The 144,179-nt window shown below is 43.9% G+C and overlaps 1 non-coding gene across 1 annotated transcript; it reads right to left on the bottom strand.

The window, feature by feature from the left end:
- Positions 1-40,590: 40,590 nt before the first annotated feature.
- Trnaa-ugc (transfer RNA alanine (anticodon UGC)) lies at positions 40,591-40,664 on the bottom strand. The gene has a single exon. It is a non-coding gene; the product is annotated as a tRNA-Ala (tRNA).
- Positions 40,665-144,179: the final 103,515 nt, after the last annotated feature.

The following is a 144,179-nucleotide window of genomic DNA, read 5'->3' as shown; positions in this document are numbered from 1 at the left end:
GAACGACCAACCAAGGTCGTCCCCACTGAAGTCATGTGTGCCGGCAACGGTCCGGCGAGTGATGGCTGTCCGGACGTCAATGCTGCTCCGTCCCCACTCAACTCCCGAGACACGACGACCAGGAAATACAAGCGGTCGCTCCAAAGATAGTACTACAGAGCTCATATCGATAAGCGCTGCTGCTGCTACGCCTCGCGTGTAGGCAAGCCAGCAACTTACTGACTCCAGTAAATCGAATAAGAAACGAGACGGGAGTACCGCTAAGACAACATGTCAAGCAATAACGGCAGGAACACGAGCTGCTCACGGCTCAGTTACCAATTAACAATAACACCGATACAAACGTGGCCTCAAGTGGTGCTCCCACTATGCCAGTACTGCCTCTTGAGCAACAAAGTTTAAGTATCACTGGTTCAGAGGAATATTGAGACGCACATTGTCAGGCAGAGGGTAGAAGCGTTTTGCCTATTTGCGCATGTATGTCCTACGGCGGCGGCAGCAGCATCGGCAGGCGTGTGACCGGCTCCGCCACGCGTGCAGTGGGTATCTAATCCGCAGCGGCGCGGGTCGACAGGGCCGTTAATTAAAACCTCGTGAACAGGGGCGGGGGTGGCAGCGGCAGGCAGGCGTCACGGCGGCGACGGCCAGCAGGCGAGCCCAGATAACGCGCCCAGGGGGAGAGGGAGGGACTACCTGCGTGGATGCCTGCACACACACTCACACCCCCGCCCCCCACACACACGAGTGCCGGGGGCGACCTCTCTACTCCCCACCCCACCAGGCTGGCGGAGGCAGTGTTGGTTTTGTGGCGGCACGCGCCCCCCACAGCCGGCGGAGGCAGCGCGAGACGACACACACCGGCCGAGGCCCTACACCCGCTACACCACACTCACCTCTCGACGAACAGCTCTCCACAGCAACAGCTATAAATACCGTCCAAGTGTGAGAGTCATCTTTACTGTAAAACACAAGTTTTAAAGTTTCCCGTTGCAGACTCTATAGTGGTGTCTCTTTGAATAAGAAACTCATCGCCGGAGACTACCACTTGCGTATTAAACGAACTAATACACTTACGAGCCAAAAGATTATTACCACCCCTTTAACAGCGTGTTAAGAATTGTACCCCAAACTATATTCTTAAAATCAGACACAACATTTCATGTACCACTCTTATTTTACACTACTGGCCATTAAAATTGCTACACCACGAAGATCACAAGCTACAGACGCGCAATTTAACCGACAGGAAGAAGATTCTGTGATATGCAAATGATTAGCTTTTCAGAGCATTCACACAAGGTTGGCGCCGGTGGCGACACATACAGCGTGCTGACATGAGGAAAGTTTCCAACCGATTTCTCATACACAAACAGCGGTTGACCGGCGTTGCCTGGTGAAACGTTGTTGTCGTGCCTCGTATAAGAAGGAGAAATGCGTACCATCACGTTTCCGACTTTGATAAAGGTCGGATTGTAGCCTATCGCGATTTCGGTTTATCGTATCGCGACATTGCTGCTCGCGTTGTTCGAGATCCAATTACTGTTCCAGAATATGGAATCGGTGGGTTCAGGAGGGTAATACGGAACGCCGTGCTGGATCCCAACGGCCTCGTATCACTAGCAGTTGAGATGACAGGCATCTTATCCGCATGGCTGTAGCGGATCGTGCAGCCACGTCTCGATCCCTGAGTCAACAGATGGGGACGTTTGCAAGACAACCATCTGCACGAACAGTTCGACGACGTTCGCAGCAGCATGGACTATCAGCTCGGAGACCATGGCTGCGGTTACCCTTGATGTTGCAGAACAGACAGGAGCGCCTGCGATGGTGTACTCAACGACGATCCTGGTTGCACGAATGGCAAAAAGTCATTTTTTTCGGATGAATCCAGGCTCTGTTTGCAGCATCATGATGGTTGCATCCGTGTTTGGCGACATCACGGTGAACGCACATTGGAAGCGTGTATTCGTCATCGCCATACTGGCGTATCACCCGGCGTCATGGTATGGGGTGCATTGATGGCACTTTGAACAGTGGACGTTACATTTCAGATGTGTTACGACCCGTGGCTCTACCCCTCATTCGATCCCTGCGAAACCGTACATTTCAGCAGGATAATGCACGACCGCATGTTGCAGGTCGTGTACGGGCCTTTCTGGATACAGAAAATGTTCGACTGGTGCCATGGCCAGCACATTCTCCAGATGTCTCACCAATTGAAAACGTCTGGTCAATGGTGGCCGAGCAACTGGCTCGTCACAATACGCCAGTCACTACTCTTGATGAACTGCAGTATCGTGTTGAAGCTGAATGGGCAGCTGTACGTCTTCCGAGCTCTGTTTGACTCAATGCCAAGGCGTATGAAGGCCGTTATTACGGCCAGAGGTGGTTGTTCTGGGTACTGATTTCTCAGGATCTATGCGCCCAAATTGCGCGAAAATGTAATCACATGTCAGTTCTCGTATAATATATTTGTCCAATGAATACCCGTTTATCATCTACATTTCTTCTTGGTGTAGCAATTTTAATGGCCAGTGATGTCGTTCGTCGATTGTTCTGTCGTGTTCCCCAACATTGTCTTCAGGAGAGGGCTCCCAGAACAGTTTTCAGTTAATTACGCGGAACTGTGTGTGTGGTCAGAAGTACCTAGCAGATCGGACGTTGCAAGTACAGGACGCTGTCCTTATATTGCAAAGACAGCACAACTAAATTATTTTCTGCTGGCTTCCAGGGCCCATACGGATTCGGGAAAACGAACTCGCTGATGCAGCTGCCAACGAGTCTTGCTCCCTCCCACCTCCTGCTCACTATTCAGTCCCCCCTGCGCATCTTGACAAAGACCACCATCTCTTGGTGGAAGGTTCAGTGGACGGAAGTGAGGAATAGTAAACTACGTTCCGTAAAAGCTTCAGTGCAACCGTGGCTTCCCTCCTCCCGACTGCTGCGAGCTGAAGTAGCAGCCCTTGCGCAGCTTGGAGTACGACATTGCCCTGTCAACGTTGCGAGGAGCCCCCAGTACTTCAGATGTGAGACACAGTTATCAGTAAAACATATTTTAATTCAGTGTGTTTTCTATGACGACCTGAGGGTTGAGCTGAGTCGTTGAGTCTCCTACAGGACCTGCCCTCTGTTTTAACCCGTAATGAGCCAAGTTCGGTACGAGTTTTAAGATTTTGTGCGATGTAAGGAATTCTTTCCAAAAAACTGGGTGCGAGATTTTAATGTGTCGTAGTGGGTCGGTCGCCCATTATTTATAAATAGGCATCCAGCCACAGTCATCTGTTCCCTTTTTAACTGTGACTTTACTGGTATCTTAATCTTGATTTTTATCTAATTATTAACCGCTTTTTTGATGCTCACCTTATCTGGGTTGCCTTTCAGTTCTTGTGGGAGAATGCAACTTGGTTTTCCGATTTATTGTTATTTTTTTTAATAGATTTTCATCACGCTCGTATTTATATCGCTCGTGCAAGGGCGCTGATGACCTCGCTGTTTAGCACTCTTACCTTTAACTCGATGTCGTCGTCATAGTAGCGTGTTGATCCACCATGCAGAACGCAATACAACAGCGATCATGCAGAATGCAATACAACAGCGATTCTGCGTTGCATGGATTAGTCAAACCCTTGGTAGGCTTCGGGAGGTATGTCGTACCACATGTCAACTTTAATTCACAATCGTGCACATCAAATCATTTTAGTATAATTATGCCCTCGCGACACGGAGAGTTATCGCGTTGGAAAATGCAGTTGCCGCCGTGAAGATATCAACCACGAAGGGGTACAAACGGTACGCAGTAATATACACAGCAGTCCACAGCTCTCACTGTGGCCTCGATTAGTATCACAGGTCCTACGGAATCTCCGGTGAATGTTCCCCATATTAAGGCGTATCATATTTTTTGGATCCAACCCATGACCTAGCACCATATCGTTTTGGGGCCACCCCAGCACATATTTCTGAAATAACTTAAAATGTCTTAACGCCTTACTGGAGCATGAAACTTTTTTAATTCAGTTGTATTTTTTACTAGACATAGCTGTTTGTACTGAATTGTGCACATTGTGGCCGGCGAGAGTGGCCGAGCGGTTCGAGGCGCTACAGTCTGGAACCGCGCGACCGCTACGGTCGCAGGTTCGAATCCTGCCTTGGGCATGGATGTATGTGAAGTCCGTAGGTTAGTTACGTTTAAGTAGTTCTAAGTTCTAGGGTACTGATGACCTCAGAAGTTAAGTCCCATAGTGAGCCATTTGAACCTTTTTTCTTTTTTTTTTTTTTTTTTTTTTTTTTTTTTTTTTTTTTTTTTTTTTTTTTTTTCACAGTGTGGGCTGAGCAAGTAATCACTAAAACCGGCCTATCTAAATCACCACCGAAATTACTCTTAGTATTACCAGCAATATAACAAACCAACTATTCAAGTTTGTACTTTTTCACACAGATGCAAAAGATACTGAGCCAAAAGTCTACCAATTTCACACACCACATCATTGAAATTTAAAATTTTAATTCGAATCCTCTCTTCCAGACTGAAATATTTTAAAACAGTCGAAACAAGTTCTACTACTTCTGTTTGGCCTAGCCATTGTTACGGTTACATAATTATTGTTTTCCAAAGAACATAACATATTATCAGAGTATAAAGACGAAATAACGTTAACAGTAATTGCTTCCGAGTTTCAGCGACTTTAGACTTGCAGTCTGACGTTTTCAAACTCAGTTCATCTCTGACAGTGTGGTATGAAAATGCAGCCTCTTCAATAGCACACTCCAGATCATCGTTATTCCAATATTTCACTTAAAAAATCTCATGTTTGGTGAAAAATAATCATTAATATCACTCTTATTTTAGGAGTTTTAGCGTGGTCTTTAGTATCACCCTCTCCTTTATATACAACGCAAATTCTCGAGTAGACCTACACAGTTCTGTCGTTAGACAGAAATCAGTGCTTGCTTCAAGGTCGTCTAAGAGAGGCACGGGAAAGTTTAAAAATGCGATTTACTACATGTAGGTCTAAAATTTAAAGAAAAGTCATCGCCAGTCTTTAAATTCTCTAATCCCGGACGTATGTTAAGTCTACCCGTAATACAATACCGAACCCACCGGCGTGCGTCCTTAGCGCGGCGTATTTTTCGAGCAGCCATTGACCTGCTTGCTGCAGTATCTGGGCAGCACTGTCAACATAACTGCAGCAGTATGACTGAAGGAGGAAGAGTAAGTTGCTGGGCCGAAATTACATATTTAGCTCAAAATAATTTTTCTACCCAGAAATTCAGAATTGTATTAGAAGCCAAAAAGCTTGTTTTCACTTTCACGGAATGAATAACATACGCTCTGTACTTCATATTACAATTTCTGATAAAATGTCTATGAATAATAAGTTTAACTGTCTAATGGTGATCCACATGAAACGAAGCTGACGGAACTTGGCTCCAAATAGTAACACACAGGTACAAATCAAATACCACTCCCAAATGGCAGCTCCGTGCGTTGTTTTTTTTTTAAACATCAGTCATCAGTGTGGCCTTGCCACAAGCAACCCACATACATACGTTATAAGGGAAGACACTGATATGATATACTAGGACTGAATTTGTGAGAAGTGTTACACACAGTGCATACTGATTTAAAATTAAACAAAACGTGACCAACTCGTCAACATGACAGTGTTCAAAACTTTAAAGGACAGTAAACACATTACTCTGATTTCAGATGTAACCAGGGCTCGGGAACAGTATGCGAGATGCCGGTGCTAGCAGTGTATTTAACACTAAATTCTTCTAGAATCTTCATATGGAAATGATGCTCTAAGCCCCCTTTTCTAACTCTGACCTTTTGCTGTTGCACATGGATTAACAAGAAACGCGAATTGAATGTAATCGACCCTGCAAGTGGAGTAGAAAAGAGTTTGGCATCTGCAATAATTTAATTTGATATAAATTAATTTGATGAAGGAAAGTTTCATAAAGTAGTGAGAAATGAAAGGGTTGCACTACCGGTCAAGAGAATGAAAGTTCTGTCCAAAATAACAATTTGATTTATTGTGACTAAACTCAAAATAATGAACGAAACACATGAAACATTTGCAATACGTCAAATTGGAAACTCAAATAAATGCTGTGAAGATGAAGTAGTCCATAAACTAGATTGTGATATTTATGACCAAATGGTATGTGGAGCCAATTCCTTGCAACTCAAATCTTAAGAGAAACACTCAGCGAACCGAACATAAATTGCTGCTACTGTACTGAGAACTCAGACAATGAACACCCAAGACAGAACCACGTTAGAAAAGACGGGAACGGGCGCGCTCTGCTGAACTCTGATTGTCACATAGCTAATTTCCCTAATCTGCCAGTGCTGCGGACACACATTACCAAGCCGTCTTCTTAACTGCAAGGACACGATCTGGCATACCGGAGACGATGGCTGATTGCTTCGACGTCCCGTCGTGGTGATGATGATGTCGCGAGTATAGCCCGAAACAAATTATCTTGGTCTGGTTGTTCCAGACTACAGACTTCCTAGCAACACAAATGCGCCTCTGAGGGAGACGAAGGCTCGCTACACAATCGCTGACGGTACAGTGATTGATTTTTAACTAGCGAAGTCACACAGTAACTCCGATACAGTCAACTTTAGCCAAAGCTGCTCAAGACAGACAACATAGGCCGCTTGTACGCAGAACGCTCAATTGCCAACTGTACTCGGAAAGTTACGTTGAAGTGTCGAAACTTCAGCAACTTCGTCAAGCAGTTACAATTAAATGAAACTATATTAGACAGCCAACGGAAGGCAGGCTGTCCAGAGCAGCGAAAGCTCATTCTTGCAACCTACTCCGACCGAAAGGCGAGAGCCGACTCGTTTAAGAGCACCCGTACAAGCCGAACACAGAACATTCTCGCCCCCACGACAGTAGCCGTGGTTAAACGTTCCAATCAGCAACTCGAAAACCGGAGGAAAATTCCACTCTATTGCCGAAGCACTACTATGTCGGCATAACCCTTTAAAGATCAGCAGAACCCGCCTGTCATCGGACCATCCGGGTGACGAGTGACTCTGCGTGGGAAGTCAGCGTGTGAAGCAATAGTAACTTTCCACCACATGCAATTAGAGAGGAAAATATTCATATCTTCTGAGTTCTTTTAATGACAATACTCGGCCATACTTCCCCAAATCGAATTACTCAGAGTAAAATATAAATATGAGAGGGGGCAAGTCACTGTGTGCATCTAAAGGCACGCCACCTCTCAAGTATAGTGAGCACAATAATTCTCACCGGTCTCTTGAGAACCTAGAAGAAGATAGCCACCGCAGCGTAGCTTAGTTCTCGAGACTAACAAGAAATAACATGGCGGTCACAGGCTACCGGGCTGAATAAGAATTGAAAAGACAGCCCATCACAGTGTCACCAACTCGTTGCAGGCTCCAGAATTCCAGAATACCACGCAGCACCTTGACTTGTTCTTCAAGATGCTGACAGAGCCCTTCGAGACGCGCGTGCCCCTGTCAGTCGCATCGCGGCCCACGCTGTCACTCCAGTGACAGCCACACTGAACGCACCGCAACACAGCTGCCTGCCCCGGCTTCTGATGCCAAACTCTTGCGTGGCTCGCGGCACCTCGCGGCGAGCTGCCACACAACCCAGGCACTACAATGCAACTCTCTCCATCGGCAACGCACACACCTCCTAATAGCCTCTCGCTCTCTGTACAAGAAACACACTGACGGAAAGTTTCGAGAGAAAAATCGAATGAACCAAGGAGATAGAAGAAAAGCAAAAACCGTCGCAAAAACGATTTGATAAAAACTAGCCGCTGACGGCTTAATGATGTAACAACGATCGTTATTCATAAGACCTGGCGAGATGTTTCCATTGAGTCACCGTCCAATCTCGATGAGCTCGTTACCACTGCGATCGGAATGGAAAGTGTCGTTGGCTCAACTCAGGAGCTGGTTTCGAGTCTTTTCCAAAGAGCTGGTGGTCTGTAAGTTACCTGCATTTCATAACAACACTACCGATGGCTCATCTGTTCAAGCGATTGAACTGCTATCATCATCTGTCGCCTCGCACTGAGTCACAGTTCCGCACATAATTTTAATGTCGCATCTCTTCAGAGTGAAACGTACTCTCTTAAACATTGAAAGCCATGAAGATCTAATCCTGCTGCAAAGCTGCTAATTCTGCACAATTTAGGCAGCGTGCATGTCTGACGCTTCTCATTTATCTCTGTAGCTTTTCGGCTGCTATCATCACACTGAAGGCGTATCCCATTTCAGCACTTTCTTGCCCGAAGTGGTCTCCTGTATTCTTACATAGCTCAGGATCAGTGAATTACGAAGCTATCTACCAGACTATGCCGTTGAACCTGTTCCAGGACTTGAACCGGCCGCAGACGATCAGTCACTGCAGAGAGATGCCATGTATGTGAATACAGCTTGTTTGTAGTACAAAATTCTCGAGCAGTCAGGCATGTGAAAATAGTGGCTTGTGGAGATGCTCTCCCAAGAGCTTTGCTAATACAATTCGCGGGTGATGACAAAATACCATAATTCCCCTTCTTGGTTCTATGTCGTCCGTAGGATATGAAATGCTATTCGGAATAACAGTTGTTGGATCTCACGATACATCTTCAGAGTACTTAATGGCAATTCGGAACTTCGCATATATAAAGCGGATACGAATTTGGTTAGAACAGTCACCTGCACCATTGTCCGTCGCCAAAATACGTCTGTTAATTGATTTGCGCTCTAGTTCTATCAGTTATGCTTAGAGAACGCTGCAGTTGCTTTAGTAGATTACACTGTAGGAGATACTGCAACCAGTTTTGACTGGTTGCACAATTTGCTACAGTGTAATCTGCTCTCTTCGTGTCGCCAAACACTAAACTCAGTAAATTTGGTGACAGAAGAAATTTAGAAACAGAACTGGAGTTGAGGAAGACAAGATAAAAATTTGAGATTTGCTGATGACACTGTAATTCTGTCGGAGACGGCACTGTACTCGCGAGAGCAGTTGAACGGAATAGACTGTTCCTTGAGAATATAACACGAACATCGACAATAGTGAAACCATGGTAGTCAGACGATACTGAAGGAATTGGATAAGCAAAGAAGAAAGTGAAGTTTCGTTGTATGCTGCAGAATAACTGGCGATAATCGAAGTGGAGAGGATATGAAATGCAAACTGACAAGTTTTCATCTTCCAATGAAAGTGCGTTAGGAAGCCATTTATGGAGGTGTTTGTATGAAATGTAACCTTGTACGGAAGTGAAACGTAAGTAATACACATTTAAACAAGGGAAAAAATAGCTTTTCAAATGCGATGCTGCAGGAAAGTGCTGAATGTTAGACGGCTTGATATAGGAACTATAATAACAATAATAATAATAATAATAATAATAATGGCGTGTGACGAGGGCCTCCCGTCGGATAGACCGCTCGCCTGGTGCAAGTCTTTCGATTTGACGCCACTTCGGTGACTTGCGCGTCGATGGGGATGAAATGATGATGATTAGGACAATACAACACCCAGTCCCTAAGCGGAGAAAATCTCCGACCCAGCCGGGAATCGAACCCGGGCCCTTAGGATTGACAGTCTGTCGCGCTGACCTCTCAGCTACAGGGGGGGCGGACTATAGTAACTAATATACTAAATCGAAAATAGGGAGGAGGCGGGGGGGAGGGGGTAGATTGGAATATGGCACAATTCGAGTAAGAGAAGAGATTGGTTGATAGAGCAAATCCTGAGGCGTTAAGGAAACGTCAGTTTAGAAATCGATAGAAGTGGGGGAGGGAGGGGGTTGGTAAAATTGTAGAGGGAGCCCAAGAGGTGAACTTAGTAAGAATGTTCAAATGGATGTAGGACGCAGTAGTTAATTGGAAATGATGGAGGGCGCTGCAACGGGCCAGTTTTTGGATTGAAAACCATGACGCTACACAGGTTTTGCTTGCGCTTAGGGTAATTACATCCTCCACTGGCTTTTGTCGGTGTACTTCTTTATGTTTTATTTATATTTCTTTATTTATGTCTCGACTCGAGCGTACCAGTTAAATGAAATATCGAGGCTGCCAAGGCATTACTATTTCAGAAACGAAGACGTCATGAACAAAGGTGCGAAGCAGATAGTAAAGTGTAAGAAGGAAACCGTAATAGACAGGGGTAAAAATTGAAAGAAGAGATGGTGATCCGAACGAACGTGGTCCACGGATGGCCAGAACCAAATGGAGGAGGAGAAGAGATCCTGCCTCGTAGTTCTAACTGTATCGGAAGGTGCTGAGAACAGGATGTCTCCGCAGTTACTGTATACGTCTGTGTCAGCTGCGCTGGAGGGCCGCCGCGCCTTTGAGCTGTGGGCTCAATAAAGGCCGTGGCACAGTGGGATGCCAGGGGCCACGGCAAACAGTCGCCTGGAGGGCGACGCAGCCGGCTGCCCGCTGGGAGCCCGTGAGGGGAACAGCTCTGACCCACCGATGTTGCCTGCTCGCCGCACCCGCGCCAGCAGCTCCCCCCCCCCCCCTACCACCCCACCACCCTGCTACACCACACCACTTACGACCACCAGACTAGCATTCCCCGGCACCATCACTCATTTTGCATTGCTCGCCTATAACTCTGGCCGTGTCACGTGCTAGAAATTCCACGCCCACCAGGAGAGGATCGGTGCACGGCGGAGGGCGTCCAGAACCGCCCCGACCAAATTCCAATCGCGGCAGCTAGCGTTATTACACACGGTCAGCCTTAGCCCATGCGTGCGACGGCTACCCTGCTCCAGCACTGGAGGTGACGGGTGATGTGCCTTATGCCACGTTCCTACAAGGAATAAATACCAGAGGGATTCTCAATGGCCTGGTGCAAGAACCTGTCACTCGATTACCACGTTAACCTCTCATAGTTCCTTCACCACTATGCTAGCACAGTTCTATTGGTAAGGTGCCAAAAAGTCTTTTTCTTACCAATTCTTCCCGATTAACAAGTGGTCTCTTGCAGCCCCATTTTTTCCCTATTTATGTTCGACTACAAAAAATGGTTCAAATGACTCTGAGCACTGTAGGACTTAATTTCTGAGCTCATCAGTCCCCTAGACTTAGAACTACTTAAACCTAACGACATCACACATTTCCATGCCCGAGGCAGGATTCGAACCTGCGACCGTAGCGGTCGCGCGGTTCCAGACTGTAGCGCCTAGAACCGCTAGGCCACTCGGGCCGGCTGTTCGACTACACTCGGTTAAAAAATTTGTCGGTTCATGCTTGTCTGTAGGTCATCTATATGAACCATAGTTCTATCCAACAAGCGGAGATCTTGTATGTGCTAACTGCACTACTCCTTCTATGTGGTTTACATTTTAGCATTGTTTAATAATGATTCAACCTTTTACACGTTGAGTCTTTTACAGTACAGCTTTCGTGAGCGACATCTATCACTATACGGTGTTAATTATTGCTGTTCCTGTCCAATATGTTTCAACAAGCACTGATTTGCTCTTGTTCTCTTAAGTATTTTCTTGGAGCATGAGTTTTGACACATTCGAGGCTCATGTTACGGTGTATGAAGACCACGTTTAGTCTTTCGATGATTAATCTTTGAAGACGTTACGCAATTAATCAGTTCAAAGTTTGAACTTCTGCACAGTGTACTACATTCACTTCAGTCTTACAAAGTGAGACGCTGCGAGTAAAAACCTCTTCCTGTTAAACACCATGTCAGAACTGCATTTTATGAACACACATTTCGTATTCAATATAGATTACCGCCTTGAGATGCACCTATAACGAAATTTTTTTATTTTAATTTAATTTTTTTGCTCCTATGGGACCAAACTACTGAGGTCATCGGTTCCTAGGCGTATACACTACTTCATCTAACTTACGCTAAGGACAAAACACACACACACACACACACACACACACACACACACACACACACACACACACACACACACACGCACACACTCCCGAGGGAGGACTCGAAACCTGCGGGAGCCTCGCGAATCGTGGTCAGGCGCCTGAGACAGCGCGGCTACCTCACGCGGCTTTGATGATGATGGTTTGTGGGGCGCTCAACATCGTGGTCATCAGCGCGCGCGGCTTTAACGATATGAAAAAACCGGTTTTGTTGCCTAACCAAGAAACCTGTATTCAGTTACAGCGAGGTTTAGGACTTGTCATTCATTTTGAAAAAAAAAATTACATTACATTCAAGTTATTTTGGGTACTTTTCCGTAATTTCATTACAGTAACAGTAAATAGTTGCCCAGACTTCTCACCACTATCACCCGTTCACGCCATTAGGTATGACGGTAATTCAAAAAGCAAGTTACACATTATTATGATAGGGCAGCAACGTTACATTGACTGCTACACTTCAAAAACACACAGAAACGTGACACTATTTTTCAACATGGTGACCAAGTCCCTGTAAAGAACTAACCGTTCAGTTCTTCGACGATAGAAATCTGCTCCTTCCTGACGGAGCCATTGGAGAACTGCCAAGCGAACGTTCGTATCATGGGAAAAATCACTTCCCCCTCCCTCCCCCCCCCCCCCCCACCTTATGATCTTTCAGCTTTTTGAAAAAATGGAAATCGTATGGTGTAAAACCTGGTTCAAAATGGTTCAAATGGCTCTAAGCAGTATGGGACTTAACATCTGAGGTCATCAGTCCCCTAGACTTAGAACTACTTAAACCTAACTAAACTAAGGACATGCCACACATCCATGCCCGAGGAAGGATTCGAAGCTGCGACCGTAGCAGCAGCGCGGTTCCGGACTGAAGCGCCTAGAACCCCTCTACTACAGCGGCCGGCTGTAAGACTTGGACTTGCCCGTCGGCTTCACCCGCGTCTGCGCAGTCTTGGCCAATGGTTGGACGCTACATAGCTTTTGCTTCATAGGCAGCCAGGATTTCACGATGAATCGCTGTGCAATTTAGATGTTATATCAACAAGAATCGTACTCTCTCGAGTACTTCAACGTTGGAGCGGGCTTCCAGTTGTCGCGCGAGTTCTCTCTCTCACTGTGGTGCACCTGTTGTTATCTGTGCCGCCACAAAACTCCCTCTGCGGAAACGCTTACATTTCCTACCCTGTCTTGTTGCGCAATGGTCTTAGCATACGATCACGCGGTCTTTTTGAGGTCCCCATGTATCATAAGTCCTGTACAAGGGGGACAAAGTGTCGTTTGAAAGTTAAATGAATGTATGGAACTCCATTTGAATCCCCTTTGAGCTACATTTCCTGTTCCGTACAGGAGTCAGTTACACACATGCTACATAACTTGGCAGCTCGCCTTAAGTAAAAGCAACACTGACATACCTTGCATCTGAACACGTCACTTACCATTACAGTACGCTTACTACATTTCTAAAAGCAAAATTCGTAAATTTTTATTCTAATTTGTCCTTGCTATTTACAATACTTTGGAGGTAAATCGGGAAGTAAGGCTTTATTCTCAACATTGCTGCTTTAATTTTATCTTCAGAGTTGGCCAAGGTTCTGTAAATATAACATTTCCTTTGCTTGATTTTGTAATCAAACTTTGTAGAACAGTGTAGAGCTGTCGTTATTTAGTGAGCGACTCACTAAGAAGACTATTATATGTACATGAGATTTTAATTACCGATAGTTCAAGACCACTGCCATTCTCTGAACGCACAAAGTGAGTTCCTATATACTGTTCATCGTAATATTTACTTTAGTTTAAAAAAAGCAAGAAATTATTATAATTATAGAGTTTCATAACGTCACGCTGCCAAGAGTATAGGTTATATGTGTATGGAATCGATAATATCAGCCAGTCGTTGTAGCCGAGCGGTTCTAGGCGCTACAGTCTGGAACAGCGCGATCGCTACGGTCGCAGGTTCGAATCCTGCCTCGGGCATGGATGTGTATGATGTCCTTAGGTTAGTTAGGTTCAAGTAGTTCTAAGTTCTAGAGGACTGATGATCTCAGAAGTTAAGTCCCATAGTGCTCAGAGCCATTTGAACCATTTTATATAATACCAGAGGACAAATTAACTGAAAAAGAAAACCTAATATCTAGTTCGAACAAATGGCGTACGCTTTTAGGGGTTCCGTGTGATCCAAAAAGACTAGAAACTCCTAAGGAAAGAACATAACACGCTATTGTATAGCGGCTAAGCCGCGAACAGAAGCTCCATACGCCGGCCGCGGTGGTCTAGCGGTTCTAGGCGCTCAGTCCTGAACCGCGCGACTGCTACAGTCGCAGGTTCGAATCCTGCCTCGGGCATGGATGTGGGTGATGTCCTTAGGTTAGTTAGGTTTAAGTAGTTCTGAGTTCTACGGGAACTGATGACCTCACATGTTAAGTCCCATAGTGCTCAGAGCCATTTAGAAGCTCCATACAACAGAAAGCCGCATGATACGATGAGCACCAGGAATAACAGTGAAAGGCAAAGTGCTCAATGAATTTAAAAGAGGTAATAGTAAAGCTGTCCCCCATAAAACGAAATACAGAATCGTGGTTAAGGTGGTGTAGTCACATAACACCAAGGTCTGAGGACCATGTTGTAAAAACTGCTTTTCCGTAACCACAAACGGGAAATGGAGAAGAAGGCCAAAACCAGCAAATTGAGGAATATCCAAAATGATATAAAGAAGTTAAACCCTAGCGAAGATTGCACCAGTGGGACAGAAGGCGCAGCATGAACAGGAAATGCGACCACGACCAACGGGGAAAATAGAGGACAAATAAAGACACTGAAAGTATAATAGCCTTACAATATTTCCTGTTCTGTGGTAATATGAACAACAAGAAGTCCATACTCTCCGTTAGAGCGCTCTCGGAAGACGGTGCGTTACTCCAAATGATACTGCGTTACTTAATTACAAGCAAGTGATTATAAGGAACTGCTGAAGACTCGACTGGGATTATTATGACAAGGTTTAAGAACGTTTTGCCAGTTTATTATTTATTTACTTAGTCGAAGACAAAGCCTATTATTTTTCTCATGACTTTAACTTTCCACGTACAGAAACGAACTATTCAAAAATTGTGCTGGCGAAAGCAGAATGAACACTTCCATCCAGCTCTTAGGCGATGGTGAGGAGAAGGTGAATTTTGTCATTGATTTAAACGGCTTTTGCCCTTTCTGTCAGGCCAGGTGGCATGAGTGTGAGCCGCTAAAGTGTTTCCATATGCCAGTTGGGTCTGTGTGGGGGCTGTTGGGATGCATGCCAACGCTGTGGAAAAGGGGCTTTAGGGCTGCACATTGGTACCATCCCCATTCTCGTTTTTACTAAACATTGACCCTCTCAACATAGACCCTCCAGTGCGTTGAAGATATTGTATCGGTATGTTGAACTGATAACGACGGGTTATTGTATGAATAGAGACGATTATTTTAATATTTGGTTAGTTTGTAAGAACAATTTTATACCCAGTGCAAAGTGCCTCATAGAGCGAGCATTACGACTGCGAGAAACGCGAACTCAAATCAGTACCGATGGACAAAGCCAGTATCATCTTAAAAAGCAGACAGTTTCAAATCGAAGTCCAGGTTCAGAACATTGTGATAAGTTTCTCGCCACTCCAGAGCTCTTATCTGCCAGCGGTCGTACTATATGCCTTATAAATAATATCGCTGCCATTACGAGTCTCCATACCGGTGGACTGGGGATGTTAGAGAACTTTGTACCAGGACTACCTGTAAAATAACCTCAGATTCGCTATTAAAGAGAGGAATAGACAATTTTTAGGCGCAGTCTGTACTTAACATATTGGCGTTACTTCCCCAGATAATCGCCACCAAGATTGAAATAGCTGTCGTACCGTGAGCTTGTGCATCCCTTCGACAAGGAGTGGTGCCACCTGGTGGTTTAGCCAGTTGTTGATCTAGTTCTTGAGAGTAACGTCGGTCATAAGTCTAAGCCAGCCAGGTCTTCATCTTGGGAAAAAGATGAAAGTCGCATTGGTACCAAACACGGACTTTAGGGAGGATGTTGAAAAAATCTTCCACCCAAAAATCTGCTTTTCCTTCGTTCAATTCGCAGTGTGGGTCGCAAATCGCCGTGAAGCAGAATGATCGTACGGTATCATCCAGCGCTGTTTCTTTTGGACTGATCTTTGGAGTCTCCCAAATCCATGATGTCACAGTATTGTCATGCATCACTCTAGTGAATTCCGTTCTCAAAATTTGTTTGCGATCCCAAAAAGAAATGTAGCTGCTACTTTGTGCTTCGGCAGCGTCTCTTTGAATTTTTTGGGATTATTGGGAGGGGAATGTGTATCCACTGTTGGGACTGTTCCATATCTCTTCCTCGGTCATGATACTGTTCAGAAATTTCTTCCCTTCTGCATTGTAGCGCTGATGGAATGTCAAGGACGAACCTATTTGTTCAGTCTTGTGAGTACCTGTAAAACATTTTGGTACTCACGGCGTGTAGAGAGTATGATATCCTAACTTGTAACAGTGTTAAACAGGGTTGTCGTTGAAATCTGAAGTCCAGATTCAGAAACTTCATTAATTGTGAAAAGACGCCTCGCACTAACTACTTTGTTAACTTGGACAAGTATATTAGTTACGTATGAACGTCTTTCTCGACCACTTTCACCATACACATCTGTGCGACAAGCTTTGAATTTTCTTCACCACCCCGTCAGTAGTAACCTCACGCCCATGCAAACGAATAGCCTACGACGAATGTCGGCGGCATTGACTCCTCATGGTTGCAAAAAGCCAATTACAGAACGTACCCCGCAACTGGCGGGAGAGGCAATAACGCCGTCAATTGCAAACGCCTGCTACTTGCACACTGACGAACGCAAAAGTATGTTGGCTGATGCAACGTGACATTCATTTTTAATAGCCAATCGTAGATTAATGCATCAATTGCCCTCGTACTTGTTGGTACACCAGAGCCTTGGAAAAGAGACATGTATAACTGTAGTTAAGCTTTACAACAGAACATTTTTCAAAAAAGGCGGGATAACTGCGACATTTGGAGGCCGATCCGGTCGGCGCGCCTTACCGTCCACCCCGTCACCAGACAATTATGTGAAGAAGCTGAGGATACTGCGCGGTGTAAACTACACTTGGCTTTCACATTCGCCATGTAGCACGTCCGCAGCTCGTGGTCTAGTAGCGAGCGTGTGTTTATGTTGTCCTACCGGCTCGGTAGCTCATGGTGTTCGGTCAGAGGGTTTAGCTACCCTCTGTGATAAAAAGACTGATTGAACGGATCAACGAACAACCTGAACAGGTGTGATGGGACGTCCGCCCCGATCATATACAACGAACAAAATAGAACAAAATGAGGTCAACGGAGAATTTAAAAAAAAAAAAAAAAAAAAAAAAAAGTGGCGAGCGTTCCTGCCTCTGGATCACGGGGTCCCAGGTTCTTTTCCCGGCCGGGTTGGGGATGTTTCCGGCCCGGGGACTGGGTGTTTATGCTCTCCTCACATTACATCATCATCATTATTCGTGACAGTGGCTAGATTGGAATGGGTAAAAAAAAATTGACTGTGTAAAAATTGGGACTTTGTACGGACGCTGATGACCGCGCGGTTAAGCGCCCCACAAACCAAACATCATCATCATCGCCACGTAGCCCATTTATTTCTTAAATTAGTTTCACTAACAGTCATAACATGCGCCATATCTCTAAAGACGTCTTACAAAGATTCTCAAATGTCGGTGAAAACTGTAGTTTTCGGAAAAACGGTAGCCAAAAAAATCCTTAACAGCAATGGACACAAAGTGCCCTTGTGTGCAGATTATCAACTGAAAAACGTTCTTTCATTATCTTAAACAACTACGAAAATTGTTGTAGAATAATGGAACATGTTTTGTGTTCTCGTATTATGACGTTCTTAGATAATACAAATCTCCTTCATCATAACCAACATGGATTCCGCAAACAGAGATCATGTGAAACTCAGCTCGCCCTATTTGCCCAAGAAATTCACAGTGCCGTAGACACTGGCGAGCAGATTGATGCCGTATTCCTGGACTTCAGGAAGGCATTTGATACGGTTCCGCACTTACGTTTAGTGAAAAAAATACGAGCTTACGGAATATCGGACCAGGTTTGTGATTGGATTCAGGATTTCCTAGAAGAAAGAACACAACATGTCATTCTTAACGGTTCAAAATCTGCAGATGTAGAGGTAATTTCGGGAGTACCGCAGGGAAGCGTGATAGGACCTTTATTGTTTACAATATACATAAATGACTTAGTTGACAACATCGGTAGCTCCGTGAGGCTATTTGCAGATGACACGGTTGTCTACAAGAAAGTAGCAACATCAGAAGACTCGTACGTACTCCAGGAGGACCTGCAGAGGATTAATGCATGGTGCGACAGCTGGCAGCTTTCCCTAAACGTAGATAAATGTAATATAATGCGCATACATAGGGGCAGAAATCCATTCCAGTACGATTATGCCATAGGTGGTAAATCATTGGAAGCGGTAACGACCGTAAAATACTTAGGAGTTACTATCCGGAGCGATCTGAAGTGGAATGATCACATAAAACAAATAGTGGGAAAAGCAGGCGCCAGGTTGAGATTCATAGGAAGAATTCTAAGAAAATGTGACTCATCGACGAAAGAAGTAGCTTACAAAACGCTTGTTCGTCCGATTCTTGAGTATTGCTCATCAGTATGGGACCCTTACCAGGTTGGATTAATAGAAGAGATAGACATGATCCAGCGAAAAGCAGCGCGATTCGTCATGGGGACATTTAGTCAGCGCGAGAGCGTTACGGAGATGCTGAACAAGCTCCAGTGGCGGACACTTCAAGAAAGGCGTTACGCAATACGGAGAGGTTTATTATCGAAATTACGAGAGAGCACATTCCGGGAAGAGATGGGCAACATATTACTACCGCCCACATATATCTCGCGTAATGATCACAACGAAAAGATCCGAGAAATTAGAGCAAATACGGAGACTTACAAGCAGTCGTTCTTTCCACGCACAATTCGTGAATGGAACAGGGAAGGGGGGATCAGATAGTGGTACAATAAGTACCCTCCGCCACACACCGTAAGGTGGCTCGCGGAGTATAGATGTAGATGTAGAATATTAGAACTGGGATTTGGTCAAACTGTTCGGTACTGGTACGTACATTGCTGCTTGTGTATTCAGCGCTCTGTGCCTGCCTGTTTCTCAAATTCGTGTATATGCGATTTACTAGAGCTCCTGGAAGATAGGAATACGCCCTAAGTCGACGCAGATCTTCAGGCTAGCGTTTGTAGGAACGATTCGATGTTTCGTGGCTGGATTGATGTTTAAGGAGCGTGACATCTGTTGTTAGCGACCATACTGGTTTCACTATGAATAATGCTGAATAAAGTAGAATGATACAGGCCTAGCTCCACTTGATAATACTAAAAAATATTTTAAAAACTGAGTTTTTAATACTTTTATGAACACAAACTCTAGTAAATGTGATTGGTGGTTGCTAAACACTGTGAAGAACTATAGGGGAAATTTGAAATTCACTACAGGCATGATATCATAATCATTGTAAAATGTATTATTCCCTTTCCATGACCTAGCATTCACACAAATTTCTGCTTGACCTAGGCAGAAGGATCCATGGTCGGCAGTTTCAGAATGAATGAGTCAATACTCTTACCCCGCAACACCAATCCCAAGCTTTCTCTGGAGCATTGCCTCCAATTAACTTGAGTTCTGCGTTACCACTGTGACCTGACTAATTGTGGCACATGCCGAGGACAGTTAAGCTCGCTTGAAGTGCCAACCTAACGTATTCACGTGACGTGTAGCTGCAAGGCACATCGTCTTTTAAAAAGCACGTCAGAATTATGCCAAAGTATTAGCCAGTGCTGCAGGCACACATCTTTTTCCTAATATTTATATTTTTCATTGTGTTAGTGTGTTGCTGTTATCTTGTTGCACTAAGGTCCTGATAGTTAAAAACTGAGCAAAAAGAAGTTTACTTTGACCGATTACTTAATACTAAACCAGACTATTTCAAAAGGGCCAAAGCAACGTGGACAGGAAATTATGGAAAAATAATATCCACTTTCCTGTAGCGTAGAAACAGTACTGTCCCTTGACAATAAGATAAGCCACCCAGTGTCGCATTCCTTATGGGAAAAAAAAATCACTAGCCGACTCTAATCTCGATTTTAGTTCGCTTTAAATACGAGGGCTATCCACAAAGTACACTACGTTTTGGAATTAAAAATAAATAAAGTATTGGAAATATTTTTTATTATATACAGATGAAAGCCACACTTAAATACTACTTTTCTACATAGTTGCCATTTAAATTAAGGCACTTACCGTAGCGATGGACGAGCTTGGAAATTCCTTCGTCGTAAAATTCGGCAGCCTGCGCCTTCAACCACGTGGTTACCTCTTCTTGAAGCTGTGCGTCGTCGTCAAAACGCTGCATAGCCAACCACTTCTTCATTGCTGGGAATAAGCGGAAGTCGCTCGGCGCCAGGTCGGGACTGTACGGCGGATGAGGAAACAACTCCCACTTAAAAGATTCGAGAACTTCTCGAGTGGCATTTGCCGTGTGGGCCCGGGCGTTGTCGTGAATCAGCAAGATCTTTGAGCCCAACTTTCCCCTGCGCTTGTTTTGTATTGCTCTTCTGAGGTTGTGCAGAGTTTGGCAATACCTTTGAGAGTTTGTTGTAGTGCCTCTTTCCAGGAAATCGACAAAAATCACACCTTTTCTGTCCCAAAAGAGGTAACCACGTGGTTGAAGGCACAGGCGGCCGAATTTTACGACGAAGGAATTTCCAAGCTCGTCCATCGCTACGATAAGTGCCTTAATTTAAATGGCAACTATGTAGAAAAATAGTATTTAAGTGTGACTTTCATCTGTATATAACAAAAAAAATTCCAATACTTTATTTATTTTTGATTCCAAAACGTAATGTACTTTGTGGATAGCCCTCGTATTATAGTCTATATGTTCTATTCTCAAATATTTTTACGGACTCTTCGCATACCCATGTGCGTTAGAAGCAAATATTTATTTGCTGACATTGTTGTCATTTTAATTTAACTATATATTTAATGATGAAACAATACAAATTTGGCGTATTGTTTCCTTAATGTTTCTCATGACTGACTTGATGGTTTTTCGTTATTAAATCAACCGGTGATTTGTGTGAATGTGCCAGTGAATAAACATTAAAAAAATCGTCACCAACTGTCAATATGAACATGCCGGAAAAGCACTGCTTAGGACATTCTTGGTGTCTCGAAAGAACATTAACAGTGAAGTCTGATTTGGTGTCTACTGGCTCCGGCAACATTTCTTCCAGATGTAGGTCACAGTCCACATCGCTGTAATACCATCAAAGTCAGCTTTGTGATGCACCACTGATGCCATATCTCGCTTGTCTGTATTTTTGCTACATACGACCAACCCGCGTTTTATACGATACAGGCGTCTGAAGATGTCCTAAACGTTTGGACAGAGAAATGAGTTTTTAATTTGACGTGTCTCAAATTTGCAGTCGTTATGTTTATTCCATGGAGTGGTATTTCTTCTGCGAGTTTCATTTTCGGAGATAAATCACATTATTTTATGACATTAATGTTACATATAAGCAGGCTTTTATTAATATCGTTCCGTGGATTAAATGTTGCGCATTGCTGTTTAACTTACCGCTATGGTCTGAAATCACCTGTCATCGTCATTAACCGTTTAACTCATTGCTGGGCGTCCTGACCTCATTTCCTCAGTCATTTCCTAAGCAACTGAATCTTCAACCAGATGTCTCCATCCACAGCGATCTCCAGTTTCTCGCAGTAGAATGTAAAGAGGCATCTCCTGTAAAAAGTTAAGAACTGACCTCATCAAGATTGTTAAAATTTACGATATCGCTAATGATGCTAGTGATATGAAGGTCGTCATGAAATTGATCGTTTGACAGTATGGTGTGCTCAGCGGTTAGGTACGCTGCTAGAAACAAATTCCGTGTGTTCATTTGTTTTACTAGAAGGTGGGTCTTTGTGAGTTTATTTTCCGGTCCGTGACTGACTGGGCGCGCCTCTATTGTGGTAAACGTCTGCTGTTTTATTGCTGACAGCTTATTGTACTGGATGATGTGTGTGCTAGTCGGACTGGCTTCCGTTGTTCTTCTGTGAGTAGGAACTCACGATCCGTCCTCATTCATTGTAAGATACAGCCATCGGATGCGCTGCAGGTCCATAGAATACCTTTCAGTCTGTTGTCGCCGTAGGGAACTTGTCATGAGATTGGTTACAACGCGGATTCTGGCCTGAATTTCAAATTAACAAGGAACTTGCGCTTAACTCACTAGGCGGAACTTTAAATACGCTTCTCCATTTTCTCTCTCTCTCTCTCTCTCTCTCTCTCTCTCTCTCTCTCTCGCTATCTCTCTCGCTATCTATCTATCTATCTATCTATCTATCTATCTCTGAGTGTTTGTAATGACATTGTTAGTGTAATTTCAAGTGTTGACGCAGCTAATATGTTTATCAGGACACCCTGCTTTATGTGATCTTCCCATACACTGCCGTTTGTGAAAAGTGCTACACCGAGAAGGAATTACCCGAATACCGCCAGACTTGGCGGAAGTGGCAATGGGTGAGCCGCGCGAGGTTAGCCGAGCGGTCTACGGCGCTGCAGTCATGGACTGTGCGGCTGGTCCCGGCGGAGGTTCGAGTCCTCCCTCGGGTATGGGTGTGTGTGTGTTTGTCCTTAGGATAATTTAGGTTAAGTGGTGTGTAAGCTTAGGGACTGATGACCCTAGCAGTTAAGTTCCGTAAGATTTCACACGCATTTGAACATTTTTGGCAATGGGTGTGCAAGCAATACGTGATACGTTTTGCTGCGAGATGGGGTACACGTAGGCCGAGCAGAACAGTCTAGTGTCGGTCCGACAGGATCGGTGTTGCGACTAGTATAGTCGGTGCAGAGCTGTCACACAAGGTGGAAACAATACACTGAGTTCCAGTATGCCTCGTCGACGTCAAACGGAGCCATATCGGCTTGTGAGCGAGTTCGAACGTGGCAGAATGATCGGTCTCCGGGATACGGGGTTGTCATACCGTGACATTTCGGCTCGCACAGGGCATGCTGCTGCGACAGTGATGCGTGTGTGGAAGCAGTGGATAGAGGAAGGCCATACGCAGCGACGAGCAGGAACTGGACCGCGGAACATGACAACAGCACATGATGACAGTCATCTTGTCCGCATGGCCATTACGGATCGTACAGCGTCATTCACAATGTTGGCTCGTCGCTGGAGCATTGCAACAGGTGTGGACTTGTCTGCATCGACGGCTCGTCGCCGTCTACTGCAAGTTGAACTGATTGCACGCATGCCATTACGTCGGCTTCCATTGTCCAGAAACCACAATCTCCTCCGACTGCAGTGGGCACATGAAAACCGTCACTGGGGTGCTAAGTGGCAAGTAATCTTTTAGGATGAGTCCCGCTTCAACGTGTCCTACAGTGACGGCCGCATACGTGTCCGCGGCGATACCGTTGTGAGCGCAACCTGGAGGGCTTCATTGCGAGCGGCATAGCGGACAAACACCAGGTGTGATGGTTTGGGGCGCCATTGTTTACAACAACCGATCTTGCCTCGTACGTATTGCGGGCACTTTGAACAGCAACCGGTACCTAACGGAGGTTGTCGAGCCTGAGGTACTACTCCCACTTCAGCTATCTCCAGTGGCCACATTTCAGCAGGACAATGCTCGGCCACATATTGCGAGTAATGTACAGGCCTTCTTCGAAGAGCGACGGGTACCATTGCTTCCCTGGCCCGCACGTTCGCCAGACATGTCGCCCATCAAACATGTCTGGGATATGGTTGGTCGGCAGCTGGTACGCCACGGTCCTCCAGTAACTGGTGTCACGGATTTTTGGACTCGGATACAAACTGCGTGGAGGGAAATAGCTCAGGAACTTATTCAGAATCTTATTGCTTCAATGCCACGGCGTATAGCAGCTCTAATTGCAGTCCATGGTGGCCACACGACATACTGAATAGTAGCGCTCAGAGGACATGTACAGATTTGAAGAGGTAATCACTAGTTACTTGTCATGTACCTAACCTGTAGTATTAAATTAATTGAATTCATACGTTTCCTTCTTGGTATAGCAATTTTCGCAAACGGTAGTGTATTATTTCAGGCAAATTTCTGGGTTTTTCGATCAATGACGTTACGGCCTTTTACTTAAACTTCTTCCACGTCCAGCCTACTTCCTTCGCATTAGTAATTATGCTTTAAGGATTCTGCATTGCCCAAAACACAGTTTCATATGCGTTTCCCTTTAACCTTTCTTAAAACAACAAATAAATGCTTGATGTGAATAACTTGTATACAAGTTGGTTATGTCTTCGTCACTCATATTTGTCATGAATGTAGAACATGAATAATTTTAATTCGATGTCAGATCAAAAAATATTAATAATTTTAATTACATGTTAGATCATAACTAGATGCGGACACAGGCTTTCAGGTGCATTGGCCGCCCGGAGTGGCCAAGCGGTTTTGGGTGCTACAGTCTGGAACCGCACGAGCACTACGGTCGCAGGTTCCAATCCTGCCTCAGGCATGGATGTGTGTGATGTCCTTAGGTTAGTTAGGTTTAAGTAGTTCTAGGTTCTTGGGGACTGATGACCTCAGAAGTTAAGTCCCATAGTGCTCAGAGCCATTTGAACCATTTTTTTTTTTTTCAGGTGCATTAACAGACAGGTGACAAGCAGCATGACATAGCGAGACGCGAGGCAATCGAAAGCTGTTTGCTTCTCAGTGGCTGACTAAATACACCAGCAACGATTCTTCTTGACGTTCGCCAAAGCTACGTGGGTCGAGGTCATAGGTGTCAGTGGTAACCTTCTGATGTATGCAGTGGGGGAATTTCTAATGGAAGTTAGAATGATAGTTAAACATTAAGACGATCACATGTATAGGAAAGCTTCCAAGGGATATTCCCGACAGATGTTACTGAGGGCCGTGTGTACCCAGAATCAGTGTGGAACGGAATGAGTAATCTGAGCAGCTGAAGTACAGTGATGCCCCTCAGCAGCGAAAAAAAAAATGTTCAAATGTGTGTGAAATCTTATGGGACTTAACTGCTTAGGTCATCCCCTAAGCTTACACACTACTTAACCTAAATTATCCTATGGACACACACACACACACACACACACACACACACACACACACACACACACACACGCGCGCGCGGGAGGACTCGAACCGCCGCACAATCCATGACTGCAGCGCCCAGACCGCTCGGCTAATCCCGCGCGGCTGTTATCTACGACTGATCAGGATTTGTTGAAAGTGCTGTACTCCTTATGGAGAGCAAATTTAGACTAAATATAAAGTGCTGGTGTTTGCGCTATTTTTCACTTCATTGTTATTTAACTCAATACTTCTGTTTGTTACTTCTATTGTCATCAGTGTATGCTAAGCGTAACATCACTATGTACAGGGTATGCTTAAGGCAAGCAAACAAGGACTCACACGGTGAGTTTTCGTAAAGAATATCGTCTCAAGATAAACGACTTCACTTAAAATCTAACGTTTAAGCTTGATGTTGTATACAGCGCAGTGTTAGCAACTTCGTTAATAGATGAAAATTGTTCGAAAAAGGAGGCAACGTTTTGCAAACATCCTGTCGAAACATCCTGTCAATTCTTCAGTGAAACAGCTAATAACGAGACGTACAGCAGTAGATAGAGAAAATGTCATTTGCGCTGGAGTGCGGATTCTGTTCCAAAGAAACCTGAAGATAATAGCGCCAATTACTCTCCGCAGATGTACAGCATAGTAATTTACAGCGTAATGCATGTCGAGTTAAGTGCCTGCGAATCTCGGTGACGACTTGTCTCGGATACTGCCGAAAATTTCTGCTTGCTAGTACAGCCCGCCCTGTCATTCGAGATGACGCAGCGCCGTAACTGCCGGTCCGCAAAAAACTAAGCAAATGAGGAGGCCACTAATTGCCACACAGTAGCGCCCGCCGCGGCCGTCCACTGCTTACAAATGACGGTGATTACCGTCCCGTGTCGCCAGAGCGCTCTGCGCTGCGGCTGCACCGCACCGCAGCGCGCGGCGGGGCGAGTTTTTTTGGCCTGGTGTGCCTCCTGTAGCGGGGACGTCTTCATCCTGGCTGCCCTTCTTCCTGCGGCCCTCTACCTGCCCCGACCTGCCCTGCCGCGCCCTTTTGTCCGCTTCCCTGTCACCGCTACACTGTCATAAATTCCAATAACGGCCGTTTCTGTCCCATCGTGGCCTTTGTCCGCGCAGCGAACTGTTTTGAAGTGTGAGGTGTCCATTATTTGATTGCTGTTTGTCACTCCTCGCCCTTTGGTAGTGCCACTGTTCCTAGTTTCTCTCGCCACCCACACTTCCCCCTCCTCCTCCCACCCACCATATCGCCCACTGCGCTGTGTGTGTTTTTGTGTGTTACAAATATGAACTCTACTCAGCGTTGTGTAAGAATTTGTAAGCGCTGCCAACGCAACGTTGCGTCGCTGATTTTCTTAGCGTTGCTGTTGCTGCGGTCTTCAGTCCTGAGACTGGTTTGATGCAGCTCTCCATGCTACTCTATCCTGTGCATGCTTCTTCATCTCCCAGTACCTACTGCAGCCTTCATCCTTCTGAATCTGCTTAGTGTATTCATCTCTTGGTCTCCCTCTACGATTTTTATCCTCCACGCTGCCCTCCAATACTAGATTGGTGATCCCTCGATGCCTCAGAACATGTCCTACCAACCGATCCCTTCTTCTAGTCAAGTTGTGCCACAAGCTCCTCTTCTCCCCAATTCTATTCAATACCTCCTCATTAGTTATGTGATCTACCCATCGAATCTTCAGCATTCTTCTGTAGCACCACATTTCGAAAGTTTCTATTCTCTTCTTGCCTAAGCTATTTATCGTCCACGTTTCACTTCCATACATGGCTACAACAAATACTTTCAGAAACGACTTCCTAACTCTTAAATCTATACTCGATGTTAACAAATATCTCTTCTTCAGAAACGCTTTCCTTGCCATTGCCAGTCTACATTTTATATCCTCTCTACTTCGACCATCATAAGTTATTTTGCTCCCCAAATAGCAAAACTTCACTACTTTAAGTGTACCATTTCCTAATCTAATTCCCTCAGCATCACCCCAGTTACTTCGACTACATTCCATTATCCTTGTTTTTCTATTGTTGATGTTCATCTTATACTCTCCTTTCAAGACACTGTCCATTCCGTTCAACTGCTCTTCCAAGTCCTTTACTGTCTCTGACAGAATTACAATGTCATCGGCGAACCTTAAAGTTTCTATTTCTTCTCCATGGATTTTAATACCTACTCCGAACTTTTCTCTTGTTTCCTTTATTGCTTGCTCAATATACAGATTGAGTAACATCGGGGATAGGCTACAACCCTGTCTCACTCCCATCCCAACCACTGCTTCCCTTTCATACCCCTCGACTCGTATGACTGCCATCTGCTTTCTGTACAAATTGTAAATAGCCTTTCGCTCCCTGTATTTTACCCCTGCCACCTTCAGAATTTGAAAGAGAGTATTTCAATCAACATTCTTAGCGTACATACACTAAGTAGGCGGGAAGAATAATTTGCAGAATGAGATTTTCACTCTGCAGCGGAGTTGCGCCGAAACGAAACTTCCTGGCAGATCAAAACCTTGGTCCGGACCGAGATTCGAACTCGGGACTTTTACCTTTCGCGGGCAAGTGCTCTACCAACTGAGCTACCCAAGCACGACTTACGACCCGTCCTCACAGCTTTACTTCTGCCAATACCTCGTCTCCTACCTTCCAAACTTTACAGAAGCTCTCCTGCGAACCTTGCAGAACTAGCACTCCTGAAAGAAAGAGTGAAAATCTCATTCTGGAAACATCACCCAGGCTGTGGCTAAGCCATGTCTCCGCAATATCCTTTCTTTCAGGAGTGCTAGTTCTGCAAGGTTCGCAGTAGAGCTTCTGTAAAGTTTGGAAGGTAGGAGATAAGGTACTGGCAGAAGTAAAGCTGTGAGGACGGGTCGTGAGTCGTGCTTGGGTAGCTCAGTTGGTAGAGCACTTGCCTGCGAAAGGCAAAGGTCCCGAGTTCGAATCTCGGTCCGGCACACAGTTTTGGTCTGCCACGAAGTTTCAAGAATAATTTGGTTAAAGGATAAAACAAAGCTAAGAAAAAAGTCTTGGCGACTGGTAAGGAGGAAAAAGTCAGTCGACAGACGGCAAAATTGGGAAAGGGACAAGTACAGTACGTGTGGACCTAGCGAAAATTAGGAGGAGAGAGAACTTAAATTAATTATACCGAAAATGTTTTAGTTGAAATGGTACTAGAAAGAATGTAAATCTCTGATTAAGCTCTTGCGGAACATTAACTAGGAGGGTAAACACCTTAGTGGGAAATTTAGCAAGTCATTCAGGAACAGTTGCCTTGGCGCTTGAAGGAGCAGTAGACGGAAGTGGACCTGATGGCGAGAGGAAAGGAAAGATTCAAGTAACTGAGAGAAAAAAAAGAACACGTAAAATGTAGTACATACGTATTCGTGGAAAAACTAGCCCAAAATACGAAGATATTTGTTACAGAAACGTACAAGTCGGAAGAAAACTGACGTGAGTATAAAAATATGATGTAATAGCACAAACTTTTCGTATTCATGTTGTTCAGCTGCTTAATTTGGAAGGGTTTTCTTTTCTTTGTTCCTATCAGCACACTCTTGATAACGTCTGTCTCTTATTTTAGATTTATTATTGTTGTTGTTATTATTACTGTTACTCGTCCATTACATTTCCATACCTACAGTAGTTATAATCATAATAAAAGACGCAAGATATTACACGCACGGAAATGCGTAGTTAAAAAACACGAATTAAAAGTAAAAAATGTTAATGAAAAAGACATGCGATTGCACTACGACAGATACAGATAAACATGATACTGATGAAACATGCGCAATTGACAGCAATAACAAAAGTATTACCAGCAGCAAAACAGCGCTGAAAGCAATAGTAGTATGCTGTTGCACAGCTTCATTGTACAGAGCTGCGTACGATCAGGCAGTGTGTTGTTGTTGGCTGTGACTTGTGTACACGATGTACTGACGGTAAAAGGGAGAGGGCGATACAGTGTTGGTACATGGATTGTTCTTTACTAAAAGATCAGAGGGAGCGGGAAAGTATGATGAGCTCATGGTGTGAGCGGATCGTCAATACATCTTCATGCGTTCACTTTACGAGCTTTAGGATTTAACCCTGGTCGTTGGAGCTTAATTTCGTGAAACTTAATGGCGCTCCCATTTCCTCTCCTTCTCGCACAAAGAATGATCATGAAAATTTCGCCCACCACCAGCATCACAACCAGTTGCTTCCGGATTGATCTGCAAAACTTGAGTTTCTATCGTTGTCAGTAAATAATTACTACAGCGCACAAAACATCGAGACCCAGCGCACAAAACATCGAGACCCTGTCTATCCTGAATTCCTCCAATTGAAATCAAAGTGGTTAGCAAAGGCATGGACAGGTAAGTGGCTGCCCGCATCTCGTGGTCGTGCGGTAGCGTTCTCGCTTCCCACGCCCGGGTTCCCGGGTTCGATTCCCGGCGGGGTCAGGGATTTTCTCTGCCTCGTGATGGCTGGGTGTTGTGTGATGTCCTTAGGTTAGTTAGGTTTAAGTAGTTCTAAGTTCTAGGGGACTGATGACCATAGATGTTAAGTCCCATAGTGCTCAGAGCCATTTGAACCATTTGAGGTAAGTGGCAATGGCTGGTTATATCTTTGTTAAACTGTAACACATTTATTTCTCAGAATCGTTTCGTTTCTTCTCTCTCTCTCTCTCTCTCTCTCTCTCTCTCTCTCTCTCTCTCTCTCTCTCTCTCTCTCTCTCTCTCCCTCCTCTCTCCCTTTTGTTTTTTTTTTAGAAAATTTGGCACAACAGTAATCCTTATATGAAATCAACTGCTTATAAACAATAATTGAATCACCAGACTGATTACTGAGCCGGGTTATTACTGCCTTTATCTTCATTGGAACTAACAGGTTTCAGCTAAAATAAAAGTCAGGATTAAGAAAATGTAACTTTTTGTAGCAAATGGAATTCAGAGAATCTTTCGATATGAATTTACATAAAACTTAATTAACCACATAAAACTTTGATGTAGAAAAGAATTTAGTTAACAGGGCATACATGTGTTACACATGAGAAAATTTGACAAGAAATATATGAACCGAATTGAGTTAACTGGCTTCCGTGCGAAGGAGCCAAATGGCGCCATGTTGCTTCTAGTTTACACGCTCATCCAACCATTAGCCAGTTTAACACAGACAAGGAATGATGCGACGCTCGGCTTACTACAACGTAGGAAAATAAGAAAAAAAAATTACCAGAATGGCAATAAAGCTCACAATAGATACTGCGGAATTGCGGGAGCAAATCATACAACAAAATTTCAACAATGTTCTGTACAAATGACATTAAAAGGTAGCTGAAGCAGAACACAAATTCAGAAACTGGCTGCTTGGAGGTATTTCCATAAAACAGTCAAATAAAGGTAACAACTAATTGCTGCCAGGCTTCAAAATTATGTACTATTTCACTGGGGAAGAGAGTAACACAGAGGAGATAAATGTTAAAGCACAATCATGGGCATTACAAGAACAGGCGGATCTCAACACAGTCAAAGCACGTTTCCCCTAGACATATGTTCACAAGTTTCAATTGCGGTGGCACAAATTCCACATTTAATAGTACGAAACACCCTCTTGGCAACGACCAAGGAGGAGCATGTCCGTAACATACAGGGCACTCAAGAGCGACTTGGACCGAGTACTCCCGTGCAATCGTCCAAGCAGAAGTTCGTCCAACATCAAGTGAGTGGCGCTGCTAGCCGCGCGTTGCTGTTGGGTCGTTTTTTCCTCCAACTCTTATGCCGGTCACGCGAAAGGGAAGCTGTCCACTTTTTCTACGCGCTAACGCGCCCGGCGAGAAGTACACATTTACTGCCACGTCCCCCATGTCTACACAGCGACCAGGAGAAACATACATGCAGCTATGATAGCAAGTATCTCTGAACGGCTGCAGAATCAAATCGAGCGGCAACACGGCTCCATTCTTGTGTGCTTGGTTGTGTCTAAATGTTCTCTTCTTGTAATTAGAACTTGGAATCACATTGTTCCATTTTTCCTTTCTTCCTTACACTCTGCCTCTCTTCCTTACACTCTGCCTCTCTTCCTTACACTCTGCCTCTCTTCCTTACACTCTGCCTCTCTTCCTTACACTCTGCCTCTCTTCCTTACACTCTGCCTCTCTTCCTTACACTCTGCCTCTCTTCCTTACACTCTGCCTCTCTTCCTTACACTCTGCCTCTCTTCCTTACACTCTGCCTCTCTTCCTTACACTCTGCCTCTCTTCCTTACACTCTGCCTCTCTTCCTTACACTCTGCCTCTCTTCCTTACACTCTGCCTCTCTTCCTTACACTCTGCCTCTCTTTCTTACACTCTGCCTCTCTTTCTTACACTCTGCCTCTCTTTCTTACATTCTGCCTCTGTTCCTTACATTCTGCCTCTGTTCTTTACATTCTGCCCCTCTTCCTTACATTCTGACTGTCATTTGTTCTAACTGCCTTCATTCGTTCCCTCTTTTTTTTTTTCTATCTGCCACCCTACTTGCTTGCATTGCTTCCTTCACAGTGATGATGCAGTCATCCTTCAGAGAAGTGTAAGCTATGGTGAGCTTGTCTTTTGCTTTTGTATAGCGAGGTAATACTTATACTTGATAACGGCACAGATATAAGTTTGGACGTTGGGAAATGTCAGTAGCCCCCAGACTGAACCGTGACAGTCCCACAGCAGTTAACCGCACACTCGCGATTCCCTCTGCCGCTGTACAGACTGTCTCACCTTGCTCAGGTATCAGCGGAGCAATTCTTCTCTGAGGCAGTTTGTTGCGCGGTAACGCGAGCCGCAGGAAATATTACGGAGTTGGCCGCAGAAGGATTGCATCCTGCCCGCACGCCGCACCCCCGGAGCGCAAAGCTTTATGCTGCCGTCACTGCGCGCGCTGGGGCCTGCATTTTGCGGACGGAGGAGGCGTGGCGGCGGCTGTATGCGGTGAAAGGCGTGGCGCGGATGTGGGCGTCGACGGTACCGCATCCCACCATCGCTTCGCATCGTGTGTCGCGGCCCGACGAGCGCACACGTGTGCTTCGCTTCTCTTCCCAGGGCAGGCGGTGGCGACAATGGCGGCTAAATGACGGGCGGCCACCTACGCACAATGCGAGCCGCCTTCTCCGCCGGCCCATATATCTGTGGCGCCACGCATAAAGGAGCCGTGCCCTGGAATGCGCAGTGTGAATTATGCGCCGCTGCTGCCTTCTGCGCGGCCCCTAATAATTCGCGGCTGATTCATAATGCACGCCGCGTTACCGTCCCATAATGCGGGCCTGCGCACAAACCATTGTTCTCCTCACCTGCCCGCCGCGCCGCCGATGGATGCTCCCACTGCGGCGCTGCAGCTTCGCTGACTTCATTAAAAATTGATCGCTGTGGTCATTTCCTCTTTCTTTTTTCCGCGGTCGTGCTTCCAGAGATAACAACTAAACGAACGATTCTGAACGAACTGAAGACGAGCCTGAAGTGACCAATGCGAGGAACATTGTTGTCGAACGATTACACTGAATAGCCTAAAACCATAGGCACACGGGATGAGCCAGCTAACGTCGACGTGCACGCAAGCGGGATATCCACCGTTACGAGATACGGCGCCATCGGGACGCGGCTGGTTAATGTGATACTGCGCTCTTAGCGCTCTCCAGTGGCAGTTGTCGGCTTTATTTGGCTCGCAAACAAAACCTACTACGAAACTTTCTGGCAGATTAAAACTGTATGCCGGACCGAGACTAGAACTCGGAAACGTAGCCTTTCGTGGGCAAGTGCTCTACAGACTGATCTACCCAAGCACAACTCACGGCACGTGACCCGTTCTCACAGCTTTTCTTCGGCCAGTACCTCGTCTGCTACCTTCCATGGCTAAGTCATGTCTCTGCAATACCTTTCTTTCAAGAATGCTAGTATTGCAAGTTTCGCAGGAGATTTTCAGTGAAGTTTGAAAGGTAGGAGATACTGGTGGAAGTACAGCTGTGAGGGCGGTTCGGGAGTCATGCCAAAGTATATCAGTATGTGGAGCACTTGCCCACGAAAGACAAAGTTCCTGAGTTGGAGTCTCAGTCCGGCACTCAGCTTTAATCTGCCAGTAAGTTTCATGTGAGCGTATTCTCTGTTTCAGTGTTAAAATTTCGTTCTGCACGCTTTTTTTCACGAAAATGGATGCGCGTAGAATTCCTACGTTAGCTATATTAAAACGCACATTTCCTTTCTTTACCATAGCCGGCCGCTGCGACCGAGCGGTTCTATGCGCTTACTGTCATCTGTAATCGCAACACATCTTGCTGATAGTATTCACATATACCACTGAACGCACCAGCAAAAATTATGTCGTTGTACCGCACAGCCGGCCGGGGTGGCCGAGCGGTTCTAGGCGCTACACATTGGAACCGCGCGACCGCTACGGTCGCAGGTTCGAATCCTGCCTCGGGCATGGATGTGTGTGATGTCCTTAGGTTAGTTAGGTTTAAGTAGTTGTAAGTTCTAGGGGACTGATGACCTCAGATGTTAAGTCCTATAGTGCTCAGAGCCATCTTTCTTTACCATATGCTAGTCACATTGGTACATATAAATAAAATTTTCAATGTCCGTGAACGTGTAATAAGACAAAAATAAACATACAGGGTGACAATTATTGAACAGCATGAAATAAAAGCGTGATAACTTTTGAACGGTTTGCGTCAGGACGTTCAAACTGGACGGTTGGGCGCGGGGCATGATGGGAATTAATATGTGTGGTATGGTTTGTTTTAGCGACGAAGCCTACTTTCATTTGGATGGGTTCGTCAAAAGCAAAATTAGCGCATTTGGGGGACCGAGAATCCGCATTTCGCGATCGAGAAGTCTCTTCATCCTCAACGGGTGACCGTGGGGCGTGCAATGTCCAGTGAGGGAATAATCGGCGATATATTCCTTGATGGCACGGTGACTAGCGAACGATACGTGAAGATTTTGGAGGATGATTTCATTCCCCTTATCCAAAGTGATTTCGACAACACGTGGTTCCTGCAAGACTGAGCTCGACTCCATCTAAGAGGAGAGTGATGTCCTGGAGGAGCACATTGGGGACCGCTTTAAAGATCTGGGGTACCTAGAGGCCACTGGCATGTGCCTCGATTGGCCGCCATATTCTGCAAATCTGATCAGATGCGACTCCGTTTTGTGGGGCTTTATTAAAGACAAGATGTACATCAATAGCCCCAAAACCATTGCTGATCGGAAAACAGCCATTCAGGAGGTCGTCGACATCATCGATGTTCCGACACTTCAGTGGACCATGCAGAATTTCGCTGTTCGTCTGTGCAACATCATCGCCAATGATGGCAGGCATATCGAACATGTCATAACCTAAATCAGTTTATCTATAGTGACGTTTAAATGTTGAATAAAGTGTGCGCACATTGTAGTTTGTAAATAATTTACGTTTTTTTCGTGTAGTTCAGTAATTGTCATCCTGCACATATCCACTCAGTAAGGAGGGTTGGCTTGCGTTGTTTGGGAGAGGAGAGGAGACAGCGAGGTCATCGGTCTCACCGGATTAGGTAAGGATGGGGAAGGAAGTCGGCCGTGCCCTTTCAAAGGAACCATCCCGGCATTTACCTGGAGTGATTTAGGGAAATCACGGTAAACCTACATCAGGATGTCCGGACGCGTGATCGAACCGTCGTCCTCCCGAATGAGAGTTTAGTGTGTTAACTACTGGGCCACCTCGCTCGGTCCACTTAGTAAGGACATCAGCTTATAGAAGTTCACTACATCGAACAAACTCACTCGACAGAGAGCACGCTTATTTATTTCCATTAATTTCATAAGAAATTCTCTCAACATTTTAGAAAACGCGAAGGTGAAGAAAACAAATAATCGTATACAGAAGGACGTGAACACACTATCGATCTACCCTCGGTTTTGTTGCGTGGCGCCCCACCCATATACACTATACTAAACCTGCACTCCTAGTGACCTCGTATTTTATATTAGTCTTTTAAGGGCTCGATTCACTCAAACGTTATTGCCACTTTATTACGAAAAATCCTAAATCCTAATGAAAACGACACGCTTTCATGAATCTTTAATGCGCCGTTGCCTTAAAACGGCTTACGATCACAACGTGCTAGTTATAACGCGAAAATAACTAAATACGAAATGGTTTAACCACTAGTGTGACGTTTCCCGTCATCTTATTACAACAAATGCGAGGGTTGTCCAGAAAGTAAGTTCCGATTGGTTGCAACCACAGTGAAAACCAGAAACGTTTTATTTGCAACAGTTAGGTACACCTTCCACCTGCTTGTCCACGTAGTCGCCGCTCCAACTTAAGAGTGTTGTCGTAGTGTTTTATCAACTGTCCAACAACCTCGTCATAGAAAGCAGCCGCCTGTGCTTTCAGCCAGTTATCTGCACTGGTCTGCAGCTCGTTTTCTGTGGAAAAATTTTGTCTTCATAGCCAGCGGTTCTTGTGAGCAGAGATGAGACTCAGGGGGAGCCAATTACGGACTATATTGTGGGTGATCAAAAACTTCTCATCGGAAACGCTGCAGGAGCGTCTTCATTGTCCCTGCAGTGTGCGGCCGAGAGTTGGCATGAAGAAGAAACTGCTTGACAGTTGTGCTATGTGGGCTGCGTTACACAAGCGAAATCTCTAACCAGGCCCTCATACTTGGCGGGAGACGCTATTCCCTACGCATCTTTACATGCTCATTTCGCCAGAAGATGATGGGTTCGAATCTCTTCGAAACGTTGCGGCAAGACGACGCCACCATTCGGCTGATAATCCGAGAAGAACTCATCATATGTAGGGAAGTTAATCCAACAGCAATAGAGTTTTTTAAACCTTGTCAAGGAATAAGAGTGGCAGGATGTTTGTAGTGCCGATAATATAGATGATAAATATAATGCTTTCCTTAACACATTTCTCATGCTCTTTGAGAGATGCTTTCCGCTAGAACGTTCTACACGGGTTGCAGCCTGGGTGGTGGACTAGTGGGATATGGGTATAATGTAGAACAAAGCAGGAATTGCATCAAAATGTTAGAAGCAGTCACAATCGAGCTACAGTAGCCCGTTACAAACAGTATTAAGGTGCTTAAAAAGTTATTAGGAAAGCAGAGTATGTGGTATGCAAACAGAATAGCTAATTCACAGGATAAAATTAAAAAAATAAAAACCATATGGTCAGTTGTGAAGGGAGTGTCTGGCCAGCAGCACAAGGTCGATGATATAAAGTCAGTTCGTAGTAAAAATATTTGTTACTGATAAATCAGATATATGCACAGTATTTGTCATTTTCTGAGCATTGCTGGTGAATTAAATAAAAATTTAGTTTCTACAGGGAATCGTATAACTTTCTTGGCAAATGCCTTTCCAAGATTTATGTCTGAAATACTCCTCTTTGGAGATTGTCAATAATTAAATCACTGAACACTATTGACTCTCATGGATATGACGGAGTGATTAGCAGAACTGTGCATATTGAAGAAGAAGAAGAAGAAGAAGAAGCAGGATAATTTCTGAGGAAACTACGACCAGCCAATTTTGTTACAGTGTTTTTATAGACAATCTAATGCTGTGTCTTGATCGCTTTTTTATTGTATGATATACAAAAAAGGCGATCGGGACGGTGAGTTACTATGTTAAGCACAGTTATGATGGCGGACTCTCTTTAATGATATACTAGCTTACCCCTTGGCCTGCTGCTGTTTAAAGCGCACCAGCACAAGATATGTAAATAAACAATTCTCCTCCTGAAGGTCATGGTGCGAACCATCGAGACGCGTAGTGGCAAAATAAAGTGACGGAGGCATAAAACTGTTTTATTTTGTATTTATCAACAGTCACAGCTATCATAATTCTGTCCTTCATGAACGATACTTTCAAGGTGCCCGGTGCTCATTTGATAGGCTGGGTGGACCCGAGGCCGTGCTGGAGGGGCTGGAACGAGGAAAAAGATCCCCGCCCTATCCGGATTTAAGCCTAGGACCTCCAGCGCCAGAGTCTAGCGCTCTACCTGCTACGCCGCCACGACCACAAAAATATAATTACTTTACAGTAAAGTTATCCTCGGGTATCTGCGTCTGAGTGAGTGTATACATAGCCTTCGCTCTACTAGTGGTTACTTAATGCTCCTCACAGCATTATTCCCAACTTAGATCGTGAAAAGAGGGGTGGAGATTGGTGACAGTCCTCTGGGAAAAGCGTCGCCGGGTGGCCCCTCCGAAGCGTCTGCATACCAATGTCCCCTGTGAGAATCTGGGGGGGAGGGGGAGGGGGGGATGTGTTGGTGTGGGGCAGCCTACCTGTTCTCGCCCGCACGGCCGCCTCTGCAAGCACGGGCCTGTCCACCCGCCCTACAAGTTGGGGCACGTTACTACGTGTAGTCTTCCTTTGTGAGAACAGGTAGACCGTAAGCTCCCCACTCCCAAGAGTTAAGAAGCTTACCGTGACAGACAGGATGACAACTTTACAGACCATCCCTTGTCAACTTTTTGGGGGGACCAGGTCTATTAACGTATATTCACTAGCAGTATCCTTAACGACCTGTCTTACCATACAGGATTTACGAGTTTGAAAAAAACCTGTTATAACTGCGCACCCATGTATCCATTGTCTGGGATAATGAGAGAGATTTGCACTGATCGGAGGGAACACAGCGATTACTGTTGTATCGGCAGCAGGCAACCAAAAGATCAAGTGGAGTCAACATGACGTGGTACGTTATATATGCATAATAAAAGCCAAAGACAGACTCCAAATGCATTCAGCGGGAAATCTGTTGATGTAAAGGACTCCGGCAAAGGGTGACTTAATTTCCACTAGTTGCGAAAAAGTACGAAAGAATGGAAAAAGCATTAAGAGTATGACCTTAAGCTCGCGTTGAACAAACCGATGGGAATGGCGGGAGAGGGGGAGGGGGGGAGTTGGCAAGACAATGGACTCCTAAGGAGAGGGCTTCAGATACCCATCCCAGTATTCATATTCGCTTTGTGCGTTTGAACGCCTTGATCTTCCTGCAATGTATTTTATTTGCCCCAGATGCGTTTCCACTTTTACGTTAAGGCATCTTCAGTGCATTTAACCTGGAATGATAAAGTTTTGTTCTTAAATGTGCTACTTGTAGATTAGAAAATAGTACACGTCCTAAAAAAGTTTGCCTGCCGTAGTGGCCGAGTGGTTCTAGGAGCTGCAGTCTAGAACCGCGCGACCACTACGGTCGCAGGTTCGAATCCTGCCTCGGGCATGGATGTGTGTGATGTCCTTAGGTTAGTTAGGTTTAAGTAGTTCTAAGTTCTAAGGGACTGATGACCTCAGAAGTTGTCCGATTGTGCTCAGAGCCATTTGAACCTAATAAAGTTTGTTACTTGTTTCCGGGCTGAAATATGCTTTACGGTTAGAGGTCGCACTGTTACTTCACTTACGCAACATACACACATTTTCAAGTTAAGGTCTTCTTGTTTCATTGTTGCCCTATTTTGTAAGCTAATTGCTTTGGGACACTACTGTTGCTGTTGCTGCTGCTGCAGATTGTCTAAAGAGAACTGTGGTTTTAGTCGTAACTGTGTGTTCTCTTGATACCTCTCTTCTTAATTGATTTCTTTACATGCAGGGTAAGAACCGCGTGAGGTGGCGCGATGGTTGTCACACTGGACTCGCATTCGGATGGACGACGTTTCAAACCCGCATCCGGCCATCCTGATTTAGGGTTTCCGTGATTTCCCTAAGTCACTTCAGGCAAATGCCGGGATGGTTCCTTTGAAAGGTCACGGCCTGCTTCATCCTCCATCCTGCCCTAATCCGATAGGACCGATGACCTCACTCTCTAGTCGCTAGTCCTCTCCCCCCCCCCCCCCCCCCCCCCCGTCCAAAGCCAACCAATCAACCTCTGCATAAGTTATGCCAACCTAATATAGTACGTAGATGATGAAATTTAATAAATGTTCATTTCTGCTCTCTCTCTCTCGCTCTCTCTCTCTCTCCCCCTCTCTCTCCCCCTCTCTCTCCCCCTCTCTCTCCCCCTCTCTCTCCCCCTCTCTCTCCCCCTCTCTCTCCCCCTCCCTCCCTCCCCCTCCCCTCACATACACGCACACACAAACCAGCCTGACTTAATCGCTTCGAAATGGTTCTGGCAGACACACGTGTACCGGTAGTGGTTGCAAGGTCTGCAGCGATCTGCCTAGGAGTCAGATGTCTGTTCCTTTCCGTCGTTGGGGCCATGTACCGATCCTCTTCCGATCTGGTGCGCCGTCTATGACCACCGGTTGCGAGATGACACTTTTCGACTAGTCCATTACTAAGGCCACAGTAGTGACACTTTGGCCCGCTTCGAGCCGTACAGCTGCTCCTCCACGATCGTAGGCGCTCGGATGGTGTCTTTCAGACGTGTTGCGCTATTACACGGAATATCGCATTAATCGTTTCACGACAACATTCGTCAGACACCTTGCTGCATGAGTTGTCGAATGTATACAACGAGTTCGTGCCTAGGCTTCGCTTAAGTTAACGTCCCAACATTCTTTTACTATCATTGGTTGAGTGTTCTGTAGCAATGAAAATAATTAGAATAAACAACAAAAGACACCTTCCGACCTTGCAACAAAATTCAACCATGACACCTCCACCACAACCTACAACCAACAAACGAATCATCAGAACATCTAAAACTTTACACCACTCTCTGACAGCTATTACATCCATATTCAACTTTCTACAACTCCTTCTTTACCTGGCTAATCACATCACGACCGTCTCAGTATCTTTAAAGAAAGAAAAAGACACCCCCGAGAGAGAGAGAGAGAGAGAGAGAGAGAGAGAGAGAGAGAGAGAGAGAGAGAGAACAGTCATTAGTTTGTTTACGAAAACAAATCAAATAAGAAGAGAGGCATAAAATGAACACACGGTTAAGACTAAAACTCACAGTTCTCATTACATTTGCATCTGGATTGGGGGTTAAATGGGGTCTTAAAGGTAAGAGGCACACGTTGTTCATTTTACTTTTTCATTCGTCATCCTTTTGTCGGGTACGGTACTTAAGATGTTTATTAACCTTTAACAAGTTTTGTAACATGAAGAAACTTCAGAAAGTAAGCTACAAATAATTATGGCTGGCGACGTATTGAGGGCATGCTGAAGAGTAACTCATTAAGATTTTTAAATAAAAGAGACGTAACGAACATCCTACATCTTTATTGTTCATTTCTGCATACTTGCCGGCCTGCCGCTAGGTGGAACCGAAATAGCGTAAAAGTGGCTGTGTCTAACGTTTCGAATTCCAAGAGTTCGCCCACAAATGGAGCACCCTGTCTTTCAGCCTGATAATGGCAGCCCACACATGACTGCTGCGAGATGTGCAACAATCCGACATCATGTGTTCACTGTCATCGATCACACTCCATACTGAAATTACAATTAAATCAATACCATTAGCTGCTGACGGGCGTTGATATACATCAACGGGAACATTTGAAAATGTGTCCCTCGGCCGGGACTCGATCCCGGGATCTCCTGCTTGCATGGCAGACGCTCTATCCATCTGAGCAACCGAGGGCACAGAGGATAGTGCGATTGCAGGGATTTATCACCGGCACGCTTCCGGTGAGACCCACATTCTCAACATTGGCAGGGGCACTACGAATGTAGTGTGTGGACTATAAGTTGAGACTGTGGGTCTCACGGGAAGCGTGCCGGTGATAAATCCCTGCAATCGCACTATCCTCTGTGCCCTCGGTTGCTCAGATGGATAGAGCGTCTGCCATGCAAGCAGGAGATCCCGGATTCGAGGCCCGGTCGGGGCACACATTTTGAACTGTCCCCGTTGATGTATATCAACGCCCGTCAGCAGCTAATGGTATTGACTTAATTGTAATTTCATTCTAGAGAGCTGCACGGTCATAACACTCCATACTGTCCCGTTATGGCTCCATCCGATTTTCATCTAGTTAGAATGACTGTGTTGAGAAATAAGTGGACATGAAGAACAAAGATGTAGAACGTTAACAACGTTTGTTTTAGTAGTAAAACGTCCCGAATTTTCGCATAACTTTCATTGAATGCAATGCAGCATTAAACTAACAAGTGACATAGAGGCAGAACACTATTTTTCAACAGTCACCAAGTCTTTGTTAACAAGTTTCTACCAGTACTTTGGTTCTTCGTCGATAGAAATCCGCTCCATGCTAGCGGAGACGTTAGAGAGCCAATGTGCGAACGTCATCGTCGGTGGAAACACTCTGTGCCCCCCAGACGTTGTTCCAGCTCACGGGAGAGTCGGGGATCGTATGGTGCAAGAGAGGCGGTTCCTAATCCGTATCACCGACATCTGTGCAACCTTGGTCAAATTATTAGAATAATTTCACTACGGATGGGCGCGACGTTGCATTTGGCTCGCACAACGCCAGAATTTTACGGTGAATCTGTGTGCAATTTATAGAAGTTTTGTCCACAAGAATCATAATGACCCACGTACTTCAAATTTGGAGTCTGTGTTTGCAGGAAACCCGGAACAAGTAGTCTCGCCTGAGAAGCGCTTTTCTGATTGCCCAATGGTCTTAGCGTGGGACGATGTGCGTAACTTACTTTGTGAAGTCCCTACGTAAAAATGGAATACTACTCTTCAGTTTACTGACGTTTTGCGGGGAATGGGCAAGGGAGAGTCATAGGTCTGCTACTACACTGTCCAGTCGCATTAATGTGGCCACAGCGAAAGTCGGTGAGGTTCTAGAAGATACCTCCTACAGGGATGTGGAGCCGCACCAACGACATTGCCGCGGCCAGCTGAGCAACGTTTCTCGGTTAGGGATCCATGGCGCTAATAGCCTGGTCGTGCTGGTCCCACAGATCATCGGCTGGGCTTAAATCCAGGGAGTTCGGTGGCCAGGGGACTACGGTAAACACATCCTGGTTGTTTTAGAACCGCGCACGTACACTGTGAGCTGTGTCCCACGTCGCAATGCCCGGCTGTGGTGGATGCCATAGTGCCGAGGAAAACCAAACTGCATGTAGAATTTGACACGTTCGCCAAGGATAGATGTAGACCTGAGTTGCTCCACAGTGCTGCCCAGACCGTAATGCTCCCTCTTGGTTTCAAGATGTTTGCTTTTGTCGTTCCACGCCGTACGCGCCTACGACCCTCTGCCGGATCAAGGTTACAACGTGATTCATCTGAAAAGACCACCTTTCGCCACTCAGTGGATGTCGAGTTTCGGTACTGGCGTAAAAATCCCAGCCTTCGTCGCTGATGAACAGCATTCAGCATGAGTGCGTGGACGAGGCGCCTTTTGTGGAAGCCCATCGGCGGCTTGATTCGCTGAGCGGACGTTGAGGAGACACTGTTGGTAAAACCCACGGTTTATGTGGACCATCAGTCACGCCTCTGTTCACCCGTACACCCCTGTTACCTATGGCCCATGGTGCACCACAGTTGCCTCAGCGCCGGTTTTGGATAGCGCCATTTTGCCATTCGCGGTGTACTTTAATCCTTGGCGGTTGGTGAACAGTTTACAAACTTAGCCGTTTCTGGAATGCTTCCACTCTTGGCCAAAAAGCAAATAACGCCCTTTAGGACGACGGCACCGTTTTCCGAGGACCCCCGGACAATCTTTATATCCCCTCCATTGTTAGTGCTGCTGTATGCCGTCTTTGAGTGGTTTTTGTGCGTTGACGTCATGTGCCTCTACGTGGATACTCTGCAAACCACATTTAATCGTCTGGCCGAGGGTTCATCGAACCACTTTCACGATAATTCTCTATTATTCCAATCCCGAACAGCGCGCTGAAAAAACGAACACCTATATCTTGCCATGCGAGCTCTGATTGCCCTTATTTTGTTGTGATGAACGCTTCACCCTAAGTAGGTCGGCGTCAACAAAATATATTTCGCATCCGGTGGAGAAAGTTGGTGATTGGAATTTCGTGAGAAGATTCCTCCGCAACGAGAAACGCCTTTCTTTCAATGATGTCCACTCCAAATCCTGTGTCATTTCAGTGACACTCTCTCCCCTATTTCGCGATTATACAGATCGTGCTGCTCTTCTTTGAACTTCCTCGATGTACTTTCTTACCCTATCTGGTGAGGATCCCAAACGTAGCAGCAGTACTCCAAAAGACGACAGACAAACCTAGTATAGACACTCTCTTCAGTAGACATGTTCCATTTTCTAAGGGTTCTGGCGATAAAACGCTGTCTTCGGTTTGCCTTCCCCACATTTTGCTATGTGTTCTTTCGAATTTAAGTTGTTCGTAACTGTTATTCCGAGATACTTAGCTGAATTTACGGTCTTTAGATTTGACCGATTTATCATGTACCCGAAGTTTAACAGATTCCTTTTGGTACTCACGTGGTTGATTTCACACTTTTCATTCTTTTGGGTCAATTACCAATTTTCGGGCCATACAGATATCTTTTCTAAATCATTTTGCAATTTGTTTTTATCTTCTGATGGCTTTACTAGACGATAAACGACAGCATCATCCGCAAACAACCTAAGACAGCTGCTCGGACTGTCTCCTAAATCGTTGATATAGATAAGGAACAGCCAATGGCCTATAACGTTACGTTGGGGAAGGCCAGAAATCACGTTCGTTTTACTCTGTGACTTTCCTTAAGTTACTACCAACTGTGACCCCTCTGACAGAAAATCACGAATCCAGTCACATAACTGAAACGATATTCCATAAGCACGCAATTTCACTACAAGCCGCTTGTGTGGTATAGTGTCAAAAGCGTTGTGGAAATCTAGAAATACAGAACAATTTGAAATCCCTTGCCAATACCACTCAACACTTCGTGTGTGTAACGAGCTAGTTGTGTTTCACAAGAACGATGTTTTCTAAATCCGTGTTGACTGTGTGTCAGTAGACTGTTTTCTTCGAGTTAATTCATAATGTTCGAACACAATATATGTACCAAAATCCTACTGCATATCGACGTTACCGATATGGGCCCGTAATTTAGTGGAGTACTCCAACGTTTCTTGAATATTGGCTTGACCTGTGTAACTTTCCAGTCTTCCGGTACGGATTTTTCGTCGAATGAACGGTTGTATATGATTAAGTATGGAGCTATTGTATCAGCATACAGTGAAAGGATCTCAACTGGTATACAATCTGGACCGGAAGATCTCTTTTTTTTTTTCCAAGTGATTTAAGTTGCTTCACTACTCAGAGGATATCTGCTTCTACGTCACTCATGTTGGCTGCTATTATTGATTCGAGTTCTGGAGTATTTACTTCGTCTGCTTTCATGACGCGATTTCGGAAGGCTGTGTTTAGTAACTCTGATTTAGCAGCATTGCCGTTAGCCGCTAGCATACTTCACATACGACTAGAATCTCCATGGGTTTTCTGCCAGGTTTCGAGACAAAGTTCCGTTGTGGAACATAGGCGTAGATGACATTTTGATTGGACCGTGTAGATGCGGTGTTCGGGCTCTGGCTGTAAGGGTAGTTTCGGGCAAGCTGCTAAACCCGGATGTTGAGCATGTAAACGTTGCGGAGTTCATATGCAGCGTAGTGACCCTGAGCGTCTACTAGGGGTCAGCGGAGCACAGCAGTCATTTTAGCCGTGACGTAGCGTCTGCAGACAGGCCTGCACTGTGCTCGGGCCCGTAACGTGCCGGTTGTTTGGCGCTGCACTCAGCAGAAAGCAGCCATGTGGCGCACACGCGCGCTCCACTGTAGTCTCTTTTTTTTTTCCACCGCCCACCCGCTACCCTTTAGCGCTACGACGATGACAGCGACAGCCCGTATTTATCTCCTCTTTATTCCGCGCAGCCCCGGCGTTGCCTGATGATTAAATGTTGCAGCGGCCTCGCGTCCTCGCCGCCGTAAAGTTGGTGGCCGAGGCCGCCTGAGCTCTGATGTTTACAAATACCGCGCCAGCCCCAGTCTGCGCAGTGTTGCGTCTGCCTCTGGCAGTTCAGCTTCAGTACTGCGGTCCCAACTCAACCGCGTCTCCTCTGTACGCCTGACGAAAAGTTCCCCCGAAAAGTAGAGTCAACAGCAAGTTTTAAACCTTTCTCACGGATTAAGTGTGCGTCCAGGAGTGGCACGTATATGCCCCTTCAAGTGCAGGCACGTATATGCCCCATCAAGTGCATTTTTGCCGAAAGTGTTCTTTAAAGTCGACAGTCTGAGTGGACATCACAGGCATTTGTAATCTTCAAAAAGACAACGAATGAACAAGCGACTGAACCTCTGTGCTGGATACTGTACCTCGCGTATAAGCTGGCCAGTGGAAGGCAAACTTTGACGAATTTATAAGAGGGTCCTGTAGGCGCGCGAATATCTCTGGTTCTAGAATGAACATAGACATAGGGACCTCCACGGTATTATTGCAGAAACAGACTGACAATAGAGGCGAGAAAGACATCACGCCATTCGATATGCCATAAATATCAACAGTACTTTACGGTTCAACCTGGTTTCGAAACATTCAGGAGAGCAGTAAGCATTGTGCAACACTTGTTCACACCTTGTCTATGAAGTAGTTTCCCGCTTTGTCCTCGGACATCAGTTGTCTTTCGCATTGGTTACGATCCCTAGTTTTGGAGGGTTGTACGAACCGCGGTAGCAATGAAGTACAGTGCTCTATTCACTTTAAAAGATGAAAAACGGTTGGAGGCACAACAAACTTGAGACATCATATAACGAGAAACGTCCACAATGTTCATTGGAACACAATGTAAATTGGATCGATATGGCGTGCTATAAATTTGCGAGAATAGAGGAACCCATTAATTTTGTGGTTGCTTCCGCGTGAAAATTTTCTATCGTCCAAAAGTGACGAAGCAGGGAAGTTTTCAGCTCGTGACTTTTTGCTCTCGCTGTCGCCGCGTCCGTCTCCTTCACCCCTGCCGTCTTTGCTGGAGAAAATGAGAGACCGATTTCTAACGGTAGTAATGTCCTAATCCTTCATCTTCATTAGAATTTTTGTATCTTTGTTCGAAGTCTACTTTTATTACTGCAAGCAATAGCAGTGAAAATCCAGAAATCTGTTACTACGGAAACGGAGTATTTTAAGCGGTTTTAAGTCAAGTTAAACTGGAGACGAAAAGAACCGGTGTAACAGAAAACCGGTTGTTTCAGCGAGAACTGCAATCCGTACCGCATAGGAATGTGGTCCCTGCCAACACAAGAATAAAAGGCATAAACCACCCGCTCAGCAGAAACACTAGCTTCTGTTCCACAGTGATTAGACGGAACACAGCTTGTTATCAGGGTGCCCTAAAATTCCCCTTGAAAACCTCTAGAGCATGTAGAGGGGACTGAGTAGAAAATATTTTGAAGTGGAAACCATGTTCGGGAACGTACCCTTTCCATACTACAACCGTCTGACAACATGTTGGTAACGCGACTAATTTATTGGGCGTGACCCAGTACACGCTTGTTTCACAACTCCACTCACTAATAACCTAAGAAACAAAAACGGAAGTTAAACCGTTTTTGTCCTTTTCAAAGGAGGGTTAGCATAATGATAGACGACAAGTAAGGTCCGGTGTGGTGACCACTAAGTTTGGTGCACAAATTGTAGCTACTGTATCATACCTGGTGTCTCTGCAATCTGTCCTACAGCGACCGCAACTCGTGCCACCAGATCTTCTTCTGTCTCTACAGGAGTCTCAAAAACCAAAATCTTCATTCGACTCCAGAGTAGAAAGCCCAGTGGAGTCGAATCCGGTGATCGTGGAAGCGATGCGATTGGACTACCTTGGCCTGTCCATCTATGACCGAATAGTTGATCCAGATGTTTCGAAACATGAGGTGAAAAGTGACCGGATGCACCGTAATGCTGAAACCCCATGTTTTGGGCGTTCAATGGCACATCATCCAGCAACACGCCAAATACTTGTTGTAGGAAGGTCAATCAAATGGGATGCATGAGCTTTGGTGGAAGTATGTACGGTCCAGTGACACGACCATACAGAATACCTGCCAACACATTGATACCAAATCTGTGTTGGAATTCCAGGACGTGCGTGGCGTGTGGATTTTCGTCTGCCCAGACGTGGCTAACTGAGAATAGAGTCCCATTACATTTACATTCATCTGTGAAGAGAATGCGCTGGGGAAATCCTACGTGTTCGCTGATACAGCAGCGCAGAAACTGCGTACAGCACTCAACTCTTGCACAATTGGCTGGCACTAAATGAGTGCATCTTTTGGAGGTGGTATAGGTGTGGTTGTTGGTCTTGCAGAAGAGACCTCACGGTGTTGGAAGCAACATCCATCGCACGCACAATTGCTCGTGTACTCGTTGAGGGGTCCAGTTCAACGTGAAGCAGTACGGCATCTTCCAATTCAAGCGCGCGGCTTCTCCTTCGTGCATCAGTCACGCCTGCTGACGATGAAGGTGTCCCTTTCTCGAAACCGTTGCGTAATTGTGGGGAAAAGGGTATGCAATGGAGGCGGACGTTGTGGACAGCGATCTTGATATTGGCGACCACCAGCTCTTCCATTACTCAGAGCATCGCCATATAGAAGGATCATGTCGGAGCATTCTGCAGACGTGTACTCAGCCACGTTGGTCTTAGTCACAGACACGTGAATGAGGCTCGAACCAGGGCAGAGGGGTAGGATGGACGTCCAGTGACATCAACTGATCCGACGAAAGCAACCCCTCTCCCCCCACCCCCACCCCCCACCCTTAACTGGTCGAGACATACGTCTGCTCGCTGTAGTGCCTCCCGGCTACCTGAGGCTCTCAAAGGGTGCTGACAGACTGCGTGCACAAAGGACCTGGGAAGTCCAGATGCTGACACACAAGGTTACAATATTTCCCGACAGGGAGCGGGTTGTGCTGGACAAGGTGACCTGTCCAGTTTGGAAGATGCCAGAATAAGGCACTTGGAGTGGCAAATTGAGTTACGGAACTCAACAAAAGGTGACCTCGAAGTTCTTACACAAAATTTACGTGACTGTGAACCCCAGCAGCGAGAAGTTATTCTTTAGCTGCAAATTATTTGCCTTTGTCGACAAAGTAAAATAATTTTAAGGTATTGTTTACGGGAAAGAACAGATATCTTCAGGTGTCACTTCATTGTTGTTTATTATTGATGCAACATGTATATAGATTCCACAGTACGCGTGCTATCATCAGACCTACCTAGGAAAGCAATAACATTTATATCGATTCACTTCGAGATGTCCACGCATTGGCAGCGGAAACCAGCGGTATCCTGTCATGCCACTGTACTACAAAGGTAAAAATTACGCTAGGTTATGTGAAATCATATCTTTTTGTTACACACCACATTCAAAAGCAAAGCTGTCCCTGAAGCGTACCAACTAAACCTAAGGTCCACCGACAGGCAAAAGTGTCCCATGTAGGGCTTCAGATAAGCTCCTCGTGGGCTACAGTAGTCGTCTACGGACAACGCCCCGCCACTGCGAGATGCCTGTGTTAGTACGTATAACGACAGTGTTTGGATGTTGTAGGTGGAAACATCAATGATCAAGAACGTTTGTCAGGCCTGGAGGCGTGATCAGATAGACTAATTGTTTATGCGACTGCTGACAACAGTCAGGAAATCTGCATTCGTGTTCTGGTCTGGCACAAATTGTCAGCTAAAGCAAATAATATTTGTCAGTTGTCGCTATACAGGTCGTTTCAAAGTCTTTGCATCAAACGACTTGGGCGAGGGGAGAGGAGGGGGCTGATACATCACGTCATGGAGAACAACTGTAATTGGAGACAACATGTTCGCTGAGGCTTCCCGGCGACGCTAGGCACCTTTTGTAATTGGTTTTGCCCCTGGACTATTTTAGACACATTCATTCTTAACATTTTCGTGTTGAAAATCAGTCTTAGTTTAATGGGATAATTATGAGGGACAGTCAGATGAAACACACATCTGCACGAAAGGTGGCCTCGCTCTTTCTACGTTTCGATGCTGGTACCACTATGGTAGGGGATTGCAACAGTGGCACATGGCGGGAGCATGCGGCTGTTGAGTTACGACCTTGGTTGGTGGACCGGTCTAATGTGATCGTCCAGCTGTCATAGTTATGTACGGCTAGCGCCTGTAAGTCGACTGTCCTTCAGAAAGCCGTGTAGCACACGTGGCCTGCATTCCGTTCCCGCCCGCGACACAGATTCTGACGGTCTATGGCAACAAATTCCTCGGGCGTGGAACCACAATCGAACGGCGATTTGACTGGAAAAACACTTAAACATCCTCCGTATAGTCCATATCTTTCATCGTGTGATTTTCCGATCTTTTGGGACCTGAAAAAAGACATGCATGGACGTCGATTTCAGTCGGACGAAAGAGTGCAAGAAACGATGTGGTTGTGGATCCCTCAGCGGCCAACCGCGTTCTACGAAACAGAATCTGATTGCCTTGTCTCCCTCTGGGATAAATGTCTTACCACGTGTGGAGGCTACTTTGGAACGTAACCATTTCATGATCCGGCAGTGCTGGGTGTTCGATGTTCGTTCGACTGCCCTCCCTAGTATACAAATTCAGTACTCCTGGTTTGTAGGACCTGTTAGTTTGGTGAAACCTCGTTGCCTCAGGATTGTCAGTCTCAATTAAAAAAAAAAAAAAGGGCTAGCGAGCATTGCTGAGGAGCGTCAGTGAACATCTTGTCCCTCATAAAATTTGTGGCCCATGACGTGCAAAGACTTTGAAACACCCTGTATATCAGCGTAAATTTCTTCCACAGCCACGTATGCAAACTGGATACTTTTTTATGAATCTCCGCTGCGTTAGGGACCTCGGCCATGGAGGCAGGGTCATTCCAAGCGTACATTATAAATATGCAATACGTACGCGAATGACAAAATTTTAAAAAACACAGTGGACCCAAATGAAAGCTGGCGTGACAGTCCGGGCTGTATGTTTGGACGTGCCGTGAAATTGTCAGAGCCACGGGGCTCCGTCGGAATAAATAAGCAGATCCGACACCAGCCACAGGTACGGTGGGGCCTGATCGATGGTAGGAGTTAACGCGGCGGGCGCGCCTCGAATTTTTATGTCCGCTTACGATAACATTCCTGGTGCGGAACAAAGAGACTCGCTGCCAGATTCTCGGAACGATAGTGCTCTCCAGTTTAACCACAAAGAACTCTTTAAATCAAAATTTTTGTGCGGTAATCCGCGCAGGGCGCGCCGTGACACCTCGGATAAATGATGCCTGTTGGAACAGCCGGGAAGCGGGGGAGGATACAATGAATATGTGTGTGTGTGTGTGTGTGTGTGTGTGTGTGTGTGTGTGTGTGCACCGGCGGTTTTTGTCGGCGTCGGAGTCCCAATCAGTGTGTATAATGGGAGGCAGCGGGAATTAAGAGATGGTGCACTGGAGATACGGGTGGATCGCATGTATATCGGGGGCATTAGGGTAGCGAGAGTGCCAGCTGCGTCATTATGGCCGGCAGCACAAAAGGCCGGACCGGGCCGCTTCCCGGAACACGGCTCCACTTCCTGATTTGCCTGCAGATAGCCGCGAGCTTTGCAGCGTCACAGAGCCGCGGGGGATGACGGGTTGTCTGGCCTGCCACATAATTCAAATAGTATCAGCGAACACTGTTTGTGGAGTCGAAGCTCGGGCCTCGTGGCACTGACATGGAATGTGAACGCGTTGAGGCGATTTGTTGAATTTAATACAGTGAAATGCACTCCAGAAACAAAGTTGACCGAAAAAACGATTTAAAAAATTGGTTATATACATCGCATTTTTTTTTTTCGAGAACCAGAGAGAGTTCAATGACCTACGCTGCTACTCATTTAAGTTAAAACTATAAAAAAAATTTACTGATTGTGCGTATACATAATAGGAAGAATACATGATTCAATTTGTAGGTAGTACGAGGCTATTCAGCTGCCGCTACCGATGCTGTTTTATGCAGCCCGCAGTGTAATATCTGGCATTCATAAACCAAGCACGAGATTTTCACATTCTCTCGGTTGCTACGTGGAAACTATTATTCCTACCGGAAAAATGCACAGGACCTTTTTGTAGGAAATTTAATGGAGTTAAGTTTTGTACTGGGATACGTTCCCGCTGGAGACCACAGATTTAAGGCTGTTCAGGAAAAACGTACAAAAGCACGTCCACCCCTACATGCAACCCTCACCAGTCAGGATTTCTAGTATGTTGGCCGTGGCACTCTCTTCTACCACTATACAAAAATTTCCCATTAGACGTATTCTCGATATTCGACCTTCTTTGATCTCTGTTGATTGGGCTGTAACGCCACCAGTATAGTCGGCTATTTCGTTAACATTATTGGTTTTTAACGTTCTGTTGAGGTTAATAAAAAAAATGACTTTCGTAAACGTTAGATGAAACAAATTACGTTGACAGTTCGATCTAAACTTAACGGTTACAAGCGCTGTAGTTTCGTAGTCAGAAGGCCTGACGAATACAACGATGTAATTGTTTATTTTATGCTGTTAAAATTCACAAACTTACAAGATGAAATATATACAAACATCAGTTTCACAACTTGTTTGCGGTCGACTAAGCCGGTGGCGGAATAAGGCCAGTCAATGAAGACTAAAAGATCTCGATTGTGGGAAATAATTTGTGCAGTGCAAAATTTTTGTGCAGTGGTGGAAGGGAGTGCCATGAAACACATGCTAGAAATCCTGTCAGGTGTTGACTGAGCGTGAGAGTAGGGGTACGTTTGAAGGTAATTTTTGTACGTTTTTCTTGAATAACTCGAGAACTACGGCCTCTAGCGAAAATGTACTCCTGTACAAAATTTAACTGCATTAAATTTGCTAGGAAACTGTCCTGTTAATTTTTTTATAGGACTAACAGTTCCAGCGTAGAAAACGAGAGGAACGAAAATTTCGTGCTTGGTTTATGAAGGCCAGATGTAACACAGTGGGTTGCATGAAACGACATCGGTATGGGCAGCTTAACGCCCTGTATGACTGAAAACGTCTTGCAAAATTTAGTATATAATGCTGTTACAAGCAACAACGGATCTAACGAGGTTGGGCATTGGTTCGAACTCAGATTGTGTGACAGATACGGGTCCGTCATTCCATACTGTTTCGGCTGTGTATAAGAGTTCACTGGTCGTAGTGGCTGACAGGTGGCCCGCCAGTCTCAGCAAATCTGCTATTCAGCACGTGACTAGCACGGTGAAGCTTTTCTTGCGCTAATGACATGGCGGGGTCATAGGAACTCTATTTATTTGAAAACTAAGGGATTGATAGTAAAACTAACTTTTAAAATCCACTTACGATTAATAGTTACCAATATTTTAAGGTGAACATACTTCGCATGGGGGCTTAATTATATAATTATGCAAATACTTTTAAAATTTTTTAGTAGCTGTCTGTACGATTACGAAGTCTCGTGAACGGTTGGCCCTGACTAGTTTTAGTACGCAATCTGACTGCATAGAATAACAACAAAGAATGGAATGAAATTTTCCGTTAACACAATTAATTAATTAAGTCCCCAGCAGCTATAAAACCAACGCAACAACAAAGCACAAGTGTAACTGTTCTGTGTGTGGAAGTGTGATTAAACGTACACATCTGGCACGGTTCTTCTTCAATAAGACAAGAAATTTTAAATATCATTTATACTGAAGTAATTAAAAATATATAAATACTATAATTGCGTAAGGAAACCAGAATTACACTCTAATACAAGAACACGAGCCAGATGCTTTGTTGACTGAACCTGTAATGACGCATTATTTAAGACGTTGAAATAATGAAAAAACAGGGAATATTTTACCTTCATATATATTGACGAAAAGCACTCTGATCATTACAATATCTCCATTCGAACAACCTCTGCTGTCTAGCCCATCAAACAACTGCATAAAACATGGAACAAGCACTCCCTACTACAACATATCAACACCGACTCACTACTACCACATCTCAACAAGCACACTCCACCACGACTTCTCGACAAGAACTTTTCACTACGACATCTCAGCAAGCACTGACTACTACGAGTTCTCGACAAGCACTGCCAGTGGAGGCGGCTGAATAATACTCTCTGGCGCTGTGGCTCAGTGTAGCCACCTTTCAACTTATAAACTACGAAACACAATGAACTGCAAACATTTTCATGTTGAATAAAGATTTTAAAATAGAAACATACAATGTGAAAACAATTGGTATGTTTCAGCCTCATATTATAACAATAGTAAGCCACTATCTCGCCTAACTCCGAATCGCTGGCATGGTTGCTTCTATAGTCTGTGTCAAGATGGGAGTCATCGTTGTTGCTGAAATTACTCTCTACTTCATTAAGGACTTACTGTACCCGTCACAGAGTTTAGGTCTATTTGACTACGAGAAGGTTACGCCATTCAACCTGGGACAGCAGATAATACTCAGTAAAATCTCATGCTCCGTATGGTGGGGTCAGTCTAACCCCAGTTGAAAGAAAACTTGGCCCACTGTCACAAACTTACCTACCGAAAACATTGCCACTCCGTCCAACAGCTCACACTGTCTGCGAGTCACTGAGACCTGCAGCACTGCGGTGTTACAACCATTCGAAATAAACAAAATTCCTTGCGGTCCGAGTTGAACCTGTCGGAGACGCTCTATACTTCGACAAAGACCAGTCCCCCTATCTCAATGATACAAGTCGTCCTGACGAGAATAGTTTAATAATCACATTAACTATTTAGCGCCATTTTGACTAACATCCATTCGTAGTATTATATACAAATCTGTGCGTGCGTGTGTTTTCCACATCTTCACCTAAGCCTCATGACGGATTTCAACCAAACTTAGTACACACATCCCTTATTGCCTGACAAAAACAGCTGTCAGGGTAAGAACCACCTACCTATCATAGTTCAGGAGGTATGAAGTCATAAATAATTAGATGCTTAAGAAACTGTTGCATAGTGTACGACGTTTAAATTTATTATTTCTGTTCTACTCACTCCATTCGCAATAGGTTTCGCACACAGTATCCACATACGCACCTACAATATTATATCATTATGCTATACATAGTTAAAGAGATACGACGCTATAAACAATGAGATGCGTGAAAAAAATGGTGTATCATGCATGAAGTTTTAATAGATTGTAAACACACGAAGCAGCTGCGCCCGGTGCCCTGAAACTGCGCTGGATACTACACTACAAGCACAGTTCATTGTTCGGGACCGCGCGACTACTACGGTCGCAGGCTCGAATCCTGCCTCGGGCATGGATGTGTGTGATGTCCTTAGGTTAGTTCGGTTTAAGTAGTTCTAAGTTCTAGGGGACTGATGACCTCAGATGTTAAGTCCCATAGTGCTCAGAGCTAAAGTTCATTTTTTGCTTTCGTTTCTATTAGAAAACTGATGAAATGAATACCCGGCAATGCCACCAGAATTAATAAAAATGTTGATGGAATAATTTTTTTGCATGATACCTGCGTATGCAAAGACGCCTCTTAACCACTCCCAACCAAACTGTGTAACGTTGTAAGAAGCAAATTGAATAACAATTTCGTTCACCACCAGGCCCATCAACGGTTAATTTTTTTTTTCAGTTGTACATCGAGTGGGCCTTGGTGATTGTCGCGGTGTGACAACTGCTTGAAAAGTGGTATAAGCCATTATTCTTATCTAGACACACCAAGAGATACGTCGCCAGTGCATAGGTCGTTGCTCTTAGTGTCTTTCACGGTACCAGTAACATCAATAAGATTTGACGTGCACTGCCGACCGAGAGCGAGGGCCTAAGAGAACTGGAACTACATTGATTGGCGTCTGTGGTGATTCCTACTCTGCCACCTGCACTGTCCAAACTTGTAGAAACTTCTAGATGAACTTCGCTAGAACTCTTCATGCAATCCAAATGTCCCATCAAATGTCTATTGTCACTTCCTCCACTCCAAGAAATTTTTTATTTCTCAATATTTTACACGTGGATGAAGTATCTAGTGGAAAAGCTTTTGAACCGTTTCACTACTTGAGAATAACATAGCACATGCAGAAAACGTTTTAATGACATTTCGCATAATGTACTGAGCTTGCACTGGACGGGAACAAGAGTCACCTCTTCGATAGACCATGCAAATAGAGATATTCTGTGATTTCTCGGCATCACTCAAGGAGAGGACACTGCCCTTTCCGCTCTCCATTACTGTCCAAACCGAGCTGTCGCGTAGTCTCTAATGACCTCGTCGTCGACGGGTCGTTAAATTCCAATCTCCGTTCCTTCCATATTATGGGTATATGCTGATGGCAGGCCATGCGAAGCACGCCAGAAGGCCTGCGAGCAAATGCAGGTGAGAGTAGCCTTGCCGTTTCAATTGAGGATACAAAATGAAGCAATGGCTGTCTTTTCTAACTTCTGCCGCTGCTTACAGAGTGAAACGTTAGTTTGTCGCCCACCAGACAGGAATGCGTTTACCTCCCGCCCGACGGACGTTGATTTACCTGTTACTCGTCTCGGCGACGGCGTTGATTTATAGCGTGTAATAGCAGACTAATGCCAGAACACACCAATTTCAACTCCGGATCCGTCGTTCATCAGGTGTGTGGGCGCAAGGTAATACATTCGTGGGTAGCAGGAGAGAGCGCGCTCGGCAGATGATGGGCGATCGGAAGTAAGTAGGAGAAGATTGATGGGCCGCCGATCGGCCATTACGTATTCTGTGGGCGTCGCCGGTAGAGGCGCCACCGGGGGACGCAGCAGGCGTCGTGCTACCTGAAGATGTGCTGCGCCGACAGAAACATCCGCCGCTTTAGAAAGGCAGACAGTGGTTTTCTGAGATCTTTCTTGAACCGGACACCCCAGAAAAATAATTTCTGAGGACCTTCGTTTCTGTTTCATTTTCGTGAACTGAAGACGTGAAAAGCAGCACACAAGAATTTTGGCGATTGCAGCGTACATGATTTCAAATTTTGATCTAGCCACCCAAATTTCATTAATCAAGAAAATACATTTTGTCTTCCGCAAACATTGATTGCGCGCGAACAGTGTCAGGGTTCACAGACGAATTTATAGATTTACACTGTTACTAAACTACAATTCTTCCCTCTTCTTGGCGTCCTGTGCGTTTTAATTTGGAGTTACTGGTTGATCTTACCGCTGTTCTGATCTCAGGTGGTTGTATCTTGCAGCCATCCCACGCCACCTGATCTGTTGATGAAGATAGACGAATATAGGACGTCCTGATAAACAGTGGACAGTTGTTGATTGTTTTTGAGGGAGAGAGAAGGAAGATTATTAGCTTTGATGAAACAACGGCAAATTGGAATATCTTCAGTGCGTATTATGTCTTGCTCACAAAGAATAATAAAATTACTGTTCGTTTCTTGGTATAAGATAAATACTCGACCAATACAGGACTAGAGCTGCTTAGAATGAGAGAGAGAGAGAGAGAGAGAGAGAGAGAGAGAGAGAGAGAGAGAGAATGTGTGTGTGGTCGCGTTTTACGAGCGCAGTAGAAACATAGGCTGTTTGGGAGCCACAGCTGTTTCAGTTCATAAGGAGACTGTTTTAGATTAAGGCTGTGCTTGCTTGCATTCCAAAGTAATAACATTTACTTTATCTTTTTCTCGTTCTTAGTTTATCTTCTTGTCCTTCTGCAGATCTCTTGTCCTCGCCAGATATTAAAATTTCTTTCCTTGTCAGTTTATCGCCATGGAACTTACATAGTGCTCGTAACAGTTATTAAGACGACTGCCAAGTACAAATCGAAGTTCTCATGAAAGAGGCGCATTACAGTTGTTTCTACATCGTACATTTAAAGTGTACACATTCTGTTTAAAGGACGGAGTTCTAGAGAGTGGCATTACTTTTAATGCTCGTGTAATATTGTATTATCATGCTTTAATCGTAAACTGACTAAAAATTAAATTTATTGTGGTATGGGTGAAATTACAATTTAGGCATTCGATATTATTCTTATTGTGACATTCAGAAGGAACGGTACACGTATAATCCAACACACTGCCGAACTAACGTGGAAACAGGCGCTGATCTGATGACCCAACAGCACTTGGTATATCAGGTATGTTCACAAACAAGTGTGTCACAGAAGTGGAAAGTGGGATTAGGAAGTTTCAGGGGAAATGTTAAATCATACTGATGTGTACGATGCACGTTAGTATACGTGCAGTATTAGTCATTAAATCTCCAGTGCCATTTGCTGAAGTAGCATGGAAAGATTCTTTTCTATAACCGTGTCGGTGGAGAAGAACTGGGCCCACACGTTTTCTATGGTAGTACATACGTTACCGGCGCTTGGGGGTGCTTAGTCGTATTGTAACAGCACATGTAAACTTTGCTGTTGTGTTTCAGCAGCCATATGTCTGAATTGTGGAAACAGGTAAATTTCTTTTATTGAAAAAAAAAAAGGAAGAACTTTCTTCGCTTGCGCCAGTTTGCTAAGTCTTCGATGATAAGTTGATTTTGTGAGATCTTGTTTACTAGACCCTAAGATTTCTGTTGCTTCCAAGTGCATTCTGTACTTTTAATTTCGTACCAGCTTTTTTGTAATCGGTGTCTGACACTGTTTTATGTTTTGTTACAGGTGAGTACGAACTGACATTCAAATCATCGAGTTTTCCTGTCCGGCGAGTCCCATTGGAAAATACAAAATTCTTCACACGTCACCGCAGCAGAAAGGTGTTGAAAAGAAGCTTTGACCGCTAGCGTCCACAGAGTGAGACACGCCGGTATAGTTGCATTCATGTATTAAACACCTTCCGACTTGCACGTCCATAACTGACTGCCTTCCTCATTTTACATTATCCATGCTAAAAGTTGATAAGATGTGTTGGTTAAAACCAATACTGTTAAGCACTGGTTTGCTGTTATGCCACATATGGACTGGAAGAATTTGATGTTTTTATGGCAGATAAAAAAATTTTCGTTAACAGTACGGGAAAAGCTGAACCTAACCCTAAACTCTATTCGTAGATTCTTATTAACATAATTCTTCTCAGACAAGCTCCCTGCAAGGGTAATTAATTTCTATGATCTTCTGGACCCGCAGCATAGAATACGTCATATGACATTTTGTGATAAATAGCCGGCCGGAGTGGCCGAGCGGTTCTAGGCGCTGCAGTCCGGAACCGCGCGACCGCTACGGTCACAGGTTCGAATCCTGCCTCGGGCATGGATGTGTGTGATGTCCTTAGGTTAGTTAGGTTTAAGTAGTTCTAAGTTCTAGGGGACTGATGACCTCAGCAGTTAAGTCCCATAGTGCTCAGAGCCATTTGAACCATTTTGTGATAAATAATTCCGTGTAAGCTGCAACTGGTTTAATTAGTAATCCTTCTTTACTTCAAGCTTGTTTCGGCTGTAGCGCCATTCTCAAGTAAACCTTTAGATTTCACATTCTGTGATTCTACTTACATTTATAAATGTTGTCCAGAAAAATCTTTTGCATACATACATACATACTTACATCTATTTGGAAGAGATGTCCATATTGCATCAGCGCGCAATTATTTTGAAAAATTTTGACATATTCGAAAACAAGAACGGATAAAAATCACAGTAAACAGAAAGCCAAAGATAGCCATTTGTATCAATGGTAACAAAATAACAGCAACGAAACGCAACTATCATCACTGACCAGCAAGGGCAGGACTGTAAACATAAAGCATCAACGAGAATAAACTGTCATTCTAGCTGTCAAAAGTATTTCACGAAAGCATTCTATACAAACAAAACTTAGATGATTATGGCGATCTAGCAACAAATAGACAGTGTACAGTTCAGTCATTGATGCAACATGGGCATCTATTCCAAACAGATGTAAGTATGTGTGCAAGCTGACCTTTCCGTACAACTTTTATAAACGCAAGTAGACTCACCAAATGTAACATCTACAGGTTTACTTGGGAATGGCACTATAGCCGAAACAAACTTGTAGTAAAGGAGGAGGATTACAAATTAAACCAGTTGCAGTTTACCTGAAATTATTCATTACAAAATAATTTCTGTAAGTTTCGTGTCCATTACAACACCCGCATTTCTTACAATGTCTCTTTCGCTTTCTTTTGTTCATGCAACACGGAACGCGAACGGTAGAAGAGATCTCAGCGGTAAGGGCGATATAATATCTGAAGAATGCTTCAGATAATGTAAAAGTCGGCTCAATTACGTGATCAAATAGCGCAGGTCTATTGTAACTGGAGATGGTCAAGGTTATACTGCTCAAAGCTTCCTTACTTCCATGACAATATTTCCTTCGTTCAATAGAGCTTTCTATGCTGGCGTCAAAGTACGTCTATCTTCACTGTTTTATCCATTCTGTATAATCTTTATTCCTGGATATAGAATTGTTTCACATCTTCTACTGCTATGTTGTTCCCAGATTTTAAGTTAAAACATAATGCCATTCTCTTTTCTACTACACCTCAGCATCCTCGCCTTAGTTTTACATATTTCTGCACCATTTCCTGTTTTTAGGACGCTCTAGTCAATTCCATACGACAGGTCTCTAATCTCTCTTACTTACGGCCAGATGCGACCTGTTAGTATGCACCACCTAGAGCTAAATTCTGTTCCTGTACATTATTCTTCCGATAATTTCTCTCTCTTCCGACATTACTTATTCGACCTAAGAGATGAACCACAGTTAAAACAAGCGGCAATTATGCATTGCCACTTTCTTAGCCAGACAAATATTACGATAGTGCGTCCAAATTTTTAATGAGTTTGTTTCCCCGTGCTGATTATATTGAAGGGGGGGAGAGCCTTGAACAATGCCACAAGTAAATACAAAAATAATGCAACAATAGCAACTTGGAATGTAAGATCATTATACCAACCAGGCAAAGTAAATAATGTTATACAAGAAATGAAACGCCTAAAAATTAACATTTTGGGTGTAAGTGAAACAAGATGGCCTGACTCAGGAGAAATGACCATTGACAACATGAAAGTATATTACTCAGGAAATTCTGATAGCCAGCACAGGAATGGGGTAGGAATAATTTTAGATGAGTATGCTAGTAAATCTGTCAAAAGCATTTTACCAATCTCAGATAGAGTAATCAGTCTACATTTACAAACGAAACAAACAAATATTAATTTAATCCAAATCTATGCTCCAACAGCCGACAAAGACCAAGAAGAAACAGGAAAATTTTATGAAGAATTAACACAAGCAATAGGAACCTCAAAAAGCAGAGACATTATTATCATCATGGGAGATTTTAATGCCAAAATAGGTGAAGGAAGTGAAGGTGATCTTATTGGACCTTTTGGTTTAGGAACAAGAAATGAAAGAGGAGATTTGCTGTCACATTTTTGCCAGGAAAACAATCTGTCTATTACAAACACATTTTTTAAACTCCCTAAACGAAGACTTTATACTTGGAAATCACCAAGAGACTGTAATGAAGAAGTTTGCAGAAATCAAATTGATTTCATACTTATAAACAAGAGGTACAAAAATTCTATTCATGGTGTGAAAACATATCCAGGAGCTGATATATTTTCTGATCATAACCTGTTAGTAGCAAAGTTCCATGTGAAACTGAAAGCCATACAAAAGAAACAAAAGAAGGACTATATAAATACAACTATTCTAAGAGACCCCTTGACTAAACAAAAGACTTCTGAAGAGATTAATAAGGAATTAGTTAGGATAAAGAATAATCAAACAGAAGACATTGATGGCAAATGGGAACTTATAAAAGACACATTAAATAATGCATGTAAAAACACAATGGCGACCAAACACGACAACATGAAAAAGAAGTGGATGACAGAGAAGATATTACAATTGATGGAACAAAGAAGAATACTTAAAAATAGAGATGAAAGTGAGTATAAAAGATTACGTGCAGAAATACGAAAAGAAACACGGCGAGCAAAAGAAGAATGGTACAAGGAACAATGCTCTGAAATTGAGAGTTATGAAACAAGACATGATAGTTTCAACTTACACAAAAAAGTTAAAGATTTAGCTGGACTTAATAAAAAGAAAAGTACAAGTTTATTGTTAGATAAAAATGGCAAAATAATTCCTGATGTTAAAGGTAAACTGGACAGGTGGACAGAATATGTCAAAGAACTATTTGAAGATACAAGAAAAGATCAAAAATTTTATGATAACATGATCGGAGAACGAGGACCAAGCATATCGAAAGATGAAATATTACATGTTATCAACAAATCAAAGACAGGAAATGCCCCTGGACCGGATAAGATACCAAATGACATCCTGAAACTCATAGGAATAGACCATATAGATATATTTGTACAATTGTTTAATGATATTTATAATTCGGGAATTATTCCTAGGGATTGGTTGACATCTACCTTTGTTACATTACCCAAAAAGGCTAATGCCAAAACTTGTAATGATCACCGTACAATAAGCTTAATGAGTCACACCTTAAAGATATTTCTAAAAGTTATACACCAACGAATATACAAAAAAGTAGAAGAAGGTATAAGTGAAACACAATTCGGTTTTAGAAGTTCCCTCGGTACAAGAGAAGCATTGTTTGCTTTTAACATATTAGCGCAACGATGTATGGAGGTTAACCAGCCACTATATGTGTGCTTCCTGGATTATAATAAAGCATTTGACAAAGTTCGTCATGATCATCTCATAGAATTGTTAGAAAAGAAAACACTTGATAAGAAAGACATCCGCATTATATATAACTTCTACTACAATCAAACCGCAACCGTGAAGGTAGAAAATGAGTTATCGAATGATATAGAAATAAAGAGGGGTGTGAGACAAGGTTGCGTTCTCTCACCCTTATTGTTTAATATGTATTCAGAAGACATAGTCCAGGCAGCTCTATCAGATGAAATAGCTGGCATTAAAGTGAATGGGCTAAACATTAACAATGTTAGGTTTGCTGATGACACTGCACTACTAGCTGGAAACCTCAAAGATCTACAATTACTTCTTGACAAAGTCGCAGAAAAAAGTGAAGAATTTGGCTTGACTCTTAACGTAAGCAAGACTAAGTTCATGGTGATATCTAAAACACACCAACAAGAAAATCTTACAATCAATAGGGAAAGAGTCGATCAAGTACGTAATTTTAAATATCTCGGAACAATTGTAAATGAGGAGATTGAAAGCTCAGAAGAAATTAAATCGAGAATAGGACAGGCCAGAAGTATCTTTAATAAGATGAAAAATGCATTCTGTTCGAGAGACATTTGTTTAAACACAAAAATGAGGTTGCTAAGATGCTATGTATTCTCAAAATTATTATACGGAATGGAAGCGTGGACATTGAAAAAGAAGGACATGAACAGTTTAGAAGCTTTTGAAATGTGGGCATATAGAAGAATACTTAGAATTAGTTGGGTGTCGAGGATTACTGATCAAGATGTCCTAAGAAGAATGGGAAAGGAAAAAGAATTAATTAAAATTATTAAAGTAATGAAGCTACAATATTTAGGCCATGTTATTAGGGGAGTAAATTACAAAATATTGCAAATAATACTAGAAGGGAAAATTTGTGGGAAGAGAACGAGGGGTAGAAGACGGACATCCTGGATTGACAATTTAAAAAATTGGTACAACTGTTCAACATCAGAACTCCTTAGATCAGCCAAATCAAGATCAGAAATTGCCATGATGACAGCCAACCTTCTTAGAGGAGACGGCACATGAAGAAGAAGGGTGATAATATTTCATAGCACTAATGGCGCGGGATACTTGACAGGGTAGGAATTTTACTTATTTTTTATTTGTATTGGCGTTTGGTGCACGTAACATGAAGCTGTCACATAACGTGTATTGCGATTAAAAATGATGTACGCAATTCATAATAGATAACATACAGTAATAATAAGTCGTGATAACTGAGAACGAATACTTTTTTGTAAATGATATTCGGGAGAGAAGGCTGAGAAATAAAGTACACTGCATTGTCGTGAAACAAAATTACTAAGAAATACTTATGTCATATGATGCCTTCCACAGTGTAAACACTGCATAATAAAATACAGATATGGGACTGTCGCCTTATACAGGCCATGGGAGGAAGTGACCGTCTGAGACTGTCTTCGAAACTAGAATATTCGGAGCCACCTAATCGTAATTAATGTCTTCCTTCTCGCGTATTCTGATCTTTCTTAACGATGTTTATGCGATGTGCCTTAATTATGTCTTTGTCATAGGTGTCCGGTGTAAGTACTTGTAAAGCGTAGTTTTTTGTTTACGTTGTGGGTAGGGTGAGGCGTGTTGCCTACTCTTGAGTAGTTAGGCGAGCGTTTAGGGGGACGGGGCGAGCTTTACGTCGGGTTAGGCTGTAACGTGCCCGCAACATCGAGGTAATTAATCAGGAATAACTGGCATGGGTGAAATTGATATGAAGCAGCAAATCATCCGTGACGACTCAGGGGAAGCATCTCGGCATTCGCATTAAGGAATTTCGGGAGGCTACGGGAAACCTATATCTAGACTGCCGGACCGAAATTTGAACCTCACTCCTTCCCAATGAATTTTCGTTGTCTTAGCCACTCGCACACTTCGCACGTTCGAAATGATGCTGAAACGTCCCCTCAGAAAAATTATGAATGACTGTGCTAGTAAACTATGTTGGTTGATATAAAGACGGCTGAGTAAAACTGAACGTACACAGTTTTCTCTTTACTTATTCTGGTCATCAATAAACTGACACTCAATATTTTTAGCGCAACGCAACCTGACTTTCAAAAATCCCTACAAAGTAATGGCCCTGACTAACAATAACCTGTACCTTTCATGAATCACTTACTTCACAAAAATCTTCGTTACTTGAACTACTGCAATACAGGGAGCGCCAATACTGCAAGCTAAATAAAAGATTCTAACTACTGAAGGCACTAACTACATAGGCATAGTTAGCAAATGAAAGATTTTGATAGAGAACAAACAATGCATTTACCTTAATAATGTTAAAAAGTCATCATACATACATCTATCAATTCATGACATCCATCTTTACACATTTCCTTTTTCTGGCGGACATAAGTCCAGATCGTCCGCTTATTGCAACCTCTCTCTCTCTCTCTCTCTCTCTCTCTCTCTCTCTCTCTCTCTCTCTCTCTCTCTACGTCCACCACTGCTGGCGACTACGCGCTGTTCACATCCAAATGCCCAACACTACACTAGCGAATATTCCAACAATGAGTCCAACCAGCCACAGACTGCACACAGTGCAGTCAGCGATTTTCATACAGAGCACTACGTGGCGTTACCAACATAAAAACCTAAACAGCCTGCTTACAATGCATTTATGATCAATGACGAAATAAACGCTCTAAATAGTTCAAATGCATTCGACGAAAATAAAAGCGTAAGATGTAAGATTCTTTTTTATTAAAAAAGAAAAAAAATGTTAGATAAAATTGAGCTTAGGGTTGCTCACCTGATTGAACATTTGCTTGGTGCCACTTAAAATGGCTTTGTATGGGGCCGAAACAGATCGTGTTTCTTACATAAAAAGAATAGTCTTACAGTTGGAGCTGCAATTACTACCATCACGTAGCGAAAGTTGTAGAACTTGTCGTCAAGGACGTCGTATTTTATGGATCAGCCAAGAATTAGCGTCCATCACGGCAGCTTTCCCAGTCACTTCCGTAGGAGAGGCGTCAGAGATCCTATACTTTTATGCAACTCATCAGAAGGTAATTTAACTCACTTATACCGGGTGGTTATAATTAAAGTGCAGTTACTCACAGACGTCCAGTGTAGACTGTAATTACCGTATGGCAGCGAAACTTGGTAGATGTGCTAATGCGTTAATGCGGAACCGGTTTACTCTGAAAAACATTAGTTCCAATTTTGGCCATCAGCTGTAAATCTGGCTCTCACAAAAGGTCAAACAAGTGCGACAGGCATAATGCTGATTTTATTGTTAACCGCTGCTTATACAATTTGTTACGTATGAGCACTGGAGAAGTTGACGAGATGCTGCATCCGTAAAACAACGTGATCACCAGTTGCTCGTTGCAGTTCCGGTGGAAACTGAGCAATGTATTCCTCTATACTGACCTTCAGGTCAGGCAGAGACCAAACATGTAATTTTTTGTCAGAATGGGCTGAGCATTGTAGATTTTAACCTAGGCCTTTACCTGGGAACCTGAGAAGCACCAAGGATTAAAGTATTACCATTGTTTCCAAGTGCATTTATCTGCTTCCTAGTTCCTTTTCTTATGTGATAATGTCTGGAAAAGGGGAAAATTCGTCGTATTTAATAGTTACCAAAAATTAATTCTTGAGATGGGAAAGAAATGTTTAGATACAGTTACTGGAGCCCGAACCAAACGAAGTGAACTGTCGCAACGGTTTCGGTCTTCCGATCCGACGGAGTTCGCGCTGTTCACTTTTAGGAGCTCACAATATCGGAGTGGGGTTTACTCAGTTTTAAGAGAGGGGAAAGTCGTCCATGCGAATTCCAATTTCTGATAGGAAGGGGAAGAGAGGAGGAAAAGATCTACAGTTCACTAAAAGGAAGGCCGCTCTGAACAATTTCTTTACCGAAATAGTTCATTTGAATTAGCTCGTTGATGAGCTGCCATGTAGCTAGTCTATAGATTAAGGTGCTCATCAAATAATTCCAACAAGCACCAATGCCTATGGCTCACGAATACTGCTTTATCCGTGAGTTCTGCAGACGCAAATAGCAGACAAAGTTTAAAGGCTCTCTTCCACCAAATGCAAGTGAGGTGCTTCTCGAGCATGTAAGTCGGTAGAACGGAGGATCACACATTCGCGCAAAGTCATCTTCAACTCCAGCAAATGCTCATAGTTTCCATGCGCCACGTTAGTGACAGCACTTCTCCTGGGATCGCCATCCGGATCTGTGGTGGAGAGCTCAACGCCGCCAAGTCTGTGCCATGGAGGGCGTGCATGCTCCGCGGCGGGACGCGAATTATATGAACTTCAGAGTTCATGTCTAAGCACCGCCTGGCTCACAAATATTAGAGGTAGAAACTATAAGTTTGTCTACTGAATACATTCACGCAGTATTTGAGAACGAGAGCACTAACGAATTCCAACAAAATTTAGACGTTATTTCAAACCTTCTCAAAAGTTGTTCTGTCACATCCCCTACAAAATAATGAAAGGAAGAAAGCTTGTGGCATACTAAATTTTCGTTGCTCATGCAGTAAAAGACAGGTACCAGGCATGTTTTTTTCAATTGCTTCTTCACCACTGTATTTAGAACATTCTTCATACAGACATGTGCCACTCAATGCATCTGCAAAATCTAATTGTTGTACGAGACATAGTTCACGAGATTCACAAAAATTGAGATGTGAAAAGATTACATTTGGCCCGCTGCAGTAGAGCGGAAAGACCACAGAGGGCGCACGTGTTGCAAAATCTTCGGCTTAGCTAAGCTTGAAACTATACAAGAGAACGACTTAAAGTAAGAAATAAAATTCATTAAAGAAACATATCATAAAATGACATCTGCAAAATCCCCGAAAGGCAAGTGAAATATGTGAGTAGCTAGCAACATTTCAAAAGCTAAATAATAGCGCCTAAGATAAAAAGAGAAAAATGCGGTGTATTAAAGAGCGTTCAATTTTAAAAAATTCAAAACGCTTTTCGTCTAAAAAAGAGGAATAAAGGTCGTAAAAGGTTACAAATTACGTGTACATGAATAAATATCATCAAAAGGGATATGATATGGAGCAAAGCGACAGAATACTTTATTAATAGGATAAGAGAAGGCAACCAGTTTGTAACTTCTGAGACTGATTTTATAACAAGTAATATGGCCATAATAAAAAGCCTGATTATTACTAGCGAACTGATAATTTAGAAGCCTACCATTATTACGAATTAAACATAATTTCCATCTCTTCAAGTAAGTTCACTTTTTCGCCATTTTTTCCACATGAAGTATTCTCAAATAATTTGGGATCAGAGGACGGTGGGGGCTATCTTCCAAATGTTCAGCAAACGCCGACTGGTGTAGACTTGACCTTTCATATTCTATAAAAAATAAACAATTTTTAGCGCAATTAAGAACTTTGCCCTAGGATTATACTTTTGTTGTTATTATTGTTGTGGTTTTCAGTCCAAAGTCGGGTTTGATGCAGGTCTCCGCACTACTCTATCCTGTGCAAGCCTCTTAACCTCAGAGTACCTACTGCAACCTACATCCTTCTGAATCTGTTTAGTGTATTCATCTCTTGGTCTACCACTACGGTTTTTACCCCCGCCCCCGACTCTTCTCTCCAGTACTAAATTCGTGATCCCATGATGCCTCAGAATGCGCCCTACCAACCGATTCCTCCTTCTAGCCAGGTTGTGCCACAAATTTCTCCCCAATTCTGTTCAGTACCTCCTCATTAGTTACGTGGTCTACCCATCTAATCTTGATTATTCTCCTGTAGTACCACATTTCAAAAGCTTCTATTCTCTTCTTGTCTAAAGTGTGTATTGACCATGTGTCACTTCCATACATGGCTACACTCACTACAACTGTTTTCGAAAAGGACTTCCTGACACTTAGATCTATACTCGATGTTAACAAATTTCTCTTCTCCAGAAACGCTTTTCTTGCCATCGCTAGTCTACATTTTTTGTCCTCCCTACTTTGACCATCATCACCTACTTTGCTTCCGCAATAGCAAAAATCATCTACTACTGTCTCATTTCCTAATCTACTTCCCTCAGCATCATCTGATTTAATTCGTTTACATTCCATTATCCTCATTTTGTTTTTATTGATGTTCGTCTTATATCCTCCTTTCAAGACACTCTCCATTCCGTTCAGCTGCTCTTCCAGGTCCTTCGCTGCCTCTGACAGAATTACAATGTCATCGGCGAACCTCAAAGTTTTTATTTCTTCTCCATGGACTTTAATTCCTATTACAAATTTTTCTTTTTTCCTTCACTGCTTGCTCAATATACAGATCGAATAACATCTGGGATAGGTTACAAACCTGTCTCACTCCCTTCTCAACCACTGCTTCCCTTTCCTGCCCCTCGGCTCTGATAACTACCATCTGATTTCTGTACAAATTGTAAATAGCCTTTCGCTCCCTGTATTTTACCCCTGCCACGTTTAGAATTTGAAAGAGAATATTCCAGCCAACATTGTCAAAAGCTGTCTCTAAGTCTACAAATGCTATAAACGTAGGTTTGCCTTTCCTTAACCTACTTTCTATGACAAGGCGCCAGGTCAGTATTGCTTCGTTTTATGACTTTGCTTTTCTTTTTTTTTTCCTTCTTTTTTTTTCTTTTTGATAAAATCTTTTGAATCCTTAACCATGTGGAACGCATTATTTGTTATAAGAATAACTTTGCAACTTTGCAACTAAGACTGCTTCTTTATGCAACTATGAAAAACGGTTGCTGTACCAATCAGCCTATCATGTAGTGGAATAACCTTAATAATACTACATTTCTTTTAACACAGCTATTGGAGCTGATTTATGCATGAGAATTCGAGTCTTAAAAGAACTGGGTGTGGGAGACGGGGTAGTGTTGGTGTGGTTGTCACTGGTCTTTTATAAAGTTAGAGCGTGGGTCTAGATTTTATAAATATTTGTCAAAGAGCTTTGACAGTGTAATAAGGTTCAAATGGCTCTGAGCACTATGGGACTTAACTTCTGAGGTCATCAGTCCCCTATAACTTAGTTAGGTTTAAATAGTTATAAGGACATCACACACATCCATGCCTGAGGCAGGATTCGAACCTGCGACCGTAGCGGTCGCGCGGCTCCAGACTGTAGCGCCTAGAACCGCTCGGCCACTCCGGCCGGCCAGTGTAATGAGGATCTAATGGATTTCGACAAGCGAACTGCTCGTGCAAGAGGGGCTTTACGAGGCAGAAACGCTACCTGGGGACTACGGAGGCTGGCGCCCAACAGTGCCGAGCGATCTGTTTCGTTTCGCACCAATAAAGCTGACGGGTCTTCCGGTGGCTGTAAATTTTGAAAAAATCTGAATGATTTTTTTTTTCCTTCTGTGTTACCCCCGCCCCTGAACTATGTGGTGTGCTGCAGTCATCTGTGGGCAGCGCATAGGAAACGACAGTGTCGCAGGCGGGCCGGACCGCGCGGTGTCGCAGCTGGTTACGGGGCCGCGCTATTGTCGTTGCCTGACGACGCGCGGAGGGCGGCGATGCTGGCCGCGATAGGCGGAGTCGCGACGGGCCCGTACCTAGGTAGGCCCCGAGCAAGGGCGCCGCGGGCCGGATCGGCTTTCAGCGTTCCAGACGCGGCGGGAGTCGAGTGGTGTCGGGAGTTTCTTCACACGGCGCGCTGGCGGCAGGAAGCGCGGAGAAAGGCCGGCCGGCCACCTCGCCCTGCCCGCGTGGCCCGGCCTGCTCACGGCCTTTGAATATTTCTTGCTGCGCGGCGCGCGGCTGAGGAATCCAGGCGGCGTTGCCACGGCGCGACCGGCGCGGCGCCGTGCCGTGGGGGAGACCGGGCCGCTGCCCGCCGCCCGCCGCCCGCAGCCCACACTCCACCTGACCGGGGCTTCCGGCCGGCGCGGCGCCCGGGCCGGCTTAGCTACCGTCCGCGCAAACTAAATTGCACGCTGCGCGGGGGTGATGGGAGCGACTGGAAATGGGAAATGCCTTTACGGTCGCTCCCGTCAGTCACTGCACCGAGTGTCAACTTCAAACGGACCAACCCAATCGACTGACCAATGTCGTGAGCCGCCTACGCACGTCCCCAGGGACTTAACCTAGTCGGGCGGTTGGCATGACAGCGCTTCACACGGCACAATTTATTGGGTGAAGTGGTGGTGGTAACCGTGTAAAAGAAAAGGGGGAGGGGGTGTGTGAAAGGGAATTCGGATGGCGTGTCGTGTGGTCATACCCAGCCGACCGCCCGGTACATTGGTCGGACGGTAGATGTGTGTGTGTGTGTGGGGGGGGGGGGGGGAGGCGGCTGAGGGTCCCACACCCGAGCGACGGATAGCAGCGATTCGTCGCATGGGTGACCGATCGCTTGGCAGATCGCACGTGTGTGGGCAATTCGCAGTGATCGGTTGCTGATTGCTGGTCGCATGTAAATCCCAGGCAATATGATGGATCGCATGCGATTCGTGTGCGCAATAAGGCTGCTTGGCTGGGTAGCAGCGAAGTGTGGCAATATTGCTGCGACTTGTTTATTTATAAAGCGTGGTTGTGCAGTTTCGTTTCGCTTTGCCCACGTTGAGTAAGAAATTTACGTTAGAATTTATAGTTACCCAGGGACAACGAGCTACTCTGAGGAATGAAGTGGAAGCCGGAGATGCCATTTATCTTCTGAAGTAATTCAAAATACTCTCTCAGATTTTACAGTGATTAGCATTTTGAAGCTTGTGCTGTAGAAGTACAGTTGAGGGGAAGTTCATAGTAATAGTTGCGACACAATAGGCATCATATTATCTTATCTTTTGAGTTATTTACGCAATAATTATACGCAATATTAAAGCTTTCAACTTGTAAAGAGAATGACATTCGTACCTACTGTAATATAAAGAGAATTTAAATGTCCAGGGGCAAAACTGTTGGACAGTTGTACTCAAGTCCCTTGTCATTTCAAACAATGTAACACCCCTTCATCCAATTTATTAAAAGTTAATCAGTAATGCCGCTGTTGACATCATCTCTGTCGACACTTAGAATAAATTGTGTAAATACATGGAGTTAATTATGAGACTAGTTAGACCAATAAAAAAGGAATTGAGGCCTAATAAATGCACAATAATTGTATTTGCACACGGAAAAGATGTACGCAACACATTTGACATCAGTAAAAAATATATTCGGTAAAGTAAGCAACAGTTCCCAAGTAAACAACATAACAAGTTTAATAAATCACAATATTGGTTTATTACGTTTTACAGGTATTCGTGGGGATACGAAAATGAACAGCAACTGTTCCCGACACAGTGACATTCATAATAGCGATTGAAATTGCTTGGCGAATCACTTACGTGCGGGATGTCGAGGCGAGCGACCTATTGTAGGCGATGTCGCATGCGACAGATGGCTGCGATCCGTCGCTCGTGCGTGGGGCCGTTTGGTCTGCACGGACAGTGTGTGCTTCTCCTTACTGCTAGAGAGGCTACCAAATGACACAACCGTTAGCGGCAGTCAAGCCATCAACAACGTACCGAACGTGCACTCCGTTGTGACTTAGAAAATATCTCTAACAAAACAGTGGGATAAAGAATGGACAACATCTGGCTCCCCTAGGGTGCGGTTCTGTATTGCTCTGTATCCCTGCGCCCCAGCCACACAGTGGTATTCCAAACAAACCGTCCTGCATGGGTTTTACATGGCGCTGACACGCCTGAAATTAAACCACGGATGCTACAAAAAGAAAGCATCTCGACGGACTCCGGAGAACAGACTCCTACTCCTGCGAGTGTGTCAGATCTTAACCATGTAAATACTAGGGTGTCAAACACGGGAACAAGCGGCAGATGCCAATCTCTTGCAGTTGAAAAGCAGGGGACATGGCGGACCACTCAGCGTGGAAAACTCTGATCGTAGAGTTTTGCGGATAACTATCGAATTTCCCTGCGGTGGTGAAAACGGAGTTCTGGCAGTGCCTAACTCATCCATAGAATATTTTTTTCAGTGTTTCGCCAGCACGAATGGCTGGCATTATCAAAGATTCACCCTCCATTGATGGGGTCCGCCACCAACAATTAAGGACGAATCTTTGACAGTTGTGCTGAATAACAACAGTCATTAAACAAACGTCAATGGAAGATCCTGAGACGAAAGCCGACTGGCTGTGATCGGACAATTTGTAAGAACGGCGGTTCATTTTTTTGTCTAAGCTGTGTGAGATTCGGCTACCAGGTAAGCACAAACGACCACTCTGGACAAAGTAGTCTCAGTATAGGAATTACACGCCTATGACGCAGCAGTAGATCCGCTTGTCAAAAGTACGGAGACTGGGAACTCACACCTGAAGAATGGGATAGCAGTGCAGGAAACGATTACAAAAGCGCTTTCCTACAAGAGGTTACATGGCCAACAACCGTGTTAATTGGTCGATATGTCAGTTAATATCGCCAAAAAACATTTACATATTAGACACTTTTGACTACATATCTACCATACATTTTTCAGATTTCTTTGTATGGTGGTATATGATCTGGACCCCTTGAAGACCCTAAATCTCAGTAAATTAGCCGTAATCTAATTAATAACCGTGTGTGTGTGTGTGTGTGTGTGTGTGTGTGTGTGTGTGTGTGTGTGTGTGTGTGTGTGTGTGAGTGAGAGAGAGAGAGAGAGAGAGAGAGAGAGAGAGAGAAGGTGGATCATTACCATTTGTCACGTGCCGGAGAGGTTTGTAATTTAGTCCACGACAATGGTGCGGAGTCTGGTGATTAGGTGCTATACGTCACCATCGTTACGAATCTTGCTGTAGAGATACTGGCTATAAAAATTTCTTACACCACCTGGATTCGAATAGTACGCTTGAGAGTAGAACATTACAGCACAGACATGCAATAGCGACCTCTGCTATACAGAGTTGCTGTGGTTTGTATGCTTCTTGCTTTAATACGGAATGCTTCGAATAATGTCGCAAATAAATTAATGAGATTTATAATCCCTGAATAATGTGAATGGTTTCAGAACATAAATACTACGGCGTTCTGAGAAGTAACGCCTCCGAATCTTTATGTGAAAAATCTCGAAGATTATTAAATAAAACAAACTTTGAAACTTCCTGGCAGATTAAAACTGTGTACCGGACCAAGACTCGAACTGGGACCTTTGCCTTTCGCGGGCAAGTGCTCTACCAACTGAGCTACCCAAGCACGACTCACGCCCCGTCCTCACAGCTGTACTTCTGCCCGTACCTCGTCTCCTACCTTCCAAACTTTACAGAAGCTCTGAAAACAAACGTTATTAAAGTCCTAAATCTGTATTCTTTATGTCTACATACCTGCAACCCTCTGCCGCTAGATGGCTCCGAATTGTAGGTTGTAACATGGCGGTGTGTAACGTACCTACGGTGGTGCGTGAGAAACAGAGAGAGAATTCGAATAGTTCGTCCACACATGGAGCATCATCTGCTTCAGCACGACGATACCTGAGGACACACAAGCGCCGCGACCTCTACAACAATCAGACTCCTTGATTTCAATGTCATCAATCATTCTCCACACACTTGCCGACTTAGCCCCATCCAGTTTTCATCTGTCTCAAAACTAAAAGAACACCTGCGAGCACTTCACTGTGATAGTGACGAGCGGTGCAAGCACAGGTGAGTTTGTGGCTCAATCAACAAAGTTAAACATTCTACAGTAACTGTATCAACAAACTGGTCTCTCGTTGGGAGAAATGTTTTCGTCGCCAGGGTGACTAAGTTGAGAAATAAATATGTAGGTATGAAGAATAAAGATCTGGAATGTTAATAACGTTTCTTTTATAAAAAGCTTAGTCGCCATGTAAAAAAATTGAGGCAATACTTTTTAACAAGCCCTCGTATAATCTGTACGATAAAACAGTTCCGGAAAATCCCAAATGATTAAGTAGAAATGAAGTGTTCCGTCAGATTAGTGATTGTCAATGAGGATAACATCGAGATGTTGGCAGTTGGTTATAGATCATATACAGAAGTCAACGAATTTACATATTTGGACGCGATATTTAGGGATCTCGTATTTAGGGATTATGTACAACAGAGACCTATTTTCGTGGGACACCGTAGTTCTGCTGCAGTTGTATGAGACATTAATCCAGTTCAGCCTGTTACATGGATGCGACCGAAGAGTAGCCGGAAACTGGACTGCAACTGTCTACTCATTTTTGAACTGAAAGGTTGGAAAAATCTTTGGGCAGGTGTGGTAGTTGGTTACAGGAGAATGGCGGATCCCGTACAATTACGAAATAGAGAAATTAAACAAATATGAAAGGCCTGATGAGGAGTAAACGCCTTAAATGGGCGGATCCAGTCCGAAAGAATGCGCTACGTTTGCCTTTAGCACTGCAGTACTTCGAGCCAGATGGAAAGAGACCATTTGGCAGGCCTAGGAGGAGACGAAGTGACGAATCCGGAAGAAAGACAGAAAAGAGCTGGGAGCTGGGAGCTCAAGGGCATGATTGTGAAACGATGATAATGGTGATAATTATCAGTTACATGGTATTTAGGAACCACAATTCAGAGGCTTTGTGTTCGCATTTGATGAATGAGAATTGAGGAAATTAAACGTGCCACAAGAAGAAGATAAGTCAGTTCCGTACGCCACTAGCCCCATATTCAGTTGGATAAGAATCGAGGGCTCACTACTCCACCCACAAGGTAAAGGAAAAGAACAAATAAATTGTGGGCCACTGTAGGAGCTCATTCCATGACATTTCGGTAAGTGGCGCAGAAGATATAATCAATAAAAGTGCATGGCATACACTGTATTGAGGTAACACAAACATGTGTGATCAAATATTGCTCCTCACGGGCGTCCTTGTTATCACTTTTACCATACAGTAAACAGAAATGCATACAAACAAATCCACTGTTCAGTCACTATTTACTAAACGAACGTTCCTTTAATTTCTTACATCAATATGAAGTACTTCAGCTTGAATTGGCCTTAAATCCAGAGTTGCTTGCTGTTTGGGTTTCCCACTTCAAACAAATTCCTGTATGTATATATAAGCGTGGGAGTCACTTGAAATACCAGAAATTAGTTAAAGATTTAATTTCAAACACAATTGGCTAGGAAGACTTTTGCAACGGAGTCATTCAATAAAAAGATATTGGTTAAGTTGCCTCGTCAAATTTGGATAAAATCTCAAACTTTCGATCATTTATCATCGTCATTAGCTGGTTCTGACCGTCGTGAAACTGGCGAGGGCCCCACTTATACGCCCAGAGGACGGCATCTGATTTGCTATATTTACATATCTCGGATAAGGCAAATGCTGAGGTTCATCCTTGTGTGGCCAGATATACACCATAAGTTATCATACTTTTTCATTCAATTTCGAATTTATTTAGTACCAAACCAGTATCATCAAATTAAACGATAGTCGACAGCTGCATAAACCTAACACTTAGGTGTTCACTTTTTTTTCTGTACGTGGGCTATTCGTTTATTAAGGCTCGAGCCGTCGCGAAATGAATACCACACTGAAAATAAAAAGTTTAATTTTCAACAGTTGGCTATACTCTCCAGATACTTATCTCTACATAATCGTTCTCCTCGCTGATCTCCAGCTCGTTGTCCGTGCCAAAATATTATCTTCATCGCCAGTCGTTTATGTGACCAGAAGTTAAACGTGGAGGGACTCAAGTCCGAGCAGTACGGTGGGTGATCAAACACTTCACATCGAAAACGCTGCAGGAGCGTAGTCATTGTCCCTGCGGTGTGTGGCCGAGGATTGGCATGAAGAAGGGAATGCATGACAGTTGCGTTACGTGGGCTGCATGACATCAGGAGAAATCTTCCAGCAGACACTATTTTCTAGGCGTCTTTACGTGGTCACGGAGCATTCAGAACTAAAAAGCGCGACTGGGCGTGATCGACGGGCATACTAGGGACACTGTCCAGTACATCTGATGAGAGTTTCATCGGATTTTCATTGTGGTTTCTATTTCGTGAACGACAGACGAACAGCTCTCGTTTATTTGTACAACGTGGCGCATAATGTGAAATTCTGTCCTGTAGGTGAAGTTAAAAATTGCTAATTTGCTTCACTTTTAGAAACCCACGTTTTGTCACGTCCAGTGCACTTCATGATCTTGTTTGCTTATTGTAGTCTTTTATGTGCTCTAGGATGTTTTCCCCAATCTTGCTATCCTAGCACAAAATTCCTAGATTCTTTAACAAATGTCTCACTAAAGTCGCAGTTCTGATAAGGGATTATTATGTACTTTACTCGTCTATTCGTTTCAGTGGCTCCATATTTAGTACAATTATCCATATTGTTTTCTTCTGTATCCTGAATCTCCGAAAATGCTTCCCGTTACGTCTCCTTCACACGATGCTGTTCTCCAACTTACTAAACTTAGAAGAGGTTATTCCTCAGCTTCATGTCGACGGAAATTTCAGAACAATGCGATTCAGACTTTTGTCGCCCTGTCTGATTTCTTGTCTTCTTGATGACTGCGTGTGGGTAGTGACTCCCTTCTCGTTCGATTACGGTTTATTGATCGTGCACTTAATTCTCTTAATTAAAATGTAGTCTTAGCAAACACTTCGTCCATAATGGGCAGTGTGACACGAACTGCTGCTGATTTCTCTAGTCACACACCGTAGATCTATGTGTTTTTCGTCGCCGGGTTGACTTGTCACATGCACATATGCCGTCTACTTGGCGTACAGCGCTGTGGCAAGAAAGTTTAATTTCGTCTTGCAGGTATATCTGGAAGATAAACTTGCTGTTACAGTGCCCTACGCGATACAAAAATCACAATCTCTGGCAATTCTTACAACGTAAAATTGTTAGCTGAAATAACAATGATTGAAACGGTTTTATTGTGTACTGGCGAACCTAGCAACGTTTCGTAATTGCTATATTTGTATGGGAATTGAATATAGTTTTTCTCTTCCTCCCCCTACCCATCTCTGTCCGTCATTTCGTCCCCCTTCCCCACCCCCTTCTGTATTTATCCTCATCTCCCTGTCCATATCCTCCTTACCACTTTGCTTCCGTCTTCTATTCGTTCCATTTCCCTGACCCTGAGTCTTGTGTATTGTTATTGCAAACTATACCTTGAATGAGAGTTGAAGTCGCTTAAAATTAATGACTAAATCGGTTGTAATCATTGGTGTAAGGGGTATGACAGACCTCTCTTGCCGCTGGATTTATGAAGGTGATGGCGACAAATATTTCACTGCGAAGAAGCAAACAAAACAGCACATTGTTGTGTATACAATTCTTGCTTAATATCATGTACAAGGAAAAAGAATATATATGGGAGAACCGATTTGTCTAAAGCTTTAAATACCCTGCTGTCAGGTAAAACTGCGAGCGAGGCACAAAATGGAACGGCACATTTTCGCAGCAGAGCATAGCATTAAGTAGCTCGCTGCCGGTTTCAACAGAAAATCTGTACTGTACACTGCTGCGCAAAAATTTTAACCTATGCCCATCTGAATGTTTATTAGTGTGTCGCGTAAAAATGTAACGTTAATCAGACAATTTTTCGAGAAGTCTACTAACAACTTTTCGCTAATGTATATGGTACACATATATTTATATATTGAACATGTCAAAAAATGTATACCTATATTCATCCGAATGTTTATTGGAGTTTGCTTATTGGAGTAGCAGTATCGTGTAAAAATTTGAAGTAAAGGACTTGCTGATTTTTGCTGACAACGTAATAGACTCCGGCGCCAAAGAAACTGGTATAAGCATGCGCGTTCAAATGCAGAGATATGTAAACAAGAAGAAACAGGCTGCCGTCGGAAACGCCTATGTAAGACAAGTGTCTGGCACAGTTGTTAGATCGATGACTGCTGCTACAATGACGGGCTATCAAGATTCAAGTGAGTTTGAACGTGGTGCTAAGTCGGCGCACGAGCGATGGGACACAGCATTTCTAAGGCAGCGATAGTGTGGATTTTCCCGTACGACCATTTCACGAGTGTACTGTGAATATCAGGAATCCGGTAAAACATCAAATCTCCGACATCGCTGCGGCCGGAAAAAGATCCTGTAAGAACGGGACCAACGACGACTGAAGAGAATTGTTGAACGTGACAGAAGTGCAGCCCTTCCGCAAATGGCTGCAGATTTCAATGCTGGGCCATCAACAAGTGGCAGCGTGCGAATCATTCAACGAAACATCATCGATACGGGCTTTCGGAGCCGAAGGCCCTCTTGTTTACCCTTGATGACTGCAGGACACAAAGCTTTACGCCTCGCCTGGGCTCGTCAACACCGACATTGAACTGTTGATGACTGGAAACATGTTGCCTGGTCGGACGAGTCTCATTTCAAATTGTATCGAGCGGATGGACGTGAACGGGTATGGAGACAAACTCATGACCCCATGGACGCTGTATGTGAGCAGGGGACTGTTAAAGCTGGTGGATGCTCTGTAATAGTGTGGGGCGTATGCAGTTGGAGTGAATGGGATCCCTGGTACGTCTAGATACGACTCTGACAGGTGACACGTACGAAAGCATCCTGTCTGATCACCTGCATCCATTCATGGGCATTGTGCACTCCGACGCACTCCGACGGACTTGGACAATTTCAGCTGGACAATGCGACACCCCACACGTCCAGAATTGCTACAGGGTGGCCCCAGGAGCACTTTCATGAGTTTCCGCTGGCCAGCAAACTCTACAGACATGAACATTATTGAATATATCTGGGATGCCTTGCAACGTGCTGTTCAGAAATGCTCTCCACCCCGTCGTACTCTTACGGATTTATGGACAGCCCTGCAGGATTCATGGTGTCAATTCCCTCGAGCACTACTTTAGACATAAGTCGAGCCCATGCGACGTCGTGTTGCGGCACTTCTGCGTGCTCGCTGGGGCCCAGCACGACATTAGGCAGGTGTACCAGTTTCTTTGGCTGTTCAGTGTATATCTCACGTATAATGAAGAAGTATGTGGCCCATGCCTTTCCGAACGTTTATTTGAGAATCGTGTGTATCAAATATATATATGTAGTAAACTGGTTCGGAAGTTTACGAGGTTTATGACGACGTTAAACAACTACTTTTCTTTATGTGTGGGTATAGATTACGCAATCGTTAACGACATAAGGATTTACTAATTGCTTGTTGTCTGTGTAATGAACAAACAACTGGCCGGCCGAAGTAGCTGAGCGGTTCTAGGCGCTTCAGTCTGGAACCGCGCGACCGCTACGGTCGCAGGTTCGAATCCTGCCTCGGGCATGATTGTGTGTGGTGTCCTTAGGTTAGTTAGGTTTAAGTAGTTCTAAGTTCTAGGGGACTGGTGACCTCATATGTTAAGTCCCATAGTGCTCAGAACCATTTGAACCATTTTTAAACAAACAACTCTGTACTGATTGGTAACTTATTTATTTGTTGTCTAATTATAGACCTGTTACCTGATGTTTTAAAACAGGTCGCACGTCTTACAATTTTCGTCATCATCTTTTTGCAGTTTTCTTTTGTTTTACCTACAACATTTACAAAAAGCAATACTTCCCAAAATAACAATTTTAGGTTGAAATATAAATAAATTTCTTAAGACGAATATAAAAAGTTGATAGGATAGAGGAGAGATTTGGTAGTACCACCACCGAGTGTGACTGATGGTGAATACCTCGGAATGGTAAGCATGCAGAACGGAACAGAACGTTCATGGCTGGCGCGAGGCAGGGAACCCCGTGGCAGCCCCGACCTTGGATCGCCCCAGCGCGATGACGTCAGCGGGTGGCTGGGCGAGCGCCGACAGCGGCAGCGGCTAGGTAGTCTGCGCTCCACGCGTGGGGCCTCCCCGGCTGTCTGGAATTCCGGAGAAAGCGTTGCTAACACTTCGCCCCGGGCCGGGCCTGGCATGGCCGGCGCAGGCGCCTCCCGACTACAAAAAACGGCCGCAGTCACTCCGGACAAAGAGGCCGATTTATTGTCATTTTTTCCCGCCTCTCTCCCTTTTTGTAGGTGCGCGGCGCGTGGGAATGGGCCCGGCCGCTGCACTGGCTTCCCTACCTGCTGTGCTAGCTGTCAGTCGTATAATTCTCACGTGCTATTGGCACCTGCGGCGTTCGCAACCGGGCATTACCCTGCGAGAAACGCTGCACTATTTAATCATCCCCTAAGCTGATGTGAATGATTCTCACCTTATGCGTTTTTGTCCTCTGATACAATTCGAAACGAGCTAAATTGTGGGTTGAATCAAAGTTTTTGCATTGTGGGTAAAGTGAAATTGAAAGGAAATTCTCATGTAAACCCAAGGCAGAGAAGCAAATAGTCTCAACTGGGCATTCTGAGTGGTTATGCTTATCCATTATTGATATTTTAGAACGGTGACAGTTAATTGAATGTAAATAAGTTACATAAAACTGCAACCAGTCACTTTTCTGAATAATTGCTTTATTCCATGAACCGGTTTCCGAACATTTTCAAGGTTCATCTTCAGATGGTTTCTGGAGGTAACATAATTATTTCTAGCATAATGCTGGGTGCTGGCTGTATGACAATAAGATGGAACACGCTTTAATGTATCGCCATTATGACTATTGCTTATCTGTCGGTATGGATGTAAACTTAGTTTTTTACTTACTGCGACAGTATGTGCGGTTTTTTTTCCGTTAGTGTCCATCTGTCTGCCTTCATTTTGATGTCCGGTTGTTACATCACTACACACAGTTTCACACACACTACATCAATTTACACGCTGACAGCGAAAATGTAGTTTGTGTGAAAGTGTGTGTAGTAATATAACAACCGGACTTCCCTGACGTAGCGACACCTACCCATGAACCCCCTACTCGAAGCCACGGATACCTGTACGAGATGGAGCAAGGTGTGGGATCGGCACTGAAAGACAGGGTCGTTGGCCGTCGTCACCTTATATGCGAGGGATTATGTCTTCAGATTCACTTGCCTGTCCTGTAAAGTGCATCGGGTATTATTATTCAGTCTGGCACATAAAAATTAAACTAATTTTCTATAGTTCTCCACTTCGTGTTAAACAAAACTTGAACTTAAAATGGTGTATGATCATTTTTCCTCGTTAATTTCACTTATTCATTTGCTACTGCTGCAGTTGTTCCGGGCTGTAAACTGAGTAAGAACCAAATTCCAAGCCTCAAAATACGAAGTCCCTAACAACTACCAGTTATCAGACATGTTAAAAGCATGACATGTAGTTTAGAACATCACTCTGGACCTGTACACATTCTAGGCGTACCGTACAAGTACTGGCTTCTAGTGAAGTCGCATTTGTGTCGTTCCGAAGTGCGTGCGGTAAGTGAGGAAACGTGGACTATAGCGACGCTGTTACTAAAGGCGTCGAAACAGGACCAACTTGCTGTTATTATTTTCTTGGCAGCCGAAGTACAAACACCGATAACATCTATTGGAGAATGAAGAGTGTGTGTAAGACAGCCTGTCTGTTCTAAACCACCGTTGCGGAGTGGTGCGACAGGGGGTGCTGCTGCTTCATGATAGCGCACCTGCGCATATCGCAAATGTCATCACGCAGCAGTTACGCGAAGTGGCTGACGCTAGAGCACCGGCGATATGGTCCTGACCCCTCCCTGTGCGATTATTACACCCACTCTCCCTTAAAAAGGGCCTCGAAGGGTCGACGATTGTGTCGGACGAGGCTGTGCAGCAGGCAGTTGCGGACTTCTTTACGCAGTAGGACGTTGTGTTTTACCAAACGGGTATCTTCAACCTAGTATGTCGGTGGGGATGATTGCCTCAATGCTCACGACGGTTTTGTCCGATTGGTATACTGATTCTCGACTGTACGGCCTTCGAACGAAAACTTCTTAATCGCCCCCTCATATCTAACAAGGGGAGGACACGACGTTGGGACCACAGATTTACTTCAAAGTTTGTACACCTTTACTAGGCCATTAAAACAACATGATGTGCAAGTAGCAAGCTGCATTACTTTGGCAATTCCGAGAAAATCGCAAGAGAAGTTTTACTCGTCTGTTATGTAACTGGTCGTAAGTGCCGGACGTTGCAGTTAATAGTGGTCGAGAGGACAGAGTTCGAGCTTCGTAAGACGGAACGTGTATGAGGTGACGGCTCCACTCCCACGCAAACCTTCATTTTTATAGTACAAGTGTGAATTTTCTGATATTCAAAAAAATTGCTCCTACACTATTCGTTGTTGCTAATCAGTATAACGTCTCACCGCTACACAGGTTACTTGCCAAATGGGGCCTGCCTACGTGTCTGCAGCTTGGAGTTGCAAAGTAGTTCGGGGTACCTTACCAGATTGTATGCATAAGGGATTTTGCATATTACGACAGGCAAACACTTTCAGGATAATTCACTGCGTTTCTTTATTTATTTCTCGATAGTTACAAATATGTTTGTTCAAATAATTACATTTAATTAAAAATAGAAAGTAATCAAATAACATGAAGTTAACTAAAACTCCATGCAAATGCACGTAGTTTTTTTAAGTTATATTACCTCTCAAATGTCATATAAATTAAATAATATGACCAGTGATGGAAAAAATATAGATTACAAATTAAGTTTGAGCGGAAGCCGAACCGTCGCCTAATATTTGTTCGTTTTACGTAGCTGGAACGCTAACCATTTGACCACTCTGCTCTCTTAACACCCAGGACCTATGCACAGGTACATTCATTACATAATATACACGTAAAAGTTCTCTTGCGATCTTCCCGGAATTGCCAGAGCCGTGCACCTTATTACTTGCATGTTGTGTTGTATTAATGGTCTACTAAAGATGTACAAAGTTTGAAGTAAATCCGTCATCCCAACGTTGAGGCCTTCCTTGTACTCTTCCATTCATCTACCCCAACAGAGAATTCACATGATCGTTCCATTTTAAATCGATTTATAGTGTCACTGTTAAATGCTTACTCAGTGTAATGTACCCAAAATGTTCACCGGTTCTTTCATTTGTGTACCTGCAAAGAGAGGTGCCAGTCACCACACAAAGTGCAAAGTTTGTGATTCAACATTGCTGGACAATAATGGCATATACATTCACGCGCCGAACACATCATCAGACCAACAGCCACTTCTGACACCATTGAGAGTGCAGGGCAAATTAGCACCGATGTTATACCAAAGTTGTCGGCTAATACCATCAGAATATGTTTCTCGAAAGCTGAACTCCGAGGAAGACTCGCTAGACAGCTTTTCACACTTCATCTATGTGCAAAAATGGCTCTGAGCACTATGGGACTTAACTTATGAGGTCATCAGTCTCCTAGACTTAGAACTACTTAAACCTAACTAACCTAAGGACATCACAAACATCCATGCCCGAGGCAGGATTCGAACCTGCGACCGTAGCGGTCGCGCGGTTCCAGACTGTAGTGCCTAGAACCACTCGGCCATCCCGGCCAGCTCATCTACGTGCAGCCTGCTATGATCATGTGATGAAATACACAACTGGAGGGATTGGTGATGGTATGTTGCGTTAATTGATGAGAGTAAACACGGCTTCAAGTCAGTGACGTTCGTTTGAGAGTGAGGCGTCGATATGAGAGCACCACTGCGCTTAATCAGGCAATGATATATGGGACAAACCCTGCACGTTTTGGTGTAGGAAGCCTTAGAATACTATATACCGTGTTACGTAAGGCAAAATGAACGGAGCAGGATACAGACAAGAATGGTCCAGTCGGCTGTTAACTTTTTAATTTTTAAAGAAGTAAACTCTAGGCAAAACCCTTATGCACTGTTGTCGTGTTATGCAATACATACAGCGATAGGGACTTTGATTTCCAATCCTTGGGAATAAAGCTGGCTTCAGTATAAATGTCATTTGTATTAACTAAAACATTATCAAGTTTAATTACACCGGAGTATAAAACTCAAGTAACTGACGTAGTGATAAGATACGGAATTCGCATGTGGTAAGAATGGACTTCAGATGACTGTTCGCCCGTCCAGATGCAGAATTTCCAAGGTTTCGCTAAAACGCGAACGCCAGAACGGTTCGTTCGAAAAGGATTGGTCCGATTTCCTCACGTCATACTTCTCCTGTCTGCTGAGCTCGTGCTGTCAGAACATTGATTCAGTTTTCCTTCTGAAGCGTATTAAAGGCCCAGCCAACAGGATAAAAAGATCTCTCTTCCAAAGAGCTTCTGTGAGGCGTTATACGTCCACATACGACGCAGTCTGATACCTTGTCACACATCTTAGCAAAATTTGTATTACACTGGAGATGGTTCATATTAAAAAGTAGCAATACACGTATGGTAATCAGACAGTCTTTTTTTTAGCTCGGTTGCGCCTTATCTACTAAAAAAAGAACAATAATAAAGTTAGCATGTAATACTTATTGAAGGCAACACTTCGACAATATTTCAACGAAGTTAAATTTAGTTGTTCCGTCAGCTTGCGGTATTACTGTACAGGGCGGTTATAATTAAATTTTCGCTACTGGAGCAATTACAGACGGAAAACTGTTTACCGTAGGGGTAGCTAACTTCGTAGGAGTTGCATTGTTAGTATAGTGCCGCCGGAACTGATACGACGACGTACGGCTGGAACACATTACAGTTGCAAGACAGTCGACATGGGTCTGGACAACATGAGCAGGGTTTTACTCATTAAGCTGTTTTATTAGAACTACAGCAATAGCGCTGCTGCTCTTGGCAGTATCGATATAGCGCTCGTGATGTCACTCCGTTACTCCGTAACGTATTTGAAGCAGACCAAACGATTGGTCGATAGTTAATAACTACATGGCCCCCAAGATCACTAGATCTGAACCAGTGTTATTTGTGGTGGTGGGATTACCCACTAGACAGAGTTTGTCGACGGGACACTTAAAACATGTCGGAGGTTGAAGATGAGCGTAGTGAAGGAGGTAGCCAACATCCCATTTGACATGGTCGGGCAACAGTAAAGCAATCTCTAGTGCGGTTCTTGGACGCAGATGGTCGTCATAATGAGCAAAGTTTGTAACATGGAACGTAAACACGGTACAGAGTTAAAAAATGTTACCCTACCATGTGGAAATAAAAATGTGTTTCTTTCAATGTTTTATTCGTTATTTCTCTTCCGCATGTCTGTACAAATGTTCCCACGAAGTTTCATTGTGCTACGAGACTTGTTTTTCATGGGGGCCCTCTCAAGTTTAACTACAGCCACCCAGAAATTCTCTGCGCAGCGAGTTGGAGTACAGCTGGCACATCGAGCACGAAATGTGTAAGTTTCACGAAGTAGGTAGAATTACAGAAGAATCGCAAAAAGTATGCACCACTGTAGTCTAACCTAGAGCTTCTGACTGGAAATTCACCAACTGTAGAATATCAGTTACGTAGCAATTGAAGTTACGTTCGTGAATTTCAGCATCTTCCGGTGCCAGTTGTGACACTCAAGTCATCAACAGAGCTGAACACTTCAACTTTTTTTTTTTATTGAGCATAATCGCCTTTTCCTTGTAAATGTCAGCCCTAGCGTGTCACCTTTCCAGCTAACAATTTCTATAAGGTTCGAAATATAAATTTCAGCGAAAATTCAGTTAATCATAAGGGCTTGTCCACAGATATGTGTAGCAGATATAAATATATTAACTGATGCATGACATTCTTCGTAAATACATGGTCCACTCACATTAATGTGACCAGCGCCCATGTTCGACGTCAAAGTACAATAACCGCTCACAAACGGCGGTTGGCATCACTAGTAGTAGAGAATATATAAAGCGTGTGGGGGACGCGGAAAACGTGCAGTCGTTGTAATACCGACACGGAGCTATATACCTGACGTCCAAAAGGGTCTCTTTTTGCTTGCGGGACAAGGATGGAAGCATGTACGTCACGGCTAAGTTTAACTGTTAGCGTGACGTCGTCATTAAAGTATACCGTGCATGGTAAAATGGCGCTATCGAACACACACTGTGACAACTGTAGAGCACCACGGGCCGTACATGACTGAGTGAACGAGGGCTGCGGACTGTCTACGGGAGAGTAGAGGTGCAACTATTGAGCAGCTGACCGCCCAGGTGTTCGAAGGGGGCTACCAGCAGTGTCTCCACAACGACCTTTCAGCGAACGTTGCGGCAGACATCTGGTTCATGCTGTAAGTGGGCTGCTTCTGTGATGGCAGCGCTGTGTAGCGCTTTGCATTGGATCTCAGACTGCGCTTTCCTTGTAAGAGACTCTGTGGCTGGTTGGGCTCGTTGTTGGAAGTTAATTGCCAGTAGTGTTGGGGGCAGTTGGAAGTTAGTCGCCAGCAGTGATGGAAGTACTGTTGGGCAGTTGGAGGTGAAGAGTTAGCATTGATGGACGGTAGAGGTCTGAAGTGTTAGCGTAGGCTAACGATCTGTACATGTTTGACTTGGAGATTGAATATTATTCATGATTATATACCTTTGTACTAGATGTCAATGACGATTTGTATTCGTGTTTGAACTCGATGTCACATTATTAAGGTTAAAAAATACATTATTTGGTTTGCAACAAAATCTTTCCTTTACTAAACACATGCCTATTAGTAGTTAGTGGCTTTATTAGTTAGAATCTTTTATTTAGCTGGCGGTATTGACGCTAACTGTATTGCAGTAGTTCGCGTAATGAAGATTTTGAGGTAAGTGCTTAATGAAATGTGTAGGTTATTGTTAGGATTTCTTTTTAGTCAGGGTCATTCTTTTGAATTAATTATTTGAATGTCAGGTTTTTTAAGCAGTCGGACTGCGCCGCGCTAGAATATTGTGGGTCACTGTTGACATTGTAAGAAAAAGTAAAGAGAAAATAGGCTCAGTACGTGCAGTTTTACTCAGCTGTTTCAGAATCAACGTAGAAGTTTCATCTTCTGCAATATAAGTTTCAATCCACTTTTGCTGACTGTTGCTCATCGGCAACAGAAACTGAAACTAGCACGTCAATACCCTAACTGCACCTAAACAGAATGGCGATAGGTGGATTCTCAGTTGAAGCAATTTTTATGCTCCACTGGGTGAATCGCCAGTGGCGTGTGCGGTATGAAACGTCTGTAGGAGTTAGCGTTATGGTCTTGGGAATATTTTCGTGGCATTCCCTGGTGATCTCATTCTGAAACGCACTATGTATCAACACAAGTATACATTTATTCTTGGGCACCATGTCCACACCTACATGCAGTTTGTTTTTTCTTTAGCACGCTGGCATCTACCAGCAGGACAACCCATCCAGCGTGTCACACGGCTCGCAGTGTAGTTGCGTGGTTCTAAGAGCACCAGGATCAGTTTACGGCACTTCCAGGCCACCAAACTATCCAGATTAAAACCCAGTCGAGAATTTAGGGAATCTGTGAGACCATCTCGCTCGTTCTGTTCACGCTATGGGTCCTCAACCGAGAAACCTAGCGCAGCTGTCCGGGGCACTGTAATCAGTATGACTTCACGTCCTTGTCGGTACCTTCTATATTCTCGCTGGCACGCTTCCTGCACATCTCGCAAAGATCCAAGCTGCAAAAAGGTGGTTATTAAGGTTTCTGGCAGGTACCACATTAATATGACTTGACCGCGTATGTAATCATCGACAGTCTTCAAAATGCTGGGCATCGTGGACTACATGATATATGAAATTAGGAAGAGCCGTCAGAAATCACTTAAAGTATTTCTGTTAAGGTCCTCTCCCCCGGTGCCTCATTTTGTAGCAGCAGTTCTTTACGCTGACTACCCTAAACGAGGAATGGTTTTACACACACACACACACACACACACACACACACACACACACACACACACACACGACCTAGCGTGGGATGTGGTGGAGCAGCCTGCCGGCGGACAGTTGCGCGGGCGAGACGTTTCTCGCGCTAGCGGGCGTTTCCTGCCGGCAGGGAATAAGACAGAACGGTACTCGTAGACCGTGGGAAGCTCGCAGCCCTGCACGCCACACCGCAGTGTCTGCCTGCCCCCAGGCCGAACCTGCTGCACCTTGAGCACAGTCAGCGCCCGTTGGTACAACGCCGAGCCGCGACCAATTAAAACAGCCCGCAGTGCTTGCCGAGATATGAGCGATGGAAACTAACGCCCCAATCAGGCCAGAGGTCCTACAGTGATTCAATATTGCTGAACAACCGCCATGTATTGCGTTCCAGTTTTGCTAACATCTACATTCATAATGCGCAACACAAATTACGGTGTGTATTGCAGGGGACTTAGCATATCTCCATCATTCGCAACTCACCTGCCCCGCCCCTCCTCCCAACCCCTCTTTTTTTTATTCCATCGGCGTACGGTGCGCCTGGAGCTGAAGAATTGGAAGGGTGAAAGCCCTAATATTTACTGGTGCAATGGGTCGATCCCTCTGCCATACACTTGACAGTTAGTGGTATGCAGAATACAGAGTCCGCCAGAAAAAAATGTGTACGCAACTTTAAGGAACGAAAAAATGTGTTTATTTTACATTTAATAATTGATCACACATGGTGTACAACCTTCAGTTTAGGACATGGTTACATTAAATGTTCAAAATGTTCACCGTTGGCGGCCATAAACATAACAGAACGACGAGCGGCCGCCGCAACTACGTGTCAATGTTACAGTGGAGATCGCTGCACTTGTCGCTGAAATCTCCTGGCGAAGTTCATCCAGCGTGCGTGGCCTATGTCGGTAGACGTTATCTTTCACAGTTCTCCATAAGTGAAAGTCCATAGGTGTGAGATCTGGCGACCGTGGAGGGAATTCAATAGGCCCTCTTCGTCCAGTCCAATGCTCCGGAAAATTGTCATCCAAGGAAGCTCTTACGTCTAGGTGGTAGTGTGGTGGCGTTCCGTGCTGTTGGTAGAAGACCTCTTCATCAGCTCCATAAAGCGCACGTATACCTGGCAAAATTAATGTGCGTAACATTTCCAGGTACACTTCTCCAGTGACAGTAGCATCAAAGAAGAAGGGTCCTACTAAGCCCCTAGATGATAGTCCACACCACACATGAACCCCTGGTAGACTGGCTGCCTTAACCACATAAACATGCGGATTTTTCCGTTGCCCAGTACACACTGTTATGCCGATTCACGGTTCCATTAAGTTTAAATTGTGCCTCGTCACTCCACACTACCTTCGTCACAAATTGTTCGTCACCAAGTACCATTTGCTGATACCAGTCGCAAAGTTGCATTCGGAGATCAGGATCATCGTCATCATTAATCGCGTGCAGTAATCGTGGAATGTAAACTTTCCACTTCGCAGCTTTCGCAATTCTTCGTACACTTGCACAGCTAACCCCCACTTCACGTGCACATTACGTAGTAGACTTCTGTGGAGAATTAACAAACGTTTCCAACACGAGAGGCGACGAAGCGGGACTTGTAGCTGTACGCTGTCTTCCTGATCTTCCTTAGTGAATACCACAAATCGTTTATTGCAGTTCAAACTTGTTAATGATGCGTGTAATTCTGAGGCGAGTTCGCGGTTCTGTTTCAAACTCCGGCCTCCACTGACATTGCATTTCAACGCCATTATCAAACTTCAAAAACCACTTCACAATACATTTTCGTTGCTCGAATGTCAAACGTACTCCAGTCATCTTGTTTTCTCAATACTGAGATGAAATTACTAACATCTGTTGAGACAAGACCATACAACAACACGCTCGTAACTCAAATCGAACGAAAATATCGATATCTGTATAGAGCCTGACAGAGTGTATACATTATTCTGGCGCACTCTGTATATACCTATATGTACGAAGGGAGTTTAGTAAGTAATTTTAGACTTTTTTTCTGAAAGTAAGTTGGTTTTCTTCAGCATTCCAGTACACCATGTTATCCACCAATCTTTTTACTATAAAAAGCTATTTTTCAAGATAATCTCCGTTCAGTGCGACGGCCTTACGCCACCTTACTGGCAGGGCCTGTATGCCCGCATGGTAGCACACTACTGGTCGACGTCGGAGCGAACGTCTTGCTGCATCAGTAACCTCCACATCATCCCGTTACCGCTTCCCGCTTCTTCATTGGGCCAAACAGATAGAAGTCGGAAGACGCGAGATCCGGGCTTTAGGTTGCATGAGGAAAGGCAGTCCAATGAAGTTTGCTGAGTTTCTCTCGGCTGCGAAGACCGGCCGTTTTGGCCGAGTGGTTCTAGGTGCTTCAGTTTGGAACCGAGCGACCGCTGCGGTCGCAGGTTCGAATCCTGCCTCAGGCATGGGTGTGTGTGATGTCCTTAGGTTGGTTGGGTTTAAGTAGTTCTAAGTTCTAGGGGACTGATGACCTCAGATGTTAAGTCCCATAGTGTTAACAGCCATATGAACCATTTTTTTCGGCTGCGAAAACTTCTATGAGGCATCGTGTTTGCATAGAGAAGTACCAAGTGATCAAAAAGTCAGTATAAATTTGAAAACGGAATTAATCACGGAATAATGTAGGTAGAGAGGTACAAATTAACACACATGCTTGGAATGACATGGGGTTTTATTAGAACCAAAAAATACAAAAATCTGATCAGAATAGCAATAATTAGCATAACAAAGTAAGACAAAGCAAAGATGATGTTCTTTACAGGAAATGCTCAATATGTCCACCATCATTCCTCAACAACAGCTGTAGTCGAGGAATAATGTTGTGAACAGCACTGTAAAGCGTGTCCGGAGTTATGGTGAGGCATTGGCGTCGGATGTTGTCTTTCAGCATCCCTAGAGATGTCGGTCGATCACGATACACTTGCGACTTCAGGTAACCCCTAAGTCAATAATCGCACGGACTGAAGTCTGGGGATCTGGGAGGCCAAGCATGACGGAAGTGACGGCTGAGCACACGATCACCACCAAACGACGGGAGCAAGAGATCTTTCACGCGTCTAGCAATACTTTGTTTTTTTTGGTTCTAATAAAACCCCATGTCATTCCAAGCATGTGTGTCAATTTTTACCTCTCTATCTACCTTATTCCGTGGTTTATTAAGTTTTCAAATTTGTACTGACTTTTTGATCACCCGGTAGTTCGGTCGCATTTTTGTGACGACGGACCCGCTGAAGTACCTTCTTCAGTTTCAACGGGCTAGCAGAATACACTTCAGAGGCAGGATATCGAACTGAAAAACCTCTTTAGGGTATCAAAAGACCGTCGCCATGACTTCACCGGCTGAGGGTGTGGCTTTGACCTTCGGAGGAGAGGTAGTGGGGCGCCACTCCATGGATTACCGTTTTGTTTACGGTTCGAAGTTATGAACCCATGTTTCATCGCGTGTGACAATGTTCGACAAAAGATTTTCACGATGAGCCTCGTAAGGCGCAAGCACTTCCGCTGGGATGGTCCTTCGTTGCGGTTTATGGTGGCGAGGAACCCAGCGGGCACATACCTTTGATTACTCCAACTGGCGGACGAGTGTGTCAGCACTACCAACACAAAGATTGTTGCGCAGCGAGATGTTTGAATGAGATCTGTCGATCACTTCGAATGAGGGTGTCCGCACGTTTCAACACTGCAGGAGTGACAGCTGTGTGGCGCCGGCAGGCACGCGTGAGACCGGACAGGTTGGTGCGACCTCGTTGCGGTGATAACAGACGCCTCGCTTAACGACTCACCGTGCATTTGTTCTCTGCCAGGTCTCCGTAGCCTATAAATAACACTGATGCTCTTGTTTTCCGCCAAAAGAAACTCAGTGACAGCTGTCTGCTTGGAACGCACGTCCTTTACACCCCAATTTGAAGGCTACGTACAGGTTCGCCATGTATCGGAAATTCATGAAACTATAGGGTCTGAAGCTGGAATATGCCACGATGTACCACAGCAAATTCCGCATTTTTTCAACCTCAATAGGCCGAGAAAAAAAAGTGCTGCATTAGTTACTGAACGCCTTTCGTAGTTGCAGATGTAGCTCGCCAAGGGCAGACTCGCATGAGGTCTGGATGAGAATTTATTTCAGTCTGTAGTGTCTACGGTTATCCTGTCCGGAGCAACATGAAGTTCTGGGTTTCGCATTTTTCTTCCCCACTTATTGGTGAGAATCTGTTGGGCCGGGACCTCCGTGGTGGGGAGGAAGAAAGTACCTGCCGAGGCGTAGCGAACGCAGAGCCGCCTGCCTCCCTGCCCCTACCCACACCTCAATTTCATGCTATAAACTTTATTAGTGGAAGCGCAGCAGAGTGTTTTGACACGGGCCCGCCGACTAACAAGCAGTCTGCTACGCGTTGCCGGTATGTGTGCCCCCCTAATAGCTTCTCTTTCGTAGCGCGCTCTTTCCTCCCCCCTCTAAAGGCAGACTCCATTAGCCATAGTGAGGCACGGTGAGCAAAATTCTGTCCTTGACGGCAGCAGCGCACTCCCTCCCCCCGCAGGGAAAATGTTTCTCACTCCGGATTCCGCAGGGCGGGCCGAAGAAACGGCGGGACGCTGCTAGCTTTATTGTGCGCCTTTATTGTTCGCTAGTAAAAGTCCAGCATAAAAATGGCTGTCTTGAAACCTCGGGCACGATGTAATTCTCCTTTACTGCTCGTTTGCCATCTCCGCGCTGTTCTGTTCCGTATGAGCTCTGTTCCTCACATCTTTTCTTTTGGCCCGCTTGTTCACTGCTGCTTCCGATGAATTTCCTTTCGTAATGCAGAAAATATTAATACCGGGAACATGATGTAGCAATATTCCTCCGCATACTTTTTCCTTTGCTCAAAAATTGATTTTGGTCAGGCTGTCTCTACAAAGAATGTTATTAAATTCCATAATGTCTGTTCTCTGGCGCTCGCATAGAACACGAACAGCACACGCTACAGTAAGTTACATTGCATACCTATTATGAAATAAACTAAACTTAAGGTGTCCTCCCAAGGGACATGAAAATATTCGTGGACGACTAACTAATGACGTCACAGCGTGTAATTCCACATTCCGCTATATTGCGAGGCATGAAAGGAAAAATTTTCCGTGTCAAATTTTTGCCTCGTAGAAAGGAATGTGAACAGTGAGCTGCGGCATCGAGCGTCACAGGGAGAACTTAGGGGACGCCATGTTGTATAAAGTTATACGAAGTTGAACTATGCCATGTTGTATGAAGTTACATGGAGCTAAACTCCACGTTTGGTGGGTCTGATACAGGTACTGCAGCGTATAGTATCAAGTTAAGCCGTTTCAAATGGGTGTCGCATTGAGGATCTCTCGAAAAAGCATCTCTTTGGTAAGATTTGTTAATATATAACGATAGTAAACTACATATCGGTAAATAAAGGCTTGTAGTATTCGATGCTTTTCGTGTTATAATTTGTCTACTATGAGACTATATCGTTTTGATGCTACGATACAATGATAATTTATCAAAACTACATTGATTTTGGTACAATTTATCATGGTTAAATGTGAAATAAAGACACCTATGGTTACAGCCTTTCGACTTTCGTATCAATTTTATGCCGTGTAACTGCAGTCGTTTCAAACCGTACCGCGGTCGGTAGCGTCGTAAACTGTAAATCAAAGGGTATGTTCGCGTCTACCAGCAATTTTTTCACCATACGTTTTCTATATGATTCTGGGTCTTCATTAATTTGATTGATGTATGATCTTAATACTCGATATTATTAAGTATAAATAACCTGTTTGCTGCAATTCTTGTTGCATAGGCCACGTCTGTTAAGTTTCCCCAGTGACCAGAAACTTTGACGTAACTTACAGTCTGTCAGAAACTAAATACTATTTACACTTCCGAAGTATATGCGATCACGAAAGTTCTTCTAGAATATATGCTACTGTCTCTTGGTTTTACGGATTGCCTGATGTTTGTATCGCGCCATCAAAGACCTTTCTCGGTGCTGGCAAAAAGAAGAAAAAAAAAACACGCAAAACGTTTTTTGATGCATCACCCCGGCTCCCAGACGTTGACTTGTGATATTCTGTCACAGACATAGCCTCTTTCACTGTTCACACATGTTATTAAAGCCGCACAAAGATGAAAACAAACACGGATGAGCAGCGCCTATTACACGGAGGGCGCCCGACAGCCGATCAGTTCGTCATTCCACCAGGAAGGGGGTACACGGCTCGTGTTGTCTGTAGTTCAACCATGCCTAGACGGTCAATACCGCGGTTCGATCGCGTCTGCATTGTTACTTTGTGCCAGGAAGGGCTCACAACAAGGGAAGTATCCAGGCGTCTCGGAGTGAACCAAAGTGATGTTGTTCGGACATGGAGGAGACACAGAGAGACAGGAACTGTCGAAGACATGTCTCGCTCAGGTCGCCCAAAGGACCGCTACCTACTGATCTTGGCTCGGAGGAACCCTGACAGCAACGCAACCATGTTGCATAATGCTTTTTGTGCAGCCACAGGACGTCATTTTACTACTGAAACGCCGGCCGATGTGGCCGAGAGGTTCTAGGCGCTTCAGTCTGGAACCGCGCGACCGCTACGGTCGTAGGTTAGAATCCTGCCTTGGACATGGATGTGTGTGATGTCCTTAGGTTAGTTAAGTTCAAGTAGGGGACTGATGACCTTAGTTGTTAAGTCCTATAGTGCTCAGAGCCATATGAACCATTACAACTGAAACTGTGCGCAATAGGTTGCATGATGCGCAACTTCACTCCCGACGTCCATGGCGAAGTCCCATCTTTGCAACCACGACACTATGCAACGCGGTACAGATGGACCCAGAAACGTGCCGAATGGACCAATCAGGATTGGCATCACGTTCTCTTCACCGATGAGTGTCGCATGTCTTCAATCAGACAATCGTCGGAGAGGCAACCCGGTCAGGCTGAACGCGTTAGACACACTGTCCAGCGAGTGCAACAATGTGGAGGTTCCCTGCTCTTTTGGGGTGGCATTATGTAGTGGCGACGTACGCCACTGGTGGTCATGGAAGGCGCCGTAACGGCTGAACGAATGCCATCCTCCGACCTATAGTGCAACCGTATCAGCACCGTATCGGCACCATATTGGCGAGGCATTCGTCCTCATGGACGTCAATTCGCACCCCCGTCGTGCACATCTTATGAATGACTTCCTTCAGGATAACGACATCGCTCGACTAAAGTGGCCAGCATGTTCTCCAGACATGAACCCTATCGAACACGCCTCGCGTAGATTCAAAAGGGCTGTTTATGGACGACGTTACCCGCCGACCACTCTGAGAAATCTACTCCGAATAGCCGTTTAGAGTGGGACAATCTGGACCAACAGTGACTTGATGAACTTGTGGATAGAATGCCACGTCGAATACAGGCATGCAGTAATTAAAGAGGGCGTGCTACTGGGTATTAAAGGTACCCATTTGTACAGCAGTCTGGACCACCACATCTGAAGGTCTCGCTATATGGTGGTACAACATGCAATGTGTAGTTTTCATGAATAATAAAAAAAGGCGGAAATGTTGATCTGTTGCAATTTTCTGTACAGGTTCCGGAACTCTCGGAACCGAGGTGATGCAAAACATTTTTTGATGTGTGTATATAAAGAAACGAATCGCTGTCTTGAAACCCATGTGATGGTCATCGTAACATCGTGATTATGGGTATTATGCCTGCAGAAACAGACATAAGACACTATACTTTAACTATTTTTAATTTAAAAAGGAAAATGTACTGGAGATTCAGTTGACTTACCAATGACCTCTGCTACTATGTGCCTCACTTAGTTGTACAGAATATGCAATGTTGCACCACCAGCAATTTGATGTTCCAGCCATCTTATTCCTGTTTTGGTCTTCAGTCCGAAGGCTGGTTTGATGCAGCTCGCATTGCTACTCGATCCTGTGCTAGCCTCATCTCCGAATAACCACTGCAGCTTACATACTTCCGAATCTGCTTACTGTATTCATCTCTTGGTCGCCCTCCACGATTTTTACGCCCCTCCCCCCCCTCCCCTCCACATACTTGCGTCCAATAGTACACTGGGGATCCCTTTATGTCTCAGAATGTGTTCTTTCAACCGGGCGATCTCTTCTTTTGGTCAAGTTGTGCCACAAATTTGTCTCTCCAGTTCTCTTCAGTGCCTCATCATTAGTTACGTGATCGACCCATCTGATCAACATTCTTCTGTAGCACCACATTTCGGAAGCTTCTATTCTCTGTCTAAACTGTTTATCGTCCGTACATGGCTATATTCCAGAGAAATACCTTCAGAAAGGACTTCCTCACATAAAATTGTATTCGGTGTTAACAAATTTCTCTTCTTCAGAAATGATTTTCTTGTCATTAACAATCTACTTTTTATATCCTCTCCACTTCCGCCATCATTAATTATTTTGCTGCCCAAATAGCAAAACTCATCTACTACTTTAAGTGTCTCGTTTCCTAATTGATTCCCTCCGCATCACTTGATGTAAGTCGACTTCATTCCATGATCCTTGTTTCACTTTTGTTGACGTTGATCTTACATCCTTTCAAGACGCTGTCCATTCCGTTTGACTGCTCTTCCAAGTCCTTCGCTGTCTCTGACAGAATTACAGTGTCATCAGAAAACCTCGAAGTTTTTATTTCTTCTCCCTGAATCTTAATTCCCACTCTGATCTTTCTTTGGTTTCCTTTACTGCTTGTTACGTGTCCAGATGGAATAACGTCGAGGATAGACTACAATCCTATCTCACTCCCTTCTCAAACACTGCTTCTCTTTCATGCCCCTCGACTCTTATAACTGCTGTCTGGTTTCTGTACAAGTTGTAAAGAGTTTTTCGCTCCCTGTATTTCACCCTTGCTACTTTCAGAATTTCGAAGAGAGTATTCCAGTCAACATTGTCAAAAGCTTTCCCTAAGTCTAGAAATGCTATAAACGTAGGTTTGTCTTTCCCGGCCACTAAATTCTCTGCGCCTCCTACATGGCTTTTGTCTCCCGTAAACTGGCTTACGGACTTAATACATTGAAACTGTTTCTGTAAGCTCTTATCGCTGGTGTCTTTAAAGACAGAATTTTTGGATTTGTGATTTGTAAACTCGGTCACTGACCTATCGTCTATGTGAGGGCGGAAGTATCTGCTTCATACATCGCCAACAGTTTCCTGTCATACGTGCTCCACAACTGTTGTGTTACCTGGAACTTCTTGAAGAAAAACTGCAGTGGCTGCCATTGCCCTCCTATGCGCCGCTTAAGTGATGTGTCCCGATTGCTAACTGACTCGCGTCTACACCATTAGGTAACTGTGCGTAATGGACTGAGTGAGCGAACAACACCGCCTGGCTGAGACCTGCTTGTAGGTCACCAAATGCTGGCAATTTCTGGTGTCAACCTAATCGTTCGCCGACCCTTGGCGTCACGTCTCTTGAGTGCATCGGTGAGTGGTGCTTACACCGTCGCCGGTGCTGGCGGATGACGTCAATAAAAAATCCTTCAGGAGCATGTCCCGTCAGACATACGCGACCTGGTTGAGTGGTGCCTGACTTCAACGTACTTAAAATGGCAAGGAAAATATTACGAGCAGACAGACGGCGTAGCAATGGGGTCTCCCCTATCTCCGCTGGCAGCCGACATATTCATAGAAGCCTTTGAAGCAACGGCCCTCGTTTCAGCTCCTTTACGCCCACGTTGCTGGTTCAGATACATGAACGACACGTTCGCTATATGGCCTCATGGTGAAACGGAGCTTCACAAGTTTCACGAATATTTGAACAATATGCAGGGGAAGATACCGTCCACGCTGGAAGTAGAAAAGAATGGTGCTATCCCATTTCTAGACGTCGAAGTGTACAGGAGAACGGAGGGCACACTGGGGCGCAGAGTATATCGCAAGCCTACACATACAGACAGGTATCTGTACGCCCAATCCTACCACCACCTAGCGCAGAAGAACTCTGTCATCCGTTCTTTGGCAATCCGTGCGCAGCGCCTAAGTGATGCTCAAAACATCACACCTGAGCTTAAAAAGGTTACGCACAACGTTTCTAGCCAATGGCTACAGCCATAAGTCGATAAACACAGCCTTGTCGACGAACACAAACAAGAAAGATAAGCAAGAAATGGACAAACTGCAGCCAACAGTGCGCTTACCTTATGTGAAAAACGTTACTGACCGAATAGGCAAACACCTTCGCTGCGTTGGGGTGCAGCCTGTCTTCTGTAGTGGTCGTAGGATCCAGGACGTGCTAGGCCCCATTAAGGACAAGGTGGATGCATTACACACTGCAGGCGTTTAGAAGGTGGAATGCGAATGTGAAGAAGCATACATCGGCGCGGCTGGTAGGCCAATAGCTACGCGCATTCTGGAACACTGCGGAAAAGAAATAAAATTCAGCGAAGCTTGTGTGTTGGCTAAGCAGCCAATTATGGCGAAACGTAAAATCAGAGAGGCCATCGCAATACTTTAACGCCCTAACAACATGAACAGGGAGTATGGACTCAGGCTTGCCCCATCTTGGGTGCCAGCAATTACAGCCCAACAGACCGCACTGTCAACACGAGGCACGAGCACTACCGGCGAGTAACTGCCGCCGCGCGGCCGACGTCCAGCAGTTGGTAAATAGAACCCCTTTCTGTAGTGGATTTTTAAGCCTTCCTTCTGCTTTTAGTTTCTCCAATTTTATGACTTCCGTTCCCATTGCTGCTGATTTCCATTTTCGGTTTTTTACTGTTGCCTAAGTCACGGACCGGGCGCTAATGACCTTAGCAGTTTTGCGCCCTAAAAAACCAAAACAAAACAAAACAAAAGTTGGTAAATAGCAGCAAACTTCTCATTCGACGGTAACCACCAATCATGATACGTAATACAAGAGCCAATGACAACAGAGGTCACGTTCTTCCCTCCACCGCAATAACCTATTAAAGTAAAGTTCCCTCTCCTTCTTCCTTAAGTGACCAATTAAACTAACTACCTTTTTAAAATTATGACGTAACGGCATGCGCAGTGAACACTAACAATAAAATGTAAAGGACACTACATAGCTAGAACGCACCATCAAACCCAGAAGAAGGCCGCTGCAATCGTGGCCGAAACGTTGGCTTTTTTATAGCAGCAGTAGTTTTTACATTATGACCAGAAAACTTTCATGTCGACTGACTCTGGCCGCAGAAGCCTACGCAATTAAATTAAAAAAATTACTACTCACATATACCGTCTCAGCGCTTGCTAGGTTACCGGCTTCGGCAGAGGCTACGATCTTATCTGACACATGCGATACACGTTCTGACGACACAGTATGTCCGAGAAAGTGACTTGGTGCTTGTCCATTTTCGTTTAACACCACTCCATGGTCAAAGAATCGGCTGCGAAATTGACACAGATGCTGTTAACGCGTTTGAGTATCCAGTGAGAACAGCAGAGTGTCATCAAGGTAAGCAAAACAAAATGCCAATCGCTTTACCACTTCGTCAACAAAATGCTGCTAAGTCTGTGCTGCGTTCTTAAGGCGGAAAGGCACAAGTAAAAACTCGAATAACCCGAATGGCATAATCACTGCTGTTTTCGGAACGTTTCTTGGAGATACTGGTATCTGGTTGTATGCTTTCATGCAATAGAGAACGCTAAGAATTTTCGTACTGGCCAGACCACATTTGAAGTCCTGTATGTTATGTAAAGAGTGCCTGTCTGGGATGGTCCTTGAGTTTAATGCCCGGAATTCGCACACAGTCTCGAAAATCAGTCCTCCTCGCGTAGTAAGTGTAGGGGCGAAGACAGCGGGCTATCTCACTGTCGACTGTAATATTTCTTCGAATATCACCTTCGCTTCTGTCAGCCTCTCTCGTGCAATTCTCTGAGCTTGTCGTGAACTGGTTGTCGGGGCGTGGTACAGATATAACGTACTATACTACATTTAATTCCTTTGCAACGGGCTTGTTTGGTCGACTCGTCCGTTGTTCGTATTGCCTGGGCGCCCGAAAGTTCGATTTTTCTCTTCATTACGTAGCTCCTCAGATAAGGAGATGCCCATCGCCTGAAGGTTCTCACAAGATGTATGCCCATTACTACCTGATATTCTGCTGTCGTCTGTCAGATTTAACAAACGTTTTCCCTGTAAGTTTACCGCCAACGCGAAACGTGCTAGAAAATCAGCGTCCAATATATGTTCTAATGTATTACCTATCACAAAAGACCATGTAAATTGTTTGAAGAAACTCTCATCAATTTTGTACATTTTAAGCCCATACGTGTTAATCAGAGTTCAAAAGTGGCTGTACGTTTTGCTTATTGCATAGTGTGTGGCTGACAGAGAGCGAGCTAATATCTGACCAATTATCCATCAAAATCCGTCCGCACGTACGTTTGTCTAATATCTACAACCTATTTGAAGCAGATAGAGATGTATGTAGTGATGGTTGATGCTGTTGACATCACAACACTGTACTGTTACTGAATGTGCCTTGGCTCTTTGAGTAAAGAGCACGAAGATCGCATCCTCTCCCCCAAAATGTTTATCGTACCGACACTCCTTGTTGATCCTCTTGTTGCCTTCGTGTATCACATCTAGCCCGCTTTCTCTTCCGAATAATAGTAACTTGTCGTCGCTGTTGTGTGCGCAGTTGTGTTCTCAAGTCCTCTATTGTAACTTTTAAATCTCTTATCTCCTTTGCAATATTTGTAGCTCGTTGTGGTGTGACTGGCGGAGTTTGTAGCCGTGACTCTGGTTTCGTCTTGCTGACCATGGAGGTTATCGTACGCGGAATCAGTCGACGCCAGTGCGACTGTTTCAGGTGGTTCGTGCTTCTCGTAGATTGTGTCTGCAACAAGTAGTAGTTTGTCAGCTAATCTCTTCGTGTATGGCTAGCGCAGTCTTTACTTGTTCTGGAAGCTATTGTTGCCACCAGGTAATAGCAACCTGTCAGAGACTATCGAACTATCTATCACGCTGCGAAAATGTCGCCAAGTATTCCGACGGGGTCCTATCTCTTCGCTTCTCTTGATAGAGTACCTGCCTGACTCTGATGTCGACTGACTTCATACTGCGAGACGTGAGTATTTCTTTTAGTTTAAAATGGTTCAAATGGCTCTGAGCACTATGGGACTCAACTGCTGAGGTCATTAGTCCCCTAGAACTTAGAACTAGTTAAACCTAACTAACCTAAGGACATCACAAACATCCATGCCCGAGGCAGGATTCGAACCTGCGACCGTAGCGGTCTTGCGGTTCCAGACTGCAGCGCCTTTAACCGCACGGCCACTTCGGCCGGCGTTTCTTTTAGTCTGCCGTACGCTACTTCTGTATACGGGTTCACTGAAACGTCTGGTTTTAAGGCGTGGTTGTTGACAACTCCCTGTTGTTGAAATATATTTTCCATTACTGCGAACCACGTGTATGGCTGGGAAGGCATGAATGAAGGCGCCCGTAATTACAGTCGTTGAATTGGTAAAATCAATGGTCAGATCCATTTCTATTTCTCGCTGTGGTCGCGCTGTAGCAATCGTCACAGTTTCTGGCGAAGTTACTGGGCTGTGAAGCCTGCGAATTTCTTCCGCTATCGGAAATATCGTTTGCCATCGTCGTTCACTGTTCCAACTGGTTAGTTCTGCGGTAGACTTACGCCGATCAACGAATCGTTAATCGGAGATCGCCACCTAGTAGGCATGGACCTACACTACACAAATAGAATACGCGTAGCGTATGATGAATGAACAAAACTCATTATTCGTTCGAATCTTGCCAAAATACCTTAACGACAAGACTACAACACTAAAAAGTTACATAAAATGCCAGCAAATATAAAAAGCTACATCCAACTAAGAAACACATCGAGCAGTCTGACATCACGTCGAGCAAGTGCACGAAAAAATATCACTGTCACAACTTTTACAACAACAAAAGGACTTCCTAAAAGTACAAAAATAAGACATTACAGTGTGGTAGTGATACCAGAATATCTATATGCAAGCGAATGTCCAGCATTAAAATATTATTTAGATAAATTAGAAATACTCGAAGGGAGGATCATTAGGAAAATATCAGGCCCAAGAAAAACTATGGAAGGTTGGAAATTACGTAGTAATGAGAAAAAAATATTTTTTGAACATTTACATCGAATGCAAGACAGTAGATTAATCAAAAAGATCTCTAAATACTTGTGGAATAAGAAGCTGACAAAGATACAGTCTACAGTCGCAATTTCGTATTTTTGTGACTTTGTCGAACACACATATTATGTCGAGAATATAGAACAAGTTGTATCCATGAAGTAAAAAGGGATTTAGAAAGAAATAGAATAAAACTGAAAAAACAATAACCAACAGCGAAGTGTCTAGGGAAAAAGTTTCGAATAAGGAAGGATTTCAAGATGGAAGAGTGAAAAAAAGAAAGCTGTTATGAAGCGTTTAGAAGAGAGTAAGAAAAATCATAGTGAACACATGATTGAGTACTGGAAGAGGAGAACAACGAATAAGGAACTGAAATTGGCACTTGGTCCTTAGTTGATCCATCCGAGAAGGAAAAAAAGTTAACTAATGCGCAAAAGAAAGTTCATAATGTATTTTCCTCATAAAGAATGTTTGGCGTACTACTGAGAAGTGAAACAGGAGAAATGTCGTCCAAACATTAAAAACATCAAGATTCATTTGCTACCGAAAATCCACAAACACTGCAAACTAATAATTAAAGGCAGATCATAGCACCTGTTTGGCTTGTCCATAGTTGTCTTTTTCCTAGTACCAAATTATGTTAATAGAAGAGACCTTTTTTACTTTTGAAAACGTTATTTAATGTAAATCGCTTCATTAATTAATGTTCTTATTTACACACAGGACTTTTGCTCTGACAAAGTATTGTAAAACTTTCTCTCTTGAGGAAGAACATTCAGTAGAAAACTATCCATTCGCCGTGGAATATTAAGTTTCTCAAGAATACAAAACGAAATAATAAAATAAACATTAAGGGGAGGCAAAGCACTAAATTCACTACTGCAACACGAGTGAGGCCGGCGAAAATAGGTTAACTTCTGATTTGAACAGAAGACGATGCAGTTGGAGTTGGATCGCTTGCGCGGAATGTCGCTTATGCGGAACCTGGGGCTCTCGCCAGGAAGCCGACGAATGTGAAAGCAGAAAGCCTGGATGTGGTGACAGATTGATCTGCATCTTAGCCCGGGGTCTAGCTTAGGTCGCAATTTGACAGCGTGGTTTTGAGTTGGCGGGGCCAACGACTGTGAAAGCAGAAACCCGCCTATAATGTCTCGGACTCCGCAGAAATTTTAACACATTCCATTTCCGCACAGCTGTCACAAATTGGACACGGTCCCTCCTCCTCCTCCTCCTCCTCCTCCTCCTCCTCCTCCACCATCTCCCCCCCCCCCTTCCCCGTGACGTAAACATGTTTACCTCGAAAAATCTTGAACCTGACGTTCACTTCCATACAAGGCGTGTGAGAATGCAACCATCTGAGCCGGCCGGGGTGGCCTAGCGGTTTTAAGCGCTACAGTCTGGAACCGCGCGACCTCTACGTTCGCAGGTTCGAATCCTGTCTCGGGCATGGATATACGTGCTGTCCTTAGGTTAGTTAGGTTTAAGTAGTTCTAAGTTCTAGGGAACTGATGACCTCAGCAGTTAAGTCCCATAGTGCTCAGAGCCATTCATTTTTGCAACCATCTGAAATGAAGTCTGAAATATATCAACTTCCCGTTCCGTGAAGTATGAATCGCCGCGATAAGCAGGAAATTATTGCTTTTTTCAATTTATTGGCCTTTTGGCCGTGTCCATGCAGCCATCTCAATGGTAATGCTATATATGACGATACGAAAGCAAGTACAACACCCAGTCCTCGAGCGGAGAAAATCTCCGTGATCGGGAACCGAACGCAGGTCCCTTCGCTTAGCAATCCACCGCGTTGACAGCGCAGCTACCGAGGCGGGCTAAATTCAGGTTAAAGTTCCAATAAGGCAAAAATTTTGAGTTGTCACGACATACTCACTTACGATGACTGGGTTCAAGTACCGTACTGCTTTCGTGAAACGTCACTTTAACACACTTGTGACATTTATTTGTCAGCATGATTGAAGTCCAATGAAGTTTCTCGCAGCCCAGTTACAGATGACACAGCGCGGCCAGTCGTGCTGCGCCCTCGCGAGAACGCGGCCGTCAGCAGTGGAAGTTATTAGCCATTAAATTTGAAGCGCGGCAGAGAGCACAAAGAGTGATGCGTCGCCTTGGAGTCTTGTAGCTGGCGCAGGTACCGCTTTACACGTTGCAGAAACCTATAAACTGGCCGTAAAAGCCGGCTCCGAAACTCGGGTGCGCCCGGGAGATCTGTGTCGGCGTCCGCCTTTGTGGGTGTCTCGTTGTCGGGTCCGCCCGAAATTTCGGCCGAGTAACAGCGGCGCCACGCGCCGTAACTCTCCCGGGCCCATTACGCCTGGCCGCTTTCATAAAACCGGCGTGCAATTTTCGGGACGCGCCGCTCCGCGCTGCGCGTTACCAAATTTGGGCCCCGGCGGTGCTGTAGATTAGCGGCAGTTAAGACGGCAGCGCCGGTTATCGCTATTTACTATCCGCCGTTAAGGGGTCCGGCTCATAACCTTAGGACACGCCCGCCTAGATCGTCCACCTGGTCCGGGGGTTTCCCTGTGGACATGTGGACACAACAGTGTCACGCCCACTGGCGCTGTCGAATATGGATCGCCTCGACTTCCGAAGGTTTGTGAGCCAATGTACACAGATTATACAGAATAAATATTCCGCTCTGCGCTGTTTTGAAATTATGACTGTGTGTCGGACCGGGACTTCAACCCGAAACCTCGCCTTTCGCGGGCAGTGTTCTTACTGGCCGAGCTATCCAGTCACCAGTATTGCCCACGAAAGGCAAAGTTTCGGGTTAAAGTTGGGACATAGTAGAGGGATTCTTTCTGTCTATGTTTTACTACAGCTAAATTGTTTCGCTATTTTTTCTTATTTTCAATACATTCTTCTGTTGCTACGTAAAACTTATATTAAAATCCCATGTTATTTAGATTGGATTTCACTGGAATTCATTAGTCAGATAATTATTTTGGCTCTTCTGATTCCATCGGTGTAATTAGTCTTCATAAGGGCACTGGTACTTAAAAGTTACAGTTAATTAAGCTAGCACTGCATTACGCTACACGCAAAAAGCTATGAGCTGACATATTTGAAAAAGATGGACAACACCACTTGAAAGTAGCCAAAATGGTCCCACAGTCCTTGAAAATACTGCGACATTGCAGAGTAACCATGGGATCCATGGAATTGCACGATATGGTTGCCCAAGTCGTCACCGGACCTCCGCCATGTTTCACTTTTGTGACGCAAACTCGGCCAAATTTTGGAAGCAGTTCATTGCACCAAATGACTTTCTTCCGTTGCTCCATTGCACAGCTTTACAGCTTCGGCACCATGTTTTCATGTTACGGGAATTTTCAGCACTGATTAGTGGTTTTGGAATTCCAGCTCGCTTTAAAATTCCCTGCTTACAAGGCACCCTTGGTGTTGTTTTGTTGCTGACAGGATTCGCGAATGCGACATTGAGTTCCGCATTGCCTTTTTCAGCTATCGCCCTTTTATTTTACGGTACAAAATTCAAATGTGTGTGAAATCTTGTGGGACTTAACTCACACACACACACACACACACACACACACACACATGCCCAAGGGAGGACTCGAACCTCCGCCGGGATCAGCCACACAGTCCATGACTGCAGTGCCTGAGACCGCTCGCCCAATCCCGCGCGGCTTTTACGGTACAATCTTCTTCAGTGACCGTCTGTTACTATCACGCGTCACACACATTATTCAACGTTTTGACATAGCGGATGCTGTACAAATCTTCGATACGGTGCCCCTTGAAACACCAAACACTTCGACAGTCACGGTTATGGAAGCACCTACCTTGCGGGCACCAACAATTTGCTGACATTCCAGTTCGCGTAGCTCAGACATAACGCAATCAGAACTAAACAGAACACCGTTCCAACCACGACTGACACATGCAACATACTGAGAAAATTGTACGGATGCTTTTTGTGGTCAAATAAGAGTACAACAGCGCAATCTGCGGGCTTATCACGGTGTTTTTCGTATTTTTGTCAAAGCCTAAAATCGGCATGACGTAAGGCGGTTCTTCCCGTGTTACGCGCGCGCTGTCTCTGTATAGGACTGCGTCTCGTATCTACGTATGATGCAGCAAGAGTATAGTTCCTGCAATCAAAAGACCTCGTAATACTATCATGGACGTCTTCACAGTGTGTGTTCTTGCATTGTCCTGCATAAAAAGAACCGCATGCCTTTTTCCTTAATTGCTCTGAACAAACGTTGCACCATATTGCTAACATATCTATCAGAAGCTATGGTTTGGTGAAACAAATATCGATCCAATATTTCGTGTTACACTAATTCGCTTACCACACTCCACTTTGATACCATCCAGAGGCCCTTCTACATGACTAGTGTTTCCAGTACTCCAACGTCGATTGTTCTGCGAGGTTGCGCAGCCATGCTTCACCACAAAAACAGATCATTTCAGTATAAACGTAATGTAAAGACTGCAATAGCCAGCTGCGATAGTGAAGTCAAGCAACGGTATCTGAACTGATCAATCAGTGCAATACCGTTACTTCGTAAGCTTTCGTTACGAGTTGCTGCACGGCTCTGTAAGTATCTCAAGTAGCGCAACGAGTTTCTTGGATTCCTTTCCAACTCGCCGCCTATACAGATACGCCATCTGTCAGATTTGGAACAACGGTTCCGAAGCGTACACGGCGATAGGAGCCTGCCACCCCGGTGTTACATCCACTGCAGCGACGTACACCGCGGCTGTTTTTGACGCGAAACCCCCTATAATAGCACCGTAGTAGTCAAATGCTGTGACCGGCAAACTGGGTACGGAAGTTGGATACCTTAAACTTCTTCGCTACACCAAGCTGAAAGTGTAACCTATAGATCGCTGTCCTTGGTAAAAGCGTTACGGCATTAAATTACTGGGAACGAACGGTTCAAATGGCTCAAATGGCTCTGAGCACTATGGGACTTAACTGCTGTGGTCATCAGTCCCCTAGAACTTAGAACCACTTAAACCTAACTAACCTAAGGACATCACACACATCCATGCCCGAGGCAGGATTCGAACCTGCGACCGTAGCGGTCGCGCGGTTCCAGACTGTAGCGCCTAGAACCGCTCGGCCACTCCGGCCGGCGGAACGAACGGCAATTCTTCTCTTCTCTCTAGATAATCCGTACAAAAAAAGGTGTTTCAGGGGAGACCTCATTAGAAGGTACAGTAATAAACTCACTCTGTTGATCACAAACCAAGCAGTGAGCTGAAGTTGACGCATCTAGAACAGTTTTTTTGGAGGCTACACACAGCGAGGCTTCCGTAGCCGCAGTTTACATAACTCTGTCAGTGGGTTCGAAGCAGGCGGTGCGTATTCCAAACTACGGCTGCTAACAGTTTACACAGCCCGTGAGCTATTTGGTGGAAAAGCGCCCACGGATCGTTCAAGCTCTGAATGAAATGTCTGATATAAGCGAAGCCACCGTTTATTTCGTGATTGTTCTGTACAGATGCCATATGTTTCACGAAGCTGATTTTCAACACCGCTCCTGTAATTTTCTGTTGGTTTAGTATTCTTTTCCTGTTACCAGTAGTAACGAGCAAGATATTGTTTCATTTTAGAAGACCACGACATAATTTTTGTTTCTTTTGTCTTGTTGTAATCCTCGTTTTATATAACGTTCTAGGTGATTAACACTTTTTCTTTCGTGCACTTCCACAAAACCAATTACTTTGTTCAGTGGTGTTTCCCAAAACTGTCATGAATCAGTTTTTTTCTGAGTTATGTAGCGTTATTTTACCTATAGTGTTCCACGTCTATCGTCGCTGACAGTATAAATATTGTGAGAGTATATATTCTTAGTAGTTTTTTGCCGAAAAAAAAAGTTTTCATGGGCAGACTGTTTCGGCTGTAACTTTCAGTTTAGTTTTCACGATCTAGTTTAGCATTGCGGTTAAAAAGAAAGACTACTGTATCTAACTGCTTATCAACCTTACCAAAGTCACCAGTGACAAGTTGGCTAGACAAAAGGACATATTTTACTGCTCTGTTAAGTCTCCCCGCTTGTGTTATTACAAGTAGAAGCACTCCTCATAGCGTACGAATGCGTAAATTCGAGGCAACCTGATTTTGTAATATAAGGTCAGTTAATTATGAGGTAGCATTATCAACAAACTCAAGCTAACGCTTCCCAATAAACGGGAAGTACTCCGTCGAAAGCTTGTGGACTCTGTCTCTTGATGACAGTGCAAACATGTGTCTTGAAATGACAAGTGTTTCGTTACTAATTACCTGTGTTACATTGTTTAAAAATACCTGCGCCTTATCGAAGTAATCCTTCAGCTTACATAAATAATTTCTTAAAAGGTACTTCTTAACTGCCTTTTAAAAAAAATGGTTTAGTACTCTCTCTAATCTCCTTAGGCAGTTTATTGTAACATAGCATTCCTAGTCAGATATCACATTCTCGAGTTTTATGTTTGTACTTTCTCGGTAAATATAATATGTTTGTATCTCGCTCCATGGTAATTCGGAGAACTGTTTTTACAGTAACTATCAAGGTTTTCTGTGTGTCCGTGAATGGTAAATGTTCTTAAAAGGTGCAGTAAATTCCCCAATGTTTCGATTAGATCTTTACAATAAGGCCAATGAGGTTTTGGTTATTATTTTTATGTCCATTTCTGTAGTTTGGAAACTACGTTCATGTTTTGTGGATTTGTACCCCCAAAAAATAATTCCTTAACTAAGAAGTGAGGGTATGTACGCATACTAGGTAACTACAAGACAGTGGTTGCTACATATTGACAGGATTTTAAGAACATAACATGTTGAAGACAATCTGTTTGCCACTATCTTTGTATTGAAATCAACTTCAGCACCTGTTTTCTACTACTTTTCGCCACTTTACTAATCTTTAGTGTCTGCAAGCAAAGCTTTCCATCATCTGTTGGTAGTATTCGTGCTCAGTCGGAGGATGCAAAATGAAGTTTCTTTTGGCCTCGTCAAAGAAGCGATGTAGGTATTCACCTGAGGTGATTTAAGATAAGTACGGAAAACCTAAATCAAAATGACCACATGAGAGTGCGGAAGTCTTGTAATGCACCAAACCGTCATCAGCCCGAAAAAAATCGCAAGAGTTGTTTGTATCGCCTCAACTTATTATCGATTTTTATGTTGTACGAGAATGAAGAGTTCGTTAAGCTGTTTATAGAGTTTCCTTATATTTTTGTATTAAAATGTTGTAGATGCGTGACACCTGATCATCGAGAAAAGCTGTGTACTGTTAAGTCAGCGAGCCTGCAACGCCCAGCCGATTGCTGCATCGCATCGTGCGGCAAAGATAACAACTACGATGCAGCTAGCCACTACGAACGTCTGCCGGCGACTGCAAAGTAGTAACACTTATTGTTGAAGAGAGATATAGCGTGATACGCTTGTTCGCAGAGAATGGTTCTTGGCATGCCCTTACAGAATTGTATCGGTAATATTAGATAGTGAGCCTCGAGAGAAATCATCTCAAGAGTGTGATGAGATCGGCTCACACATACGTTACGTAAATTAGCCTGCAATGGGGATATAACTCAAATGTGTTCAAAGCAATTCTAAGCCTTTTAGAAAGATATTTTTGAAAAGGTTATGGGCTGGTGTAGAAAATGACTATTTCGCCGATTTTGGTAGAGTATAGACTCGCCAGGTACAGGAAAAGCTCCGACTTGCTGAAGTATGAAATTAGTTTCTCCTTGTTGTGGTCAATGGTGCGTTGTGCTGCTTAATCGCGAACAGTGTTGAGATATTTATCTTTGGATGGTATATGTGAAGAGACGCGTTCACGCTTAGTCGTTTAGCTATTTTGTGGTTGAGGATTAAAGTACGCACTGAGGGATAGTGACTCAGCAATATTTGGTTAGGATTTACTGTATGACTTCAGCGTGAGCGTCGCAATGTTGTAAATTCCGGAAATCTTACCGGTTGCATTGAATGTGAAGTCTGTATTAAAGAGAACGGTCGTCCTACGTAACATTTATTTATTGAAAAACAATCGGAAGTTTATTGAGAATGTGATAGCTTTTCCCACTGGCCCTAAACCATTTAAATGAGGACATGCTAATTATCTCTGAAAGAGATCATCGAGTGCTGTGTTTTGAGTTTCAAATATTAGCGGATCGCGGATGTCAACGCCTGAAGTGGTTGTGCTTTGTCTGGTTATATGGAGTTCGTATAGACGAAAAGTGGCGGTGACACTGAGGTTTTTTGTTTTATTTTTTTATTACATTTCCGCTTAGTGGGGTTATGAGTAGAGAACCAGCACTCGAAAAATAAAACGTTGACTTTTACCTGTAGATGATTTAATTGAAGGGAACAAATAAAACAGTTTTAAATTGAAGAAGTCGGTTCACGACTTGTCCTTCATCCCCAAACTGTTACAAAAAAAAAAAAAAAAAAAAAAATCAAAGGCTTATTTGAAAGCAGACTAATATCGAATGCAGTCTGGAGTATTGGTAAAAGCAAAGTTCAAAGAAATTAAAGAGAAGTAATAGTGAAGTATTTTTCAGCAACTGCTTGTACTGAAAAGAAAGATAATTATCTTTAGTCAGAGAGAGCAAGTTGCATGTTATGGAAAAGTGATTAATTACAAATGAAAAATTATTCTATTTAATTCTGAAATGTTGAGATTACGAAATAGTTGAAACTTCCTGGCAGATTAAAACTGTGTGCCCGACCGAGACTCGAACTCAGTTTTAATCTGCCAGGAAGTTTCATATCTGCGCACACTCCGCTGCAGAGTGAAAATCTCATTCAGGAAACATCCCCCAGGCTGTGGCTAAGCCATGTCTCCTTTCTTTCAGGAGTGCTAGTTCTGCAAGGTTCGCAGGAGAGCTTCTGTAAAGTTTGGAAGGTAGGAGACGAGGTACTGGCAGAAGTAAAGCTGTGAGTACCGGGCGTGAGTCGTGCTTCGGTAGCTCAGTTGGTAGAGCACTTACCCGCGAAAGGCAAAGGTCCCGAGTTCGAGTCTCGGTCGGGCACACAGTTTTAATCTGCCAGGAAGTTTCATATCAGGGCACACTCCGCTGCAGAGTGAAAATCTCATTACGAAATAGTTTATTATGATAAAATTTAAATGGTCAAGGATATTGTAGTAGCAAGGCTATTTATAGAGGTTATCGTTGATTGACAACGAGATATAAACAGTTTAATATTATATCTTTGCCTTGTGAACGTATTCTCCGATTTACATAAAAATTTTTAATGTTCATACTGATTGACTGTATATACGATTACTCGTTGAAGCTTTTGAAGTAGAAGCAGCTGCAAGAGGCAACGGATCTTATATGGCGTGTTCATCAGTCACATATGAAGGCTACCGTTTTTGGTACCTACGTTGTTGAGAAAGTTTAGGTGTGTTGTGAGTACAAAAAGTAAGCTTCACTGTAGTTTGCTGCTATTGGTGAATTAAATACATCATTCCTACTTCACGTACACTTTCACATTTAGTATTTTTCTGGTGACTGATACTAGATTTGGTGGTAATTTATCTTTCAACCTAGTGAACCCTGATAGTCAAATGCGTTGTTGTAATTAACATTCAGGAAGCTACCACTGACCCCATTATAACGCGAAAGTGCTATGTCCATCCTTTCGTAGTAGTGATATCGTAGCGAGCTGTAGTGCGATTTACAGCGTGAGAAGCCGAATATCAAATCTTACGTGAAGTCGTTATCAGTACAGACGAATATATCAAGTCACACAAATTACGTCATTGAGGGTAGGCAAGGTCTTGCCACTACAACTTATTGTAGTATTACGAGAGTTAGCTACATTGGCCGACGCTGTATTTCACCTACGTATTACAGTGCTAATAAAGTCTGTTCATACAATACATCTCCTGCGAGTTAGTGGTACCTAAAGGGTGGCGCAGTACAGTCTCTACTCCCGAATAAAAATTCAGATTGTTAGCCACAGCCCTCGGTGTCGTTGTTGTGAGGAATACTTAGAGTTGCCGAGAATTTTAGAATATCATTGCACAGAGTACAAGCATTATGTATCATGGGTTCAGTTACAGGAGGTACAGAATGTAAACAGAGGAATGAGAAAGTTGTAGATGATTGGTGTCTGTTCCGTCGGATTTGTCCGACTTAAGATACCACTCGCGATGAAGCCGCTGGGACACATACATGAATATTTTGGGGTGAAGGGAATTGAAAGAAAATAAATTGGGGAAGAGATACGAAGGATACGAAGGACATGACCGACAGAGCAGACACAACTCACATATATACTTATATGGGCACGACGCTGTTCGATAAAAAAGCTTCAGTGCGGATGCACAACCAACGTCGGAACTCGTACGGGAATCAGAAAGCTGCGAGTAGGGGGTGAAGGGGCGGAGGTCGTTGTATTGCGGCGAGCAGGAAGTTGGGAATTTTGATCTCACGGAAAGCGTGTCCGGATAGCAGAGGCAGGTAAGGCTACAGTTCTAGAGAAGCGTAGCCTCTGGGTTCTAGTCCCAGTCTGGTACAAATTTTCAAATCGCGCCATTGCATTGCCGCAGTAACCCTTACGGTGGGGAGTCATTATTTCCTCCCTGTCTCTTTACCATTCCCTTCCCATTTCGTTCACCCCAAAATATTCATAAACGAGAAGAATCACATACTCACCCCGTTTTGCATGTGCATAAAGGGCAAGACTGACAGTGTAAGACGTAAATGCCAGACCAACATATTACATACATTTAAAGTAGCATCATAGTCACCGCCTAGTTCTGATAAGACTTAATTCATTTTGAGGGGGAAGAAAAAGAATTTTATGGGTTGGGGTTGGGTTCTTTGGGGAAGGAGACCAGACAGCGAGGTCATCGGTCTCATCGGAATAGGGAAGGACGTGGAAGGAAGTCGGCCGTGCCCTTTGAAAGGAACCATCCCGACATTTGCCTGGAGCGATTTAGGGAAATCACGGATGGCCGGACGCGGGATTCAACCGTCATCCTCCCGAATGCGAGTCCCGTGTCTAACAAGAAATTTATGCTGCACCTTGAGGCGCGAAGAAATATCCAATTTGGTAAGGGAGGGTGTGGTGGGTAAAAGTTTTAAAGAGAGATCTTGACTACCGTAGAGGAATTCAATTTGATATCGGCTGCAGTAGTTAATCAAGGACAGGCCTGCACAGGGTATAGAATAGTGCAGAGAGCTGTAGAAAAAAGTCTTCAGAATAAAGACAGCAGTAGCAGAAGCAGCAACAACAACGAACCGATGTAAATTAGAGCCTCCACTCTACAGAACGTAAAGCCAGAGTGTTGGCGTTAGCCACTGCCCCCGGTGATATTCGTGTTTAGAAAATCACTGGAGTTGCGTAGACTCTTTTTTAATGTGAGTGCACGGTGTACTGGTACCAGATGTTCTGTCATTACAGCTTCAATGTATGTAACCGGAGGAACGAGATGTACTCACCTCGTTCCATATGTGTCGACATCGGCAAGAAATGTCAGACGACCACATACACTGCATCCCTTTATAGTTGCACCGTAATGCCCGCGTAGTTCTGATGAGGCACGATTCATTTCCACGCGAAATAAAAGACGTCAGCGCTGCTCCTGTGACGAACCTGCGCAGGCTGCTGGAAAGGGTACGGCGAGTGGAATGCAAATTGCAGAGCAGTCGTTCGTTAACCGGCCTCTGAGCTACGGCCACGGGGGCGCGAGCTGCGGTCTGCCTATTTGCAAGGCGAACGCTCACACGTCGCCACCGGAATTAATGCCGCAGCGAACAGTGCCTTCCCACCCTCGCGTGGCTGCGTGCAGACGAAGTGTACGTAGGTGTCTGCATGCGTGCAGTATCCGTGATTTACTTGTGCGTTGCGTCCTCTCCCGCTCTCGAAAGTTCTTACGTTGTTACACGAGGTGCAATTTTCCAGATGGGAATCCAGCTGCTACCTGCGTCCTCCCGGAATCGCGCTTCTAAACATCGTTTGATGTGTGGGGACGAAATAAAAAAAGGAAGTAGAGGCACCGCAGGACTATTTCCTGCCGACGCTTGCATTTCGTATCCTCCGTATAATTAAAGGCCGAGCGATTTCGTGTAAATGTTGGGCGCAAAGTGTTGCCCGAGCGGTATTTCGATCAAGGCGGCGCGCGTGAGGCGGTTACCCAATGGGCGGCGAGCTCAACGGCCCACGGCGGACGCGACTTCGTGTTTATGGCTTTTAATAACCGGGAAGGCTACTAAATGTTATCGATCGCATTCATTACATTCGAAAGTGGCTGTTTGAACTGCGCGCTTATATTGACCGCTCGTAAGCCAAGCCTGGGAGAGTGCGCTTGGCCGCTCGCGTAGGTCTGGCCGTTCTCATTTCACAGAGTGCTTTCTTTCCTATTACACCGTTTAGGGGAATTAAAGTGATAGCGTGCTGCATTGGCCGGTAGCTCGCCAGGAGCGACTGTACCGGCGGAGCGAGATATTGGGGCCGTTAAAACTGCAGTAGGGGCTTTGCCCGAAATGGTGTCGTTCCGCTTCCTCCACAATGATCGATCTTTAACCATTGTACAGTTTGTCGGATCACTGGACTTCTAGTTGCAAAGGTCCCATTTGGTCGACAACCTGACGCAGGTTTTCAGACACAACCACACGTTAGCCATATCTTGGTCATTGACCATCCTCTTATTTTTAGGTAGCTCTGATATCAGCCCATGAAGACAAATGGATACGATAGCGGTCGTAAAGTTTTTACTATCGCATCGAAAAAAAGGTTACGTAATGAACTTTATATTTGTTGGCAAGACCATGTACGCAATTCTGGTCCATATTTAAAATCTCGTGCCCCAATACCGTAGCAGGCCGTCATAGCAACCAAAACAGAAAAGTGCAGCCCGTTGATAAAGTGCAGTATTATGCACTAATTCGTTTTCTAGTGGTCAAGCACGTGCCTGGAAGAGTAGAGGTCGGGGGATCGAATCCTGGTCAGACTACTGAAATTTTCAGTCTGGCTTTAAATGATGTTAGGAGTCGCCAAAAAAAAATGGTTCAAATGGCTCTGAGCACTATGGGACTTAACATCTATGGTCATCAGTCCCCTAGAACTTAGAACTACTTAAACCTAACTAACCTAAGGACATCACACAACACCCAGCCATCACGAGGCAGAGAAAATCCCTAACCCCGCCGGGAATCGAACCCGGGAACCCGGGCGTGGGAAGCGAGAACGCTACCGCACGACCACGAGATGCGGGCCAGTCGCCAAAAACGACCGGTGGTTCGGATTTCATGTAAAACGTTATGTCCCTTTCCCCAGTTGGACAACTGGGGCAGACGAGGAACAAGTAAGTAACCGAAGTGCCGTCAAATTGAAATACTTGTACGTGAAAATCGCCACATCAAATTATTATTCGTTACCTGCATTTGATGGGGAACTGCGCTGCAACAAACACATGGTGAGTTGATTTAAGTGTGCGGAGCAGTCAGTCATTATATGACGCTATGGTTAGGTGGCATATACGCTTCCAGTGTTGTCGAGTCTGAATGATGATGAAAGAAGTCACTTCATCTATCTATGAATAACCAAGAATTACAAGTGAAGTGGAGACTCTGGTGATCGAGGAGCGGCGTATCACAAAAGAGGCGATAGCGGAAAAAATTAACATGAGCCAAGATTTATTTTTTAAAGTCGCCGCCCGCTGGGTTCCACGACTGCCCACACCCACTCAAAAAACCCGTCGAATTTTTTGCTCTGTACTCATTTTAACCTTTTACGTTTTAAAATAACTGCACTTACAAACGGCAAAATTTTTTTAATATTGTTAAATAACTTGCTAGTTTGAAAAACCCTTAAGAACGAAATTCGACAATACAAGCTTGGAAATATACATATTTTACTTAGTGACTGAATGGAAATTTAACATTGGGTTTCTGTCTGGTATCACATTCATGATTGTTCTAAATATTTTGAAATAAGCTGTCAGGTTGGCAGTCTACAGTACAATGTTTGAAACATTTTTCCGAGAATGTTGTCGGCGTCTACTTAACCCTACCATATTTTTCCCGTCAAAATACCGGGACTCCTAAAAAGCTTAAATACTGTACCATGTGTGGGCCTCAGTATGTAAAACCCGACTCTACTTAAATGTGTTGTAAGAATTACTGGGAAGTATCAAGACAACCCTTCATTACTGTAATCAATGTGAAAGCTCTGTGGTCTTCAATTCTGAGCTTTGATTTAATGACACGCGTTTAACAAAACGTGTTGATACTGGGAATGTTTTACATTTTTAAACACACGTTTATAAGAAAAGAACATAAACAAAATATATAATAATGTGTGAAATACACTTCCCAAGAGTTTAAAAATATTATTTCTTTGTTACTTTTTTGCGAAAAGAGAAGAAGAAATCAACTTTCGTTTGTCTCATTTATTGTGCTGCAGCCTGCATGATATCAAAGTTCCCAATCTGTGCAATCGAATAGTACGTGGCATTGCAAATTTTATGTCAAACTTCTTAATTAAGCTTTTTTTCTTCGAGGAAAGGTTATTTTTAGTTTCTGTTAGAACAATAGGTGCATTTCTGTGTAGACATAACAGCATAACAGCACAAATGACAACACAACACATCACATCAACTGCCAAAAAGACTACTTGAACTTTGTAGTCTGCCTTCTCTGCCCACAGGACCCGCTAAAATGATATAAGAATAAGTGGTATAAGAGTCGATCCAGCACACCACACTGCAAGAAATTGCAAAAATTATTTGCTTTTCAAATTATAAAGACAGTGTCAAGAATATTCAGAACATATTTGCGTCCCAGCTAAAATTCCGATGACGCGGGAAACAAGCCAAAAAAAACTGTCCCGTTTTCTTTACGAAACGAATTCCAGCCGGCAGGTGTGCTTCTACTGTTCACTGACAACAGAGAAACAGGCGACAATGAAATTAAATTATTCTGCATTGTCTTTCTTCCATAGTACAGTTAGGTCGACAATTCGGAGTAGTAGGTCAGTTCATCTCTCCGTGTTTAAAGAATAAAAATTTGTGCTCGTGTGCGGGGTAGCATGATTGGAACTAGAAGTCTTTATTTCTTTTCTTTTACAATTTTTTCTTTTGTTTTGACTGTTGGTTGATAATTTTGTTAGTGCCTCAAAATTAATAACAGTGAAAAAAGCAAATGTGCAAAATTAAGTGGGGCGGCGTTCCGGAAATTATAGAACGAAAGGAGAGAACGGGAAGCCAATGTTCTATAAACGCTTCGCAGAGTAGATAAATTTTTCGCAAGGCTTCATCCGGGGAAGTTCGGCCGCCAAGTGCAAGTCTTATTTCAGTCGACGAGGATGAAATGATGATGAGGACAACAAAACTCTCAGTCCCCGAGCGGAGAAAATATCCAACCGGCCGGGAACCGATCCCGGACTTAGAGTTCAAGTGGTACGGATGATATTTCTGGCACTGCAGCTGTCGTAAAAAAAGTAAATACAGACGAAACAAAAGTTAAAACGGAAGAAAAGCAAATTGTTCCAGATTTCAAGTTTCACGAAAAAGTAAGTGTCGAGTCAGACATTACAAAAAGAAATAATCTCGTTAGTGATGATCCTGCAGAATGGTGTGTCAATGCATCAACACTCGACATTCTCTTACAACGTGGCATTAATCAAAATTGTAACGGTGATTTTTAATTCAAGAGTATCAATAGGCGATAAAACCAGATATTTGAACAAAAACGTATGTTACTGTAACTTTTAAATGGTGAATCAACTTTGCGTGATTTTCTGGCATACTCTTGTAGCACCGGTGCTGTTTATTGTGCACCATGTAAATTGTTCGGAGGCAAGGCCGCGATTCCTACTAATGGTACTGCAGATTGGAAAAATATTTATAATATTTCAGCTCATCATGAGAATTCACTTGAACAAAAAAATCTTAGTTATCACTCTTAGACCGGTATTACACTATCAGTCAAAGTTATGTCAAATACTTATGCCAAAGAAATTTGATGGTGTAATAGGGAACTTGTCAAATGTCGCCTGTCGTCAAATAAATAATATCAAATCTAGGGCCTCACCGTAGGTTTGATCATAAAGTCGTTTGTCTTCTGTTCACTGCAATGTGAAACGCAACCGCTTGGAACTCTGATGTCGCTACAGTTATTTGACGTCTCTGTAGTGTATGTGTAAATTTGGCTTAAAAGTTAGTGTGTTCCTCAGACTTTTTTTAATATTTTTAATAAACTTGCCTCGACACGGTTGGGGGTGAGCAAGGGGCACAGTGCATGCTATTAATTGTGTGTTGATGGGCAAGTGGAATAGGCTGCAGGCGACTTCATGTCCACAATCACAGCTACAGCCATCCACCTCAACATCCAGAAACATCCAGGCAGCTTTTCAGCAAGCCAGAATAGAGTATAGAAAATAAAAAAAATCTTTCTTAGCTTTCCATTCTACTTTGTTTATCCACGAACTCTAGATGCCACAAGTTAAAAAGCGTTTCATCTGTTTACTACTTCTTAATTTTGTAATTGTTGGAACACTAATTCCATTATTCAAAAATAAAAATAGTTCTTATTGCCCATATAGTGTACTAAACATTTATTTACATTCACATGCTGCCCCTTCAGTGCGTTATAAATCGCTTCACACATTTCTGGAATTATTTTGGTTAATGTGCAATGTGATATTAGAGGGCTGTGTTGTAAACTAGCGTAGCTCTCTCATGTGTCAAGAAATCCCAGTGTCACAGTTTGCCTGTCTTCTGCACGTAAAGCATTTCTCAAAAGAGTATTCTCTTCTATAATATGAGAAGCCACTATAATGAGCAAATAGTGAAATAGACTCTCACCCATTCGTAAGTAATTTACGTCCTCCATTAGGAGCTCTCGTAACACATTTTGCTGAATGCTTTTACTATCTCGACGTAATACCTTTGGCTTCATCCAAGAATGTTTCCTTTTTTCCCACCGCTTTTCTTACAAATACACACACAGTGCAATTGTGGTACTAGCAACTGCAGCGCTTCAGAGATTGTTGTCCGCAGTCTTGAAATCTGATGAAAAATATGACGACAGTGCAATGTCCCCTTTTAGCGCGCTGTCAAATTTGACGAATATTTGATCATATTTTTGATCAAATCATTGTCAAAGAAATATGATAGTGTAATACCGGCCTTAACAAGAAAAAAGGTACTTGGAACAGTGGCTAACCATTTCGAGTTATATATTGAGAGAGAAGAAATGTACTGATACAGTGTGTTGAAAAGGGTGTTTTGCAGTAGTGAAGAAGCTAAAAAGTCGTGGACTTCCCCTACATGGACACATTGAAAGATTCCATTCATTACATAATTGTCAATTTATGTCTCTTGAACTTATAGCAGAGTTTGATCCTTTTCTCGCAAAGCACATTGAATGATATGGAAATCAATAGCAGGGACATAAAAATTCTCTTTCTTCAACAATATGTGATGAAATAATAGAGCTTGTTTCTGAAAGAATAAAAAGAATTATCATAAGTGAAATAAAACAGGCCAAATATTTCTCTGTAATAGCCGATTCTACTGCGGATATTTCACATAATGATCAATTATCTTTCATATTAAGAGAGATGAACGAGAATGGTGAATCTGTTGAACGTTTCCGTCTGTTTTTACCAAATTCAGGATGCAAGTCCGAAAATTTAGCTGAGGCCGTACTAAAAGTCCTGTCTACAAATTCCATTGATATTACTGACTATAGAGGCCAGTCATATGACAACGCAAGCCGGCCGAAGTGGCCGTGCGGTTAAAGGCGCTGCAGTCTGGAACCGCAAGACCGCTACGGTCGCAGGTTCGAATCCTGCCTCGGGCATGGATGTTTGTGATGTCCTTACGTTAGTTAGGTTTAACTAGTTCTAAGTTCTAGGGGACTAATGACCTCATCAGTTGAGTCCCATAGTGCTCAGAGCCATTTGAACCATTTTATGACAACGCAGGCAATAGATCAGGTACCTACACTGGTTTACAGGCACGCATTAAAGAGCGAAATTCTAAAGCGCATTATGTGCCTTATGCAGCACATTCTTTGAATTTAGCTGGCGCCAGTGCTGCAAGCTGTTGTCGGGAAGTATGTTCATTTTTCAATGTAGTGCAAAACCTTTAATTTTTTTTTATGCTTCTACACAGCGCTGGGATAACCTTTTTTCACGAAACCAGGAAGCAAAGCGGTAAAAAGTTTATCGAAAACACGTTGGTCAGCATGGGAGGAAGTGTGTGTAAGTCTATATGAAAACTGGGAGGGCGTTATCAATGCCCTGACACATATTGCAAATAACACGTTTGAAAAACAACTTGTGCGAAATGGGGCTTCCGCTTTATGAATCAACTCAGCAGACTAGAAACGGTATTCATGATGACAGCTTGGAAGGGTATACCAGCGATTTAGTAGCGTAAATCTGAAATTGCGAAGTGTAAATATTAATACTAAAATAGTGCATGAATTATATGAATCACTTGTAGGGTTTATTGCATCTATTCGTGGCATGCTCCACTATTATGAAAATAAATCCAAGGAGATAGCGATTAATATAGACTATGAATGCAGCTATATAAGATCACGAAAACGCAAACTTCATGATGACGAAGAATCGGACTATGAAGAAGTTTTTCTGACTGGAAGGGAAAAATTTAAAGTAGAAACATTTCTCCCAGTACTCGACAACTTGTACGCCGAATTAGTGAGGAGGAAGGAAAGCTGTGGAACACTGCTGCACTCCTTCACAGTTTTATTAACCTTAAGAACCATTCTCCTGACAATATTGCTGAACGTGCAGCAAAACTCCAAGCGTCATATGCCACAGATTAAAGCCTTCCTTCCTTATTGAATGTGTACATTTCACGGAACTTTCGAAATCTTCTGAGATTAGTGATGCACCAGTCGAGATGAGTAAATTTTTAGGAAAAGAGAGGTTACAGTCCGTGTTTCGGAATGTTTACATTGCTCTTAGAATATTTCTATGTGTGGCACTTACAAATTGTTCAGCAGAACGCTCGTTTTCGACTCTTAAAAGACTGAAATCGTACCTGTGTTCTGCGTTGCCTGAGGAGAGACTGAACGCCTTGTCCATTCTTCACATCGAAGCCGACCTCCTAATTGATAACCGTCTGAACTATGAATATAATATGAACGAGTTTTCTGCCGTCAAAGCCAGACGCAATCTTTGCTAACTGGTGAATTTGTTTAATTATTCATATTAGTTTTTAAAAATTTAGGCTTATAATGTGATTTTTATTGTAACTTACATCAAATTCATTGGACTTACAAACTACGTACTACCTGTTTATTTTACAGTTGGCGATGGCAGAGCGCGGAACTAAACCTCGTTTACGTGCAGACGTGACCGAAGGCCCGACAATACTAAACAATACCCGAATGACCCAGGCCGCTCGGCGTTGTACAGTCAAGTCGTACTGATACTGTAGTATATTACAACGCGTATTCTTGGCGTCTGCTGAAATGTATAGTTATCGGAGAGTACGCTCAGATGAGAAAGTGTTAATAAATAACGTAGTTCAGCTCTGTCGATAAACACGTAAAAACTTTGCTAATATCGTTAGAAATGAGCTATGGTGAGAGCAGTAGCTGCAGTACAAAGCTGTTCAGCCCCTACATGGATTAAAGGTATTGTGTACACTTATTATGAAGCATCTAGCAACACAGACCCTAATGATTTACACGTTAACTATTAGATTATAAAACAAATTTGATTTTTCCACACTAGTCCGTAAAATTATGTAATAGCAAATCCAGATCTGTATCTGTTCGTCTGTATCTAGTTATTAGTTCGTGCACCGAAATCTCTTTTTCATTTTCATTTCTTGCGCTTTCCTGTAGATACACGCATTACTACCGAACGTGTTTTTTTTTTTTTTTCTTTATCTGCTACACATTCAAGGTATTAGATCGTAAAACGACAGTTCAATTTTGAACGCATATCTGTAAAAGTACGTATTAATTTCTAATGTATGACACGTTCACTTCAATTTTTAGATCGTAACACAACTTTTTTATTTCCATTTTCAGCGGTTTCGTGTAAAAGAACATATTAAAAGTGCATGAATAACAAAAATCCATTGTCTCCTACACGCTCTGCTGGCTTTTTAGGCCATAAAAGAAAAGTTATTTTCATTGTGTTCGTTTCTGTTGTCTTTCGACAGAAGAATGTTAACACATTGCAGTTTTAAGTTTTATCCGCTGCCCTACACCAAGTACAATTCAGGAACCATATTACATTTTGATTGAGCGGGACTAGACCGCTGACGCGTACTTCAGAACAACGAATAGCGGGGTGCGGAAACAGCTCGCAGCGCTCCCACCCAAAACGACAATTGTGAAGTGATCGGATAATAGTTATTATTTAAAACATTTTTTTGTGGGGGGGTTGCATATAACATGGTGTACCTAGGGGACGCAAAATTTCTCAGTCCGCCACTGGACATGGTACCACGTCATTTGCCTCTTTCCTGGTATGAAAACACCATGCCTGACAGCCTTGTACTAGGGACGATCCAGAAACAAGTTTCGTCAGTGCTTTTGAAAAAGACGGTGGTACACCAGGTGACACAAATAAATCCTCTATGAATCCATACTCGTTGTTGGTTCAACGACTGAAGGAGCTTCGGAGGAGGAGGAATGACGAATTTGCAGAGGGGAGAATAGCAACATACAGGCGTGCCCGAGGTTGGTTCTCTGCTTTCTCTGTGAAGGTGGTTTTTATTCACAGACAAAATGTTTTAAAATTTTTCAGGGCAGGAGGATGGTGGTTCATGATGTTGGGGCACCTCCTGCTGCATGCTGGATCTGGGTTGCACTTAACCCTACTCCCTTTACCAGCTGCCTTTCCCATCACATGGCAGAGTACTAGTGTGTCCATCATCCGTGAAGGCCTACAGAGCGCGTATGTACCATCTATGAACGCCTACAGACCGTGTATGGTGGTGTGACAATACCTTGCATCGCAGGACACCGAGCTTTACCAGAATGTTTTTTTCAGACTCATTTTCGACTAAGTCGAGAAAATACTGCATAGTGTGCAGTTCGTCCGCAGCTCGTGGTCGTGCGGTAGCGTTCTCGCTTCCCGCGCCCGGTTTCCCGGGTTGGATTCCCGGCGGGGTCAGGGATTTTCTCTGCCTCGTGATGACTGGGTGTTGTGTGATGTCCCTAGGTTAGTTAGGTTTAAGTAGTTCTAAGTTCTAGGGGACTGATAACCATAGATGTTAAGTCCCATAGTGCTCAGAGCCATTTTTTAGTGTACAGTTCATGATGCAGTGGTGTATTTGTTTTCAGCAAAAAAGTTTCCGTACGAAAAACAATGCCGAAACCTACTTTACGAACGTCCCTCGTATAAGGACGACAAGGTGGTATTCGATATCGAATGTTTGCCGAAAAGCCAGAATGGAGACTTTCACAACCAAGTCATCCATCGTTGGTGAAAATGTGGCGCATCGGCAGGGTAAATATGTAGAGTACGGGTAACACTCTCGACACGTTCGATGATTGCAGTTCGATTCTGTCGGTGTGATAATTAAAACTTTACCCTTCGTAAATGCAAGCGACTATTTGTACTGCGCTACAGTCTGGAGCCGTGCGACCGCTACGGTCGCAGGTTCGAATCCTGCCTCGGGCATGGATGTGTGTGATGTCCTTAGGTTAGTTAGGTTTATTTAGTTGTAAGTTCTAGGCGACTGATGACCTCAGAAATTAAGTCGCATAGTGCTCGGAGCCATTTTTATTTGTACTATATTTGTTGTTTACGCATTAAACTTGTTTTCGCGGTAAATTAAATGCGCTGAAATGACGTTACGGAGTCATCGGGGTTGAAATCAGTGCAGATACATTTATGTGAAGTGATGTCAGCGCAGTGGGGGGACCTGTGGTAGTGGTGTTAGCGTGTCACACATGGAAGCATCACTGAAAGTCAGTTTTTCAAGGCTGTACATATTCGTCTTAAGGGAGTAATCCGCGATGCTTATTTACACAAAATAGGCTTATTTTATGCAGGTTGACCATTGTATTATTATTATTTCTATCTTTTCTCAGACGTTATGTCTGGTCAAAAATGGAAAGTGACGCGGACCTTGATCAAGCGTGACTTCCTTTTAACTGTACGGTAAATGTTATATTGCATTTAGGAACTTTCGGGTAATTGAACACGTATCAATAATTACGGATTTCTGTAGTTGTATGTATAAGTTTGGATGTAGCTGTATTGCATTGAGTGTACTGGTGGATATTGTGTGGTATGACTCCTGTAGTTGATAGTATAATTGGTATAATGTCAACTTTATCCTGATGCCACATGTCCTTGACTTCCTCAGCCAGTTGGATGTATTTTTCAATTTTTTCTCCTCTTTTCTTTTGTATATTTGTTGTATTGGGTATGGATATTTCGATTAGTTGTGTTAATTTCTTCTTTTTATTGGTGAGTCAGATTTGTTATGTGGTGTTGTTTTATCTGTTATAATGGTTCTGTTCCAGTATAATTTGTGTTCATCATTCTCCAGTACATTATGTGGTGCATACTTGTATGTGGGAATGTGTTGTTTTATAAGTTTATGTTGTAAGGCAAGCCGTTGATGTATTATTTTTGCTACATTGTCATGTCTCTGGGGTATTCTGTATTTGCTAGTATTGTACATCCGCTTGTGATGTGATCTACTGTTTCTATTTGTTGTTTGCAAAGTCTGCATTTATCTGTTGTGGTATTGGGATCTTTAATAATATGCTTGCTGTAATGTCTGGTGTTTATTGTTTGATCCTGTATTGCAATCATGAATCCTTCCGTCTCACTGTATATATTGCCTTTTCTTAGCCATGTGTTGGATGCGTCTTGATCGATGTGTGGCTGTGTTAGATGATACGGGTGCTTGCCATGTAGTGTTTTCTTTTTCCAATTTACTTTCTTCGTATCTGTTGATGTTATGTGATCTATAGGGTTGTAGAAGTGGTTATGAAATTGCAGTGGTGTAGCCGATGTATTTATTTGAGTGATTGCTTTGTGTATTTTGCTAGTTTCTGCTCGTTCTAGAAAGAATTTTCTTAAATTGTCTACCTGTCCATAATGTAGGTTTTTTATGTCGATAAATCCCCTTCTTCCTTCCTTTCTGCTTAATGTGAATCTTTCTGTTGCTGAATGTATGTGATGTATTCTATATTTGTGGCATTGTGATCGTGTAAGTGTATTGAGTGCTTCTAGATCTATGTTACTCCATTTCACTATTCCAAATGAGTAGGTCAATATTGGTATAGCATAAGTATTTATAGCTTTTGTCTTGTTTCTTGCTGTCAATTCTGTTTTCAGTATTTTTGTTAGTCTTTGTCTACATTTTTCTTTATTATTATTATTATTGTTATTATTATTATTATTTCAAAATTTCCGGTTTCGTACACTGTCCCCCAGCCTCAGGTCATTTGTCATAGTTTCAAAGTATCCTGTCGTAATGGAGTCGTCAGTATTCTGTAACATTTCACCGTAAATGACCGTGAACCGATAGTTCCATTACGCCAGATTGCGCTGTAACTGTGACGTGAGCTGAACATCAGCGATATTCCCGAAACTGGTAATATTGAAATAAAATAAAAGCGATCGGCGGGCGGAAATAACGTTTTTTGTAAGGTCAGAGTTTCACTCGGGTCTCGAGGCGAGCTCAAACAGCCTAATGGTTACGGCGACTGCTCGAAATAAGCAAATAATCCGGTCCGCGCTCGAATCCCAATGTGGCGCAAATTTTCAATTTTTACCGCATAATCAAATTCGTTTAAGTGAACTCCTTTTTCTTGTGCTAACGCTCGCGACTTGGAAGTGTAAGTGGTATATTGTTCTGAATCGTTTGGTTGTAATAGATGTTGTCTTGAAGGAACAGGGAGGAGGTGTCACAGTGGGGCCGTATGAGCGAAGTGGTTCAAATGACATTACCTTCACCAACAAGTTTATTGAATTAATCCGGTCATTGCTGTGATGATTGGTTACTCCATGCGGTGACAGTGCCGTCGACCGTTTTCTGACGTCCCAGTGATAGAACCGTTTGTGTCTCGACCGCGTCGCATTGTCTGTGTGGCTACGGCTGCGGGCGCCCACGCAGCCCTCTGCCCTTCGACCTGCTGGCTCGCTTTCTCCGGAGCTGGCTGCGGCCGCGCTGCACCACGGCTCAGCACTGTTGGATGGTGGGACTCGCAACCATTCTGTATTTCGCAAAGCTCGTAAGGATACACCTAAAAGAGATACGTGGAGCGTACAGAATCATCCGCCTTAATGAGGGCGATCTAAATATTTTTGGCAGTATTTTGAGTCAAATTAATGTCTGTTGTGGATCATTTAAGTTCCGAGTCTGCCTAGCATATGCTTCCCAGGTAATTCATTATAATATTGCGGAATAGGATGTATGCAAACTTCTATTGAATAATAGCAGAACAAACTTAGGCAGGAAACCTACGCAGGCTAGCAATAAGCAGTGATAATGGCCATCGAACCAGAAGAGTAACCTATTCATTCAAGCCGTCAGCAGATGGTGGCAAAGGTTAACTCCTGCGTTACGTTAAAAGTCCAGTAGTCGGATATTTGTTAGTGCGATCGGATTGCTACAGGGTAGTGCTCTGTTGTATTGGGACTGTGAATCTATAAACCTCCACTCGCGGAGTAAAAGGTACAGGCAACTCTTGTCAAAATGTATTTCCCTAATATGGGGCTGCATATCAGCAATCCCTTCGCCATCAGAGTTGCTATCGTAACATTGTCTCGCCACATTAATGCGACTAAATATCTCAACTTCATGAGCAAGTTGTTCCCTACGAAAAGTTTTACATGGTGGGCTACGTTTACCTCGGATCATCTTATGTTGTCTCGTTGCACCATTTGATTTCTTCTGTTGGTCGCAGCTTCCACTCTGTTTAGTTTAAATGCAGACACGAAGTGTAATGACTGAGATTGCTCGTACTTTCCCCTAAACGAATTCACACATGTAATTTAACTTAATAACGATTTTTTTATTGGTCCTTCAGTGTTAAATAAGGATATTGCGTAATTTACGACCAGATGTTTTCTGCGCGGCCGTAACTGCACCTGAAAGTGGAATACGCCTGTCAGTGTAGACTAACTGTTTTACGTCTGCGCTTCTACGCTTTTAAACGTGACCACTTGCCTGTGGGGAAAATCAGCGTTATTGGCTTGATTTTGCCACGTGTACTAAAAGGTGCTAACCAATATAAAAACATGAGACTTGTAATAGGTACAATTATTACTCCGCAAATGAAGCAAATACTGATTTAATGTTGTTCCGTACCCCGTCCTCAGTCACCAACAGAAATATCTACATTTGAACTCGTTACACCCTGTATAACTGAAGTTGTGCTGTATACAGGGTGGTCCATTGATCGTGACCGAAATAAGCGTCAAACGAAAAAACTACAAAGAACGAAAATTGTCTGGCTTGAAGGGGGAAACCAGATGGCGCTATGGTTGGCCCGCTAGATGGAGCTGCCGTAGGTCAAACGGATATCAACTGCGTTTTTTTTAAATAGTAACCCCCATTTTTATTACATATTCGTGTACTACGTAAAGAGATATGAATGTTTTAGTTGGACCACTTTTTCCGCTTTGTGATAGACGGCGCTGTAATAGTCACAAACATATGGCTCACAATTTTAGACGAACAGTTGGTAACAGGCAGGGTTTTTAAATTAACATACAGAACGTATGTACGTTTGAACATTTTATTTCGGTTGTTCCAATGTGATACATATACCTTTGTGAACTTATCATTTCTGAGAACGCATGTGTTACAGCGTGATTACCTGTAAATACCACAATAATGCAAGAAATGCTCAAAATGATGTCCGTCAACCTGAGTGCATTTGGCAATATGTGTAACTATATTCCTCTCAACAGCGAGTAGTTCGCCTTCCGTGATGATCGCACATGCATTGACAATGCGCTAATGCATGTTGTCAGGCGTTGTCGGTGGATCACGATAGCAAATATCCTTCAACTTTCCCCACAGAAAGAAATCCGGGGACGTCAGATCCGGTGAACGTGCTTCGACGACCAATCCACCTGTCATGAAATATGCTATTCAATACCGCTTCAACCGCACGCGAGCTATGTGCCGGACATCCATCATGTTGGAAGTACATCGCCATTCGGTCATGCAGTGAAACACCTTGTAGTAACATCGGTAGAACATTACGTAGGAAATCAGCATACATTGCACCATTTAGATTGCCGTCGATAAAATGGGGGGCCAGTTATCCTTCCTCCCATAACGCCGCACCATACATTAATCCGTCAAAGTCGCTGATGTTCCACTTGTCGCATCCATCGTGGATTTCCCGTTGCCCAGTAGTGCATATTATCCCGGTTTACGTTACCTCTATTGGTGAATGACGCTTCGTCGCTAAATAGAACGCGTCCAAAAAATTTGTCATCATCCCGTAATTTCTCTTGTGCCCAGTGGCAGAACTGTACACGAAGTTGAGTCGTCGCCATGCAATCCTCGTGCTTAGAAATATGGTACGGGTGCAATTGATGTTGAAGGATTCTCAACACCGACGTTTTTGAGATTCCCGATTCTCGCGCAATTTGTCTGCTACTGATGTGCGGATTAGCCGCGACAGCAGCTAAAACACCTACTTTGGCGTCGTTTGTTGCGGGTCGTGGTTGACGTTTCACATGTGGCTGAACACTTTCTGTTTCGTTAAATAACGTAACTATCCGGCGAACGGTCCGGGCACTTGGACGATGTCCAGGATACCGAGCAGCATACATAACACACGCCCGTTGGGCATTTTGATCACAATAGCCATACATCAACACAATATCGACCTTTTCCGAAATTGGTAAAAGGTCCATTTTAACACGGGTAATGTATCACGAAGCATATACCTTCCGCACTGGCGGAATGTTACGTGATACTACGTATACGTTTGTGGCTATTACAGCGCCATCTATCACAAAGCGAAAAAAGTGGTCCAAATAAAACATTCATATTTCTTTACGTACTACACGAATATGTAATAAAAAATGGGGGTTCCTATTTTAAAAAAAAACGCAGTTGATATCCGTTTGACCTATGGCAGCGCCATCTAGCGGGCCAACCATAACGCCATCTGGTTTCCCCCTTCAAGCTAGACGAGTTTCGTTCTTTGTAGTGTTTTCGTTTGATGCTTATTTCGTGAGATATTTGGCCCGGTCACTATCAATGGACCACCCTGTGTTAATACGACATGAGAGCCAGCAAGTTCTGTAAATGAACAGCTACTCGAAAGATTATGGTCTTCAACACAGAGTATCACTTCTATGACAGCTAATACCATCACCTTCCAGTATGGAATGTATCTCACAGACATTTACTTCACTGGTAACTGATATTTAAAACTTCCCATGTTGTCACCTATTTGTACGGTAGTCTCCACTGTGTGCGCTAACCCATGGGCGTCATCTTCCACAAAGTAAAGCCTTCCTACGCTCTGGAGCTTCTACATACATAATCCTCAACATGGTGCATTGCGGAGGGTACTTCGTGCTCCAACCGTAATTCCTCTTCCTGTTCAGCTTGCAAATGGAGCGAGTAGAAAAGACTGTCGGTTCTCCAAACTTTTTCAATAATAGTGAAGTGGGCACACTTGTTCATTGCGTCTTAGTGGAACCGCCACAGCACCGGCCGTGACTCACGAATAAACAAAACGAGGACTTGCAGTGTGGCGTAAACGCCAGATTGCTCTGCTGTCTACACCTTGAGCGCGCAGATCGCTGATGGTCGTTCTACGGTTATATCACGCCGGTGTAGAGAGGATACGCGGATTGATACACCGTGGTTGTTCCTTCCTGCCAGAGTCGTAATGCTGCGTGTAGAGCCGCGTGTAGGCGTGTCCGCCTGTCGGACAGGAAGCGCCGCCGGTAACCAGGCGCGTGACCGGCCGCTCCCCACGAGGCCGCAGCCGCCAGCTCTCCGTGTCCCGGTGACGTGCATTCACAACAAGACTCTTGCGGAGACTGCAGCGCTGCTAGTTCGCTTCACATCTGTCGTGTACCGGTAGAAAGTCTCAGAATACCTGTTCCGATATGTCAAGGATTACACATCATCTTAATGAAGAAGTGTGAGGTAATCACACCGATGTATGCACCGACACAATGTTCAAAATTACTGGAACTGGAGAAAAGTTTTTGAATGCTATCTTTTATTTCTTGACCGGTTTCGTTCTGAGATCATTGTCAGTAAGACCATTACGGTTACATAGAAGAGCGAGGTGCCGCAGTGGTTACACACTGGACTCGCATTCTGGAGGACGACGGTTCAATCCCGCGTCCGGCCACCCTGATTCGGTTTTCCGTGATTTTCCTCAATCGCTCCAGGCAAAAGTTAGGATGGTTCCTCTGAAAGGGCACGGCCGACTTCCTTTCCTAATCCGATCAGACCGATGACCTCGATGTTCGGTCTCTTCCGCCAAACAACCGAACCAACCAACATACAACAGCATTGGTAATACCAATAACGTATAAGGGGCAGTGAAAAGAAAATCCAACACGCGCTGCATCGAGACCATGCAATAGTTCCATTCAAAAACAATCACTACACGCGTTAAGACATGGGGTACGAAACCATTAATTTCTGTTTCGTAGGACGCGGTCGGCCGCTGACGGATCGCCAACCACGTCCAGTGTTGCACTACTTCGTCCGACCGAAATCGACATCCACGCATGTCTTTCTTTAGGTCGCCAAAAATCTGTGAAAGTCACACAGTGAAAGTCCCGGGTTGTTCAGAGGATGAAACGGAGCCTCCGTCAGATTCGAAGTTCGGAGGCCGGCGTTATCGTGCAACAGCATAATTCCCTTCGTCAGCGTTGCTGGGCAGTTTGACAATACGGCGCGTCGTAGTTTCCGCAAAGTGTCTTCATAACGCTGCGCATTGGTTGTGGTTCCACGCTCGAGGAAGTCGGCGAACAGAGGGTCCCTCGAATCGGAGGACGTGGTCATCACCGCCTTACGTGTCGCAACCACTTCGAGCCCTAGGGCAAACGGCAAAAGCCAACTGCGGAAACATCGTGCGTCTCCCCTGCCAAGAAAATCCAAAGCTTGTTCATACAAGTTGCGGTAAGGTCGTGATGACCTCCTTCGAATGCATGGGCCCTCTAATCGTCTGGATTAGTAAGTTAAGTCCCATGCACCCTTCAGACGGTGATCAAGCCTTTAAACGTCGTCCTCAAGGGGTACTGTCGTTCTGGAAATCTTCTCCATACAAACGAGCGTCATGGCCATTCCCATACGATAATCTCTACAGCAAATGAACATCTGCCAACTCTACATTTCAGTACACCTCCATTACGCTCTACCAGAGACTAAGTCCGTGATGAAGATTAAACATTGATGCGCTACGTGCTTGATGCTAGTAAAGCAACGACGTGACCCACATGCCTGCGTTACCTTCGTCCGATTGGAGCTACAAACACTGGCGGTGAAGATGAGAATTGAAACTTCCTGTACATTCTAATCAATCATAACATTTCATGTAAGAAAACTTTCGTGTAATTCTGGTACTTCTGGTTCTGAGTGTTTTCCATGAATGTAATTATGAAGAGAAGTAGAAAATGAACTCTAACATCGAAATAATGCGTCCCGGACGAGCGGTTCTAGGCGCTTCAGTCCGGGACCGCGCTGCTGCTACGGTCGAAGGTTTGAATCCTGCCTCGGGCTTGGATGTGTGTGATGTCCTTACGTTAGTTAGGTTTAAGTAGTTCTAAGTCTAGGGGACTGATGATCTCAGATGTTAAGTCCCATAGTGCTTAGAGCCATTTGAACGTTTCCGAACGCATGTCCATGTAATGCATTTTATTACTCTATATGCGAGGTATGTTTCTTGAAAGTTTGGCCATACCTTCCTGTTACACTATGTATTTTTATTTTGTAACTATGTTGCTTTTTAATGTTGTATGATGTAAATAGCTGGATTCTTCCCGGCCCACTTCATCAATTTCGGAGATACATACTCATATGAGATGGTCTATCTATAACTGAAACCACTTACCAGAAAAATAAACACTGTTTTCGATCTAAACGGATTTGATGACACAATAAAAATGTAGGTGGAACAACAGGTACATTTTAAAATACTAGTTTAAAATCCCACCTTTCATATAGATATTTACGATGCACGTGTTACAGGGTGGTTATAATTAAACTTTCCCTACGTAAACCCGTCTAGACTGAAAACTGTTTACCGTATGTGTACCGAACTTTATAGGAATGTTATTCGGACTGCGTGCTGCAGGATTTGTCCTGTTAGTAGTGCTGGGCGCTGGTATTGGTACGGCGACTTAGGGGTCAAACACAAGTATCAGCGCACATTACAGGTGCAGAGTGTCAACATGGATTTGGACGTAGCGATCAGGTCTTCACTCCCAAACTTGTTTTATCGAAACAACAGCAATAGGGCTGCTGCTCTTCGCGAGTATCGACGCATTAAAGGAATACGGGCGGGCCCTCTTTCGTCACCGTGATTGAAAAACATGATTCGGAAGTTCTAATTAATTGGCGATTTGGGAACTGCTCCTGTTACGCCACAAGTTGCTGGAGTTACTGCTACCATGGATGAGAATGCTGGACACAATGAGCAGTCTTCAAGCAGTGTACGAGCTGTCACGATAACTGAACATTCCATGGTCCACCGTTCGAAAAATGCCGCGAACAGTTGTGAAATGACATCTCTAGTGCGGTTCCAGACTGTCGTGGATGCAGATGGTCGTCACATTGAGTAATGTTTGTAACCCGGAACGTAAATATGGTACGCGGTTAACAAATGTTACCTTTTCGTGTGGAAATTGAAAGGTGATTTTTGTCAATGGTTTATTCGTTACTTCCCCATCGCATGTCCTTTCAAATTTTTCCACAACGCTTATTGTCTTACGATCACTCGTTTTTCATGGTGGTCTTCTCAAGCAGCGGAAGTTTAATTATAACCGCTTTGTAGAGTAAGAAATGTTTTAGAAACATTTTGCTAGTCAGTGAAAGAACTACTACGTAAAGCCAAGGTGGAGCGAAAAGCATAGCATCGCTGATACCACGCAATGCTGCACGCTTCAATAACCGTTCAAGGAGTGGGTGGCTTGCTGCTGGGGACAGAAATTAAGTTTGTGGGTGAGAAAAATAAAATACGCAACGATTACAGCAACCTGTCACATAATGCACGTCAACGAGATTACCAACACTGATGTATGCTATCGTAATACTTGCATATTCTTTTTCTCTTTCAGATGCATCTGATGATCATATCTGAGATCGAAACCGATCATAAAATTAAGAAGTTTGTGATCAAAGACTGTTTTCAAATGAGAAAATCATTACTTTATACATTTTAAGAGGGTGTTTTGACCTTCATTTCAATTCTAATCACCTCGATTGCAATTACTTCAAATCAGAGGCAAATATGTAGCCCTTCAAAGAGAAAATGCCGTTGACGTCTATTAGGCGGAACACTCGATGTACGCCAAAGCGGTGTACAAGATAGGAGACTGGTGTATAACGTGTTCTGCGTGGGGTGTGAGGATGAGGGGGCCGAGAGAGAGAGAGAGAGAGAGGGGACACACACACACACACACACACACACACACACACACACACACACACACACACACACACACCTCTTGCTCCAGCTGTTATCTGGCAACGTAGGGGTGGGTTACACGTGGCGGTTGACAAGGTGTAATGGTCGACGTCGACCCGCAATACTTAAGCAATCTTGAAAAATGAAAATTGCGTGACAGCCTTTGGTATGTCGTACCGGCAGCAGTCCCGACGGCGACCATTACACCTTGTCAACCCTGAACTACAATAGCTACATGTAACTGCCATAGAGGCACCAGAATATGCGAGAAAAATTTGCGAAACGAAGAGCAGTACTCTACAGCAACTTCAGCACATACAGCTTTAGGGGATTAACGAGCTTCCCCTCAGCGATATGTTCATCAGTTCTGCCCATTATAACAACTGGATTTTATTGAAGTTCCGAAACTACGTGTAAATATTTTAGCGGTGGTTGCCTTTGGTTTGAAATTTTCTTAAAAGACAGAGTATTTTCCCGGCGGTGTCAGCGATTTTCTCTGCCTCGTGATGGCTGGGTGTTGTGTGATGTCCTTAGGTTAGTTAGGTTTAAGTAGTTCTAAGTTCTAGGGGACTGATGACCTCAGAAGTTAAGTCCCATAGTGCTCAGAGTCATTTGAGCCATTAACTATATGGATGGACTGTTACGTGGATTTACTCCTGTAGTGACTGAGCTATAAAGTAGAAACGATAAGGAATTCTTGCCACCCGCCTTTCAGGAGTATAACAGGGAAGGAGGGAGTCAATTAGTGGTCGCAGAAGTACCCTCCGCCATACCATGCCATGTTGCTTGCGGAATATTGTATATAGCTGAGTGGTGTCTTTTCCGCCGCACATGTCTGACAGAACAGACTCCACTCAGGTACATACATTTCTAAAAAAGAAGGGAAGGGTTCATCGAAATTTGTTTCAGTGCCAATTCACAAATATAAAAAATGGCTCTGAGCACTATGGGACTTAACTTCTGAGGTCATCAGTCCCCGAGAACTTGGAACTACTTAAATCTGACTAACCTAAGGACATCACACACATCCAAGCCCGAGGCAAGATTCGAACCTGCGACCGTAGCGGTCGCGCGGTTCCAGATTGTAGCGCCTAGAACCGCTCGGCCACCTCGGCCGGCTGCACAACTATCGTTCGAACTCCTACAGGAATTAGGCTATACGCGTTAGTGAGTTTAATGGACGAGGGACGCTGCATGCAGCTTGCGATAAGTTGGATATTTGAGTCGGTCAGTGACCGTGTCCGGATGGCCGAAGCGGTTATTGGAACCGCTCACGATAAGCGGTAAATCCGGGTTAGAGTCTCGGCCCGGCTCAAATTCTCAACTTTCGCCGTTGCATTACGACAGTGCCATATGCAGCTCGCCGTGACGACTCCCCATGCTTTCCCTTTCCTACATTTCGTGTTTACACTGCGGAATACTGATGTAGACGTGTAACAGCGACGTGACGCAGACCGGCAGCGCGGCCGGCGGCTGCGCGCTCCCCGTCATCTGTCAGCTGGGCTTCGCGGCGGTTCCCACGCGGCCACGTCTGCTCGGCCACACACTGGCGCGCCTGTAGCGGCGCCTTTATCTTTTAATTAAATCGCCTGCAGCCTCCCACTGGACTCCAGCGGCGCGTCTGCCACCAGGCGGCGGCAGCCGCGCTTTCTGTAACACTCCCCACGGCCCAGCTATCCCTGCAGTTGTGACCGGTTCTCTAATGTTTATAGCGTCAGCAAGAGGACGTTGTGCCCCTCGTTCTGCATAATGAACGCGTAATCTAAGGCCTGCTTAGGTCATACGCTCTGTGTAGATTCTGGTCGATGACAAATGTGACATCAGCCGTTCTTTCTTCATTTCTCAAGCAACGTCGTTAAAAAACTCCTATTGCTGATGTGAGTACCGTCCAGCGGCAACTGCACGCGGCATGGGAGTTAAGCCTTTATATTTACGGGAGAGTGCCGCAGTGGCTACACCGGTTCCCGTGAGATCACCGAAGTTAAGCGCTGTTGGGCGTGGTCGGCACTTGGATGGGTGACCATCCAGCCGCCATGCGCTGTTGCCATTTTTCGGGGTGCACTCAGCCTCGTGATGCCAATTGAGGAGCTACTCGACCGAATAGTAGCGGCTTCGGTCAAGAATACCATCATAACGACCGGGAGAGCGGTACGCTGTCCCCACGCCCCTCCTATCCGCATCCTCCGCCGAGGATGACACGGCGGTCGGATGGTCCCGGTAGGCCACTCGTGGCCTGAAGACGGAGTGCCATTAGTCTGCCTCCGTAGCTGATATCCCGGGTTCGATTTTCCGCACTGTCTGGGATTTTTCCTTGGTGCGAGGACTGCTACGGGGTGGAGTCAGCCTCGTGATGCCAGTTGGGAAGCACCTTGAATGACTACCATACTAGAGTTCTGACCTCAGTTCCCGTGCTTGTAGAAAATGATACTGAATCAAGGCTGGGTACGGCTTTTTGCAAGTACACAAATAATTGTTTTGTTTTATCATCCAAACATGTTTTACCACAGTTGTGGCATCCTCATTGTTTTTTTTATTATTTTGCTGGGATACGTATATACAAGTTATATTTAGCTTGAGGAATATGATAGATGACCTTTTGTTGTCATTTAAAATGTTTGTGCACTTTACCTCTTATTTTATATTGTATGTCTCTTGCGGCTGCCAACAAATATCTGTCACAGGGCTAAATTAGAACGCCATGTCATCTGGAAACATGAGAGATGTTAGAAAATTGTCTGCATTGAATTTTGTGTTTATTATCCGATTTTTAAAATGTATCGCCTGATAAAATTCGTGCCATACGCCCGCTTTTTTCCTCAGTCCTTAGCTGTGACAAATTTGTTTTGTGCACAAATGAGTTGTTGTGTAGCTGAGCTGGACATGTGGACATCGACAAAAGTTTTGTGAAGCTTTGGTACGGCACCTGTTTTGTGTGGGTTGTATAATCATGGATTGTGTTTTGCATTTTGACATTGCCACTCACGTTTTATCCTGTTAGTTGTAAGTCCTGTTATGCTGCTGCGGCTTGGACACACGCGGAAGTATGTCACGAATTTCGCGAGACGACATGTTTAATAGCTGGGATAATAAGCAAAAAAATTGAATGGAGACTATTTTCTAGCATCTCTAATTTAGACCTGTGACTGATTTTGGTTGGCAGCCACAGCACACAGACAATGCAAAATTTTAGTTAAAGCGCACATAAAATGTAGATGACAGAAAAATCTGGGGTATAATATTTCTTAACCTAAAAATAACCTGTATGTATGCATTTTAGGAAAATAATAAAAAAACACTGAGGATGCCACACATGTGGTGAAACCTGTCTGGGTGACAAAACAAACAATATTTTGTGTACTTGCAAATGGTGGACCCATCCTTAATTCATTATACTTGAATGACAATGCGGCTGCACGGTCTGGAAAGTCAGCAAAATGGCTCTCTCGACCATCAGACCAGTGCTTTTCAGGTGGATAATATTTTACGTTAATTATTTCAGCATAGTACCATACTTGATATGATTGAGATGGGAGTGAGACTGCCTTATTCAGTCGGTACATTGAACAAGCAGAGAAGTGAAACACTCCCGATTAAATTCCGTTGGCTGTTAATAACCGGACAGCAGCCTAACATTTTGATGTTACTGTGCTAATCGGGTTGAGTGGCTTTGGGAGTCGTTCATGATCAGAATGTTGCTGCTCGACAATGCTAACACAAGGGAGAGAGGTTTTTGCAGTAACCAGTGTCGCAACATTTTACACTATTTAAACGATATATTCTGGCTGGACACCAAAGGTCCGCCCCAGTACTTGATTGGCCAGTCTGTAAGATTGCCGTGAGGGGGACTGGGGATCAATTTAGGATTTCATCCGGGAGTTTTCCTCGACGGAAGTACTAAAGCGGGATAAACTCACCATAGTGATGCCAAACGAGGAGCTACATGAATGGAGACATATTAGATAAGAGCGCGGTGTATTGGCGTCATACTCTCCGTACCATCTCCAAATGACGCCTGAGGCAGACGATGAAACGGCGGCGGATCGACATCGCATGGATCTCGGAGAACGAAAGCAGAGTAGCGGTGGATACAAAAACTAAAATAGAGAACTTAACCTCTCACCATTGTACTTCTCGAGCAAGTTATCGACTCTACAGTGTATACCCGTACGCACTATGTTAAATATCTTGTACCTGGGACAAATTGTCGTATAATTAAAGTAAAACCAGGTCCACTCTCCATCTCGCTTCTGACCAAGAATTTTACATTTCCCTTGGTTATAACGTAAATGACGCAACTGAAAATTACATATTGAATATTCCGAGTTGGGACTCCCTAAGTCCCACTGATAGCTGGTGTGATATTTGACACCCTTTACAAATTTTCACGGTCCACTTAAAGTTCTTATGGTATTTAGATGAAGAGACGCTAACAGAACTCGAACGATTTTGTCTACCTTAATAGGTAGATAGTGAATAAAAAATAAAGTTTCATTATAAGTCCCATATCTAAGGGGTAACTATTGTTATCATGATACACGTGAAGTTGACTACAGGGGTGTTGTTGCCCTGTCAGAGTTTACTATATTGAAAGGTTATAATACTTACTAGCGGTAGTACATCCAGCATTAACCTAATTAGTTCTCAGTCAACGGTATTATTCATTCTCTCTCTCTCTCTCTCTCTCTCTCTCTCTCTCTCTCTCTCTCTCTCTCTCTCTCTGCGTGTGCGTGTGCTTGCCGAAGTGTAAATCATTGGTGCTGGATAAGAGAGGACTCCAAATGCCGCTATCGGGATAAATAAATAACTTAACGACCGTTCCTCAGATTACGCAATCTTGTTGGTAACAAACAGAATGGGCGTTACCTGCAAAATGCACAGCTTTGTACTGGACCTTTTGGAACACATCCTCATTAAACGCTTACCTGTAACTGCGCTGCATTATTCGGAGTTGTTAGAAGTTTGGTGATACGCTACACATTGTTCCATTAGAAAACGTAAAACACAGACAAAAAATTGAACGTTAAGCACCATATGAATACGACTTTTTTTCGTTATCCATTTTTTCGCCAACGTGCCCTGCTATCTAAAACTCGTCAACGACGTTAATTCAAACCATCTTCACAAAATAATTTATTCGTATTTTAATGCCCTTGGCGAATTATTTACTTTGCTTCTGCACACTATTTCCATTTAAGGAATAATCGCTTACGGAAATATAAATCAGCTGTCCCTGGCTTTATTAACTGTGACGGTGCGCCCAGCACTACCTTAAGTAGTATGACTGGGTAAGTTAAAATTTTGTTCGCAACCCTGCGGCTTCGTATTCACACGTTTCACATATGGGGACTGAGTAATGAAATTTTTTTCCCATCACTGAAAACTGGAAAAGAAACTCCTCACTGTTATTGATGAGTCAGTTCTCAGTTGCTATTAATATTGTATTACTGCTTTTTATGTTAGCGTCTTGTGAATTGGACTGAATAAACTAGAAATTAGAACTGTTTGTAATTTACGTATACAGTAGCAGAATATGTAAGCTGGAAGTGCTGCGTACAAATGAAAATGTATTTGTTTCAAGCTACCGATGATACCTTAGCAAAATGTGGCGAAACATATCTAGCGAAACAAATATTGCCATTACACTTTTGCATACAGACGGTCGTAACCTAAAAAATTACACACATTGAGTTTTCCAGTAGGTATCGTCAATATTCAGGGGTATGACACGAATGCTCCTTTGAAGCGAAAAACTTCATATAGATATACGGCCTGCGGCGAATGATTTCAGATATAGAACACGTTTAATGTACATTTGTTATCGGCCTAATGGCGCACGTACCCTAATCACTGGACTCAACCTGGTAGTACAATTAAATGGCCAGCAAAATCGCCAGACATAAAGCCATTAGAATTTGTGTATGCGATGGATGAAGTTTGAGGTGCGTGAACGAAAGATGAACACGCGAGGTGGACTACTTGGTCGTAACATGGACGTTGGCGCCGTCTTTAGGGAACGTGCAGAACAACTTAGACAAGCAACAAAAAATATTCTCTTAAGAGTGCACAAATGGTTGAAATCGAGGTTAGGATCTTCGAACATTTATTGCAAACTAAGACTGCTGTAATGTGACGTGCACGACAATGCTTAGAGGTGAATGTGTTAAAAATAGGTATTTTTTAAATTGGTGCTTCGTAAAACGCTTGTTGTACACATGTACAGCAATTAGTAATTTTTACATGTGTATATCTGACAATATCTTCAACAGTACAGAAAATAAATAAGTGTACATTAAATGTGCCCGTATGAATTGTTTTGCTTCAGATTATCGTTTCTGTCATATCCCTGAATATTCATCATTTTTCCTGGGATATCCTGTATAATGCGAAAAAATGTTGTGTAACATTGCGTACGTCGTCTTTCTGCACGTCTGCTGGCTACTTTCTGTGCCGACACATCCATTTACTGTCATGAATCGCTAACGGTAAAACGTTCCGGAAAGCCGAGTTGTTCGGCTTCTGCGCTAGAGAGCCCTGCAGAACAAGCGGCCTGTTTTGTCGGCGGCGGTCAGCCCGTGCACGAGATACGAAGCCACAGAGCCCCCGCAACAAGGCAGACATCCGCCCCAGACTACAGACTCTGCACCGCGGCTCGAGTGTCCCGTATGTAATTACAACCCCGCAGCCCTGACCAACTGTCTTGTAATATGCTATTGGTAAAGGTCCACCACGACAGATACTCTACTTCATTCCAGGTTCCCACGGACGGGAGTTAAGATTTTGTAACCAAAGCGCTACACTTTTTATGGGCGAGAAGTCGGAAGCTGTTATCTATTGCGCTGAAATCTCAGCATTTTTCATCTTGACTTGGCACAATTGATCTCCTCATGTAGTACCCAAAGTTCGTAAGCTGCCGCAGCCACGTTTCATAAAATTCTTCTGCACAAATGACATGGTTTTGTAAACTCGGAACATGTATGGTGTAAACCTATTTCTTCTGCATCTGATTCCGAAGTGATGACACAAATGGTCTCTGACTATGGAAATAAATGGAAACTAACTTTAGCGGGACGAAAATTGAAGTAGTAGTAGCAGCAGTAGTAGGTTCGCATAAGTGGAGGTGTACGTCCAAATACAGCTTCACTTTCTGACTTTTCTATTGGGAAAATATGACATGGGGTCATAGCTAGTCCTCACACTGAACAGCAGTTCAACCTCGATGGGAAGCGGAATACAGGGGTCAGAGAACTGCCCAAGTATATTTGTGAGATCTTGACCCACCTACACAAAAACTTCAACACCATAATTGTCAAGAGAAAGTCTTGATTTTCAGACGATTGCTTGGTGGTAATTTGATATTGATTTTTGACAAAAAGATGGCTTGCTTGTAACTTTTGTTTCCCTGCTGGAGACCACGTTAGAGAATAAAGGTGGTGGTAAGTTCTATGGGACCAAACTCTGAGGTCATCGGTCCGTAGGCTACCCCGCGCGGCTAGAGAATAAAAATTAATGGAAAAATGGCATTTATGCAGTTGAAGATACGCGTTTTTCATAAGGCGTTCAACACATTTTAAATACAGGAATGTTGTGCCCGGCTGCCGGCCGGGGTGGCCGAGCGGTTCTAGTCGCTTCAGTCTGGAACCGCGCGACCGCTACGTCGCAGTTTCGAATCCTGCTTCGGGCATGGATGTGTGTGATGTTCTTAGATTAGTTAGGTTTAAGTAGTTCTAAGTTCTAGGGGACAGATGGCCACAGAAGTTAAGTCCCATAGTGCTCAGAGCCATTTGAACCATTTTTGTGCCTGGCTACTTTAACGAGTGTGGAGAACGGAGATGGAGAGAGAAACGCAACTTCTCACATCGAGTGAGGTACATTGCCTAAGAACACCCTGCTTGGATTGGGAAAGAGTGCAGGCTGGTAGTTTCCCTAACCCACTCCAAGCAAATGCCGAGAAGCAAATCTTCCAGTCCTCCAGGAGGACTGGATGTCTGTTCCTACTGGCCACTGGACTGTCAAGACATAGGAGAGGCGTTTAGTAAGTGGTGCAACACTTTTGTTCTCGGCCAGTTTTAATTTAGATTGAAAAAAAGCGTATTTTGTTGCAAAACATCGTGGAATATTCCCGCTTCAACCGCTACAGTTTCATGAAGTTCCGGTAGATGTCGGCGCTATATATAGCCTTCAAAATGGCGTCTTGTAACGGAGGTGCGTCCTAAGCAGAGAGCTATTATCGAGTTTCTTTGACGGAAAAACAGAGCTTCGCAGGTATTGATAGGCGCTTCAAGAATGTCTACGGAGACCTGGCAGAGAACAAAAGTACGGTGAATCGTTGGGCGAGCCGTGTGTTACCATCGCAACAAGTTCGCTCAAACCTGTCCTATCCCCCGCATGCCAACCTGGCATACAGGCCCTCCCAGTAAGGTGGCGTAAGGCCTTCGCACTGAACGGAGATTATGTTGAAAAATAGGGTTTTGTAGCCTAAAAAGTGGAGAATAATATGGTATGCTGGAATCCTGAGTAAAACTAACTTGCCTTCAGAAAAAAAAGTATCGCGCTGCTTATTGAACCTCCCTCGTAATTAAGACTTCCTTCCTTCCTTCCCATGCAGCTTGTCGCGGACGACTGGAAAACAAACGTGAAACGTTTATCCTCTCGGCCAAACCGTATCGATCGCTGGGTGGCTAGTAGAGCCTCCTAAGGGTCTGACCAAGGCAGGTGAGCGTCCCTCGGCCGGCAGGGAGCGTGCATCGTTCTCAGCACTCGCGATGCGGGGGCGTCGCGCTTCCGGCGCATCACTGGCTGGCTGTCTGGCAGGCAGGCAGGCAGGCAGCTGCCGCCGGCAGATAATGCCCCACGTACTGGTACTGGTACGGCCGTCCCTGCATACAAAAGCAGGAAGTCTCAGCCGCCATATGGTCTCCGGTGGTAATTGGCAGCGCCGGATGCGCACGCCTCTTCACCGCTCCCCTTTCACGTGAAGTACGGCCACGTGGACCTATTCATTCTCAAAGCCGGTGTTCAGTGTCTGCCACAAGATGCTTCACAAGACCATCATCAGTTTTTTCATCCTAACGATCACGGATAAATCTGATGCGAAGTGCAACTTTACGGGGTCTGGTAGGTGTGTCTGTAGTATCATCTCAGTTGTGCGACTGGATTCGTAATTTCCGGTCACACAGCTCATAGTGCGTAGCAATTAGCAGGATGTTATCTAAAGAAACACAAATGATAGCTGGGGCTCTCCAAGGAGGTCTTTTAGGCCATCTGCTGTTCATCTAAATGAACCATTAAGGAGACAATCTGAGCAGTTGGTATAGATCGTATGCAAGTGATACCGTCGTTTGCTGTCTAGCAAGTCATCAGAAGATCAATACGAATCGCAAAATGATGTATACAAAATGCCTACATGGTGCGAAAAGTGGCATTGACTCTAAACAGCGGAAATTGTGGCGTCCTCGACGCACTAAAAGTTAAATTTCCAATGCACGATAAATCGCGCAAATTTGAAGGCTTTTTCCAACTAAATTCCTAGGATTACGTTGTCCAACGACTTAAATAAGAACCATCACGTACAAAATATTATAGAGAATACTGAGTTTTATTAACAGAACGCTCAGAAAATAAAACAAATCTACTAGGCACCCTGCCTACCTACGCTTGTCAGTCCTCAGCTGGAATATTGCTGCGCAGCATGGTATCCTTACTAGGTAGGACTGACCAAGGAAAAAAACTTCAGAGAAAGGCAGCTCGCTTTGTATTATCGCGAAATCAGGGGGAGCGTGTCACGCATATGATAAGTGAGTTGGCTATAGCAATCATTAAAACAAAGGCGTGTTTCGTTGCAGTGAGATCTTTCCACGAACTTTCTCCTTCGAATACGAAAACACTTTAACTTCCACCTACAAAGGGAGAAATAGCCATAGTGAGAAAATAAGAAATCAGAACCCGCACTGAAGAATGAGATGCTAGTTTTTTTCCGCGGGGTATTAGAGAGTGGAAGATACGGAAAACATCTCTGAAAGTCTATCTTCATACAGATTGTTGCAGGACCTCAGTGCACAATGTCCAGTCAAAACACGTTCAGCGCTATATTATCCCCGTCTTCAGGCCCCCTGACCGTTGTGTAGCAAGAACCTCACCTCTTGTCTAGTCAAAACAGGGTCCAACATTCAGTGACTGGTGTATGAAGTTTTCTTCAAAATGCGGTGACCCCTTCGATCATCGCTTGCCAAGTCAAGTGGTGATCGAAGGGATTGCTGTGTCAAGAAGAAATCTACGGATACTAGTGGCTGGACGCTAGGCCATATTTTGACTAGATCAGAGGTGATATTCTGCATACACATCGGTCAGGGGGCCTGAAGATTACGTAATGTAGCCCTGAAGCTGGAAGCTCAAATAAAATAACAACCAGAAATTTAGACAGTTGATTCGACATTTAGTAGAGACATCGTGTGAAAGTCGTTCATTGTACTCTCTCTCATGCCCTTAAGTTTGAATTTCAGAGTTTCTATGTAGTTTTATACGTGCAAAAAGCGTTCAGAGATATATTTGTAGACAAACTGGCTTCACCTCCTACACGGAACATCACCGACCTGAGTCACATATCGACAGGTTGAAGGCAAAACTGTATCTTTCCAAAAAATGTCCTGGTCTGAGGGAGAATTAATTATCCGGCTGTTCAGTGCAAATGAGATATGGAACAGTAACTAAATCTTCCATATATCCTTCCTCTTGGCATTCTATTATTGTCCAGCACTGGTAGAGTGGCAAATGTCAGTTTAAAAACGAACTGCTGTCGCTCCGTGCACACGCTTCGTTTCAATAAGTCTTAAAGACTAAAGTTTAACATGTTAATCGAAAATTTTACTATATATAAAAGAAATAAAAATAAATTCTGTTTTAATATGTATTGCTGAACAAATTTACTAACTTTTCAAACTTTTTAAATGATTTTATACAAAATATAACATTTTGATGTTAATTATGGTAGATCACATAACTAATGAGGAGGTATTGAATACAATTGGGGAGAAGGGGAGTTTGTGGCACAACTTGACTAGAAGAAGGGATCGGTTGGTAGGACATATTCTGAGGCAACAGGGGATCACCAGTTTAGTATTGGAAGGCAGCGTGAAGGGTAAAAATCTTAGAGGGAGACCAAGAGATGAATACACTAAACAGATTCAGAGGGATGTAGGTTGCAGTCGGTGCTGGGAG

The sequence above is a fragment of the Schistocerca serialis genome, chromosome 2, assembly GCF_023864345.2.
Source record: "Schistocerca serialis cubense isolate TAMUIC-IGC-003099 chromosome 2, iqSchSeri2.2, whole genome shotgun sequence".
In the NCBI taxonomy this organism is placed as follows: Eukaryota; Metazoa; Arthropoda; class Insecta; order Orthoptera; family Acrididae; genus Schistocerca; species Schistocerca serialis.
This window is presented reverse-complemented; position numbering and strand designations above follow the sequence as displayed.